Source organism: Gopherus evgoodei, chromosome 9, assembly GCF_007399415.2.
Source record: "Gopherus evgoodei ecotype Sinaloan lineage chromosome 9, rGopEvg1_v1.p, whole genome shotgun sequence".
NCBI classification, from domain to species: domain Eukaryota; kingdom Metazoa; phylum Chordata; order Testudines; family Testudinidae; genus Gopherus; species Gopherus evgoodei.
In genome coordinates this window covers 6,940,315-7,082,052 of record NC_044330.1, presented here as the reverse complement: position 1 = coordinate 7,082,052, position 141,738 = coordinate 6,940,315, and the positions used below count along the sequence as shown (strand labels likewise).

General features: G+C 47.9%; 3 protein-coding genes across 5 annotated transcripts; 2 read left to right on the top strand and 1 right to left on the bottom strand.

Moving 5' to 3' along the window:
• The first annotated feature begins 7,342 nt into the window (after positions 1 to 7,342).
• NPPC (natriuretic peptide C) lies at positions 7,343 to 14,076 on the top strand. Its single transcript, XM_030575315.1, has 3 exons — positions 7,343 to 7,492; positions 9,155 to 9,453; positions 13,699 to 14,076. Exons 1-2 carry the CDS (start codon positions 7,400 to 7,402, stop codon positions 9,431 to 9,433), a joined length of 372 nt encoding a protein of 123 aa, XP_030431175.1. The 5' UTR covers positions 7,343 to 7,399; the 3' UTR covers positions 9,434 to 9,453; positions 13,699 to 14,076.
• An 11,669-nt stretch (positions 14,077 to 25,745) lies between these two features.
• Positions 25,746 to 45,921, bottom strand: COPS7B (COP9 signalosome subunit 7B). Of its 3 annotated transcripts, none has more exons than XM_030575371.1 (7): positions 45,838 to 45,921; positions 41,404 to 41,580; positions 39,864 to 39,939; positions 32,188 to 32,276; positions 31,378 to 31,580; positions 29,712 to 29,817; positions 25,746 to 27,116 (listed from the first exon to the last, which is right to left on the bottom strand). In XM_030575371.1, the coding sequence occupies exons 2-7, from the start codon at positions 41,563 to 41,565 to the stop codon at positions 26,958 to 26,960; spliced, it is 795 nt and encodes a 264-aa protein (XP_030431231.1). In that variant the 5' UTR covers positions 41,566 to 41,580; positions 45,838 to 45,921; the 3' UTR covers positions 25,746 to 26,957. The 3 variants fall into 3 exon arrangements, with proteins under 3 accessions (XP_030431231.1, XP_030431232.1, XP_030431233.1); XM_030575372.1 differs by having other exon boundaries at positions 45,842 to 45,921; XM_030575373.1 differs by lacking the exons at positions 39,864 to 39,939; positions 45,838 to 45,921 and having other exon boundaries at positions 41,404 to 41,492.
• A 13,572-nt stretch (positions 45,922 to 59,493) lies between these two features.
• PDE6D (phosphodiesterase 6D) lies at positions 59,494 to 106,861 on the top strand. Its single transcript, XM_030575209.1, has 5 exons — positions 59,494 to 59,647; positions 99,859 to 99,947; positions 103,031 to 103,156; positions 103,851 to 103,956; positions 106,253 to 106,861. Exons 1-5 carry the CDS (start codon positions 59,598 to 59,600, stop codon positions 106,332 to 106,334), a joined length of 453 nt encoding a protein of 150 aa, XP_030431069.1. The 5' UTR covers positions 59,494 to 59,597; the 3' UTR covers positions 106,335 to 106,861.
• The last annotated feature ends 34,877 nt before the right edge of the window (positions 106,862 to 141,738 follow it).

Genomic DNA, 141,738 nt, shown 5'->3' with positions numbered 1-141,738 from the left:
ATGGCTCTGCAGCAAGGACTCACCCCTCTGGTGCCAGACACGTCCATTGCTTCCAGTTACCTCCTGAGTCAGTCAGACAAACATCCTCCCACACACACACACAAACACACACTCAGCGCTGGCTGGTGGTTCCCCCAATAACGCCAGCCTGCCTGGGGATTACTAACAACGTGGCAATTCCTGAAAAACAAGTGTCACCGCCCCTGGGTCCCACCACCTGGTGCAGCTTCCATGCCACCCTCCTTTAGGGGTTTGCACCATGGTTCTTGTCCCCCAGTTCAAGTAAACCTGCCACTCCTGGTGCAGATTTTCCCACAGCCCACCTTTAAGGCTATGCTTAACCGTCCACCATGTCCCTTGCAGCTAGGACTCTCACTAACAGCTTCCCCTAGCCGACTTCTGCTCCCTGTAGGCCTTGTTTTACCAACCCACTCTCCCACCAGCAGGCTGGCTAGACTTACTGCTAAGCCAGCTGACAGGCTTACCTTAGATCATGTCACCTGACTGGTTACATCAGGCCGAGGTGAGCCCAATTCCCCTAAGAGCCGGCCTTAGGACAGCTGCACTGGCCATGCATGTGCCCAAGGGCCAGTGCCCTGTTACAGACCCAAAGGAAAAAACAGCTACCTGGCAGGGGGTTGGGGGAATCTAGAACCAATCAGAATTTCCTGGGTTTTTGAATGCCAGACCCTGTGCAGCAAGGTCTTGTTCTGTGGAAACTGGCCAGATTAAGCTCAGACGTGCCCAGGCATGTCAGAAACCATGGCCAAAGCTTTCAAACAGAGGTGCCTAAAGCAAAGCACCTAAATCCAGATCTCAGCCTAGATCCTTAAAATCAATGGGAGTTGAGATGCCTGGACACCGTGGAGGGTCTGGGCTCTCGTAACTCAGTTTTCACATGTGCGAAGCCCTTGTACCTCCCATCAACCTCAGTGAAAGCTGCAGCCATTCAGCATCTCTGAAAGCCGCGATCCTCCCATTCACAGCTCCCTTTGGATTCAAATGACCGACTTTGAGCACCTAGGATTGACAATGCTGGCCCAGGTTACTGCAAACGACAGCTGGGAATATGGAAACTGGGAGGGGTTTAAAAAAATCGAATTGCCTTTTTGCCGTCCGGGCGATCTGTTGCGCCCCAGCCAGGACATCGAAACCAGTCAGGGCAGTTTCACTCTGATCATCTCCTGCCCTAGCCTGTGCTGGAGTGTTTGGCCTTTCGGTGCTGCAGGGGAAGACTGAAATCCCCTCACCGACCCTATTAAAACAAGCTCTTCCCAGCCATTTGTAACGCCCCCTTTTAATAAGTACAAACCCTTCATTTGGAGCCTAAAATCCTTGAACCCTGCCACAAAGGGCAGCAGGGTTTATGAGGCCCCAAACCTCACTAGGTTCTCTTAGCCCAACAAAATCCCAGCAGCTTTCCTTCCTGCCTACCTCATCCCCTGAGGGGTTCAGAACCAGACAGCTGCTGTGGGGACACAGACCCCTCTTCTTCCCATACCCCCTTCACACGCAATGATACTCCATGGGCCCAATGCTAAATGGCTTTGAAGGTAGATGGCCACAGATTCACTGCCGGGCACGTTCTTGAAGGAGATACCCCAACACGTTCCCTAAGGCCAGGCCTGGTGCTGTCTCCGCATGTGAGTGGGAGCTGCTGCTCCGGCTTTTCTGATCACGGGCATAGGTGAGATTTCTGTTGCAGGTGCTTTCAAGGCAGCAGCAATGAGGTCATGCTAGCTGGGCCTGATTCTGCAGTCATGCTGATGTCGATCAGGAGCGACTCCCTGGAAGCCAGTAGAGTTACCCCTGGGATAGAAGCAGAGTCAATGAGATGAAGATCAGGCCCACTAGCACCTGCCCCCCTATTATTATTGAAGCTCTGACACTGCTGTGGATGGTGAAGCCATTGCAGGGGTGTATTGTCATCCCCGGGTTGGGGGTAAGGGGAGGGGTAAGGAGAGGGGGCTGGCAGGGGTTCATCTGCTTGTTCCCAAGACAGTGCCAGACTGGAACCATAGCACCAGCGGCCTGAACACCGGGAGGCAGGTGTTTCAGGAGACAGTGACTACATCAATGAGCCGAGCAGCCCTGTTATCAAGACAGTGGCCTGGAAATTCCTTCCTGTGGAACAGTTGCTGCAAAGGTTTGAGATTAACCCCTTCACCGCCACTGCTGGGGCCAGGTACGCTGTGCACCACGAGCCTGATCCAAAGCCCTCCAAAGTCAAGGGGAGTCTTTCACCGGTTTTTGGGTTGGCCTCAAGTCACCCTGAATGGGAATTCCCTGAGGCACTGGCATCACAAGAAAAAGATCACCACGCTGGAGCTGCATCCAAGGGCAGAGGTCAGCTGACTTTATGGGCATCTTGAACCTCTTGCTTGTGATCCAGCTACCCACTGGCCTGTTATTTTCTGACTGATATTGACACGGGCCCTGATCCTCGAAGATATTTCAGTGTCTAACGTCCATTGAAATCAAGAGTCTCATAAGCAAACTTCCCCTGCCCAGGGTTTCAGCTAGAAACCCTGTTACCTATGTTCTCCCTTCACATCAGGATGGCCTGTGCCAGGCCTTGGCTTATGGCCTGCGTGTCTCCACTGGAGCTGAGGGAATTTGGCATTAGTCAGGGAAACAGCCCAGGCCACAAGCCAGTGCAGAAAGTGATCCCCTAAATACAGAAAAATGAGACGGACAAGGACAGTTGCTTGTTTGCCACGTCTTTGGGTCAGTCCCCCTGGTGCTGGATCTCATCTTTGCTGGCATGATCTCAGATCACCTGAGCTGAGAACGTGGGTTGAAAGCTTGGGAACTATTTTGGACCTAGAGCCAAAACGGTGTTTAAAATGTTTGAAGCTGCGTTTTAAATAACCTCATCAAAAAAGGTTTGGGTCCTCTGTGTGGATGGACAGAGACTATCATCACATGCTCTAGGCAAGGGTCTGTGGCTCACCCTCCATCATGCTGGCAGCATGGCCACATCTCTGATCAATTCATTTACGTACGCACCATTCTTGCTTTTCCAGCACCTCAGATGCAGTCCTTTGCCAAGCAGTAGCCATTAATCCAGATCCAATTTAGTTGTTCCAGTGTCATAACATCTCTGGATGCGTTGAGCCCAGCCTCAGACTGCTCCCACTTGGCTTTCGAACCAGTTCGCCACAGCTTTACTGCTCAATATTTCAATCAAAATGTTAACCAGGAAACTGCAAACTCCTTCTGCTCCTCAAAGCTCTGTTCCAGGTAGAGGGCCACGGCTCATGGAATGTCACCGACCAGCCAGGAGGGTCCCAGACACTAGTCTGAGATGGAGGGATGAGGCCTTGGACCCTAGTGGGTTTGTGGTGATGTCCAGCAAGACTTGTGATAGGTCAGAACAGGGGCAGCAGGTTTGTATAATTTTTGTTGGTGTCCAGAATGGGTCCAAGTCCTGCTTCTCCCTCCCCACCACTCACCTAAGGCTCTAGGAAGCAGTTTGGGTGCAGGAGGGGGGTTGGGGTGCAGGCTCTGGGAGGAAGTTTGGGTGCTGGATGTGGGCTCTGGGCTGGGACAGAGTACAGGCAGGGGTGCAGGCTCTGGGAAAGAGTTTGGGTGCAGAAGGGGGTTTGGGGTGCGGGCTCTGGGAGGGAGTTTGGGTGCTGGGTGTGGGCTCTGGGCTGGGGCAGGGGGTTGGGGTACAGGAGGAGGTGCAGGAGGGGGTCTGGGGTGCTGGGTGTGGGAGGGGGTTTGGTCGCAGGCTCAGGGATAGGTTTTGGGTGCTGGATGTGGGCTCTGGGCTGGGACTGAGGGTTGGGATGCGGGGCGTGGGGCTGGGCCAGGGATGAGGAGTTTGGGGTGCAACAGGTAGGCTGTCCCAGGGCTGGGACAGGGAGCCTGAGAGGAGGACTCCCCTCAGCCCTCTCCCCACCAGCAGAGGCCCCTCCCCAGCCCAACACTCACCCAAGACCCACCCCAGGCTGCTGCTCAGGAGGTACAGTCAGGATAAGCCCCCCCCAGAGTCAACTCAGAGTCACTTGCTGGTGGGGCGGGGGCTCCCATGCGCCTCCTCCCTCTGCAGGTGCAGCAGCTGCCTCAGCTTTCCCCTGGTGCTGCTCCCTTGTAGCCAGCCACAGCAGCGGCCTGGGAGGGAGCACAGCGTGGAGCTGCAGGGGGACGCTGCCTGCTGCCCAGAGCAGGCAGAGACACTCCGGGGCAGCAAGCAGGGGAGAGACCCAGCCCCAAACATTGGTGGAGCCAGGCCCCCCAGACCCTAAATTTGCTGCAGCCCAGGCACCACAGGCCCATGCAACTGGCCACCCCTGAATCCACACCCTCTGGCAACAGCTCCCCTGGCTACCAGCCTTTCTGTGGACCTGCGCTCTGGCCCTGTCTAAAAGGGGGCCTAGAGGAACACTTCTACCCCCTCCCAGACACTGCTGAAGAACCTGCCATGATCAGTCCAGCTGCAGACGCAGTACAAACCTCATAGACTTGGGGCCCTTAGGAGGTTTGACTCAGAACAATTCATTGCCAGATATAGATGCGACCATTTGCACTTCCTTCCTTTTCCAGTCAACCCCAGCCCAAGCCGCAAAATGCTGCACTGCAATCACCTGTGGGTTAGGCGGGAACCTGTGGTTTAACCCTTACAACGCTGGCATGTTTCAGAGCGATGGGTATTAGGTAATCACGTCCTCCTGGGATTCTCCCACGTGCTGCTATTCCCTTTGCCTGACACCTAGAGCATCTGCAGGGCGTAGGGCTGGGTGGGTTACACATGCAGATCCATAAGGGCCTGAACCTCACTTAGCTGGCTCTCTGGAAATCAACGGGATTCCTCACCTGAGTAAGGGCTTGCAGGGTCAGATCCAAGCAGACAGAGCCTCTAAAAGGTTTCCAAGCAGGGAAAGGAGAGGCCGTCTCACTATTAACCCTGCATGCCCCTTCCCCCCGCTGGGCTTCCCAATCCCCATGTCCAGAGCTGGCTGGACTCCTCAATCCGGTTTCAGAAAAGGAAACCACCTTTGCCTGGTGTGGGCTACAGCCTGTCACATATCTTTACAGCCCACGGTCCTTGGAATAACAACCCTGGCTGGCTTGGTAAAGCACCCCGAGCCCCAGGCACCTGGCTTGGGAGAGCACGGCCAGAAGGCACTGGTTGAGCCTCCAGGGCTGCACATGGGGCAAAGCTGTAAGGCCTCAAGCAGGGCATGATGCAGTCCCGCGGCTATCCATGCAGCCCTGCATAACCCAGCAGTGGGCACTTTAGCAAGGGGCACCCACAGATTCTCCGATTACCCCCTCTGAGCTGGGCCCTCGTGTCCCCAGTGATGGATTCTGCATGGGAGAGACTAGGGACGCCATTTCAGACTAGATCAGTGCACTGTGCCTTGGTTAGACACAGCTAAGTGACCCTTCTCAACCAGGAGCATAAGCATGACCCTTAAACCAACACTTCGGGACAGTTGATCCCAAAGTGGGTTTCCAGAGATCACTGAAATGCAGCCACTGCTGGGGAGTTGACTCTGGTCTCCCACTTGCATTCTGCCTGCCTTTCTTCCTTTCCTCTCCTAAATACCCAGTGTTGCTGTGAGCTGTTAAAAAGCTGCCTTCTTCCATCCCCAGAGGTGGCTGCATTTCAGATTCCCAGCTAGATCCTTTGCACTGGCTCTTTTGGAAAGAAAAATAAGTTCTAGCCAGAGAATAAGATATTGGGCTAAATTCTGCTCAGTTACAGCCTTCCTGAGAGGATGCCCTGGAGTGCCCATCATCACCATGGCACTGACCGCCCAATCTCCTTTATCTGCCACCCACACAAAACTCCCCAGGAACAAACCCTGGGGCTGAAAGCAGCTCAGGCCATCCCAGCCTGGCCAAGACGAAGGGAAATGGACCCGAGATCCTCGCCTTCCAGTTCCTTGTTCACATGGATCAGCAGCAGGGGCGGGGGCTGGACAGTGTCCCAGTGCACTCACCCGGTGGGGGGCGCGGGCCCGACCCCAGACAGGCCTGACAGCGATGGATCCCCGCTGAGGAATCAGCGCCCCCAGCTACCTTCTCCCGGGGGTCAAGGGAGCGGCTCTGCCTGCCGGGTCTGTGACCGCCAGGGCTCGGGGAGCTCCCCGCACCTGTCCCGCCCCAGCCCCGCCTGGCTCCTGGCTGCGCGGGGGGACCTGGCTCCTGGGGGCAGGGTGGCTCCCCCGGCACTGCCCGGGATGCTGGTGCTCAGTGGCGGGGGCATGGGAGAGCACCAGCCCGAGCCCAGCGCCCCGTCCCTGCCCCGCGCGGGCCCCGGAGCGAGCGCCGGACGCCGCCGCTCAGCCCTCGCGTGGGACCCGAGCCCGGGCCCCCTTCGGCGCAATGGCTAACCCCATGGGCAGCCGGGCTCCTGCCCCACTCGCTCGCTGGCTGGGGAGGGAACCCCCGGGATGCCGGGGAGCTCGCTGCGAGCTCTGCGGGGGCTCAAGGGAGCGTAACCGGCGGCGCAGGGAAAGCAGCGCCGAAGCGACCCCTAGCAAGCGGGAGCTCGCCGGAGCCAGGCAGCGAAGACACAGCCCGGCACCAGGGGCTGCCCCCAACGCGCCATACGCCAGATCTGCTTTGTCACAAGCCCAAGGCTGGGTCCAAGCGGGGAGGCGCAAACCCCCCTGCCAGCTCAGCCCCTGCAGCCCCACTGCCCGGCCCTGCACACACTGTAGCAAAGGGATCAGCTGGGGGGGGGGGCGACACCAGGGGTCCGTGGGCCCCCGTGTTCTCTCCAACCCCCCAGCCTCAAATTGCCACTTCCTGGCTGGTGAGTGTTGGAAGGGGAAAGCCCCCAAAGCGGGGCAGGCAGCCTAGGAGGCAGGGGGAGCAAACTGGGAGATGTCCCCCCCATGTGAAAAAAAACCTCGGCATTGTCTGGAGCCCCCTGATTTCCGCCTTTTTTGAAGGAAAAGCTCCAAAGGAGAAGCGGGTGATCGCGCCAGGCTCGCCTAGACCCAGGCGCGGGCTGGGGGCAGGGCAGCAGCTGACTTGACCCTCGGGGCTCCCCCTGGGGTCTGGCCCTGATCTCAGCTCAGGTCCCCCCCAGGCCCGCACAGGCGGGGGTACCCCGCCCCCCTCCCTGCAATCCCAGCGCAGAGCGCGGAGCCCCCGGATCCCAATGAAAAGGGCGGGGGGGTCGCTTTCTGAAGAGCAAATCCTGCCCGAAAACAAGCGGGTGCCTCTGATGTCACTTGCCCCCGCGAAGTGCGCCCCGGGCGCGATCCCGGCTCCTGTTAAGCAGGGGGCTGGGTTGGACCTGGCCGCGCCGATGACATCACCGGGCAGGTTGGGTTATAAATGAATGGAGAAGCCCCGCTCCGCACTTCCAAGCAGGCAGCCGGGACCGGTGACTCCCTCTGTCCGTCTCCGAGCCCCGCGGGCCCTGCCCCCCAGGATGCGGATCTCACACTTTCTGGCTTGCGGACTTTCACTGGCCCTGCTGTCCGTCCGGCTGGAGGCGAGACCCGCGGCGCAGCCCCAGCAGAAGGTAAGGGGGCTGCTCCGTGCAGGGACGGGACGGGGCCGGCTGCTCCCCACCGCGCTAAGGGGGGTCCCCGGAGGGAGAGGCGAGGAGTTAGCGGAACTTTGACCGGGGGGGGGCTCCATTGCCCCCTTAGTCCTGCTTGGTGCTTCTGGGTAACGAGGGGGCAGATCCCCCCCATCCCAGCCCCGCATCCCCAGCCCGCTGCAGCCTCCCACTCTCCGGAGTTTCCCCCCTTAACCCGTGGGCTGCTGCTGGGTCTCAGGATCTCCCCGCGTGTCCCCCGGGCAGGGCGCCCCAGCCCCAGGGACATCAGCGGGGAGCGGGCTGCGGCGCTGCCCAGGGGAAAGGGCTGAACTCCGCTTTCCACCGCCTGGTGCTGAGGGAGCCTCGAGTCCCCCGGTTTTACCCCCGACCTGCGGGGTGTCACTGTCGAGCCTCGGGGGCCGGGCGGGCGGCAGGTGCATAGCGGGGCCCGAGGTGCAGATTGCAGGAGGCAGCAGTAGCCTGCAGGGGGCTGGGACCCGAAGGGGCCAGGCGGGGTCGGGCTCCAGGGAAAACCTTCGCGAGGGGGTACCGGGTCCAGCTGCACCAACCTTCGGGTGGACGGGGAGATGCCCGAGAAAAAGGGGCTCCCGAGGAGGTCGGGAGCCGACAGGGCCCCCCCACAGAGTCCCCTAGCGCCGCCTTTCCCGGCTCTGGGAACTGGGGGTCCCTGGTGCTGGAATCGGGGCTGGGAGGGGTTGGGCTCGGGGAGGCTGGAATTGGGGCCGTGGGGCTCGAGACCGGGGGGACTGGAATCGGGGTAGGGCTCGGAACGGGATTAGGGGTCGAAATCGGGGTCGTGGGACGAGCTGTGGGGTTGGAACCGGGGCCGGGGGGCTGGAATTGGGGCCGTGGGGCTCGAGACCGGGGTGGAGGTTGGTCTCAGGACCGTGGGGGCTGGAATTGGGGTCGGGGGGTTGGGCTTGGGACAGGCTCGGGGGTCGGAATCGGGACCGTGGGGGATGGAACCGGGGCCGATGGACTCGGGACTGGCTCGGGGGGCTGGAACCGGGGCCGATGGACTCGGGACGGGCTTGGGGGCTGGAACTGGGGCCGAGGGACTCGGGACGGGCTCGGGGGCTGGAACTGGGGCCGGGGGACTCGGGACGGGCTCGGGGGGTGGAACCGGGGCCGGGGGACTCGGGACTGGCTCGGGGAGTGGAACTGGGGACGGGCTCGGAGGGTGGAACCGGGGCCGGGGGACTCGGGACGGGCTTGGGGGCTGGAACTGGGGCCGGGGGACTCGGGACGGGCTCGGAGGGTGGAATCGGGGCCGGGGGACTCGGGACGGGCTCGGGGACTGGAACCGGGGACGAGCTCGGAGGGTGGAATCGGAGCCAAGGGACTCGGGACGGGCTCGGGGGTCGGAACAGGGGCCGGGGGACTCGGGACGGGCTCGGAGGGTGGAATCGGGGCCAGGGGACTCGGGACGGGCTCGGAGGGTGGAACCGGGGCCGGGGGACTCGGGACGGGCTCGGGGGTCGGAACAGGGGCCAGGGGACTCGGGACGGGCTCGGGGGGTGGAACCGGGGCCGGAGGACTCGGGACGGGCTCGGGGGGTGGAACCGGGCCCGGGGGTCTGTGCTGCTTTCACGCCATCGTGCCCTGCGCTCTGCCCTGCAGCCCCCACGGAGCGCGCCGGGACACGAGCTGGCGGACAGCCTGGCCGCGGGCCCCGAGCGAGGGGAGACGGCGGGCGGTGGCGGCGGCGGCCGGGGCTCGGGCTCGCGGCTGCTGCGGGAGCTGCGCGCGGACACCAAGTCCCGGGCCGCCTGGGCCCGGCTGCTGCGCGACTACCCCGGCAAGCGGCGGCACAAGGGCGTCAGCAAGAAGGGCCTGTCCAAGGGCTGCTTCGGCCTCAAGCTGGACCGGATCGGCTCCATGAGCGGCCTGGGCTGCTAGAGCGGCGACACCTGGCGGCGGTGAGTGCACCTGCCCCTGGGCCCTCTGGGTCTAGCGGCCCCCCTGCACCTAGCCTCTGAGTGCCCCGGCCTAGGGGCAGAACCGGCCCCCCGACTGTCTCCCTGCCCGGGGCGGCCAAAGCCACCAGAAGGGCCAGAGTGGCTCAGACCAAGGCTCCATCCAGCCCAGTGACCTGGCTCTGACTGAGGGACTGCATGGATCAGGGCTCTGGAGTGAGCCAGTCCCAGCTTCTGGCTCTCAGAGGTGTAGGGACACCCCAGAGCACTGAATCTTCTGGGAAGGGCTTCAGGCCTGGACTCTGTCAATACAGGGAGTGGCAAAGAGTCCTGTGGTACCTTATAGACCAACAGACGTATTGGAGCATGAGCTTTCCTGGGTGAATACTCCCTGCATCTTGACGCTCATGCTCCAATACATCTGTTGGTCTATAAGGTACCACAGGACTCTTTGCCACTTTTTACAGGTCCAAACTAACACGGCTCCCCCTCTGATACTGTGTCTCCCGTGGCAGAAATGCAGCCACCTCTGGGGCAGGGTGGTGGGAACCAGCAGGATGCACGGTGGAGCAGGGTGAAAAGCCCAGGGGGGACACAGCAGATTGCAGTCACCCTTATATTTAATAGGGACAAGCAGCCCAGGGAAACTCCAGATTCCAGTGTGTGATGCCTGGTTTTGATCTGGCAAGGCCACTAGGATCAAGCTACAGCCTCACCTGCTCGGAACTATCAAGGGTGTTTGCCAGACGCCCATCCCCATAGCAGCCATGCTCATCTCTGCAGGCAGCCCCCTCTCTTAAGGGCCAAGCACGGCTGCAGGGCACATTGGAGAATTCAGTTGGGTTCACCCAAACTAGTGGTCTTGGCAGAGAAGCCAAAAAGTAAGAGCTGAGAAGACAAACTAGAAAATATATGGGGGAGTGAAAAACACTTTTTCAATTTGTACAGAACACCCCCACCCCAAAATGTGCCAGGTATCAAAGTCCCAGACTGAAAATCAGGCTGCTCAAAGGGCAGCTTAGCTGAAGTCCTGCATCATTGACACCTCAGTATGAGTGTCCAACTGTACAAGGTCACTTCTTTGCCTGTTCTAGTGCATTTCTTAGCGCCCATTATGGTGGGCTCTAGACGCTTGGAAATGCGTGCATGTTAGGGAGACCAGGTTCGCCTACAGTCGCATGACAGTCGTGCTTGGGGCTGGGGCTGCAGCGTGCAGCTGTATTTTAAAGAAGAGAATTGCCCCGTCTGCCCAATTTCTTGTTCTTCTTTTAGGTGTGTTGCCTATCTCCAGCAAAACACCCCTGGGCATCCCCTTACCATCACTGCCACTGGGTGGTTGGGGGTGCTATGGGGCTGGGGGCTTTCGTAAGGATTGCAGAATCATACCATGGTTAGGACAAGCCTTTCCAATGCCAGCCCTCTGTGGAGGTGACCAAAGGGTGCTCCCTCTTCTGGTGGAGCTGTTTATCTGCCCTGGGGTGAGCCCAGACAGCGGAACATGGATTTTAGACAAGAGTCTGTCTCTTTCTGTGTCCAAGAGAGAGGCAGTCTGAAAGCATGACGTGACATTTGTGCTATCCCAGGCTTCTGATTCTGTGCTCCCTCTGGTATAACTCCACTGGCTTCAGTGCAATAACTCCTGCACAGGGGAGAGCAGACATCCATGTACTTGGCCACATAGCTAAGGTGTGCTTGTCGATCCTTTATTTTGGGGTGCGTGGGGCTGTAATATATAGTGATAAATTCCACAGATTTGAAAGGACACCGGGTCCCAAATCTATGGGACTGGCCACTTTTCCATGCAACCTGCCCCAGATTTGGCTTGCACCTGTTTACTCCTAAATTGGAGGCGATGGGTAATTATAATTAGCACTGCTACTGTTCTAAAGATTTGGCACAAACGTGGAAGATTATATATACACACACATACATGCCTGCTTATCTACTGTATGTACAGTACATAGCAACAATGTCTATTGCTTGGAATCGCTGCACCTGCCCTGATTTAACACCCAAATTACTGCAGGGATGGTCCAGCCATGGCAGTGTCCATCAGCGTTACTGCCATGGTTGGGTCCCCTGCTGTGGGATACGTTAGTGTAGCTTTGCCAGGGGGTGACCGCGCATTGTATAGGCATAGATTCCCAAGCAGGGGGTGGTGGTGGCAGGACTGGTACTAACTGGACAGTTAGTTAGTCTCTGAGCTGTACAGATTAAGTCCTATGGTTGGTGACTGCGTATATGCCATGCCCTCTTCTAGTAAGAGCAGAAAATCAGATGGTATTGATGCTTTACAATCCTAGAAAACTACACTTCCCCCGCTCCCCGCCCCCCCAGCAACCTCACTGTATCAGCTCTTAACCATATCTGTGGAATTGTATCAAAACCCTGCCATTGATAAATGCCTCCTAGACAGTTAAATAGAGATTTCCCCAGATTTCTTTTCTGTTTAAACTTGACCCCTGAGGAGTCCACGGAAGCTAACAGAGTCCACTTCTAAGTATAGCTGTGCAGTCACAGGTGTCTTGCATGAATGCCATGTGCTCCATGAACTCCGTGTAAGTTCCAAAGTTCGTCTCTTTCACAGGCAGATGCGGATCCAATAAAGGACGTTACTCACCTGCCGTGTGTGCCAAATGAAGGCCTGGGGGGCTCGGAAGCTGGCGAGATATTTTCGGTAGCTTAGGCGAGTGAAGGATGCATAGCAAATGCCCTGCCATGGCTGAAGGGTCTGCTCTAAGCCACATTCCCATTCATTTATTTTGAAACATTAGTTTTACATTCATGAGTCTTCTCCAGTTCATTTACATAGCTCCCGAGAGATCCTTTTGCCAGCCCATCCTTTGTATCTGGTCAGGTATCAGACTGTGAAAAGTCTCCAGGCAGCCTTGTACGTAAACATTTCCCAGGTCCAAGGTGAACCAGAACTTTCACTTTCAAGCGATGACCACATTCATCAGCAATGACAGGGCAGCCCTTGGGATACTAGCGGTTTCCTGACTGCATGGGCATATGCTATGTTCTCTATGCAGTATTCGAGGGCTCTGACTCTGGCTCTGATTCTTTAAGCAGGCAACATGCAGATACACTAAACATGTGGGGTCACTCTTGTTTGCAATCCAAGCCACACGTTCTTTCTTTCTGCAGAGCCACACGTGTGTTGGGCACTTGACACACAAGCGCAATATGCTAAGTTCCTGCAATAATCTAGTTGGGCACAGATCCTCCTCTGGTCTAAATTGGCATAGTTCTATTGAAATCAGTGAAGCGGAGCCTATTTGTATCTGTTAAGGATCTGCCCCATGGGCTCTGGACGTTTGCAAAAACAAGGCAAATGGAAGAATAAAGAGATTCAGCCCTAACATGAGATCAGAGACACTGTTAATTTCAAATAGGCATTTTGCAGTCTGTGAATTTGAGAGGCCAGGTGTGTGTGCCTAAACATCAGACCCAAATGACTTTTATGCTTGCTAGTGGGTCTGCACATAAGAAATAGCAACAGGGTCTTGGCTCTTGTTGTCCCACCACCTGCTGTTGCTCAGAGAGTGATCTAAAAGGACTGTCCAAAGTCCTGAGCTGGGCTGCTCTCTGCCTGCAAAGAAACTCCCTCGCCTGGAGCTCAGAAATGTACATTTGTACTAAATTCTCCCCAGAAAGGAACTTCTATAGCTGCACATCAAGGGGCCTGCTCTGCTACCCCAGTGGCACAGCCTGAGAACTCAGGGCATGAGCCTGACGACAAGACACCACAGGATGCCATTTGATCTCTGCCACGGGCCAGATCTCGGCTGCCAGCTCTGAGTGGTGGTCGGAACCCTGCACTGAGGCCCTCCCGTGCATGCTGATCTGGCGGCAAGATGCAGCCCCTTAGCGTCCGTAAAGCTCATTGCCGGTGGAATTCAACACCAGGCACACAGCAATGGGGCTGTATAGATAACTGATAGCGCCAATCTGCAGGGCCTTACATGGCTTTTAATTAGGCAAAACTCCAACTGGAGTCAGGACAGCTGCAGGCAGCAACTCAGGATTCAGCCTTTAAGTGCTACCAGCAGGGAAACTGGCAGGCAGTGCTAGGACAGGCAGCTGGCATGCTTGGGGCCTGATCCCGCCAGCAGGGCGGCCTCTACTTCCGTTGACTTCCCATTGCCAACATCCCTTGGGACTGTTACAGGGGGGCACTCTGTGCTGATGGGAAGCTGTCCACAAAGGAAATACTAATGGGTATTTTCCTGTTCTTGTTTGTTTCAGGGCTTTGAATACATTCCCCACCCCCATGGCCATGCCTGGCCACTCCCCAGCCGACACCTAGAGGAGCAGAGAACACCGGAAATGGGACAGACGACGTGGTTGTGTTTTTCTTTTCGGTACGAGGAGTCATGGCACCAGCTGTTTTGGTTTTCTTATTTTTTAAGATTAAAAAGTTCTCTCTATCTTATATATTGTATATTCTATACAAACACTCACCAGGACAAAGGACAGTGCTTTTCCAAAAGACTGATGAAGCCAGCTGTATAACATTGCTGTTTGAAAACCCATGTCATGCATAAATGTATTTATGTTGTAAAGCTATTTATATATTGTTTATAAAGAGATATTTATAAAAATTTTATTTATGGAACTAAATGAAATGAGTCGAGCAGTGTAACTTTTTTTGTCCTAAATAGTTGAAAAATGTGTAAAAAAAAAAAAAAATCATTCCATGTGGCATTTTGTAACCTGTCTTCATTTATTGGATTGAGTCACGTTTTTTAAAGTGCCAGATCAAGTCCTTTGAACAGCAGGGAAGCAATATATTCTTTATAAGAGTAGAGAGAGAGAGAAAGCGATTTGCATTTTAGCCTTTGCCCCCTCATGCAGGGTGCTCAGTGAGGAAATAATTATAAATCCAATCCTGAAATCGTGTAATCAGGACCCAATCATGTTGTGAACTCTCAGCAGGAGCATTGCCAGGCCTGCCCGAAGCTGCATTAACTTCTGAATTTGGGCAGGGTCCACCAATGAGTTTATCACAGAACTGGGGCCTCAGGCAACTTACCCAGTGGGCCAGATCCTGATCAATGTAAATCTAGAGTAAGTCCATCACTTTCAATCAGTTTACTCTGGATTTACAGTGGGTAGCAGAACAGACTATGGCCTATTGATTTAAATAGGGATTTTGCCTTCCTATGATCTGTAGGACTAAGCCCGTAGTTCATTAAATAATTTGATATATTCCATAGGTAGATAATCATTGAGTACAAGACAGGACCCAACACCCAGTGAAACTGATGGAAAGCCTGAAATGGGCTTTGGATCAGGCCCATTCGCATTCGTGGGAAAGAGACCCTGGGTGATCACTGATATTCTAAGATCGAGTTGATTATTAAGTGGCTTGTTGATATTCCCATTCTCTGCTAAGCTACAAGCCCCTTCCTCGAGTAGATTTGTTTCACAGTGCTTACCACGACAAGCAGACAGTCTAATACACGGAGGGCAGCCTGCTAAGGATTCATGACCCAGCTGTTGCTACAGCTTCTTGCTCTGTAAAGTGCATGAAATACTAGATCATTAGAATGACTTGGAGCTTTAAAGAAAACACAAAGAGAGGACACCCCCCCCCCCCAGCATAGGTCCTGCAGGGAAGCTCCTTGGCCTCAATTTTCAAAGCTTTAGAGAGGAGCAGCAGGCTCACAGCCACGTGTTTCTGTTAGCCCAGCGATGAATGATAGCACTGCTCTGACCCAGGCAGCAATGGACCGTGGGCAAAAAGAAAGTCAGCAAGCTCAGAGCTTCAGCGACCTACAGGCAGAGCGATCCCTCTCCTCAGCCATAGTTTGGCCGGGGGTCACAGAGACCCACAGCCAGGGTGATTCCTTTCCTTGCCAGCAGTCAGAGAACTATGGAAACCTACACCCAGACCCCCTCACAGTAGAAAACAGCTGGTTTGTTGATCTGCTAAGCTTGGAGGATTTTGCCTGTATGTGTGACAGCTCAGTCAGCAGGATGCCAGTGATCCATGGGACACTTCTGATTTGTAAGAGCAAACAGCAACCACGCACCCATCAAAAAGATAGCATCTGTCCGAAGGCAGAGGCTGGCTGGAAGGGGAAGGTCTGTGTCTGAAAGCTAATTGGGAACCAGCACAACTGCATAGCAACCTCGCCATAGAGTTTTCTACGTAATCACAAATTTGCTGCTATGTTAACTGCATCTCTGTCTTTGTAGACTACAGCCAGGCACTGCAGTTCCCAGTGTACGATCTGCAGCCCCTGCTGCCTTCCAGGAAAGAGGGGACCTGCACCAATGCCCTCCTAAGAGACTCCCTGTTAAAGGATATATTAAACCAACCCCCTCACACCAAGACAGGAAATCCCAGAGAAAGCAAGGAAGGAACCTGGTAACAGATTGAAGCCCCAGACTACCAGGGAAGGACAGGGTGATAGACCAGTGATGGATGGTGGTATTCATCCCATCCCAGGAACAGGCTTACTGTGTATGAAGCTAAAATAGAGACTGTCCAATACCATGGCCCTGGCTGGGAATGGGATACGGTTCCCTTGCACTGTTAGGTTATTGCTTCAAATCCAGGAACTAAAATGCACCACCTGATAGCTGTTGGGTGGCCTTCCATGTAATGAGCTGGTGGACCTTAGCCAGTGTCCCAGCGGACAGGAGGTTCGCAGCACAAAATCCATTACCCCAGCTGGAACTCATGGGCCCTACTGTTTGCAGCCTCAGCAGAGAGGCCCAGGTCTGAGTGCACCTTGGAGTCTGGAGTCCCCTCTCCCCCAAAGACGTGGCTCCTTCAGAATGGGGCATGAAGTGTGCCCTCCTTGGGGTGTGGCACACCCGCTGCTGCCCAGGCCACATGTGTTCCATGAGGAGACAAAGGCTGCCAGGGCCTTAGGCCAGCTCCTGCCCCAAACTCACTAGAACTAATCAGACCTGAGATTGGGGAGCCAGGCCTCATTAACTGAACAGCACTGAGGGGACACTGACATAGATGTCCCACTGTTAGCTGGACAGAGGGGAAGGATGGCCTAGTGGTTAGGGCAGGAGCCTAAGACTTGGGGCATCCTGGCTCTGCCAGACTTCCTGTGGAACCTTGGGAAAGTCACTGAGGCCTAGGGTGACCAGATGTCCCGATTTTATCGGGACAGTCCTGATATTCAGGGCTTTTTCTTATATTAGCACCTATTACCCCCAACCCCATCACAATTTTTCACACTTTCTATCTGGTCACCCTACTGAGGCCCTGACCTTCAAATGGGCTTAGGTGCCAAATACCTTTGAGGAGATGGGCCTCAGCTTCCCCATCTGTACAATGGGGATAACGGCCCTGCCCTGCCTCCCAAGGGAGCTGAGAGGATAAATACACCAATGTCTGTGAGGTGCTCGGACATTACGGTGCTGGAGGCCAGATAAGTACCTCAGAGAGATACCTAACCTGCTCGTGCACCATCTGCTGCATGACCAGTGAGGTGGGTCCAATGGATGGCGGGGGAGGAGGGGGCAGAAAGAAGGCCGATTTCAGGGAGGTCACCCGGGCTCTTTCTAACTCACTCTCCCTTGCCTGGCAGGCAGCAGGCAACATTGAGTGGTCAGTCTCTGAAGCACAGACAGCTCATTAGCGCACAGAGAGCATCTGAGAAGGCCCCAATTAGGTCTCCCTGACAGGGGCTTGGTGGGAAGAAAATACAGTGACACATGATGCATCCAATTAAGGGAATGAAGAGAAAGAGGCCCATCCGCCCAGCTGCCCGCTCTGCCGTGGGGTTACAACACAGCACCCCTGAGACCTTCGCTCCCCCATCACCTCTGAATCACATTGGATTTGGCTATGGCAGGGCAATCACAATTCCTAATCTGCAGGTTCCCGGCTCATCTGGGACTTGCTTCTGGCTCCCCCGTCCACGCAGGGGTGTTCCAGGGACAAGGAAAAGGAGGCGTGCAATGAAAGGGCGAGAGGCTGGGACTCCTGCCCAGAATGGCCCAGGGATTGGAGACAGACTGGTCAAAAGTGGGCTCAGGGAAGGGTGGTGCCAGGCACAGCTAGGGGAGGTGTGTCGGGAGGGGATAGTATTAAGGGGTGCCCCCGGTGTCCCTGCTCACAAACTCTAGTTAGCAGCATCCTGGGCAACCAGCCACGTTGAGTTGCCAGCCAGCAGGTTACCCTGCTGTCACAGATGCCCTCATGATCTGCAGCCAGAGCTTTGTCAGGGATGCTGGAAAGGGGCAACCCCACGATTTTACCAGTCGGAGTCAGATGGAGCTGGGCTCAGGTGAGAGAACACGCTTACAGCCTGGGGCAGGGAGACCACCCCCTCGGGGGTCTGTTCCCAGCATGAGACGAGCCAAGGGCCTCCACAGAGAAAGCAGATTGGCCTTGCTCACACAAGGCCAACGAATGGCTCCTGCTGCTAGAGCGCAACCACCATTACACATGCCGAGTCCAAGGAGTGACAGGCAGTGGGTATGCAAGGGTTCTCCATGCCCCTGGTAGGCCCACGCAGACCCAGCGTCCCACAGCGGGACCTGCAGCTGCCCTTTTCTTTAAACATAGGGGCAGTGCCTACAGAGCCCCGCCGCCCCATCTCAGTCTGAGCTGTCAGGCTGCCCAGGTGAAAATGGAGTACGTGGGACCTAGAACCTCCTCGAGCCTCTTTAGAGGAGGACTGCAAATGCACATTTGCTGCGGCCCTCAGGGGCCCAGTGAGTAGCTGCCCCAACCCTAGCACAAGGGGGGGAAAGATTTGGGCATCCCACGCCACCCTTCTTCTCCCCTCAGCCAATCAATTCTCTGTTCCAAGCCCCCTCCCAGGTACTGTCTGTTCCCTGCCGTTCCCAGCCACTTCCCCAGGTTGCTCAGGCTGTATATTGACAAAGCCAGACCAGGCGACACCAGGTTCCAAACCAGCAGAGAGAAAGAAGAACCCAGCAAGGAGAGAATTTGCCACTTGGAAAAGCACAAAGCCCCTCACACCCTGTCTCTCAACAGCAGGAGGAGCTCCTAGGGGCAGCTGCACATCAGGCCCCTCCAGTTTCTCCAGGGGGAAGCAAGAAAGACGAAGAGAAGGGACTGTGGAGAGGTTTTCAGAGGGATCCCTCTCTCGACATAAACACGAGTGGAAAATAACAGGGGATTGAATCTAGGGCCTGTCAGTCAGCGCCTCACCTGGCCAGACGGATGGCAGCATGAGGCAATTGAGGTTAGGGCTTGCGGCGAAAGCCCACGTTCTCTGGAGAAGAACTGAAAATCCAGGCTAATGAATTGCAAGCTGCCTTCACAAATGACGCCTCTGCCACGGCTCTTGCGGTTAGGGACAGAGCTAATAGGAAAATCGTCAGGTGGCATCCCTTTGATATCACCTTTTTCCTGCTCCCACAACAATTAACCCAGTATATTACCCATAATGCTCCAGGCCTACATTCCCACAACAGACCACTTGTCACTCGCATTGGTGGAAGAGGGGGAGATGACCTATGGGAGGAAGGCACTGCCTGGAAAAAGCTTAAAAGCTGTAGGGGGAAAGAAAAAGAAAAAGAAATCTAACACGTCCTCACCAATTACATTAATGACAAACCTTCACCCCTCTATGGAAACTTGCCTGCACATAGACCAAAGCTCTTTACAAACCTCAGTGCCTCATAATCCCCCTCTGCGGCTGATGTTATCTGAGGAAGTTGAGGGACAGAAATGTTAAGTGACTTGCCCCACCATCACACAGCAGCTTTGTATCAGAGCTGGGAACATCCCATGCGTTAGCCACCAAGACCCTCCTTCTTCGTGTAGAGAGCTAGACAGTTCCCACTTGAAACTTCAGCTCTGTTTTCCCTACAGGATGAATACAAGCACCTTGATTTCCAGTCCTTTAAACCGAGTGATTTCCCCTCCCTCCCCACCCCAGGTGGACCAGCTTCCAGGAAGATGCTCTGTCCATGTGGTGTGGCTTAGCCTTGGTCTGCTGGCAAAGGGATTGGCGTGTAACCCTACTGATCAGGATATTAAGTACAGCATTGCTGCTGGCAGATGACCCTCTGGGAACAGGCTTACTCCAGTGGCTGCTCAAATGGCATGGAGTGACCCTGAGATTGTAAATCACTGCCCCTGTAAGTCTGCCTGAGAGCTGAGCCTAGCAGTCGCCCCATCACCCTGATGTAAATCCCAACTGAAGTCACAGCCGCTACTCCTAGGGAAAAGGAGCATTTGTGGGATTAGGATGTACTTCTCCAAGGTTCATTTTATAGCAGGACGTTGGAGGAGCTCCCAACGCTTACAGGCATTAAAGGACCAGATTTCCAAAAGAAGTGAACACTCAATAGGTGTCACACTAGGAGCTGCTGGGGGTTGAGCACAGGGAGAACTGGCTTTAATCAATCAGACCTCCCACCATACTCTAGCAGATCCCTGGCTGGATTGAGCTGGTACAGCATGATCAGCAGACTCTTGGGAGCTTTGCCTTGAGCGATGCCTTTGAGACCTGTCAAAAGCTCTTATGGCATCTCATTACTAACCAGCACTTCTGTGGAACACGTTCATTCACCACTGCAGTGCTGCCTGGTGGATGTGGGCCCAGTTCTTCCTCTCTCATGCAAAGTGCAGTCCACAGCAAATGCATCAGGGCAGTTTCCTCATTCTACATGTTGTGAAGCAACAAAGGGTGTTTGCCTGGAAGTTTGGAGTGGAGGGACTAGTTGCTCTAATAGTGACTGATGACTTACCTGGGAAATCTGTTCATCAGTTAGTTATATGGGAGACTGGTTGGTTCACCAGTCAGAAATGAGGGCACTGTCCCCATGCCAGCTGTAACCAATCAGACTGGAGGGCAAAATCCTCTCTTACAAATACCTTTCTTTCTTTCTCACTTTAATTATATTCCCCGTGGTTGGTCCAAGTCTGATGAAATATCAGCAAAATGTCAACTGTCCCTGAGAGAGACACCGACTCCTGCCATTGAGCTGAAAGAGCAAAATAGTGACAGGTATTTCTAAAATCTCGGCTGAAAAAGCCAGCCAAGCTGTCAGGTTAAAAATCATATTTTAAAAATACAGGGCATCCAGCCAAGGTTACAAATAAGAAGTGAGATCATTAAAAATCTAATTTTGCTTTCATGGAGCTGTTGGGTACTTTCTATCAGACGGGTCAAAAATAAGCTAGTCACTTTCACACTCTGGTTCTCACACATTAGCACAATGTTGCACAGAGTTTGGGTGGAAAAGATGTAGGGGAGGCTTCATACAGGACTGGGACTCAGGAGGCCTGGCTTCCTGATTCTGCCACTGATTTGCTGTGTGACCATGGGCAAGCACTTAACCTCTCTTTGCCTCAGTCTCCTCATCTACAAAATAAATAGGGTAACATTTCTCTACATTGCAAGGGTGTTGTGAGGTTTGAGGAATGTATCTGAGCCCGTCATAAAGTACTATGATGATAAACAGCACTAAAATGCCTCCCTTTGTCTTTTAAAAGACAAACTTTCCCCTGGGAGGAAAACTCAGAGGCATTTCTATACAACTCAGTTTTTATCCAAACTGATTATTACAGAACCTAATTTTTAGGGTAAGTCTAACTTCACAGCATCCCTTCACCACATATTTTTATATAACTCTCTGAAATAGTTCAGGAGAGCTGGCAGTTTCTCACAGAGACAATATTAAAGGCACAACAGCAACCTATCCTGATGCGAAGGAAAGACGGGTAGAATCGGAAGAGGTCTATATGACTGCATCAGGAGCTCTTTAATATCTGAATATCAAAAAGGAATCCTACAAAAAGTGGGAAAAAGGACAAATTGCTAAGGATGAGCACAAAAGAATAGCACAAGCAGGAAGGGAGAAAATCAGAAAGGTTTAACTCATTTTATGAGTTAGCCTAACAAGGGACATAAAAGGCAATAAGAAGAGGTTCTATACATTAGGAGCAAGAGAAAGACAAAGAAAAGTGTAGGCCCACTATTTAGAGAGGAAAGAGAATTAATAATGGATGACACCAAGAAGGCTGAGATGTTTAATGCCTATTTTGGTTCAGTCTTCACGAAAAAGGTTAAATTATAACCAGATGCTTAATACAATGACTATGAACAAGCGGGAAGAAACACAAGTCAGAATAGGGAAATAACGTGTTAAAAGAATGTTTAGATGAGTTGGATGTATTCAAATTGGCAGAGGCTGATGAAATTCACCATGGATACTTAAGAAACGTATTGAAGCAATCTTGGAAGCATTAGTGATCTTTTCAATGGAGGACAGGTGAGGGCCCAGAGGACTGGAGAAGGGCAAACACAGGACCTATCTTTAAAAAGGGGAATGGAGGACCCAAGAAATTATGGCCCAGCCATCCTAACTTCAATGCCTGGAAAGATACTGGAATAAATTTATTAAATAATCAATTTGTAACCACCTGGTGAATAATAGGATGATTTGTCAAGAAAAAAATCATGCCAAACCAACCTAATTTCTTTCTTTGACAGATTTACTGGGTACACAACTGGTTGAAAAACCATACTCCAAGAGTGGTCATTAATGTCTCACTGTCCAACTGGAAGAACGTATCTAGTGGGTCCCAGAGAGGTCTGTCCTGGATCAGGTACAATTCAACATTTTTATTAACAACTTGGATTACATTAGTGGAGAGTATGCTGGTAAAATCTGCGGACGATACCAAGTTGGGCGGGGTTGAAAGAACGTAAGAAAAGCCAGACTGGGTCAGACCAATGGTCCATCTAGGCCAGTACCCTGTCTTCCAACAGTGGCCAGTACCAGATGCTTCAGAGGGAATGAACAGAACAGGGCAATTATTGGGTGATCCATCTCCCATCATCCAGTCCCATCTCCTTGCAGGCAGCTTAGGGACAGCCAGAGCATGAGGTTGCATCCCTGACCATCTTGGCTAATAGCCATTAATGGAGCTACCTTCCATGAACTTATCTAATTCTTTTCTGAACCCAGTTATATGCTTAGCCTTCACAACATCCCATGGCAATGAGTTCCAGGTTGACTATGTGTTGTGTGAAGCTGCACTTTGGAGGACAGGATTAGAATTCAAAATGACCTTGACAAACTGGAGAACTGGTCTGAAATTAACAAGATGAAATTCAATAAAGACAAGTGCAAAGTACTCCACTTCGCAATGAAAAATCAAATTCCATTTTGTACTTGCGCAATAACGGGCTAGGTGGTAGGGCTGCTGGAAAAGATCTGGGAGTTAGCGTGGATCACAAATTGAATATGAGCCAGCAATACGATGCCTTTGTGAAAAAGGCTAATACCACTCAGGGGAGTATTAACAAGAGTGTTGTATGTAAGATACAGGAGGTAACTGTTACACTCCACCTGGCATTGGCGAGGCATCAGTTGGAGTGCTGTGTCTAGTCTAGGGCACCACACTTTTACGAAAGATGTGGACAAATTGGAGAGAGGCCAGAGGAGGACAACAAAAATGATCAAAGATTTAGAAAACCTGGAACGTGAGGAAAGGTTAAAATAAACTGGGTATATTTAGTCTTGAGTAAAGATGACTGAGTGGGGACCTGATAAGAGTCTTCAAATATGGGAATGGATGCTATAAAGGGGACTACAATCAACTGTTCTCCTTTCCCCTGAAGATAGGACAAGAAGTAATGGCCTTAATCCACAGCAAGGGAGAGTTAGGTTCCATATTAGGAAAATCTTTCTACCTACAAGGATAGTTAAACACAGATTAGCTAGGAAGGTTGTGGAATCCCTGTCACTGGAGATTTTTACGAGTAAGTTAAACACCTCTGAGGGATAATCTAGGTTTACTTGGTCCTGTCTCAGCATGGGGGGCTGCATGAGATGAGCTTCGAGGTCCCCTCCAGCCCCACATCTCTACAGTCCTGGCCTCTTACATTTTTGGCAGCCCTGCAGTGAACAAAACTGGCTTCCCGTTTGTTTCAAATACTCCACACATCTTTCCCATAGGATAGGTGGCATTTTAAAGATACTGGGTTTGTGTATTTTCTTCTCCCAACAGGAACCGAATGTTATTCACTAGAATTCACCCTGCAGGGCAGATGGAAGCGTAAAGTACCAGGGCTGTATCTTGCTGCAGCTCTCCTTCACTGGGAGGAGAACTCTACTCTACTGGCATTCTGAACCACCACAGCCTTTCCCCAACTCCTGTTGAGAGTATCTGATGGGTAGCTGAAGATCCCAAGCAGCCCAGTACTGTCACTGGGGTATCAGCCTGAGAAGCAAGCCCCTAGTCTTGCAACTGGCTTCAAAGGTGCAGAACCCTGCATTTTAGTCAATACAGAGGCAGGTCTAAATGCAGGAGGACCCCTATCAGTGTAGCAGAACATTATTCTGACTGCGCTTGACAGAAGACTGGGGTATTGGTTGATCTGTCCTTCCGACAGGTAGAGGAAGGGGAAGAGGAACAGGTTTCAAGCAGTTAGAAGACAAAGAAAAAATCAGCATCCTCTGTTGCTCTGCCCTGTCCCAGAAATGCTTGACGTTCTCTGGTATGCGGTGAGCCACGGCAGGGGTGCCAATAGATATGGGTTGGGACGAGGCACAGCTCAGAGATATGGCAGCCTATTAGTGCAAGAGTAGGCTGTGTTCCTCGCTGCCATTCTCCGCCTCCGTGCTCAGCTCCATAGTCAACAAGCACCAACGAAAGGGGAAGTGCAGAATATGAAATAAGACAGTAAAGCACTGACAAAGGGAGAGAAGGGGAGAGAGCTCCCTCCGCTTTGTCTCTCCAGCTGAGGCAAACAATCTTGGCACCTCGCAGCTACAGGAGGCAAATGGGAGTTATAACGTTAACAGCATGACTGCCAGCCTGCTGCGAGCCCGAAGCGAAGCACAGCTGCAGTGGCCTGATGTGACCATAAAATGGAGCACGGCATGATGCTATCCCCAACACCTGGAAGGCACGACTGGGGCATGCTGCGTGGTAGCAGAGCAGCTAGCATAGGCTGGCATGAAGCAGGTGAGCCTAACTGATCCGCTTTCACATCACTTATTGCACAGCACAGATCCACCTCCCTACTTCCACTTCCCTCTTGTGGTGTTTCATCAAGAGGCGGTAGAGGCTCCACCCCCTTCCCCACCTGTCATCTAAAGCCCTCCATTCTGTCACTCAACATCCATTACCTCCTTAAGCTGCTTGTCCAAACTCCTACACAGATCAACTCCAGGCTGCAGCATCCACTGCAGTCACTGGGCGGTCCCACCCGCCCTCCCCTGCTGTCTGTGGCCACACTGTCCCGTTGCTCCTGGAATGACTTCCAAGCCTTCCCTGAAAGCTCAATTACCAAGCTGTAGCAGAGCTGTGCTCCCTCATGCACTGGATTTATCAAGGTTTGTCTCAGACCAAGCCCTCAGAGAAAGGGATTCTCTCTCTCTCTGTACAGCACATGGTCTGCAATCAAACATATAAGTGATTAGGGCAAAGTAGCTTGTTTTCCTCTGACCTCCACCTCCATCTCTCACTGTAGTGCACAGAAGTAAGAATTCATTTTTTACTCAAGGCAGGGCGCAGCTTTCCCTTGTTTCTCTACTAAACAAAGGCACTGCACACAGCCATGAAAATAAGGCCTGAGCATCGAACGGAGTTTTCAGATTTTTGCATAAAGCTCATAAAAATGTAAAGACTTGATGGTGAGGAAGCTTCAGCAGACTGAGGCTGCTCCCCCTTCAGTACAGCACAGTGGGAGAGACAGGCAAAGAACACGAACTAGGCCAATTCACGTTGATTTCACCCACCTGAGCCCTGCACGCCATTGGTTACTGAAGACCTAAGCCTCTTTCAAGACAGTCACGTTGAACCTGCCTCCTCACAAAAAGGCAGGTGTTAGAAGTGAGCGAGCAGTAGAAGAGGTGAGGATGGAGGCTCAGGAGATTGAGAATGTGGCCGCGGAGCCCCTTCACCTCTAGGGCACCAGTTCATAGCCAGTCTTTTTGGGGGTGGGGGTTTGCACATGACCGACAACAGTTTGCAGTGGCCGTGTAGCACTTTACCTGGAATTCCCCAGTGGGGCTCACTTTATGAAGACTGTGATAGCAAAGTATGACAGTCTCAATCCTCCTGGTCCTGTGGGTAAGGGGGTTAAGACTGCAGGACCTAGCTCTGACACAGACCACTTGCATGACCATGGGCAAGTCACATCTCTCTGTGTCTCAGCTCCTATCTGTAAAAGGGGAAGGATACCTCCCCACCTGCCAGGTGCACGTGAAGATGGAGTTAGGTGTCAGCAAGGAACTCCAATAACCCAGCCATGAGGGCCGTGTCAGTGCCCAGCTAGCCTAGACAGTGTTTGCCCATGGCTGCTCCAAAGCCAAGACTCGACTCCTACATTAAATCAGCATTTAATTTGTTCCAAAATGCACTTTTTCATGTGAATTGCAGTTTAGATCTCAACCCTGCCCTCCCCTTAAAAAAAAACCTAACAGTCACCAACCTCCCCCACGAGGTGCAAGTCCCCTGAAGTTAGCCTGTAACAAATATCAAACACAAAACAAAGGCTGAAATGCTTTAGAATCACGACAATGTACAAAAAAAAAAAGGAGTAAAATACAACCTGAAACTGTTCAAGTTCAGAGAGGCTAGTAAAGTCCATCGTTTCAGCAAGGGGATGTCACTGCCACGCCTGTCAGCGGGTTCTGGGCCACTGGCCTGCCACCAAGCCACAGAGGCTCCTCTTCCACACCACACATCATCTCCAAGGAAGATTTACGGTATCATGCTTAAAAGATTTCAGGAAGGGAACAATTCACAAGCAGCCTGGGAGGATGCAGACACACTGAGAAGGAACATGACTTCCAGTAGGTCCCCAGCCACCTGTAACACGGACAGCTCGAGAGAGAGCCGCTTGCTTTCTCCTCGCCATGCTGAAGCCTCACCGCTGTAGCCTAGTTCTTTAAATCAGTGGCAGATTAAAAGGCTTAAGGGCAGTAAACAGGTTAGTGAACACAGCCCAGCACTGGATCTCATCTTCACAGAGGGAGAGTGTGAATTAAAATACAGAGGGACCTGGGCAAGGTGGAAGATTTCAGTGTAGCGCTGCTCCTGGTCTAGTAATGTTTTGCCTTCCCCTTGGGATTGGAGAGATCTGTGTTGGTAGTTTTCTCTCTCCCAGCCTGGGGCTTCAATAGCCAAGTCCCAATTTTGGGATTCAGTCGGGTGCCATGGAAGACGTTATCTTGAACTCTAAATCAGCATGGCAAACTCCTCGCAAGAGGGAGCATGGGCAGGCTGGCTGGGAGGGAGCAAAAGCTTCCACAGAGATTCCGTTCCCCTGGTGTCACAGGCTTTCTGCCCCTTGTGGTAATTATCTCTGGCTGAAAGTCCCTCTTTAAAGGCCTAGGAGAACAGGCGGCATCTCGGATGTGAATGAGATTTGCACACTGTAGCTTAGCCAGGCATGGCTGGTTTGGGGCTGTATTCAAACAGGGCTTTTATATTTGCCAGCCTGGAGAGGACTGGCCCAGAAGCCAGGAGACACGGAGCCTGTGTCGCTCCTTCTGTTGTCATTCATGGCTGAATGATGGCTACATGGCAGGTTCTAGTGGCGGCTGGAGACCAGCCCTTTGACTTTGGACATCTTTTTTGTGGGCTGCCTTTGCTCTGCGTGAGGAGGGCACTCTCGCTCTGCCAGCTGCTGTTCCATCTCTTGTGCTGATGATGAGGCCGTGGCTTTTAATGTTTTCTTTATGTTTGTGACCTGGGCGAGAAGAGACAGCGAATCAGCATTTGCTTCTTCCCCTCCCACTGCAGAGAGGAAGCCCCTTCCTAAGCACAGAATGGAAATGCCCTTGAGTTCTAAGAGTAACTCATCGCTGGATACAAATCTCCCCATGCACACACATTCAATCCTCGCAATCTGATTTTATTAGCTGTTGGTATTAACAACCTGTAGATGACCTGACCTGGTAAAACTTGACGTTAGACCTGGTTCGGAGGCAACTGAGGGCTGCAGTTATCTGCTACTAGACACCAGGTGTAGCACAGTGACAAGCAAGAAAGACTTTCCACTGCCTGACTGAAGGAGGCAGCCATCTCACCAGTCTGCAGACCTCAAGTGTCTGTTTACTGACAGGGAGTGCCTGGGATATGTGGGGAGGAAAAAACCTCCACACCAGAACAGCTCTGCAGAGTGAAGGGAAGGGAAAACTATTCGCACCAATCAGCCAACCGATCCACAATTCTCCTCCAAGGTAGGAATGGAGGCTACCCTCAAAACCTGGGGTATGTTCGGTGAGCAAGCACACAGTGGTATGCTCCCCAGGCACCAGGAAACAGTGCGAAGTGCCATCTGCATGGCACCTCACCCTCCAAACATCAGACCTCAGGGGGTGCCATGAAAAGAATTGGTGAACTGACAAAACAAATGCAGCCTGAAATGAGCATAGAATTCAGGAGTCCAGACTCCTCAGGGCTAGAAACACCCGGCAAACCAAATGTGTCCTAAGTATCAGGGGGCAGCCGTGTTAGTCTGTATCCACAAAAACAAGGAGTGTGATACAATTTGAAGACTTCAATAACTCGGACATAGGTTAGGGGTTTGTTATAGAAGTGGATGGGTAGGGTTCTGTGGCCTGCTTTGTGCAGGGGGTCGGACTAGATGATCATGTTGGTCCCTTCTGACCCTAAAGTCTATGAGTCTATCTTAAAGACTAACAGATTTATTTGGGCATAAGCTTTCGTAGGTGAAAAACCCACTTCTCCATGCATCTGAAGAAGTGGGTTTTTACCCACGAAAGCTTACGCCCAAATACATCTGTCAGTCTTTAACATGCCACCAGACTCCTCAAAAGTGTCCTGGGCACCAGTCAAATCACTGCATATAAACAGCTTCAAAAGGCCAGCATGAACCTGCCGGGATGCAGGATTGCAAGAAATAAACCTCGAGCCAGAGTCTCAGGAGGACTGCTCTCACCTTTGCAGTTGTCGTTTTGTTTTCACAAGCAAATACAATTAGCAGAGACTAAAACCATGTGCTTATGCTGCCCTCTGTTGGCCATCTCTGGATATTACAGGATTAGGGGGAAACACATTTTGGCTCAAATTTTCAAAAAGCGATTTCAGGATTCTAGGTGTCATTTTGGGGGACTCGGATTGACACATTAAATCAACCAGACTTTTAGAAATTGTTGAGGACTCATCCAGTGAACAAGAAATCTTTATTATGGGAGTTCACGTTGGGTACCCAAACTCACTAGCCAGTTTTGAAAATGTAGTCCCTTTTATCTACTCCTTGGCATGTCAGAGGGCTGTCCACGTTTGTAAGGTTAACAAATGAGGCACTCTCAGTGATGGAAGCAGTTTTAAAACACCCTTTTTGCAGCTACAATTTAGGGTTTCTTAGGAAAGAATTTACCACACTTTCACCACTTCAGATGGAATTCAGAGAGATGTCTAGGAATGGTCATGGAGAGATTTTTAACGACATTCCTAGGTTTACAATAAATCAACTATTTTTTCTTATTCCTTCTGGATTTGCATTATTTACAGTGAAACTAAAGTTGTAGAAACATCAGATTTCCATCGTGTTTTGTGTGTTAAAAAATTAGTTTCCTAACAAATTAACGCAAGGAGCTCCCAGCAAGTTCACAAAAGATGACTCAGAAACCCACACATCAGAAGGTCAGTGGTCAAATCTGTCTTAGCTCATCAGTGACGTTAATATGGTCGTGAAGAGGAGGAATCCGAGTTCTTTCCTAGATGGTGCATCACGAGATTAGCACACCTGCTTAGCATGATTGTCAGTCTCCACCTAGCAGAAGCCCTGGACTGAATAGCATGGAGTACTGCAAGGTAAGAATTGAGGGACATCGGCAGTGCAGTGCAAAGGAAGGTTACAAGACTCCTGCTCACACTATGTCAGGGGTCGGCAACCTTTCAGAAGTGCTGTGCCGAGTCTTCATTTATTCACTCTGATTTAAGGTTTCATGTGCCAGTCATACATTTTAACGTTTTTAGAAGGTCTCTTTCTCTAAGTCTATAATATAGAACTAAACTATTGTTGTATGTAAAGTAAATAAGGTTTTTAAAATGTTTAAAAAGCTTCATTTAAAATTAAATTAAAATGCAGAGCCCCCCGGACCGGTGGCCAGGACCCGGGCAGTGTGAGTGCCACTGAAAATCAGCTCGCGTGCCACCTTCAGCACACGTGCCATAGGTTGCCTACCCCTGCAGTGTGCGTTAGCCAGGCCCCTTAGTTTCTCACTTTAATAAGCAAAGAAATTCACCAAGAGAAACTTGAAGGTGTATCTGACACACTCATCACCAGAGCAGACAGGAGTGATTCTACACCTACCTCTGTTTCTACCTGCTGCTGAGTTCGGTTGTGGTTCTCTTTGTACTGGTTGGCTCTAAGCACTTGCTGTTCGATTCCTAACAGAACCGCTTCACACCCATCACACCTGAAAATGTAACAACACTCGTGTGTTCAATGCTGGACAGTTTGAAAGGGACACTCAATTTGAACAAAACAAAACAAAACAAAACAAAACACAGAAGTCTGAAAGTTATGGGGCTTATATTTAACATTAGCAGTGAAGATGATTAGAGCTGAAAGAACTGAGTGGAAAAAGATGTTTTATTCTATTGTTTTAGTGTTTACTTTGTGAAAAAAGGTTTGAACATGCATCTACTCAGTTCTGCTGCTTTGCTGATGGCCAGTCTAGGAGCTCACATGTGTACACATCCTTGCGCCTGTAAGAAGATATTTGCCAGCAGCAGCAAAGCCAAACAAAAGAAGCAGCAGAGAGGTGTGAAGCAGGGGCTGGTCCCAGCATGTCTGGTGGAGTTGCTCTATTAGATTCACCACAGAGAAGCCAAAAATCATGTTCAAACCTTTTTAAAAAGTCAGGAATTGCTACGTAAAGGGGGATAGATCAGAAACTGTTTTTTTTTAAAGATTACTCAGAAAATCGAAGTCACACTGACAAGGTCCCCCTAAGAAATAAACGATCAGGGTGACAAGCACACTCCTCCACTCAATGACAGTTTCAGCTCCCATTCACAGTGGGACGGAATGGAAAGGGACCTGAAGTGGGTTCAGAGTTGCACATCAAGCAATGCAGAAAGATCCAAGAAGCTGCTGCACTCCTTTCTTGCAGAGAGGGGGAAGCAGGAGTGGAGAAGGGAAAAGGGAAAAACCAAGTGACTCAGGTTACCATACTTCCACAGCTACTTAATCTTTGTTATTTCTAATGCACCCGTAACAGCTAGGCAATGACTGTATTATGTAGTCAACTGGAAATCAGTCACAGTCCCTGTGGCCTAGAAAAGTGGCAACTCCTTTGGGTAATGAACGAATCCTACAGGACTGAAAGGTGGATTACTGGAAACTTGATAAAAAATACATGAGAGTAACCAGAACAAGATGGTCTCAGCCAAAAGCATGAGGTCTGCTTCATCTCCAGCAATGAAGGGAGGCCTACAGAGATATCTGAAACACTTCAGGGGTGAAGTTTAAAGTACTGTGACTCTGAGATACAGTTTGTTAAGATTTGCCTGAGTAATTCTCATCACCAGAGGATTAGCGGACAAATCTGTCTTTGCTGATCAGAAAAATTAATATGGTAGCAGAAAGAAGGTATCATTCTACAAGATGTATGTCTCTAGGTTGAGGCCATGACGTCATTTTGGCATGACTGTAGGAGAGGCCCTAAAGCAAAGAGCCGAGGTAACTAAGGTAAGAACTGAGGTAACTTCAGAATCTGAAGCCAGTAGTACAATTGGATGTACTACAATTACAGCATCTGTAAGAAGTACTGGAGATGGTATCAGGGTTTTTGTCCACGAGGGACCCTTCAAGAAGTGACTTTTCATGGTGTAAGAGTGCTAATGAATGGAATATGCTGAAACTAAGCTAACATTTGATTCTTACAGGACTCAGAAAAAGCCAGGGCAAACTATTTCCTTTGAGATATTCCTATAAGGCAAATCAGACAAGGTGGAGGAGCCTCCTGCCTCACCATTCTTGGAGTGTTTTAACAATATTACTGATGTCCTTCTTCTGAATGTCTCTGCCGATACAGAAATCCACCTCCAGCACCTGGTTGCGCTGATCCAGTTTCCCCTGAATAATGTCTGTATACACAGCTTCAATGATTAGATCTTCCAGCTCCCTCAGATTCCTCATCTCCAGGTCTTTGAGCAGCACAGAGTAAGGAATGCACTAGAAACAGGAAATCCAAGAACAAATAGTCACTTGTGGGTCCAGAATGGAAAGTTGAGCATAGTCTGGAAGTAGGGCTAGTAGAAGCTTGCAGTCAAACAAATATTTACTGTACACACCCTGCACGTAAACAGCAAGTGGGAAAGTATCAAATAGTATCAAAGGAAGCAGATACTATTAGGTTTCGTCACACATAAGACATTCCAGTAAGCTTTTATTACAGTAAGTTCTGGGAAGTGAGTTGGGGTGGCAGCACTGTGGAAGGTAAAATAGTCAGTTCCCTCCTCCAACCAGAATTGACAAAGATTTTCAAGAGCTAGATGGGTGAGTGGATCCCGCTTCCATTAGCCAATCTGATTTCTCCTCCCAGAATGCCCATTTCTCGCTCTTTATAGAGCTGTTCAGCCATTCCAAGCTCTCACTCCTTGGAAGTCCTTCATAAGTTACTGAATCCCATGAATACAGGGGAGCACTGTACATATCAGGTAATTTTCCAGTCACAGGTTTTCCAGAGCACACATGCAGCCTAAAGCAAACCCGAGTACAATACTTGGATGCCACTTGCAGAAATGGCTGGCATTACTTAGCTAAGATTTCTATATTTTACCTTCATTCTGGCAGCCAAGCTTACAATAGTTAAGTGTTTCAGCTTGTTCTTCTGGGCCCTCGTTAACTCTGGCAGGTTATCCTTGTTTGCTGTTCAATGTAAAAAAAATTGAGAACAAAGTTACAGATTTTCCTTCAAGAATTAAACAAAACCTTCAGATCAAAGTCTTCGACTGAGTTGCACCCTAGAAGTTAGTAGTACTAAGTACTACTCCTGCTACGAAAGGGTGCTATTGAGAAGACAGTACTGCCGTAAGTAACAGCTGGACCATACCCAAGGAGAAACAGAGACGGAATTAAAAAAAAAGTCAGTTATTAACTGTTCTAATTCCAAAACCAGAACCACAAAAATACAGAACATAATTCACATGTCTACAGGTGAAATACTGCCAAGACATATGGTTAATATTTTGTTTCCAAGACCAAACTATTTGTCCTCTGTCAGTAGGCGCATGCTAATAAAACTTTGGACTTTGGTTTCACCAGCTGTAAAATATGGATGATACTTACTACTTTGAAGAGCTTGGGGACTATGCATGAAAGTGTCAAACATCAGATTCATGGAGAGAAGAGACACTATTAATCTAGATTCTTCTATTGCCATTTTATCACTGCAGTATCCACATGCCTCTAGTGTATTCACAAACAGAAAGAAGGCTGGCTGCTTTCAAAAGCAAAGGTGCTCTTTGGAATATGTGTGTTAATGAAAGAGTTAGTATTTCCATGACACTAAGGTTATCTTATCCATCTCACCCAATTCTTTCCATTTTGGACTCCTCTGTCCTGTACCCATTTTTATTTGGAAGGCGGTGATTACTCTCTCCCTTACTATCTTACTTTTCAATAGAACCTTCCATGGGAAGGGGAAGCTTAAATCAAGGATATTAGTGAACATCCCTACTCTTACAAGTTGTGCCCCAGGATCTAACACTCATGCAGAGCAGACTGGTCCTCTAACTGGTCACATCTAGAGACCTACAGACTGCAAAGAATTCATGAAGCTTGTGCTGGCTCCATATCTACCGGAGCTTTCACTTCAATACATCTGCTAATGCTGTTCTCCAGATTTTACAACTCAAGTGCTCAGATTCTACTTTGATGGGCATCATGACACCCTGGACAGAATTATTTGTAAAGCGTTGTGATATTTTGGATTCAGGTTGCTGCTCACAAATATTAAGCACTGCACTGCACTGCATCAGAATTGAACTGTAAGCACAAAGGTATGGCAAGGTTGGAATGCACCTTCAGACAGACACGCTATCCTGATTCAGATTTGGTGCCTCTGAAATTATATACAAGTGGCTATTTTCAAGGCGGCATCTTGGTGGACATGTCTTTAGTTTGCTTTACCACATGAAGAGGTTATAGAAGCTTAGGAACAAGATAGGTCTTTTGCATGACACCCTTCTTGAGCACAGCCAATGGTTTCCAAGCAAGAAGGCTCTCTGGCCTGTTTTAAGGCTGACTAGAAAAGCTGTTCCTTTTTGAGATTATTCCCTTTGTAGCTAGTTTCTCAGTAATGCAAAAACACAGCAAAGCCTAGACTACAGCACAGATTTAGTTCCTGCCAAGTATCTCCCAAACAAAGATGTTTAAGACATTCAAGTGGAGAAAAGCAACTCAACCCAGTCAAATTGTGACATTGATAATTACACTTCTAAGAACTCACTGGTAGATGCAGTGCTTTTATTTAAACAGATACTAGGGGCCAGTTTCCAAAGACAGACATGGGCAATTGTGTGTGAAAAGCATATGCAACTGTGTCCCTAATCTGCATGCAAAATTATCACAACAAACTGGACTTTTGCGCATAGAAATGGACTATTTGTCTAACAGCCTATGCACACACACAAATACTGTATTTGTGCACACACACATTCACTACACAAAACACGACACAAGCTTGTTTACCAAGTTTCAATTCAGAATGGATTTTCAAGACTAGGTTACAAACCCCTGAAAGGGGAGATTCTCTAATCGGTACCACTCTCATTTCAAAAGAGATGGAGAGTTTGTCCTCTGCAGAATAGTGTCTTTTGAATCTAAGGAAGAGAGCGTGAATACCGGAGCAAGTCAATTCATGTCACAGTGACTCAGCCCAAGAGAGGCTGGTAAAATGCCCACTCTAAATGTCTAGACCAGCATGTAACGGTCTGGTTATTGCTGTTCTTCCACAGTCAGATGAAAAAAAGATTTACATAAGAACAGCCATACTGAATCAGACCAAAAGTCCATCTAGCCCAGAATCCTCTCTTCCAACAGCAGCCAATGCCAGGTGCCCCAGTGGGAGTGAACAGAACAAGTAATCAGCAAGTGATCCATCCCATTACCCATTCTCAGCTTCTGGCAAATAGAGACGAGGGACACCCTCCCTGCCCATCCTGGCTAATAGCCATTGATGGACCTATCCTCCATGAATTTATCTAGTTCTTTTTTGAATCCTGTTATAGTCTTGGCCTTCACAACATCCTTTGACAAGGAGTTCCACAGGTTTTTTTGTGCATTGTGTGAAAAAAAATACTTCCTTTTGTTTGTATTAAACCTGCTGCCTATTAATTTCATTTGGTAGCCCCTAGTTCTTGTGTTATGAGAAGGAGTAAATAACACTTCCTTATTTACTTTCTCTACACCACTCATGATTTTATAGACCTCTGTCATATCCCCCTTTAGTCGACTCTCTTCCAAGCTGAAAAGTCCCAGTCTTATTAATCTCTCTTCATATGGCAGCCGTTCCATACCCCAAATAATTTTTGTTGTCCTTTTCTGAATCTTTTCCAATTCCAATGTATCTTTTTTGAGATGGGGCAACTACATCAGGACACAGTATTCAAGATGTGGGTGTACCATGGATTAATATAGAGGGAATATGATATTTTGTGTCTTACTGTATATCCCTTTCCAAATGGATCCTAACATTATTAGCTTTTTTGACTCTCATTGCAAACTGAGGGGACGTTTTTCAGAGAACTATCCGTAGTGACTCCAAGATCTCTTTCTTGAGTGCTAACAGCTAATTTAGACTCCTTCATTTTGTATGTATAGTTGGGATTACGTTTTCCAATGTGCATTACTTTGCATTTATCAACACTGAATTTCATCTGCCATTTTGTTGCCCAGTCACCCAGTTTTGAGAGATCCTTTTGTAGCTCTTCACAGTCTGCCTGGGACTTAACTATTTTGAGTAGTTTTGTATCATCTGCAAATGTTGCCACCACACTTTTTCCCCTTTTTACAGATCGTTTCTCAATATGTTAAACAGGACTGGGCCCAGTACAGACCCTTGAGGGACACCACTATTTACCGCTCTCCATTCTGAAAACTGACCTTTTATTCTTACTTTGTTCCCTATCTTTTAACCAGTTACCAATCCAAGAAAGAACCTTCCTTCTTATCCCATGACTGATTACTTTGCTTAAGAGCCTTTGGTGAGGGACCTTGTCAAAGGCTTTCTGAAAATCTAAATACACTATATCCACTGGATCCCCCTTGTCCACATGCTTGTTAACCCTCTCAAAGAATTCTAGTAGATTGGTGAGGCATGATTTTCCTTTACAAAAAACATATAGACTATTCCCCAACAAATTATGTTCATCTATGTGTCTGACAATTTTGTTCTTTACTATAGTTTCAACCAGTTTGCCCGGTACTGAAGTCAGGCTTACCAGCCTGTAATTGCCAGGGTCACCTCTGGAGCCATGTAACGGTGCAGACCCACCACCATGGTGCCTCCTGCTGGTCATTCTGGGAATTAGCTCTCTTGGTCCACCAGGGCACATTTTATTAGAAGTGTCTCACTCGCTGTTACTTCCACTTCCTCCACCATCTCCACCATCTGGATCAGCGTCGCTCCCAGACTGCAGTGTCCTCTTCAGGACACAGCCCTTCAGCTGTGCCCCTCTCCCCACTTTTGGGGGACAGGTGGTCCTCAGTCCTTCTACTTGCCTCAGTGGCCAACTGCAGATAGTCTAGCCCCTGGCTTCAGGCCTACTTTCCTGGGCCACTCCCCCATAGCCCCAGCACCTTCTCTGCTCCTATGTGTTAGGGCCCCAGTCTGGCAGTTATCAGCCTACAGCTCCCCCCGGCCCCTGCTGACCCTGCCCAGCCCTGCTCTGTTTTAAGTGCTTCTCTCTCTCTAAGAGTCAGTTCTTCTCCCTTTGCCCTCGAGGGATAGACTGCCTTCTTCTCTGCCCTGCAGCCTTCTTATAGGGCCCAGCCTGGCCCTGATTAGCTGCTTTCAAGCCTCCACTTGATTGGCTCCCACTAAGCCCTTCCATGATTGGCTGGGACTCTGCACAGCCTCTTTGGCTTTCTCTAACTTCTTCCACACCAGAATGGGGCAGCTGCCCCACTACAATCCCTTTTTAAAAATTGGCGCCACATTAGCTGTCCTCCAGTCATTTGACTACAGTCAGTAGTCCTGCAATTTCACATTTAAGTTCCTTCAGAACTCTAGGGTGAACACCATCCAGTCCTGATGACTTATTACTGTTTCATTTAGCAATTTGTTCCAAAACCTCCTCTAATGACACCTGAATCTGGGACAGTTCCTCAGATTTGTCACCTAAAAAGAATGGCTCAGGTCTGGAAATCTCCCTCAAATCTTCAACCATGAAGACTGATGCAAAGAATTAATTTAGTTTCTTCACAATGGCCTTACATAAGAACATAAGAATGGCCGTACCGAGTCAGACCAAAGGTCCATCTAGCCCAATTTCTGTCTACCGACAGTGGCCAATGCCAGCTGCCCCAGAGGCAGTGAATCTAACAGGAATGATCAAGTGATCTCTCTCCTGCCATCCATCTACATCCTCTGACAAACAGAGGCTAGGGACACCATTCCTTACCCACCCTGGCTAATAGTCATTTATGGACTTAACCACCATGAATTTATCCAGTTTTCTTTTAAATGCTGTTATAGTCCTAGCCTTCACAACCTCCTCAGGTAAGGAGTTCCACAAGTTGACTGTGCGCTGCATGAAGAAGAACTTCCTTTTATTTGTTTGAAACCTGCTGCCTATTAATTTCATTTGGTGACCCCTAGTTCTTGTATTATGGGAATAAGAAAATAACTTTTCCTTATCCACTTTCTCCACATCACTCATGATTTTATATACCTCTATCATATCCCCCCTTAGTCTCCTCTTTTCCAAGCTGAAGAGTACTAGCCTCTTTAATCTTTCCTCATATGGGACCCTCTCCAAACCCCTAATTGTCCTTGAGTGCTCCTTTAGCATCTCAATCGTCCGGTGGCCCCACTGGCTATTTAGCAGGCTTCCTGCTTCTGATGTATTCAAAAAAATTTTGCTAAAACTTTTTGAGTCTTAGGCTAGCTGTACTTCAAATTCTTTTTTGGCCTTCCTAATTATATTTTTACACTTCATTTGCCAGAGTTTATGCTCCTTTCTATTTTCCTCACTAGGATTTAACTTCCACTTTTTCAGGGATGACTTTTTGCCTCTCACTGCTTCTTTTACTTTGTTGTTTAGCCACGGTGGCTCTTTTTTGGTTCTTTTAATATGTTTTTAAATTTGGGAGATACATTTAAGTTGAGCCTCTATTGTGGTGTCTTTAAAAAGTTTCCATGAAGCTTGCAGGCATTTAACTTTTGGTGCTGTGCCTTTTAATTTCTGTTTAACTAACTGCTTCATTTTTGTGTAGTTCCCCTTTCTGAAATTAAATGCTACAATGTTGAGCCTCTGTGGCGTTTTCCCCACCACAGGGATGTTAAATTTAATTATATTATGGTCACTATTACCATGTGGTCCAGCTATATTCACTTCTTGGACCTGATCCTTGCTTCACTGAAGACTAAATCAAGAATTGCCTCTCTTCTTGTGGGTTCCAGGACTAGCTGCTCCAAGAAGCAGTCATTTAAGTTGTCAAGAAACTTTATCTCTGCATCTCATCCTGAGGTGACATGTACCCAGTCAATATGGGGATAGTTGAATTCCTCCATTATTGAGTTTTTTGTTTTAATAGGCTCTCTAATCTCCCTGAGCATTTTACAGTCACTATCACCATCATGGTAAGGCGGTCGGTAATATATCCCTACCGATATATTCTTGTTATTCAAGCAAGGAATTACTATCCATACAGATTCTATGATACAGTTTGGTTCATTTAAGATTTTTACTTCATTTGATTCTACGCTTTCTTTCACATATAGTGCCAATCCCCCACCAGCATGACCTAGTCTGTCCTTCCGATATATTTTGTACCCTGGTATTACTGTGTCCCATTGATTATCCTCATTCCACCAAGTTTCTGTGATGCCTATTATATCCTCATTTAATATGGGACACTCTAGTTCACCCATCTTATTATTTAGACTTCTAGCACTGGAATATAAGCACTTTTAAAACGTGTCACTTTTTAGCAGTCTTCCATCACAATTGAATGATGCAGTTGAATGAGACTTTTTTTCATTTGACTGTTTCTCATCAGATCCTACCTGTATTTTATCTTTCATACTCTCCTCCTTACTAGGACATAGAGAATCTCTATTAGTAGATCCTCCCCTAAGGGATGTCTCTGTCCGAACCATGTGCTCCTCCGCATATGCTGGCTTTCCCCCAGCCCTTAGTCTAAAAACTGCTCTAAAATCTTTTTAATTTTAAATGCCAGCTGTCTGGTTCCATTTTGGTTTAGGTGGAGCCCATCCTTCCTGTATAGGCTCCCCCTTTCCCAAAAGTTTCCCCAGTTCCTAATAAATCTAAATCCCTACTCCCTACACCATCGTCTCGACCATACATTGAGACCCTGCAATTCTGCCTGTCTAACTGACTGCATGTGTGGAACTGGAAGCATTTAAGAGAATGCTACCATGGAGGTCCTGGACTTCAATCTCTTACCTAGCAGCCTAAATTTGACCTTCAGGACCCCTCTCCTATTCTTCCCTATGTCATTGGTACCCACATGTACCATGACCACCGGCTCCTCCCCAGCACTACACATAAGTCTATCTAGATGCCTCAAGAGATCCACAACCTTCGGACCAGGAAGGCAAGTCACCATGCAGTTCTCCCGGTCATCACAAACCCAGCTATCAAATCGTTGAATCATCCACTACTAATACCAGTCTCTTCCTAATAACTGGAGTTCTCTCCCCCAGAGAAGTATCCTCAGTGTGACAGGATACCACACTATCATCTGGAAAGAGGGTCCCAACTATGGTTTCATCTCCCTCTGCTTCAGTTCGATGCTCTCCTTCCCTGAGACCTTCATCCTTCTCAACAGCACAGAGGCTGTCAGACCGGATGTGGGACCATTCTACTGTGTCCCAGAAAGTCTCATCTATGTACCTCTCTGTTTCCCTTAAACCTGCTCAACCACCCTGGTCTCCAAAGCCCGCACACGGTCTGTGAGGGCCAGGAGCTCCTTGCACCGAATACACACCTAGGGCAGGTAATCATACATGCTGAATTGGGTGCAATAAACTGGGTAGCCCCCACTCATCCAGAAAGCCTCTGACAGATAGAATTTTACCCTTAGATCCTTTCAGCCTGCCACATTCACGGAGACATCACACACTTGGGTAAGTTAGCTACCTTGAGCTTCCCGGCTAGAAAAATGAAAACTGCACAAGCTAGTTCTGAAGAGACTGCATTACCCCTACTCACAGCCCATTAAATTGTCACCAGGCTCTTAGAGCATTTGCAAAGTGCAATCTCTTACCTACGTAATCTGGATACGTTCCGTAAGCAAACAGGTTCAGCAACTGGAAATAAGCAGCATTAGGCCCTTCAGCAAGCTGAAGAGGAGGAAAGCAAAAGAAATCTTACGTAAGCCAATAATGACCAATAGGATATTGGTATACAGCTTCTCCACAGTGTTGGCTTTAATTCCACACAGAATATGTAACTTTTCAAAAATACATAAAGGAAGGGCTATTTTCAGTTGTCAGAGGGTTGGGCCTTTCCAAAGTCATGTAATCAGCACTACATTTCAGTAGTGTAGAATCAGGATGACACAGCCAATTCCATGTACACCTCTACCCCGATATAACATGACCCGATATAACACGAATTCGGATATAACGCAGTAAAGCAGTGCTCCGGGGGCGGGGAGGGAGGCTGTGCACTCCGACGGATCAAAGCAAGTTTGATATAACACAGTTTCACCTATAGCACGGTAAGATTTTTTGGCTCCCGAGGACAGCGTTATATCGTGGTAGAGGTGTATTAGAACTTGAATTTAGCTTATAGAGTCAGCTGCTTCATGCAGCATCTTAAGAGAGAAAATGAAGAATGTGTCCCCTTAAATTCAGCTGTGTATTGTTAACACATGACAGATAAGCAGATTATGGTGCTGGCTGGTTAAGAATCCTTACTGGACACTGGGAAGCTGAGACAGTTAACCTGCAAAACCACAAACAATCTCAAAGCAAAGCAGGTTAGAGCATTTTAAGTTGTCTGCCTCAAAGTTCTGTACATTCTCTGACAAGCAAATATTGCACTGGAACAACAGCTGTTACACGAGCCCAGGTTGGTGTTTCAGATCTCCTAATCTACATGATTCGCTGCATGAAAAAACTGGGAGGAAACTGTTGATGGCATTTTTGTCCATGCACAAAAGCCTGTTTGGAAAGCTGAGCTTCCTGTGTGCCACACTGCCATAACTGCAATCAGCAGAGGTGCTGGAGCTAGATCTCACTCATTGTAAGAGACAGAGAGCTGCTAACAGAGTGTTCTCTAGGAGGGCTCTGGGATTCTGAAACTTGCTCTCCATTTTCCTCTGACACAGCCCAAACGTGATGATCTTCTGGGGATGCTGCAAAATACAGCTGTGAAAGGAGTTTTAGAGAAGGCTAATGGTATGCTTCCCAGAACAATGACGGAATATAAAGGAGCTTTTTGCTGGTGGCTGGCTGGCTGAAATACTAGTTTAAATGATTATTTTAGTGTTACTGAAATGTTATTATATTAAGAGTTACAAGTTAGGATGCCTGGAGCCTTGCATAGGCATCATTTTATTATTTAAATCTAAATAAATACATATGACAAAAGCGATCCCCGCATGTATACCAGGTCCTCACAATTCTCTGTAAATCTGTCATTTTGACTCAGGGCTTGATAGAAGCATTGGAAAACTGTGGTAAATTGTGTCAGGCTTTCCCCAAGATGAAGATTTTGCCATCCTAGTCTACTATGTGCATGGAAATTCCTAGGAGCATTAAACTGAGGAGAGAGAAAAGAGATAGAAACGTAACTCTTACCTCTTGCACGTTTGTTAACTCCAACAGCTCACCAAAGACATAAACCCCAGGAGCCTCTAGCACTTGGTTTATCAAAGCAGTCAGAGCTGACCCGTTGGTGCCTTTGGCTAATAAAATAAACTGCTCAAGAAGATTGCAGGATGGTTTCTGTTCTCCTGCCATTCTAGGTTTTTCAATCTGCCAAAAAAGAAAGGGTTTTAATGACTCCTTCCTCCATCTTTGTGCAAAGCGCTGCTTAGAAGTGGATCAGGAAGCATGTCCAGGATGGTAACATTGCACACTTAACTTTGCCTTGTTTTTTAGGATCATTCAGTGCTAGTGATGAGTGCAAGACTAAGCCCTAGAGGCCAAAGTCCTATTTAGTCACAGAGCAGCAACAGCTCAGGCACTAGCTTTAAAAGCGTCCTGCACATTGTCCTGTGAACGTGCCTCACCGATGCCCTGGAAGGGCCCCTCTAGGACTAGGAAGGGGGCTTCAGATTCCATGGCCAATTCAGGCTTTCAATTCTTTTGAGTCTGCCAAGTGGAGACAACACTGGTGGTGGGTTTTGTGAGACTCCTTCCAGCTCACAACTCATTACACAGCAAACGAACAGCAACTGATTTACCCAATATATATAGTGCATCTGTCCCAACAGTATCTGAAAACCTGTCAGTTAACAAGGCAGAAACATAGAACTCCAACTGCTTTCACAGCCAAAGAGGGGAAATGAAAAAGCTCTGTCACTAGTGTACTTGGTTACACTGCATCTTTGCCAATACAGCACAGTTACATAGATTTGTGTTAATTACAAGGTTTACATGATAAAAAAAACCCCTCTCTTTATGAAGATAAATCTTTGTCTTCAGTTTTGGTCCAATACATTTGACCTGTTTCTTCACTCTGAGCATTATAATTTGGGCTCTGAAATGTCAAATCCAGTTACCAGCAGACAAGTTCAGAAAATAAATAAATGTGGTAAAATACAAGTCATGTGCAAGCTACAGTTAACTTGATCTCCTAAGCCCTGAATCACTATTGGACATGATTTTTCACGTTATATTTACAAAGGACATATTCTGGTGACAATTTTAAGATCTTGTTAACCTTTCTGTTTGCGTTAGTCCCACTAGGGTTCTGGGTGGGCTTTATACTGCCTACGCTGAAGCACAGGCTGCTGCAGCTTTACTACTCCACTAACCAAGCAAGTTAGATTAAAGTTAGCTCACATAGGTCTACTTGAGCTGCCATCACACTCTGTGTTGGCAGTATAGTTACCCTGTGTCTCCAAATACATCTAAGGGGTAAATCAGTTTTATCATCTGCTTTCACAGAAAAGGAAACTGAGGCACAAAGTGGTCAAGTGACTAACTCACGATCACACAGGGAACGTGATAGAACTGTGAATGAATGCAGATTTCATAGCTCCCAGGCATTTGTCTTAAGCACAAGACTATCCTCCAAGGCACTACAAGTGCTGAATGTGTTGTACAAGATTGTGACAGAGTAGGTTTTCCTGGTACTGTCGTGAAAGTTGTGCAAGTCTCCACCTCTTTTATTTTCAAAATCACAGGTGACAGAGGCACCAGAGTGTTACTTTCTGGTTCCCAGGTATCATTTGAGGCTACCAGATTAAGACTAAAGAGATTTTTTTTTAGCCTGATGAAAAGCGATTGTTATGCAGAAGAAATAAATATTTTAAGGTAATTTATCAAAGGACAATCAGCATCACAAATGCAGCATGAAATGATGGCTGCCCTATATGAAACATTCCCTTCTTCCAGCTTATTTTCTGCGTGACCCATGAAACAGCATAACTTTGTACTTAAGTACTTTCATCAGTAGCTCTCGAAGTGCTTTCCAAGACTAGGTAAGCATTATTATCCACATTTTACAGATGAGTAAACAGACTTGAAGGTGAAAGAGTTTGCTCAAGAACATAGCGAGTCGGTGAGAGATGGATACTGAACCCAGATCTTTTGACTCATATCCAGACCCTAGACAATGGGTCAGGGCTATCTTCCTGGAAGAGACTGATCATTTACCAGTTTTGCTGGATTCTTTCTTTGGATCTGTTCTGCTGTCCATACTCCAGATTGCACTTTTCCACACAGACAGTTATGTACACACTTTTCTGGAAGTGCCATCCCCAGGAGTAGGTTGGTAGCACAGAAGCAAATGGCAAGCCTGGCATGAGTGACCCAGTGGAAAAATCATTCATTATTTCTTCTTCAGTTTCCTAAGAACTTAGGTAGCTCGGTTTTGTTTTCATTTCAAATGAGGCTGGCAAGCCATACACCCAGTATTCTCAATTGCACAGTCGCACTTGTCTCATAGTCACATTTCACTTGTTCATACCCTGTTTTTGGTTGCCTAGGCTGGTGCACAACAGGATTTTTCCACCCTATTTGTTAAACTTCACATTTCAGGTACATTTTTATCTTTCCAATACAAAACCGTGCATGTTTGCTGCCTGAAAGCTCCAGAGACATAGGTGCAGTACTCACTGCCTGGATTTCTTCCTTCCACAAGTCCTAAGGCAGGGTCAAGTCAAACTGATCCTCAGGAGTGAAAGGGAAAAGAACGAACATACAGACTTCCCACAGCGACATACTATCCAAAGATCAGAGCATCTAGGGCTAGGGTCAGTGTGAGTGCAAGGGAGAAAGGAGGGGGTTTCCTGGATGTAGCAGGCAAACCACTCAGCACAACAAGGGTTAAAGCTGAATGTACTGTGTATCTTCTGTGTAGAACTATTTGCCTCCAACAGGAGGAGCATAACAGAGGTCTCTGCAAATGCCCATGTGTTTAGATCATAATCAGAGGGCTTGTCTACATCAGAAAGTTGCAGCGCTGGTGAGGGAGTTACAGCGCTGCAACTTTGAAGGTGTACACATCTGCAGGGCACCACCAGCGCTGCAACTCCCTGTTTGCAGCGCTGGCCGTACTCCCGTTTTGTCTCGGGTGTAGAGGATCCAGCGCTGGTGATCCAGCGCTGGTAATCCAATGTAGACAGTTACCAGCGCTTTTCTTGACCTCCGTGGAAGGAGGAATCCTCTGGTAATCAAGCTGGTTTCCTTTCCCGGTTTGCTCTCTCGGTCCCGGAGCCACCCAGCAAACCGCAGGGAAGGAGACCTGCTTGCTCGGGGTTCCGGGACCGAGAGAGCAAACCGGGAACGCCGCGGTTTGCTCTCTCGGTCCCGGAGCCACCCAGCAAACCGCAGGGAAGGAGACCTGCTTGCTCGGGGTTCCGGGACCGAGAGAGCAAACCGCGGCGAAGCTGGTTTCCTTTCCCGGTTTGCTCTCTCGGTCCCGGAACCCCGAGCAAGCAGGTCTCCTTCCCTGCGGTTTGCTGGGTGGCTCCGGGACCGAGAGAGCAAACCGCGGCGTTCCCGGTTTGCTCTCTCGGTCCCGGAACCCCGAGCAAGCAGGTCTCCTTCCCTGCGGTTTGCTGGGTGGCTCCGGGACCAAGAGAGCAAACCGCGGCGAAGCTGGTTTCCTTTCCCGGTTTGCTCGGTCCCGGAACCCCCCTTGAAGCCGCCCAACAGCGCTGCAGTGTGGCCACATCTAACACCACTTGCAGCGCTGGTTGCTGTAAGTGTGGCCACTCTGCAGCGCTGGCCCTATACAGCTGTACTAATACAGCTGTAACAACCAGCGCTGCAAAATTTTAGATGTAGACATGGCCAGAAACTAATTCAAACTGGCAACGGGCTGGAAGGAAAATAAGGAGTCCTGGAGACAGAAACCTCTCATTGCACAGGACACACAAATATTAAAGGCGGACTCAAGTTACAGAGCTTACACCTACAGTCAGACAAATCTACCAATTCACACCAAGCACTGGTGAACGCACCTTTCACTGAAGGCAACAAGAAAACTGCTAGTTTACACCAGAGCACATTGACCCCGTCTTCTCCACCAAAGTAGTAGAGAGTGAAAGTGTAGGTGCCAAGGAAGATCCTCTCTCCACCCCGATGTAGATGGAAAGGAAGGGGACAATGAAGATCCCACAGACCCATGGGGGACCCAGGCAGGGAAACCCCTCTGCAGGGGCAGCTCAGGGGAGTTCAGGGGGAGGCCAGTCAGGGAGACCCCCTGGCCTGGGGTATGTTAGAGAAGAGAGAGGTCCAGGGGAGCCCAGTCAGGGAGTCCCTCCTCCGGGTTAGATTAGAGAAGAGAGGCTCCATGGGGGGCCCAAAGGGAGATTCCCCCCCCCCAGGGGTAGCTCAGAGAAGGGAGGGTTCATGGGAGGCCCAGCCAGGGAGACCCCCGATAGCTGTGAGGGGCGATGGGAGCCCAGACAAGGGGAGTTGCGGGGGAGGCCTCGTCCCCTTAGCCGGGAGAGCCCCGGTAGCCATGGGGGTGCTGGGGGGCGGGGACGCCGCGAGCGAGGAATGGCAGCGCGGGCGGGGAGCCCCCTAGGGCCTGTGGGGGCGGAGCGGGGGGGTTACCTGCCTGCTCCGGCAGCCTCCGTCCGGCTCCCGGCGCCTCCCCCGCCGCTCCTCAGGCCGCCATGACAGCGGCGCCGGCGTCCTGCGCTCAGCTCCTTCCCCCGGCCCCCGCCGCCCGCGCGCCGCGTTCCGCCCGCCGGCCGGGCCCCGGGACAGGGCAATGGGCGCGCCCCGCGGGCCAGCCTGGGTCACGGCACGAGGGGGGCCTGGCGCCGGCTCGTGGGCAGGCCAAAGGTCAGGCTGGGACAGGGTCAAGGGAGCTGACATCTGAGCGTTACTGACCATTGCCTGTGTAGGTCAGAGGTCAGGGTCAGAGGTCAGGCTGGGGTCAGATTAGGGTCAGGGTGAGACGTCTGATGTTCTTGGCCATTGTCTATGTAGGTCATAGGGGAGGCAGGGAACAAGGTCAGAGGTCAGATAAGGGTCAGGGTAAGACATCTAAGTGTTCTTGGCCATGGTCTGTGTAGGTCAGAGGTCAGATGGGACCGGGTCAGAGGTCAGGCCGGGGACAGGGTCGGGGTAAGACATCTGAGTGTTCTTAGAATCATAGAATCTCAGGGTTGGAAGGGCCCTCAGGAGGTTCTAGTCCCACCCCCTGCTCAAAGCAGGACCAATCCCCAGCTAAATCATCCCAGCCAAGGCTGTGTCAAGACTGACCTTAAAAACCTCTGAGGAAGGAGATTCCACCACCTCCCTAGGTAACCCATTCCAGTGCTTCACCACCCTCCTAGTGAAATAGTGTTTCCTAATATCCAACCTAGACCTCCCCCACTGCTCCTTGTTCTGTCATCTGCCACCACTGAGAACAGCCAAGTTCCATCTTCTTTGGACCCCCACTTCAGGTAGTTGAAGGCTGCTATCAAATCCCTCCTCACTCTACTCTTCTGCAGACTAAATAACCCCAGTTCCCTCAGCCTCTCCTCATAAATCATGTGCCCCAGCCCCCTAATCATTGTCGCCCTCCACTGGACTCTCTCCAATTTGGTCATATCCCTTCTGTAGTGGGGGGACCAAAACTGGATGCAATACTCCAGGTATGGCTTCACCAGTGTTGAATAGAGGAGAATAATCACTTCCCTCGATCTGCTGGCAATGGTTCTACTAATACAGCTCAATATGCCATTGGCCTTCGTGGCAACAAGGGCACACTGCTGCTTCATATCAAGTTTCTCATCTACTGTAATCCCCAGGTCCTTTTCTGCAGAACTGCTGCTTAGCCAGTTGGTCCCCAGCCTGTGGCGGTTCATGGGATTCTTTCTTCCTAAATACAGAACTCTGCATTTTTCCTTGTTGAACCTCATCAGATTTCTTTTGGCCCAATCCTCCAATTTGTCTAGGTCACTCTGGACCCTATCCCTACCCTCTAGCGCATCTACGTCTCCCCCCATCTTAGTGTCATCTGCGAACTTGCTGAGGGTGCAATTAATCTCATCATCCAGATCATTAATAAAGATGTTGAACAAAGTAAGCCCCAGGACCGACCCCTGGGGCATTCCACTTGATACCGGCTGCCAACTAAACATTGAGCTATTGATCACTACCCATTGAGCCTAACAATCTAGCCAGCTTTCTATCCACCTTATAATCCATTCATCCAATCCATACTTTTTTAACTTGCTGGCAAGAATACTGTGGGAGACTACATCAAAAGCTTTGCTAAAGTCAAATTATATCACATCCACCACTTTCCCCATATCCACAGAGCCAGTTATCTCATCATAGAAGGCAATTAGGTTAATTAGGCATGACTTGCCCTTGGTGAATCCATGTTGACTGTTCCTGATCACCTTCCTCTCCTCCAAATGCTTCAAAATGGATTCCTTGAGGACTTGCTCCATGATTTTGCTGGGTACTGAAGTGAGGCTGACCGGTCTCTAGTTCCCTGGGTTCTCTTTCTTCCCTTTTAAAAATATGGGCACTATATTTGCCTTTCTCCAGTCGTCTGGGACCTCCCCTGATTGCCATGAATTTTCAAAGATAATGGCCAATGGCTCTGCAATCACATCAGCCAACTCCCTCGGCACCCTTGGATGCATTAGATCTGGACCCATGGACTTGTGCACGTCCAGCTTTTCTAAATAGTCCTTAACCCAGTGATTCTCAAACTTTTTTACTAGTGACCCCTTTCACATAGCAAGCTTCTAAGTGAGATCCCCCCCTTTTATATATTTAACACCGTTAGAAATGCTGGAGGCAAAGCAGGGTTTGGGGTGGAGGCTGGCAGCTCATGACCCCCCCATGTAAGAACCTTGCAACCCGCTGAGAGGTCCCGACCCCTAGTTTGAGAACTCCTGCCTTAACCTGTTCTTTCACTACTGAGGGCTGTTCATCTCTTCCTCATACTGTAAAAAGAACAGGAGAACTTGTGGCAGTCTGGGAGCCGACCTTGTCTATGAAGACTGAGGCAAAAGAAGCATTGAGTACTTCAGCTTTTTCCACATCATCCATCACTATGTTGCCTCCCTCATTCAGTAAGGGTCCCACACTTACCCTGATGTTCTTCTTGCACAGTAATGTAGTCATGTAATCACATGGGAACCTATGTTTAGGGGCACGTACTGATCTGGCAGGGCATGGGCCAGTTTAGTTTCCACACTGTGAGACTGCAGGGGGAAGTTAAGTCATAGCCCAATTCCCTCCTCTGCTAGCTTGGGGCACTAAAAATTACAAAACTTGTCCTGTTCTGATCTCACATAATCTCTCAGTTAACCAAAATGTGGGCTGGATAAAATAGCAGCTACTCTGCTGGACAGCCTGCCAATGAAAATTCAAGTTGCTGCATATCTTTGCTGGCACACAACTGCATATTACACTAGCCTGTCTCTGCATTTATGACAGGGCATTGAAATGTTCTCCGTCACTCTCCCAGAGTAAGATTCTTGTATTTTTCAATAACCTTGTCCAGGGTTGAGCAGATAGGCAGATCCAAGTCATGGTACAAAGAAACAGCACTTGTCAAATCAAAATTTTGGTACAGGACTGTTTTTAGGCTACCAGACTTAGCACTATCCCTTAATTCACCAGATCACTAATACTAGAAGAGAACTGACAGTCATCCAGTTCATCTCCTGTACCATGACACGACAGAGATGGGAAATTAAATATTCAGTTTTCACTCATTTTGTGTGCCTCAGTTTCTGTATGGTAGACCTGAGGCATATTGTGCCTAATGTTCGGGGTGTTCAGGACTCACAACTCCTACTGAAATCCTGAGAACCTATGAAAATCAGACACAAGGGCCCAATTAAAAGGGAATTAGGTGCCTTCATACCTTTAAGCCCAGGTATCTCAAGTTGGACACCCAGAAACTGAGGCACACAGAACCAATGAAAACGTCTGAAAATTGTGTCCTTATTTTTTCCTAAAGTAACTGCAGTAGTTGATGGTGGAGGAGAGGCAGGAACAAGAATGGTCAGAATAAGAGATGGGGAATCTGAACTCCTAGGTTCGTTTTCCTTGTCAGCCAGAGACTCAGTGTGTGACAATGGGAGAGTCATTTCACTTCTCCATGCTTGTCCCCTGATCTGTAAAATGGAGAGAGTAACAATTTCATACTTCACAGAAATCTGGGTCTCTTACCTCAGGAAATGAGTAACTTTCACTGAAGTCAGTGGGAATTACTCATAACTTCTGGTGGGAAAATAAGGCCCCTAACGGTATTACGGAGCTTAACTAATTCATGTTTGCAACACCCTTTGAGATCCTCAGCTGAAAGATGCTCTAGGAGAGGCAAAGAACTTAATATGTCTTAGCCTTGGAATATCTCCAATGAAATTATGTCTTGGTACTTATATGACCCCAAACACTCTCTTATTTGAGTGTTCTTTAGCAGCAGTGTTTTGGACAGAATAAAAATGTTGACGCAAGAGAAGAGAAGGGTACAATAATTAAGATGGCAGATCACCAAAGTGTGGACAAGGGTTATAGCAGGGAGATCAATGATGAATGTGTGCAGCTAGGTGATAGTAAATTGGAAAAAGTGTGATGCCAGCCTGCTTAATTTCACTGGTCTGCCTGAGGGATTGGGAATAAATTTCCAAGAACCAGACAGCAACTGAATTTCAAGATCATGCTTTTAGCCAATTGTCCTTCCCCTGACCCTTTCCTCTTTGCAACTGATGCAACTCTTTTGTTCTCAATACCTTTTTTGAAGGCAACTGGACACTGATAAGTTTAGTTTATGCTCCAGTCATGGGATGGGAGTAGGAGGAGATGGGAGGTGGATGGTGGGAAGGAAGGACTAATTAAACAAACTGACTTATCAAGTGGGGAGTCGACAAACCCCAGATGAGGATTTACAGTACAGAGTTGCATATAATACATAGAAAGTTCTACCTGCTGTGTTCTTATAAACTAAGCTGGATGGAGCCAGGATGCAGCGATACCTCAGACCAGCAGTTCTCTGAAGCCACAGCACACCACAGAATGTAAGGTCTCATTAAAAAAAAAAAAGATGTTTCTTACCCTTGTAGTTGTGTTGCAAAGAAAACGGTGAATGTGAAAGAGCGTGGCACCATCTCAGGATCTCTGCACTGCAAAATGAACTTTATTAAGGAATTCAATTTTAAAGGGACCTAGCTATGTTTTGTTTGGTGTGATAGTTTGGGGAACTTGTATGTGTAATATATGAATTCCATTTGATATTATGGACTCTATGTCTAACTATAATCTTCCATCTGATGTTTGCAGTCTTGTAGCTGTGTGGTCCCAGGACCTTAGAGAGAAGTGGGGTGAGGTAATACCTTGGTCCAATAAAAGATATTACTTCACCCACCTTGTCTTTTCTGTTTTATGGCAGAAAATAGTGTCTGAGAAACTGAAACAGGGCCATCAACAATTGACCAGTCTTGCCCTGGCAGGACAGTGGAGGCTACTAGCCAAGCCATTGATTGTTAATGGCCAGCAATCTCACAGAGGATGGGAGAATGGAAAAAACCCCAAAGATAGGAAAGAAGGAACACAAGGTGTTGGAAATTGGTTTTAAGAAGAGATGCTCTTTAGCAAATGGAGGTGCACTGTTGCAGAACTAAAAGACCGAGCAGGAGGTGTGGGAGCAGGAGGAGTTTGAACCCCTGAAGGACACTGACCAAGATCCAAAGGGTTCTCAGGAGGAATGAGGAAATTGAGGGAGGGCTTACATGAAGATATCTGTTGTTTTTCATGTCTGTAACTCACTTGTACTTTTCTATGAGTAAAGTGTGCATGTTTAAGAAGTTCATTTGCAAAACACGGGGGTTCCTTGTTTTAGCTGTCATGTGGTCCTTGAAGGGTTAAACTGTAAATTGGAGTGCCCACAAGGGTAGAGCTCTGGAGACAGCTTGCATAAACTACTGAAGAGACTGGAGGGGATTCAGCACTGGTTTTGGGGCCCAAGGCAACTGGACCATGGGGTCCCACATCCCAGAGAAGGGGTACCAGAGTGGTAGTCTGCACCTCAGGGGTGTGCCTGAGAGGCCAGACTTACGAACAGTGTATGGATGCTGCTCAGACCCAATTGGCTTGGAAGCACACAAGATCCAGAGGTTGGGTCCAGTACAGCAGCCTGGAATTTCCACAAGGGGGAAGCAGCAGGGCTGTAACAAATGGTGCAGAGCCTCAATGAAAACATGGTTATGTCTCATCTACACTGTGAGATAGAGCTGCCTTTTAACCGTATCATAAGTAGGTCCCACAACACAATTTATTTTTCACTGTACTGAGTCTGCAGACAGTCTGAAACAATAGCACTAGAAGAGGAGTGAATGGCGCCATTTGTCTTAAGGGGTGTTGTTTCTGAAACCTAATGCTGGAAATATACATGGTAATATTAATTTCTAGTTATTTGTCATGGATTATTTTGCAAACACATGGCACCTACTCTGGGATTGTGGGTGGAGCCTGAGGACAAAGTCTGAATAAGATAGCATCACCCCCTCCCAAGATGACCCTATACAGATCAATCCGGATGGCCTCTTGACTGGATTGATATTTCCTGCCTCAGCTGCACAGCAACATGGCTGGATGATGCTGAATGTGGAGAAATAGCTCAGCAAAGCTCCAGTTTTAAAAAATACATGAAAATGTCCAGCTATCTCTTTTCCCTTTTAAACCAACTCTGCTATTGCAGCCCTTTGCCTCCTCCCATGCTGCTGTCTGCATCCAGCAAATCATGGGTTTACTCTTTTAATCCGTTTTATCTTTTAATGTCGGCATTATCCTTTAACTCACATCGTCTCCTCCCCTCGCAGCGCTGCAGCCGGGGTCCTCTTTAGACACTGGATAATTCACCTTGTTTCCCATCAGTGCCTGGCAAAGAGCCTGTTTGTAAATCTGTAGTAACGTCACCAGTCAGTTGGGCCGTGGGGCCACAGAGACCTGGGGTGAAAGTTCTAGAACGTGTATGGCAGTTGGACAGTCGCTCAGTCAGGAGCCCGTTAGCCAGGTCATGGACCCATCACACCAAGCTGTGTGAGGGCCTGATCCAAAGCCCATTGAAATCAATGACAAGACACCCTTCTCTTTGAACCCCTCCACTGTCTGCCCAGTTTCCACTGCATCAAATTCAAGCTTCTAGGCCTCACCTTCAAGGATCTTCACCACACTGCCTTTCGCTGCTCATCTGTCCTTGTCTCTGGTTGTGTCATGCCCGCATCCCATCTGCTAGGCCGATGAAGCCAGCTTCAGCCTCTCATTTGTATGCTTCTCCTGCCACCATCTTTGCCTCTTATTCCCTGCTTCCCATTTATACATAGAACACACTTATTGAGCTGGTCCCTTTTCCTCCTTAAGGCCTATTTCTACTATGATGCCTACAAGACATTGCCAATAAGTAGTGGCCTGTGGGGAAAATGGATATTTTTGTATGTTGTATCCCTCTCCTCCACCTTTTGTAAGTTGCTCAACTTCTTAGACTGAGAACTCCTGGGGCAGGAACTGTGATGTATTAAATGTGTGGAAAGTGCCTAGAACATAGTGGGCCGTTATTATCATTCAAATAATAAATAAAATCATATGGAATCATGTTTTAGGCTTGGTAAATCCACGAGGGTGAAAACGTGATTCTCTAACATGGCTGTAACAGGTTTTGCAGTCCATAAAGGCAAGAAAAAGAAATGGTTGTGACACGCTGGGGCCAAATGTTTTTTCCATTGTTTCAACATGGTTATTTCTGTAATGTAGTTGGGGCCTTGGACAGCGTCTGCTCTAAAGAACTGAATAGTTGGTGACTGAACCAGGCAGATAGCATCAATGTAAGTACTAACAGCCAGACTCATCTTGCTGTTTTGGTTGCAGTTTTGTTCTACGTCGACACTTGCACTGCTCTGAGGTAGAGTCCTGTGTGGGACTATTTTTTAAAATCCTGCTCTTGTCCTGCCCCGCAATACCAGCTCCCACTCCTGCATTGTTTCTTGCATTTGTATCCCGCTCCCACCCGCAGAAACTGTCGATCCTAGAAATCCCATGAGAGACAGATTCCCCCATGCTTCTAACCCCTCCCACCACAGAACCAGTCCATTAATATATTATCTATATAAACAGAATTCAGACACAATTTTTACCAGTAAAAGAATAAAACAAATCTTGCTTAAACCATGTACAAATACTTTAACTCCTGTTAAAATGGACATGAAATCTCTTTCTATCCCACACTTAAATTTAAGTATTAAAACCTTTATTTTAAAAAAAAGACAAACTTGCTTTACATTGCTGAAATTCTGTTCATGAAAAAACAGACAAGAGACTTAGTGTTTTCCACAGTTTGTTTTGCCCACCCAATCCCTCTCGCTACAAAGTACATTTTATTTTACCCGTTCCTGCTTTTATGGCAGTGAGTCCTGTAGGACCCGCAGGATCCTAGTCCCACTGCAGGGCTCTCCTTTCAGGGTTCTTATCCCACAGTTCCCAGCATGCCTCCTTGACACAGTGCCTTATGGAAGATTTTTAATGGCCCTCTGGGAGCCTCATAGCATTGTGGAGAAAGAGGTCAGACTCCCAAACTTTCTTGGGAAGCTTCCATAATTTCCCAGGGATGAAACCCAATTCCAATCCTTTTTTAAAAAAGTGGCGGCTAGGTGAGACACGCAGCTCTTCCTTCTTGTGCAGAAAGAAAGGTTTCGGATGGCGCTTTCAAAGAGTAGTCAAGAGGTGGCTGAGGCAGATGTGAGGAGGCACTTGAGGGTGCTCCAGCATTAGTTGGGGAGATCCAGAGACCCTGACTAGGGGTTCACAGTTATTGCAACAATGGTCATCCATCGACCCATCCTGGTGTAGCCAGATCCATGTAGTATTTGCAGATCAATTTCTACCCGTGGCACAGCACTTTTTCTTGAAGACAATGACCAGACACTAGTGGGACTGAGTTGCTCTCTGCGGTTGGGATGAGCAGCAGTGACTGTATTGCTTCGGAATGAGGAAAGAGGCTTTTGAGGAAAGTGGCAGGCTAGCCCCAACACTAGCAGCACTAAACCAGGATCATAAGAGCTCAGATCACCATAGAACAGAGAATAGCAATTGCCCAGTGGAAGCTGGCTACCCCAAGTAATTTCTGGTCAGTTGGGTTCCAGTCTGAGTGTGGGAAACACGTGGTAGATGTTGATGTTGTGGAGGATTCAGGGGTCTTTTTACTCCAACCAGTACTCATGTGACAGAGATAATTGTGTAATTAAACCATTGAGATTCCAGCAGGTTTCAATGGAACTCATGTGCCCATTCTCTGTAAGCCCAACAATTCATTCACAGAAAGATGTATTACTCAGCAGTGATGCAAGTCCCTGGATATCCATATAGAGTGCCCCAGCCAAGTATTTATCAGAACTCTGGACTTTCCAAGAGCAGTCCCTGCGGGGACTCTTTTCCCACTAAAGAAAATGGCCACAAATGATATTTCCATCTCCACTGCATTGCTGGGTGACCCTCTGCACACCCACTTTTCCCATGACTCATGTAACCATTCCCTGATTAAACAAACCTGGAGAAACACCAATTCAGCTATACCCTCAAGAGGTGCAGGATCACGGTAGAGTGTGCTTTTGGGAGACTGAAAGGAAGCTGGAGCCCTCTGCTGACCTGCCAAGACAGTTCGGTGACTGGGTAGCAATAATGTGTACTTTCAATGCAAAGTAGATTGAGAAGATTGTGGGGCTTGCAACAACTGGACAGACAAGCTTTTGCAGCCAAGGCTGTTGTTTATGCTAGTGCAGCCAAGGGATTTTGAGAAGAGAGGTGCCGTAGGATCTCTCTCATTCTTCAAGTGATGGCCCCATGCACACCACAGCTCTTTATGCCAGAAGTGACCACAGGGTCTCTAGACTTCACTATCAAGGACAACGACTCTTCTGTGCTTCCATTGTGGCTAAAAGGCGAGGACAACCACAGCATCCCTGCAAATAAAGGACTCGACTTGTGAACTTTGGGATTTGGCTGGAAAATATATGGGCCCCAATTCTGAGTTCGTCATTCCCCTCCTGCTCCCAACATGCCCCTTCTTTCCCCTAAGCCTCCCCCCAGCACATCCCTGTGCCAGGGCTGTAAGGGAGGGAAGCGTAGAGTTGCTCTGCCAGACTTATAAAGCTTGGGGAACCTCTCCTACCCTAGAGGAATTCCCAGCTCTGGAGATCCAGCTGTTTTATGATCACTCTATCACACAGGAGCCTGGATGCAGCCAAGAATCAAGGCTATGGTCTTATCCCTTGACATTTATAATTCATCTTTGTACACTGTAAACCTCTGGATCGCTCTTCCACTTAACATGATCTTCATTCACTGAACACACATGGGCTGCACCATTCATCTTCTCTTTCACTTTTGCCTTTCTTTCCTTCTCTTTTCTCACTATCAGTTTTTTCCTTCTAGCAAGCTGCATCTCCTCTTCCTTGGATTGATTGCGTAATTATATGCTACCTAAAATTTAATAAAAGCTCAACAAATATATGTATATTACCACAGCCTGCACTTGGCTTGCTGCCCAGATTCCAAATGGTCGGTTCACACACTTTCAAACCCATAGTGTAGAACTGGGCATGGATCATACATATTAGTGAAATAAATATTATATATTTTTATTATTAAAGATTATTATTAGATTGTTTATCATAGAATCATAGAAATTTCGGGCTGGAAGGGACCTCGAGAAGTCATCCAGTCCAGCCCGCTGGGCTCTGGCAGAACCAAGTAAACCTAGACCAGGGGTAGGCAATCTACGGCACAAATGCCAAAGGCGGCACGCAAGCTGATTTTCACTGGCACTTACACTGCCCGGGTCCTGGCCACTAGTCTGGGGGGCTCTGCATTTTAATTAAATTTTAAATGAAGCTTCTTAAACATTTTAAAAACCTTATTTACTTTACATACAACAATAGTTTAGTTCTATATTATAGACTTATAGAAAGAGACCTTCTAAAAACATTAAAATGTATGACTGGCACGCGAAACCTTAAATCAGAGTGAATAAATGAAGACTCAGCACAGCACTTCTGAAAGGTTGCTGACCCCTGACCTAGACTATCCCTGATAGGTATTTGTCCAACTTGTTTTTAAAAGCGTCCAGTGATGGTGACTCCATAACCACCTTGGAAGCCTATTCCAGAGTTTAACTACCCTTCTAGTTAGAATTTTTTTCTTAATATCTAACCTAAGTTTATGGGTTGTGCTAGGGTGACCAGACAGCAAGTGTGAAAAATCGGGATGAGGGTGGGGGGTAATAGGCGCCTATATAAGACAAAGCCCCAAATATCGAGACTGTCCCTATAAAATTGGGACATCTGGTCACTCTAGGTTGTGCTGATGGTGGGCTTGTCCTTACGTATTAAATATGACCTTTGTTATTTATCCCATTCTTTTCATTTGAATGAGGAATGATTTTATAGAGAGAAGAGCTGTGGATGTGTTGATGGGTCAGTAATTACTAGCCATTGCTGTTATGAGGCACTTTGACAAGGGCTGGATACTGCTTTCTGTCCTCTGATGGATTTATTTTTCTCCTGATTTATTAATGATTTGTATTAGTTATGTCGAGGGTGTTAATGAAAAGAGTTAATTGTTGTACTTAAAAAGAAGTCTGGCTCATGGAATGTGCAAATTACACAGACTTTTCACCAGAATCTACTTTATTACACAAACACAGAGGCCAAATTTCTCTAGTGCAGACCAGGATGCTTCTGCTCCAGAGAAAATGAATGGTTAATTTAAAACTTTTCCTGGCCCTTTCAAGCCTAGCAAGGGTACATGCAGAACAGACGTTAACCTGCATGCACAAACTAAACCAGCTTGGAAAGCAAGCTAGCCCCACAACACCAAAGACCAAATTCATCACTTGAGTTCAATCCCAGCTATCCAAGAGATGAATTTGGCCTAAGGGCCGCACACATTACCAGAGGAAATTATAACAGACCTCAGTGGATTAGAGTGGAGTCAGAGCAGCTGGGAAAGTCTCCCAGTAGGGAACTGGACAATGAGGGACCAAGGTCCCAGCATATCACATCTGAGCACTCACACGGGCTACATAGGCGATGTGGGACTCTGCGTCATGACCTTTTTCTATTAATCCTCTCTCACGTACATGAATAAGGGGATAATCATTGGAAAAATGGAAAGGTGGCAAATTCAAAACTGATAAAAGGAAATATATTTTCCACACAATGTACAGTTAGCCAGTGGAACTCATTGTCACAAGATATTATTTAGGACAAATGCTTATTAGGATTCAAAACAGGATTAGACATGTATATAGCTAACAAGAATATCCAATGTTAACAGTAAACGCAAAAAAAAAAAATTAAAAAAAGCTTGACTGGATCAGACCCATGGTCCATCTAGTCCTCTAGCTTGTCTCTGTATCAGAGGGGTAGCCGTGTTAGTCTGGATCTGTAAAAGCAGCAAAGAGTCCTGTGGCACCTTATAGACTAACAGACGTATTGGAGCATGAGCTTTCGTGGATGAATACCCACTTTGTCGGATGCAGGATGCATGCATGCATCTGACGAAGTGGGTATTCACCCATGAAAGCTCATGCTCCAATACGTCTGTTAGTCTATAAGGTGCCACAGGACTCTTTGCTGCTTTAGCTTGTCTTTGACAGTGGCCAGTACTAGATGCCTCAGAGGAAGATTGCAAGAACCGCACAGATGTGGGAGAGTCTGACCTCAGGAAAGTTTCATCCTAATCTCTATTAGAGATTGGTTTAGACCCTGAAAAATGAAGTTTTTAGCCATTCCAAAATGCTTTGTTTGCATTAGCAATTATAACTCTGGCTATTCTTGTTATCCACGTGAGCATCCAGTCCCGCTTTGAATCTTATTAAGCTTCAACAACATCATGCGGCAGTGAACTCCGCAGTCTAATTATACATTGAACGGAGAAGTATTATTTTGTTTTGAATTTGCTCCCAATCCACCATCTCTTAACCAGTCATAATTTGATATACTTTTATCACAAATCCCTCTTATGGTCAACAATCCCAGATTTTTCAACCTCTCTTCAGATGAGAATTTTCCCAGCCCCTTGACCATTTTCACTTTCCTTCTCTGAATCCTTCTGATCCTCCAAAATGTTTCTGGAGATGGGGTGACCCATCACACAGTGTCCAGCTGAGGCTGCCCAACCGATCTATATAATGGCTTTTGCATATTTTCCATATTATTCTCCATCCCATTCCTTTTGCATCCTAACATCTTGTTTGTTTTTCTAACCCCAGCTCCATGTTGAGCAGCGGTCCTCACTGATCTGCAGACGAAGCCCAAGTCCCTTTCCTGAGCTGATACAGGTTTGGGAGGACTATAAACCCTCAGATTTCCATGATTCAATCTCCCAGCTTGTGGTGGTTCGGACAAACCTTTCCATGGAGGCAGGTTACGCCAAGTACCCACTGCTGGATTCTGCCACCTTCCTTTGCCGCATCTGATACTAGCCACTATTGGTGACATTTCAGGGGCCCCTTCCATAAAAAAAGTTGCAATACTATAAAATACTATATTCTTGTGGGATCCCCTGCGGGGCCTGGGGCAAGTTGCCCCACTTGCCTCCTTCCCCCCCGGGGCAGCCCTGTTCCCATGTAGTGTTGCAGCAAGAGAGCAATCAGAGGCATGTTCATCCCCAGCCGGGCACAGGGCCTGACTGTGCAGGGGCTGCCACCACCCTTGTAGGGAACATTACAGGCTCTCCAGGACATGCAAGTGGCCCTCTGCTCTGGCTCACGTCGGGGTGCGGGATGGCCAGCGGCTGGCTGGAGCATGCCTAGGTGGGAGGCGCTGGGCCATTGCAGCGGGGGGGCCCGCAGCCAGATACGTTACCCCCGTGGCTGCAGGGGGGCTTGCCCGGGGTCACCCCCCACCACTGGTGCTGCGGCCAATGCTGCAGCCGGCAGGGGGCGCAGTGAAGCACCCTCAGCGGCGCATGGGGCGTTGCACGGCAGCGCCCCTTGTGGCCGATGCCCGCACCTGCACCTCCGCTCCCGGCCCGGCCTCCCAGTCTCCCGGCGACGTCAGTTGGCTAGGGCGTACACCTTAGCGACCGCCGCGCAGCCTCCCTTGCTGGGTGCCATAGAGAGCGCTGTCTGATTGGCTGAAGATGCTGTCGCTCGGGAGAGAGGAGGCTGGTCGGAGGTGGTGCGGGGAGCGGCGATTGGCCGGCGCTCCCACGGGCGGGGCGGCTCCGGTCCGCTGGGGTTGGTTGTGCCGGACAGCGGCGGGTGCAGCGTCCGTAGCGCCTCTGTCCCGGAGAGCCCCGTGAGCGAGCCCAGCCCCTCCCCCCGGCTCCGGGGCGCGGAGCGGAGCCGCAGCGGGACCATGTCGGCCGAGGACGAGCGGGCCAAGGAGATTCTGAGGGGATTCAAGCTGTATCCGCCGGGCACGGGCCGGGGCGGGGGGGCCGGTTCCGGGAGCCCCTCGCGCGTGGGGGGGCGCGGAGCAGGGCCCCCCCCGTGCTGTCACCGCGCGCTGAGCGCCCTCGCCCCGGCTGGCACCGTGCCCGCCCCCCGCTGCAGCGCCCGGGCAGGACCCAGGAGCTGGTGGCGGATCCTGCTGCCCCCCACCCCCCCAGGAAGGGTGGGGAAGCCCCGCGGAGCCATTGCAGGGTTCCAGGGTGTGTGCCCCCCAGGTCCGTGAGCTTTGCTGGGTTGTGCACTGGAGGGCGAGAGCGTCAAGCGGTCTGTGATCGCGGGTCCCCCCCCCGATTTCCCCGGCGAGCTGAGCTGCTGTCCGGAGCTGTCCAAGGGGAGGGGGGGCTGCTGGACAGCAGTTAGGGCAGCATTGGCTACCGTGGAGGCCTCGCTGTGCTCCAGCGTTGTGATTTTAGCTTTGGCTCTTGCTGGGAAATCAGACCCTGGAAGAGGAAAAGAAGTGTAGGCTGGTGCGTTCATGCGGGCGGAGGCTTGAGAATACGGTGATCCCTGGCTCTGAGCAGTCCTTTCCCTCTGTCAGATCCCTTCTTTCCCAGCCCTAAGTTCTAGATAGCTCCTGCAACGTAAGGACCCATGTCTACTTGGAAAGGAGACACCTAATTTCAAATTTCCACAGCAATGTAGATAAGTACCTTCTTCCTTTTACTGACCAAAAAGCTCCCTTATTTTCTGGTGCCTAACTGGTCCTGGGAGCTGCCCTGTCTTGCTATTTCTAGGGGGCTAGTTGTGTGTAATTACTAATATGGTAATGTTGCCCTTCTGTGGGACTCACTGTAGCACATCTTAAATTTGACTTTGCATTATCTAACTGAACCCATTGTTGAGTAAACCTACACAAGAAGGAGAAATAAGATCCTGGATTCCTCACCTACCCAGCATTTCAGTAAAAGGGTGGACAGATGCTGTGAAAAGGGGGGGGGGTGCATGGGTGTGAAAGGCGTAGGAGAAATAGGGTAAGTTTATTTTTAAAACTCTAACCTTTCCATTTTTCAGTATAATGAATGTAAAGCAGAAGTGGGCTGGTCTTGCCCCACCTTTGGGAACTGGGGAAATCTAGTTACGGCTCAAATTCAAGAATACAAAAGTGGAAACAGCATATCATGTGATACTGTATATTTTTGGACACTTTGCTTGTTCAGACTTTTTCTGCATCAATTTGTGTATAATCTCTAACAGCTGTGGCATGATGTTCTGAGCTGCTATATGTGGGATTTAGTCAAATAGCTACTGTTAGAGTGCAAGCAGATGTTTCTCTCTGGGGAAGTATGGTATTTTTTCCCCCTCTTCTAAGTAGTGATTCCCTATGCCCAATCAGGCTTTTTGAAAAAATTCTTTCCAGAGTAGCAGCATTGGAAATTCTTCCTTATATGTTTAGCTGTGATGTTTCAGTTGTCAAGAAGATTAACAGAAGGCTGAGAAGTTCAGGCTCTTAGAGAAGATTAAACTTTTGACAAGTTCAGACTAATAAATTAGACTCTTGGTTATGTCCCACTGTTTGAGACCTAAGAAGTGCCCAGGGCATAACTCTAGCCTCCAGTTTTTATTTGGACTTCCAGTTTCTGCAGGCTAGGAAATTTAAGCAGCTGTATTTCAGTGATGGATGAAATAATCTCTGCATAGAGTTGATTAAAATAGTCTCTGCATAGAGTTGATTAAAATAGTAACAAGCTTTTTTCAGCTCACTCACCTTGTCTTTTATATCTTTTAGTGGATCAACTTCTCTCACCAACAGAAGTTGGCCCAATAAGATACTACTCCACCTATCTTCTCTGTAATTTCCTGGGACTGACACGGCTACACCACCACTACATATACAAATAAAATTAAATTGTCTCCACTTGACAGTGTAGGACTAAAGTAATTAATTTTAACATAGATTATGACCCAGCCTAGTAGCCCAATGATGGTGCTCAGCATGGTCATGTAGGAGCAACACAAATTGAATTTTTTATATATCGGAGGGATAGCCATGTTAGTCTGGATCTGTAAAGCAGCAAAGAGTCCTGTGACACCTTATAGACTAACAGACTTTTTGGAGCATGAGCTTTTGTGGGTGAATACCCACTTCGTCGGATGCATGAATTTTTTATTTGCTCCCTGGAAGTGACAGGGTCTTGGAGCATTATAGAAGTTCAGCCCTGATGGATGAATAGACAAAAGACAATCATCACATGGAAAGTGATCCATTTGGCACATCAGAAATCAGCATTTAGGTAATTAAAGAAGCTCTATCTAGTCTTCATTTGAAAGCCTGCTATCTGACCTAATAGCTAGATAGCAGGGAATAAAGATCATTAGGCCTGAGGAAAAAGGAAGACCTTCTGCAAAGATTTCACAAGTGGAACTTTTTATAAAAAGGGAGAGTTAAAGCAATTCTTTTTATCATTAATTGAAGAACTGTCTTGCTGAGTCATCAAAAAAATGCACGTGGATGAACGGGCCTTGTTTGTCCCTGAGGAAGACATTGAGTCATTGCATCCTTCACACAGGAAGCTACTCATGCACAGAATGTGGTGACATTCTGTAGAGACATTTGATCAGCTAAAATTTAAGATTTCTCTTTAAAAAGTGGTCACATTCTAGAAAACATTTAAAAGAAATATTAAGTTGTTGCTGACTCTGAAGCTATTTGTGTGATTCTAGTTTCCATTATAGGAAGAGAGTCCTGAAAGTATGCGCGCTAGGAGAGATGGCAGCATCTCCCCTATCAGCAGTGAGGAGGGAAATGTTCAATTCCTTCAACTTAAAGGAGCCTTAAATAACTTGTTAGACTTGCTTTTGGCATGTGAAACTTGAAGATAACTAGAATATTCATGTCTTAGGCCTCATCATGCCAGTTTCCTTATGTCATGAAATGAGTTTATAGAGTAGAGAATTTCATTGGTAAAGCAGGCTTGTTAAATTATTGCTTACTGTAACATAGAACAGACATGTTAACTAGAAGTCTAGTTCACCCTGGATAGTTAAAGTTTCCTCAGATACTGTTTATCTGTGGTTCTTCAGAAAAGCCAAATGCAAGTTTTCCAACTGATTATAATAGGATTCTGTGTAAGTTAAATTCTTGTAGAAATCTACTCTGACTTGCATGGCTGAGGCATAATTTCCTTCCTATATGATGGTAGCACAGAAACATGCTGTGGGTAGAGTTGGTAAAAACTCAAGCCAGAAGCATCTGCTCCAGTCTCTTGCAGCCCTATATTTGCCATTCTGTTTGTTTCCAAGGTGTTTTTTTTTTTTTTAAACTGAGTATTTAGGGCTTTCAGGTAAATGGAGGATAGACATGGGTAATCTCACCTGTGTGTCTTAGGTATTTGTATGGCACCCATCCACATTACCTGGGTATGTCTTGTATAACTTATGGATTTGGTACCTAGAAACAGATGGAAAAACCTATAACCAACAAACAGTTTGATAGCTTGTTGTCTCTTATAAATTAAACTAGACTGCTTAGCGGCTTAGTCTGTTTATAAATTCTTTGATGGCACTTTGCTGTAGGCAGCAATCCTGTTACACTTAAAGTGTATCTACAAGCTAGTCCTTGCTTTCGAAAGCAATTTAGTTGCCTCATGCTAAACAAGTCATTAGTTCTATAGGTAACTGAGGATACATTCCTTTTGGCAATACTAGCCAAGACCCCAGTTCTGCAAGTGTGGGTGCACAAGTAGTTTTGTGGACTCACATGCATAAAGTTAAGACTGCTTAAGTATTTGCAGGATCAGTGCCTAATATTTTATCAAGCTACAGAACAAATTCTGAAGGCACTAGGATTTCTGGAGAGAAAAGAGCCTTATGGGCCAGCTTGAGTGCCCCCTTACTGGTTATCTGAATCTCATTTACCTTTGTCACTGAATGTCCTTCAGTATTTGTTCTGCCATCTTATCTTTGGAAATAGTTTATACCCTTAATTTCAATGTCTTTATTTAGCAACCTTTCCCATATAAGAGTAGAAAGCTGAAGGAAGACTCAGTTTTCTGTGACTTATGTCCTGGTGATTGAACAGTTTCTGTAAATTGGCTTTCATCAAACCCCTTGGTAATTTGGAATCACTCTGTTGGGTTCCCTCTACATCTCTTCTGTAGGGTGTAAAGTACCCAAGTAATAAAGAATTGCATGGGAAAACTAAGAACAGGTTGATTATAGCCAAATTCTATTTTAAGTCTGGTAGACCTATTTTTGTTTATCCTTCCATTTAGTGGCAGCATCTGTATTGTTAATCAGATGTGTTTGGTCATAGGTTGTAGTGGTTGATATATGTAAAAGCAGCAAAGAATCCCGTGGCACCTTATAGACTAACAGACGTTTTGGAGCATGAGCTTTCGTGGGTGAATACCCACTTCCTCAGATGCATGTATTCACCCACGAAAGCTCATGCTCCAAAACGTCTGTTAGTCTATAAGGTGCCACGGGATTCTTTGCTGCTTTTACAGATCCAGACTAACACGGCTACCCTCTGATAGTTGATATATGTTTGACTCTTAAGGCAGCATTTCTCAAATGGTGGATTCTGGCCCACTAATGGGTCCCACATTCCCCAGATGGGCTACTTACCTCCTGCCTATGCTCTCACTTCTGCTGGGCAGTGTGCAGGATCCAGGCAGCAGCAGCAGAGGAAGTGCTGGGGGAAGAGACAAGATAGTGGTAGGTCCCTGTGATGAGGTGGAACTCACCACTCTGGCACCTTCTGCCAGCTGTCATGGGAATAAGCTCTTCTCACCAGTGTGCCCTCTTCTGGTGGTGCCTCACTGCCATCACCACTACTGTGGAACCCACATCACTCCCAGGACCATGGCATCCTCTTCAATGACAGCCCTCCTGCTGTGCCGCACTCTGTTGTCCCCCCTTCCAGGGGAATGTCACAGTCTCTTGGCCCAGCCACTTCCTCAGGAGCAGGTGGGGGTAGGGGGCATGTGGGCCCACCCACTACTCCAGGTCACAGCCCAGGGACCCTGTAGATGGCCACCACTTGGTCACCCTGGGCCACTTCCTCATGATTCTAGCACCCTCTTTGCCCTTGCCTCAGAGCCTCAGCCTGCAGATCCCTGCAGCCCACCAAGAGCTGCCTTTAGCTCCCTGGGTCTCTGTCTGCAGCACCAGTTCTGTCCGGGGTGCTTGCGATCTTCAGCCTGCAAGGCAGCTAGTCCTCCTCAAGCTCCAGGGAGTGACCAAAGCTGCTCTGCAGCCCTTCTTATAAGGGCCAGCCCAGCCCTGATTGGCTGTCTCCTGCACAGCCTCCCAAGGGCTCTATTAACCCCTTAGAGCCCAATATGGGGCAGGCACCCCATCATAAAGAGACAAAATGCAGTTGGTGTGTTGCCTTAGTGAGGAGTTTGGTAACCACCATCTTAAGGGACCACAGTTCAACTCGTAAGAAACTGCTCTTACGAATGTCTTAATGCAAAACAGTAAAAACCCTACCTTTGTTTCATAGCCTAGTTAAGGTTCCTAAATTTAACTTCACAAGACACTTAATAGCAAGCAAATACTGCCAAAGATACTCTAAACCTTATTTTGTCCACACGTAGCAGTACTTAAAAAATTTATGTATGCCAAGTGCTATACTAGTGTAGGCAACCTATGGCACGGTGCCCAAGGCAGCATGCAAGCTGATTTTCAGTAGCACTCACACTGCCCAGGTCCTGGCCACTGGTCTGGGGGGCTCTGGATTTTAATTTAATTTTAAATGAAGCTTCTTAAACATTTTTAAAGCCTTATTTATTTTACATACAACAATAGTTTAGTTGTATATTTTAGACTTATACAAAGGGACCTTCTAAAAACGTTAAAATGTATTACTGGCACCCGAAACCACTTCTGAAAGGTTGCCGACCCCTGTGCTATGCAAACAGTTATCAGGGTAGGGTCAAGTTACATATGGGGGTTTGCATTTGAGGCTGTTCCATATTTTAGCATGTAGACACTCCACAAGACTTATGGAACCAATGCTTGTTCAATTTGATTTCAGGGACTCTGTAACCTCTCCCTCATGCAAGGGCTTTGCATGCCCCCTCTCCCCATTCTTCCCTCCACCACATGCTTGAGGGCTCTGTCCGCCATCTCCCTATTCCTGGGTCCCCATTTTTCCCATTCCCTGGGTTGTGTGTGCCTCCATTCCAAATATCAAGGCTTGCCCATTCTCTCCTCCCTCGTGTCAGGGACTGTGTTCCCACTATATCATTGTTCCATATTCTCACCCCATGTCAGGGGAAGTGGAAACAGAGACCCTATGCTTCTCATCATTATTTCTTCTTTCTTGGGAGGGGAATCATTCAGGGTGTCAGCATGTTCAGCTGTATTGGGAGGATGGGCAGAGATAAGGTGGAGGGGTTATGCTAAAAGGTATTAATGGGTTCTTTGATCAGTAGACAATTACAGACCTCCATTTCCCCCTTCTGGTTTTCAGATTTTCACCAAAGTTAATAGGGATCTGTCCCTTGATGCCTAGAACATTTCCTGAAGTTTTAGAATTAATCTCATGCAGTATTCAAAAGTTGTTACACTCAGCTAGATGACATTTCTATGTTTGGGTGTATGACAACAGCTCAGAAGTCTTTAACTATGTTTGCTTATCTTTAAGCGCTTGCTTGCACTTGTAAGGGGAGGTGATAAGTGACAGTTCAACCTTAACTGAGTTTTGAAAGTAGATTGTGGTTTGGAATTTCCTAGTGGTATAAAAAACACCTTGAGTAGATAAGTGAAGACAATTTCTAAAGTTTAAAGAGATGGATCACTAGTTAAAGGAAAGAGGGGGCTGCTGGCCAAGCTAATTATGGCTTCCGTGGTGCTCTGCCCCACAGCTCACTTTACTATATACATTAATTTTAAAAAGTGCTAAAATCCATAGCAAAGTAGGGTGTGTGCCTCTTGAGTAGCAGGTATCATGGTTCCACCACAGATGCCTGACCCACCAGGCTACAGTACCTCCCACCCTACTTACAGATCTTCTGTCTTATTTATTCCAACTGAAACTTTTGGACAGTAGTGCTGCTTTTGCACTTACAGATGACAAAGTGTTATGCAAGTCTCAAAGTACTTTGTATAATGAGTATAACTTGCTCACCTGTGTGTTTTGCCTAACTAAATGCAGGGGACCACATCCTGCTTCATTTGAGTCAATGGCAAAACTCCTATAGATTTCAAAGAGGCCAGGATTTGACCCAGAAATTTTAGTCAATTTATACAAGCTCTGTGATGGATAAGGTACAAAATCTACCACTTTAGGCAGAAGACTCATATAAAGTTTCTTGTGCAATGTTTGTCAATAATCTGTTACCCAGCTCACTCAGAAAACAAACCTGTCCACATTTTGCACAATTATAGGTCAAGAGGCAAATTGATTAGGAATGCAGGAACAGCAATTTTACTAGATTCTGGGGCATCCTTTCACTTTTGAAAGTTAGCCCTGGCTTGCTCAGAGGAAACAGCACCCTCCCCCAAAAGTGTAATTGTCACAGTGTTGTCTAGGGTCCATCTAATAGCAATTGCATTAACTTTTACCATTCTGCCCCTTGGAAATGGCCTCTTGAATGGGCCAGTTGTGGTCTATTTCAAATTTGATGATGCAGTTTCATTTGATGGACAGTAAAGTTTCGTTTTGAAACTTAAGCAGTCAAAGTATTCTGTTTAAGGTGTTCAGAAAAGATCTAGTTAATGGCACTAACCCTAAACACGAACTTGAGGAGGTTTTGAGATGGTGGGTGGGGAGAGCATTACAAGCAATTGGTTGCAGCCATAACTATAATGGCTACTACCCTTCTATAATATAAAACATATGACAGGAAACCCTCATTCTTCCATATGCAAGAGAGCTCTGTTATCTGCCTCTTATAGAAATTGTTAATGATGCACTCAGCCTACATAATACCGGTTTCTTCCCCCACTGAAGTGCCCAAGACAAGAATAGCTCATAACTTTTAACTACAACCTGTTTTCTTCACATAGCTGATGCTTGAGATCAGGAATGCTTAACTACATGGGAAACAAAGGTTAGTTACAAGCTGTTTCAGAGCTAGAGGGATATGGAAGGAGTTAGTTAAAATTTCAAGCTAGTGACTTGTAACTTAAAAGCCAAGAGTTAATTTTCTTCAAACTTTGCAAAAGCCTGGATTTCAAGTTAAATTCAAGATTTCAGATTAAATAAACTTTCAAAGCCAAAAAATTAGAGAACTAGGTGAGGGATTTATGGTAGGGACCATCTTTTTGTCCTGTTTTTGTATAGAGCTAAGCATAGTGGGGCCCTGGTCCATGAGTAGGACTCCTAGGTACTATGGTAACACAAATGTAAAATAAAGGAACCTGGTTGCATCCTTATCTATGGAGAGACTGCCACTTGTCACATAATGTTTGAATTAGCAGTCCACACTTATTTTAAGATAAAGCTGAAGTTTTGCTTATTGTTTTAATGAACTGCTGTTTTGTTTTCCTAGGAGGCGCATGTTTGAAGAATAATTACTTTTTCTAGTTTAGGTAATCTAGTTCTCGCAGCATTATTTTGGTGTACATACACCTCTGTATTGATATAGTGAATCATATCCAGCAGAGCTGAGATCTTTTATAAAAGATGATAATCCCTGATGCTGCAAACTTGTAAAAAACAAAAACTTGTAACATTTCATAGTGGCATACAAGTTACTTGTCTGACTGAATGAGTAAATGATTAAACTTCATCTTATCCAGGGCTGGTGCAACCTATTAGGTAGCCTAGGCGGTCGTCTAAGGGTGCTAGGATTTGGGGGGTAGGAGGAGGCATTTTCTTCGGTGGCGACCACGGCGGCTGAATCTTTGGCTGCCGCAGTCGCCGCCGGCATTTAGGTGGAGGGAGTTGGGGCAGGGGGGCACGGGGAGGGCCGCCTGCAGCAACTAAAGAGGGGGGCATGGCACACAGGCGAACTCCATGCCCCAGCTCACTCCTGCTCCACCTCCTCCCGAGCACGCCGTAGCTGATTCACTTCTCGTGGCTCCCAGGCTTGCGGCACCTAAGGTGATTGGTGCCGCAAGCCTGGGAGGCGGGAGAATTGAAGCAGCTACAGCGTGCTTGGGGAGGAGGCGGAGCAGGGGTGGGCAGCTGCCACATGGCTCCCCGGGTTGGGGGTGAGGGGAGAGCTGCCATGGCGGCAGGGGGAGCTGCTGCAGGGGGGTGCCTCAGGGCTCAGGGACAGGGGAGGGCACAAGGTGAAAGTTTTGCCTAGGGCGTGAAATGTCTTTGCACCGCCCCTGATCTTATCCTATGTTTTTAGTACCCCAAATGGTGAGCAAAAACTGTCTTATTAAATACCAGTAGTATATGTAAGTAAGTGTAGAGAAAGGCTTTAGGAAGTTTGAGTAAGTCCTTCTTACAAGACTAATTTATGCAGTAAATTACGCCTGGATAACCTGGTGATCGAGGCCAGGTGTTTTTGGCCACTCTAGTTATTCTACTTGAATAATTGAGTGTCCAGGTACTAACTGCAATGGTGCTTGTTTATAGCATCTTGACATGTGGACATCTCTGAATGGGAATTGTTTAAGGAAGAGTGTTAACTGCTTCTGAAAACTGACTTCTCAGGTTAGACATGTGAAAGATGACGACGTCAGGAGATTTGCATTCTGTTCTCTGCTCTTCCTTTAACTGTGTGAGAATTATGGGCATGTCATTTAACTTCTTCCTCCCTTCTCCCCCTCCATCTGGAAAGTGAGGATATTATCTTTATGGGAGTTGGCTTAGTTCATATTCGTAAAGAATGAAGATCCTCCAATAGAAGGAGATAGAAAAGCACGAAATGTTTGCACATAGAGGTGCCAAGACACCTTGGAAATATCTTGTATAAATGGACATACACACACATCTAGCATAGAAAGGCTCACTTCTGGGCTCCTGTATGGAGGCAAAAAAGGAGAACTTGAAGATTGGAACTTAGTGTTTTTTAATACCGAACTTTGTAGTTTTCTGCACTTTTCCTCCATCTAAGGTTGGTATTAAAAATTAGTTGTTTGAGAGCATTATTGATTCCTCAAATCCTCCCCACCTGTCAGTTGTTCAAACACTTAATCATTTTGAAACATTTAAATAAGTGATCCTACTAAAATAGCAACTTGTGTCTACATTTGTGATGCATGTGCATCTACAATGCTTGACATTGAATACAATCACTTCACACAAATTAAATACCTTTTGTAGTCTTTGTGGTGGCCACGTAAACATCGGCTTAACTTTGTCTTTTCCATAAATAGGTACCTGTTAGGAATAAAACAGAAATCAGTTCTCTTAAATGGTTCAAGGAACCTCTGCAAGTTAAGTAAACAATATCCTTAACCATTTGTTATTGTCTTAAGGCAGACTACATTATGCCCATTTTTGCTTGGAATGATGTACAGCAACTGAGGTTCTTTAGAATGACAGTGGGAGCCAATGCCAAATGTTCCAACTGCAGGACTTTTAAAACCTTGATTGACAGACTAGGATTTTCACTATGACAATGATAGAATTCAGTGTAGGAAAGCTCTAATAAAAGTGTTTTGTGCTGTGGCTGAATACGGAAATGTAGAAAGAATTCATTGATAGCATCAGATTAATTCAGCCTTAGGGGAATATAGTTGACTACATGCATGATTTTAAGACATCAGAAGGGGTGATTGTGCCAGGAGGAGGGCAGGATAGAGTAATGAGCAAGAATAAGTGGAATTCTGCTTAAATTTACTTGACCTGAAAGTTGTTAGAAAAAAAATGTTGCATGGGATAATGCAGAGCTATTCAGTTATTCAAGTATGCAATTTTGTGACACCCATGTATTGAAGGATAGCAAAGATAACTTTGAGCAAGACATCATCACCCATTAAAGATCATGATGGTGCAGTGGATAATACAATTACATTGTTGATTCCGTAGCTATAGTAGTAGTAGTAAATAGGACAGCTTTCAGGGGTACCCCCAGACAGTTTTTATGAAGGACGCACAACTGACTCACTTCAGTTTTGCATGAAGTCACAGATATTTGGCCTGGTGCCTCTCTGTCATGATAGAGCAGCTACCTGGCCAAATTTCAATGAATGGTGTTGCAAAAATCACTTGGTTTGGGGGCCCTCTCAAATAGGGTGGCTGGCCTAGGCAAACTGCCTCTTTTGCCCCACTCATCTGAGGGCAACACTGGCAGTCTGTGAATGGTGTTCTGCATGAAACCCACCTAATTTATGATAGTGTGGATGTTTGTTCATTCAGGCTCAGAGTATCTAGTACTGTGAATTCTTCTGTGTACTGCAGCAAGACTGCAGGGAGTCCTTACACCTTAATCACAAATTAATGTCTACAAGGCTCAAATAGATTGCCTCTTCTTCACTTCAGAAAACTTGATTTAAGCCTTGCTTGACTTAAGGATAAATGTGCCTGGATTTAAGAAACCTATCCCATATCAGTGTCAGAAATTTCTAGTTAAAAGACAAACTATTGAATGGACAGTCAGCTTAAGATACTTTTTGGATGAATCATTGAAGTTTAAAAAAATAGTAGGTTGGACAACAGTCAAGAACTTCATGAGAGAGAGAGAGATTCATTCTGTGGGTGGAAAATCATGTCAAGTTAGTTACTTTCCTGGTTTTACTAAGAGGAATGTTTCTATTAATGCATTTACATGGACTGTTGGTAGTTCCTCATAAGCATAGGACTCAGAAATGCCCACACACTTTCCAAAATACATCTAATCAAAGTGGAAAGGAGTTTGTGTAAACAGGTACAGGAGCAAACTGAATAGTTTGCAAGCCAAGACAGTAAGGTAGTTATTTTCCTTGTGACACTTAGGGAACTCTTCCATTGCAATTCATGTTGTTTTCACTGAACATACAGTGTAGGGAAAGAGATCGGCATTTTAAAAATGAAATTCTAAAGCACTTCTGGATGTTACTTTTTATTGCAGATGATCCTAGATTGCCCTAGTTTTCAAATGACACATCTCATGTCAGGCTGACGTTCTTAACTATCATGGGATAGGCAGCTTCTTCTGGAACCTAATAACAGTACTGATGGCTCCCCTGGAGGAGTTCTCTTAGGATGACCAGATGTCCTGATTTTATAGGGACAGTCCTGATTTTTCAGGTCTTTCCCTTATATAGACACCTTTTACCTCCCACCCTCTGTCCTGATCTTTTACACTTGCTGTCTGGTCACCTTAAAGTTCTCTCCTCCCAGAAATGAGTTTGTTTGCCTCTGCAGTTCTGGTCAAGTGTGTTCCTTTCCTCCTGGACTAGGAGAACTGGGGTTCTCTGTATGGCAGGTTACTGTGCTACTGTTAAATCTCTAAACTGGTGGTCATGTGGCTTTTTCATAGTTACCAAGGTCTCAGAGAAATATTTAAGTGCTCATCTGTTTATTTCCCACATGAAATTATAATCCTCTGCGGGCACAGCAATCAGTTGTGATGTCATAAACAGGATTCTGACACCATGTGGGGGAATTAGCAGCAGGCACTGGTGAACTCTTAGAGCAAAAGACCTGGTTCTCTCACAACTCTCTCTCTTAGTGTTCCTATATTTTTAGCCTTTTTTACTATCTGCAAGTTGTCTGTGGCCTTTTGAAGAACGAGTTTCCTTCATTCTAGAAGAGGGGCAGATTTTTTTTTTATTTTTAAAACACTCCCTGTCTCTAGTTTATGCTAACTGTACGAAAGCACCCCCAGCTATAGTGTACTATTCTCATTGGACACATGCAAAGTGTTACTTACATTGCTAATTCAAGGGAGGAAATAGTCATTTAACATCTCCAGAAAGGAATGATTTTATCTGCTTTCCTTCTTCCATACAGACTTATTCTAATTCATTAAACACTTTTGCATTGAGCTCTGTTGCATTATTTTAATGACTTTAAACTGAGCTTTATAGAAGAAACACTGAACCTTGATTAGTTTTCTCAGAAGTGAAAGAGGAATTAGCTCACAGTTATTGAATGTATATCAGTGTACTCATATGATGCACTAGCTGCAGCATTAGTTTTGAAACATTCAAGTAAGGAAATGCAAGAGTCACATTGTGCAGGCTAGGCCTGTGGCTGTAGTATTAGCCCCCAACATAAAACAAAAAGCCCAAGAGGAAAACTGAAGCTTATCTCTTTAAGGCTCTGGCCCATTTCTCAGGAAAGAGGTTCAAGCACCCCCATTATTGCAGCAAGTCCCCTATCAGGGTCCTTTCAGTCTTTACCATAAACAAAGCAAACCCAAGGAATTAAATAGTCTTATCTGCAGGCCTAGATGCAGTCCTCTCGCAGGCAAGTTAGGCCAGTCCTTCTTCAGGTTCTCCTGACAGACTCCCAGCCACATTCCAATCTCATTTCCTTCTAAGAGAGCTCTTATCAACTTCCTCTTCCTCTTTGAAACCTGCCTGCCTCTGGCCAGGTGATTCTTCCCCTAAGTGGAAAGTAATTGCCTGGCTTCCCTTGCCAGGAATTACCTCTGATTTCCCTGATGCAATGTGGGTTATTCACATCCCATCACACTCCTGCTAACCATTACTTGACATTATTGCACACACAGGACTCTATTTTGCCCTCTGATACAAGTAATACATTGAATGAGTCAGGCATCCTATAGAAAAAATAGTATGTGATCCCATAATTAAGGATAGTACCTTCATACATATGCAAAAGGAGACTGAATTGTTTGCATGGGCAACCTTCATTCTGATATTTCCTAACTTTTGAGTGCTTGACCTTACAACCATAATGTTATAACATCAATTTTTTAGAAGTATTTTAAGTGATTTTGTCTCAAATAGTATTTTAATTCATTTTAGTTGGAATTTCATACTGCATGCTAGATTACTATCTAGCATGTAGAACTTCAGCCAGATAAGAGAATTTTACAGGTTACAGGCATGTGAAAGGAAGGAGCTATAATGTAATCATTAATACAGTCTTAACTGCACATTTATTTAACAGGGAAAGCTGTAATTACTGCTTGTAAATAAACTTTTGAATTTTTTTTGCATTTCAGTTTTTCAGTGCCCCTAGCTTACTCATTTTGGCTTGAAAGCTAGTGGCTCCTAAGGCTAAATTTTTGAGTGTGAATTCCCAATAGGTGGTATTCATTTGGGCCCTGATCCTGCAATGATCTCATCACAGGCAGATCCTTACTAAAGTCAACAGGGCATCATATAGGTGCATGGGTCCACCTGTACAGAGCTCACTGTGGCATTGGGGCCTTAGATGTTAATATATAACACCAGGCAGGAACCAAATGCAAATCCTTGTTGGCACACCTTAAAACAGTCAATCTGAAAATTAGATTTACTTCCAATTTCAATGTTTTGCTGAAGCTGTTTCCCTAACTACTTACTCTCTTCTGCAACCTCTTTCCTCATCTATAATAGACAATAAAATCTTATTGTGATTAACTTGTAAAGTTATTAGTACAGAGCTGCAAATGTAGGTGTTTCTTTCTTGTACTTTATCACTTTAATTCTAAAAGTACAATAAATGTAAAATGGACCTCTTGTCCTTTGAACTCTCTGGTTGTCTCCTTCCCACGTGCATTGTTAGTTTCTTCATGCAATTGCCAGTCATATCCCTCCCTAGTGTATTGCCAAATCTGCCTTTATTCCCCACGTAGACCTCTACGACAAGGCTGTGTTTACACTACAGGCAATATAGCAGCATAGCTGTGGCTACAGAAGGGTTTTTTCTGTAAATGTAAGAACTCCACCTCCTGCTTGGTAGCTAGGTCAACTGACACATTCCTCCATCGATGTAGCTGTGTCTACACCAGAGGTTAGGTCAGCATAGCTATGGTGCTCCAAGGTATGCATTTTTCACACCGTTGAGTCCCATAGCTATGTCAACCTAAGACTTAATTGTAGACCAGGCTCCTGGACTCTTCTTCACCTCCCCACCACAGGCAGAATGATGTCTTGGCTTTCCTTGATACTCTAAGGCTTGTCAGGCTGGCCAGTGAGAGACTGAGAATTGAATTAGTCGTTTATATTGTAGTGTGGAGTCTTTTCATTAGGCTACCCCATTGCTTTAATGTTAAATAACTTATCGGTCCCTCATTTTCCAGCAGCTGATTTTATTTCCTGTTTTTTTTCTAATACCAGAGATACCAGAGTGACTTCTACTTCTTGTTCATGTAGCATCATCATATAATGCCAGCAGAATTGCTCATAACTTTGAGAATTAACTAATTGTGCCATGTCAGCAGAGGAAGCATAAGAAAATGTCATGTTTTTTGTAGATCTCACAAAAGTAATTGTGCTTTCAGGGCCTTCTTTTTTTTTAAAGAAGTTCAAATCTGGAGCCGGGCATTCTGGATACTGTAAGAACCTCAAATTCTAAATTGGAGGGTGGCCCTTTGAGTTAAGGGGGCCTCCAGCTGTAGCATACGTTGTTGTATCCTTAGTCAGAAGGACTCTAAGTTGGCGGTAGCACTCTTCGTGAAGAATAGGCTTACTAAACATGGTAGTTGAAATGAAGACGCTGTTGGCCTACATCTTTAGTCACAAGGGTTCTTATGGTTGTTCTCTGTATGTCTAAGGTACACTTCTCCCTCCTATACACCTGGCCTAACTTTTAGAGATGCTGAGCATCCACAGCTGCAATGAAAATCAGGCCAATACTGTTTGTATAGATAGAACATCAGAGGAATAATTCATAATGCCAAAAAAAGGTGGTTTGTTTCTCTGCTGTGCTGTATCAGCAAGCATATGACTGTTAGTCAATGTAGACTTTATAAAAGTGCTTTCCTTAGCAGTTTCTCTGGTTTATTTGAATTTTTATTTTGTTTTTTAGATGCACAATGTTACTACCAGGGCTAAGTACTTTTACTGTAAAATCTCAGTAAGATTAAATCCACTTGTGTCTCTTTAATTATATTTCAAGGATACTGAGTCCCATTCTCCAGAACCTCCTGCATTCCCTAGTCTTGTTCCGGTTCACAGAATAACATATCTGATTGAAACAGTGGGGGACATGCTGGGTGTGAGGAAGTTCAAGGTGAATGGGTAGGCAAACAAATGTGCATAAATTCAAGGAAGCTAGAAGTCCTGTAGTAAACTGTCTTTAGCAGAACCAAATATCTGCTGGCATGGTAACCGTTGATTACAAATATGTTAAAATAGATATTTAACCATTGCTGTAGTCTTGAAAAAGACAATAGAGCTTTGCTTAGCCAATATGATTTCTCAAGTAGTTAGATTTCACTCCTGTTATAAACAAAAGTCCTTATGGACTAATTAACAACTGTATGCAGCAACACCCTTTTCTTGAAGGCTGCAACTGGCATTTGCTATGAAAGCAACAGAGATCCTGAGTTTTTAGAGTATTTTTCAGCATTTCATTTCAATCTGTAACTTGTTCATATTCTTTACTGTAGAAAACACACACACTTGGAAAAAATGTGGCTCTGATCATTTGGCATACTTTCCCAACTAGCATGTAGAATTGTAATCCTGCCATGAGGGTATATTCCCTGTCTTCATGCCAGGTTAGAAAACTGGAGTCGGAGGCATAGGGCTTGTCTACACTAGGGATTTTTGCATAGCTATAACCATACTGCTGCAGAGCTCCAATGTAGATGTTCTGCACTGATGTAAAGTGGGGCTTCCATTGGTGCATTTTATCCAAAGTTCAAACAACCAGTAACTATACCAGTGCAAAAATCCCTAATGTAGCTAAGCCCTTATTTAATTCAGTTATTGAGTGGAAAATGTTCTTAAAAGTGAATGCAGTGCTCATATTAAGTTCTGGGAGACTGAAGTCCTCAATCCACAGAACAGGGAGAATATAGACCATGTTATTGTATCAGGGTATGCAAGAGGAGTTCAGTCTTTGATCTTTCATTCCTTTCTCTGCTGAGACGGATAACAAAGATTGCAGTTAATGCCAATTTTAGAGGTGACTTCTGTGATGTGAACACCTGTCTACTAAGAACTGGATTAAGACTTGGCAACTCATTTCTTTCAAGCCAGTGGTCTTCAGATGGCAGTGACTTTAGATTATTACTGACTTGGTCTGGATTGGAAGGTTCCATAGTCAAGTGAAAATCCATCCGAGTCACTGTATTACTTTCCACAAATAATTTTCTTCTTTTTTGAGGGCATCTGTGTATTCATACTTGTGGGACTTGGTGCCACTGGTATTTAACTGCAGAGCTGCCATGTCCTTTGGAGGGAGATGTCAGTTGCCCTACTCTGTGTTAGAGAGTGTGCCACCCCCTCTTCCCCCCCGTCCCTCCAGTATCTTTGCTGTTTGGGGTGGCAGTGAATGGAACTAGCCTTGTGTCCTCAAGCTAGATCTTCCCTTAGTTTAGCTTCTTATTATTTTATTATAATTTGCCTAGAGTAGGGTAGGATAATTAAGTGAACATTGCTGCCCTGGTTCTGGAGTCTTTGGACCCTCACCAGAATCATGTTTTGACTTAAATCTTGCAACGTTTTCAATAAGTGTGCCTCCTGCCTAGCAATCATATTTGAGACTGGTGCCCACATCCAGTATTTCCTGTGTTTGAGCGAGACCCAGCGTGTTCAATTTGCTGCATCTTTACTCCTTGTACTAGAAGGGAGATACTCTTGAGGTTCTAGTCTCATCTGGCTTCTCAGTGCCTACAGCCTGATACTCCAGCAGGCCCACTTAGGGTCCTGAGAAAAACCTCTGTGCCATGGTTATGGACACAAGACCCAAGAAGTATCTTAAGCCACAGGTTATATTGTCATATGGCCAGTTTTCTTGATTTCAAAAACCTTATTCCATGTAAGGCTCTTTTAACACAGAAATTGGTATAATGGCTGATGTTTTACAAAACAGCTTCAGTGTTGTACGACTCACGTGGTAAACAGGTAACTCCTACTCATGTTCAGTAGCATATATTCAATGGGACATGAAAGGCCTCAGCACAGCTATGTGATGGGGCTTGACTCCTTGTCCAACAGGTGATGGGAGTAAGTATCAATTAGTGCACCTGTGATTGATTGCCTCCTGGCTAGCGGGGGCATCATTAGGCACATGGGTCTTATACAGAATTGGAGGGAACTCAATAGGGAAGAGAGTGCAGGGGGATAAGAAGAGAAACCTATAGGGAGCAGATCCTCCATGGAGAGCCCTGGATAGGGCTTAAACAGGCAAGAAGCCTGGTGGGAGGATCCAAAGGGAGCGGGTTAGAACCCTGTGGGACAGGTCTTGAGCAAGGGTCAGTAAAAGATAATATATAAGGAATTATGGATTTATATTAAACAGCATGTTCTCAAGATCTGGGAGTTAAGCAGGTCACCAAGAGGTGACATACATCAGACACATTCCTTTTAGAGAGGAAGTAATGTATCTTAAGGAGATGCTTATCTCTCTGTCTGCCATTTCACAAAAAATGGGCTTGTCAAGGCAGGTGAGGTGTATGAATGTCCAAGAGTCTCATGGAACTGCAGTCAAGTGCAACTGTAAATACTGAAAAAAGAGTCGACCGTCTGACCAGTACACAGTACTTTCAAGCCTTCGGTTAGTTTAGCCTTTGATGTTTGCTAGACTATTCACGCTAAGTATCTCATTCATTGTATATGTTGCAAGGAATACATCCGTGTCAGTTATGAGTAAGTATGACATAAAAGCATTTCTTGGTTCTACATAAAACTGCCAGGATTAGATATTTTAATGGCAGTCACTGCTAGACTGCTTAACTTAATGACATCTCCTTCAGGTTGTAGAGAGAGGAGGGTGGGGGGTGAGAGTGGTAGGAAGGACTAATGCTGTTCAGTTGGAATGAACTGCAGAAATGGAAGATAGCACTTGTAAGTCTTTTTATAAGGATTTTCCTTTAAGTAAAACTGCCACATTGCCTCCTTAATAATCCAAACCATCATATTTTAATACCTGTAAATTTTTTTAATGCTATCTTTAGAGGTTGCATAGATCATCTTGCTTTTTAATGTACACAACCTTCAAAGGAGACTGACCATCCCTCCTCGACTGCTCCACTAGTTTTGGTGGTGGAAGCATTTGAGACAATGTCCTCTGGGGGTACCCTGTGCTCTCCCTTCCCATCACAGTTGCCACCTGTTCTGGCAGTCTAGGCCTGGGATGCGCGTTGTCTAGACCTCCAAATACATGGCCTATGGAACACCTGGTATTCCAGACACCATATCAGCATGCTGGATCTCAGGGCAGTGCAGTGAGCCCTCAAGAACTTTTACCCATCCTTGCAGCCTCATGTAGTACAGGAGATTATGGCCATACCACGGCCATGAACTACATCAACAAACTGGGAGAAGCACGTTCCCAATTCTTATGAGTGGAGGCAAGAGGATTGTGTGTGATGCATCTGAAAACAAATCCACCCAGTAGTTCATTACCTTACTGGGACAGATTCACTTAGCAGAAGGGCTTAGGATCATCACACAGGTAGTCCTTGAAATCAGCATGGCCAGCACACTGTATCAGAGATGGGGCCACCCAGTAATAGATCTCTTCACATCCAAATGAAACCGTACGTGTCAAGCATGTCGTTGCACAAGATCACAGAAAGATAAAAGCTCTCTCTGATACAGTTCCTTTGGACTGGAGCCACTGTCTTTAATGCCATTTCCCTGATAGTTGTAAGGAAGATCAGGTTGTACAGAACAAACATTCCAGTAGCCCCAGTGTGGTCTTGTCAGCAATGGTACCCGGAACTCCTGCAGCTGGCCAGGTAGCCACTGTATCCATTGTCTTTATTCTCAGACCTCCTGCCTCAACAGCAAGGGAGGATTCTGCATCCCTGTGCACAGACCTTCCACCTTACATAGTGGAAGATAATCTGCTGGCTAAAGTGGACTGTTCTGTTCTCAAAGGACTCAAGCCATCTTCTTACACTCCAGGAAGGGATTTACCCTTAAATGTTATAAACAAAAATGGAAATTGTTTACTATCTGGGCCACTGGTAAAGGACTCATTACATTTTGAGCTTGGGGGGTATTTGGAGTCCTAGAATACTTTCTACACCTTAGGTCTTGGGGCGTAAGTCTTAACCTCCTTAAAGGTCCACATAGCTGCAATATCTGCTCATCACAATTATGTTAAGGACAAACCCATCTTCTCTCAACCTACAATCTCCATATTCCTTAAAGGCATGGAAAATATGTTCCTCTGACCCCCCTCAGGGAGCCTTAGGGACCTAAATCTTATCCATATGAGCTTCTGGCAGAAGCCTCTCATGACTTTATTGATCAAAACAACTTTCTTCATAACACTTGCATCTGCTAGGAAGGTGAGTGAGCTTAAGTTGTTGATGGACATTCCACCCTATACTGTGTTCATAAGGAGAAGGTCACGATGAGATATCAATCCAGCTTCATGCCTAAAGTGGACTCAGATTTTTACCTGTCTGAACTTCCCTCCCTGTGTTCTTCCCCAGACCCCATTCCCACCTAGGGAAAACTCTTCTCCATACCCTGTATGTAAAGAGAGTGGGTTTTACCTGGAAAAGATCAAATCTTTTAGGAAAAAACAATAGCTTATTTATAGCGTATGGGGAGAGATGCCAAGATAGATCCATTACCAAATGGAGTCTCACTGGGTTATGAGATATATAGAACATTTGTACATCTTGTCTAGGAAACCAGTATCTTCCAGTTTTAAAGGCCCATTCCACAACAGCCACCACAGCATCAGTGGCATGCTTTAGACAGGTTCCCCAGGTGGAACCATGCAAAGCAGCATCTTGGAGTTCGGTGCACACTTTCACCAGTCACTACTCTCTGGATTTAACATCATGCTCTGTTGCCCAGTTTGAGAGAGCCATGCGACAGTCCAGATTTAGCTAAGAAATGTGCACCCACCATCCTGATGGAGCACTGCTTGCCAATCTCTCACCAGTGGGAATGCACAGAGGCCCTCGAAGGAGAGATTACTTTCCAGTAGTTGTTGTTCTTCAAGAGTTGCTTCTGTGCAGTCACATTCACACACCCACCTTCCCCTCTTCCTCCGAGTTCTGTGTAACATCAAAGCTTTCCTTAGGGAGAAGGAGCTGAGGTGGTTGGAGGCAGGGTGGACTCTATTGCACAATGATGTCACTTTTGCACAAGATTTCTCATGCACACCCCAACAGACACGGCTTTTCAAAGCAGTTATGCTGCTCAGCCAGGGATGCCATCTTCACACTTGTGGTAGACACAGAGGTGACTCTTGAACAAATAACCTCTCTTTTTAATGGAGTCCTATACATAACATGAAGGTAGAAGGCAAGTTGTGGATGTGCTGCTTGCTACGAATGGAGAAATTAATGTTCAGCAAGAGTGATTGAGATTGTTTTCCCAGTGAATTAGTAATAGTTTCTGTATGGTACTTTACCCAACTGAACAAACATTACTCCACAAACTAAGCTATAGAGGTTGGCGTACTTCAGAAAATAAAACCAAGAATATGAGTTTGCACATAGGCACATACAAGCTAATATTTCTTGTAGATCAGTGCAGGTGCTTTCATTGTAGTCCAGCTCCAGGCACTGTAACGAACAGGCTTTCCATAAAAACTATTGAACATTCCATCATCTGTTTCTGTGTTAAGGAACTATGGAGAACTTACAGTTGGAAACCCAGAGGAAAACTTTTAGACTGTGTTAGTAATAATAATCAAAATATCTTCTGATGGAAGCACTGCTGTGTGTTAAGACTTTAGCACTTTGATCAACGCCTCACATGTAGAATCATTTACTTGTTTAAGTAGATGAATCACATTGCCATATTAATTTCCACTTCTGGAGGTTTCAGACTATCAGACTGATTTCTCAGGTAAAGGTTAGGTATAAAATTCTCCATCAAAAACTTATAGGTAACATAGGATGACAAGAACCCTGGAAATTAATCTTAGTAATATTAAGACCAGCTGGGATAAAAAAGAAGTGGTCTAGTTTCAAGATCAGCCCCCTTAGAACATGTTCAGTGTGTAAGTAATAGCAAAACGTGGAGTGAAGGAGCATGAATGATTACACCTCATTTGTCACACTTGCAACCTGATTTTATCATTGCACTAAAGCAAGATTGCAAAGAGATTAGGTTTTGAAGCTGACATTTAAAGGTTTAAAATCTGGATGACCAAGAAACTTGTTTTGTTCAGTAGTGAACAATATCGGAACCAAGCATCTGCAGAGAACTACTGATCTTCTTGCCTGGATTTGCACTGTCTCACTGACACAGCAATATCTTCCTCTAGGTATTGTGTGTCGCTAGGGGGAATTTTCATCAAGGGAAAAGAGACGGTTGCTATAGTGAGTAACCGTTTCCCTTCCTCTTCTCTAGTCCCTCAGTATACACATTGCTACGGGAGCATTGTCATGGAGGGAATCTTTTTCTTAACAGTGTCTCTCTGAGGGATATTTAAGGGACTTACACTGCAGCCTTCTAGAAAGGCTACTTGTATGTGCCTCTTCATGCTTTTTATAGTGCATGTAGGTCATAGAATCATAGAAATGTCAGGTTGGAAGGGAGATTGAGAGGTCATCAAATCCAGCCCCTGTACAGAGGCAGGATCAAGTAAACCTAGACCATCCATGACAGGTATTTATCCAACCGGTTCTTAAAAACCTCCAGTGATGGGGATTCCACAACCTCCCCTGGAAATCTATTGCAGAGCTTAACTTCCCTTAGAGCTAGTTTTTCCTAATATCTAATCCAGATCTCAGATTAGACCCATTATGTCTTGTCCTACCTTCAGTGAATAGGGAGAACAGTTGATCCCCCATCCTCTTTATAACAGCCCTTAACATAGTTGATGACTTATCATGCCCAGTTTTTTTTACCTTTCCTCATAGGTCAGGCTTTCTAAACCTTTTATTAGCAGTGTTTGTTGCTGTCCTCTGGACTCTATCCAATTTGTCCACATCTTTCCTCAATTGTGGAGCCCAGAATTGAATACGGTACTTCAGCTGAGGCCTCACGAGTGCTAAGCAGAGTAAGACTGTTACCTCCTGTGTCTAACGCACACCACTCCAGTTAGAACACCCCAGACAACATTAGCCTTTTTGGCAACTGCATCACATTACTGACTGTTGCTATGATATTTTGCCAGATATATAATAAAAAGACCACTCTGTGGCACTGCTGAAAGAGGGAATATGTGTCTCTGTGCCAAGGATTAGAATGTGTAGTCTTTTGTTAACTGTTGGGGTACGGTAACATTATTAAACATTCAATATCCACTTGAAAGTGGTAACCTGGGCGGTTGGACTGTTTTCTACTCTAACAACTTCTTTAACGTTGATTATTTATAAACCACCACAAATCTACGTGGTGCTTCATAAACATGGATGTCTGTATAGTACTTGTATCTGATATGTGATCTACTTTGAGCTGATCTTTGACATGGGGGACAATCAAAAGAAAGGGTAGTATGAAGAACCTAATGGTGTTGAGCCAGTAGGCATTCTGAGATGGCACCATATTGCTATTGATCTTTCTCCTGGGAGTAGAATTACTAGTTTTCCTCTAAAGGTATGGTAATTGCTTAGAAGTTTTGATTACAAATGCAGAGAATCCAGAGGAGTTCTTGCCCCAAGTATGGCAGCATACTAAAATAGTACTTGTGGAGGTTATGGCTCTTTTGGATTTATAAATCAAACATAAAGGAAGCCATTATTTAAAGTATTGTTGTCATTGCATGGTCATGTTCTGATAGCGTTATCAGGGGAGTTGAATCCTCTGTGGCATCCTTGTTTGCCCTATAGTGGGAATTGATAGAAAATAAGCAATTAAAACGTAGTAGTAAACATAGGGTTGTTCTGGTTCTGTCTGGAATCTGTCACAGCATTTCAGTCATTCAATTCTAATTGAGTGTTGTTTTTTCTACTTAAAAAAAAATGGTTTATATCTGCTTCATAAAGTTGCTCTGCAGTGTGGAAACTGAGCATGCAGGATTGTTGGCCGGAAGTAAGCTTTCCCCTTTGTACCCAGTACAGAATCATAGGATTGGAAGGGACCTCGAGAGGTCATCTAGTCCAGTCCCCTGCACTCATGGCAGGACTATACTTCTCACTTTCATATTTGTGGGGGTTTAAAAACATTTGAGAGGTTATTGACATCAAATGTATTCTTGCCATCTTATTTCTCAGACTTTATCAATGTATTTTTTACTGGGATACCATCAAATCTGGTAACAGTATATTTAAAAACAGACCAAACTCTGGATTACTTATGTGTCAATTTCATCATTCTGTCAGAGGGCTATATTTATTGAAATCTACAAAAACTTTTCACAAAGAGCACTGCTGTGGTGTACATGCTTCTGTGCATTGTCTAACATAAAATATCCTAAGGAAATCAAGGATTTTGTATGTTGTTCTGTTTTTAAGCAAAGAAACAAAGTTTGTTCATGATCCTATTGTGTGTAGTTATTACATTAGTAATATCAGTTAAATTTCTTATTAGAATAGAGGTCTTAATTGTACATCATTGGAATTCTTCTGCCAGGAGACTTGGATTTAGAATTAGACTTTAAAGACACTTGGGGTGTGTCTGTGTGTGTTTGTGTTTTCTTCCTGGCCAGTTAGAGAACACTGGGGTCGGAGACCTGGTTTCTTCATTAGAGAGGTCCCATTGAGACTATAAAATTGGAAAATTAAATAGAACAAGTTACTAGTGCAAGCCAAGAGGTCTACATTGGTTACACTAAAATGCTCTGGATATAAATTAGCTTTCCTTGATCTGTTTTGTTTGTTCTGCAGGAACGGCAGGAAAAAGGAATGGCATGTTTTTACTGCAAGGGTGTCTAGAGTTAGATGGCGTGATGTTTCTGTCAGTCACTTTGTAGTCTCTTCTAAACCTTTGTAACTTCCTACAACTATATGTCCAGTAATTCTTAGCAGATGTAACCCCCTCACAGAAACTGTTTGCTAGAGAGACTACTTCCTCTTTCTCCAGCAATGGACATACAGCAGGGGTCAGCATCCTTTCAGAAGTGCTGTGCCGAGTCTTCATTTAGTCACTCTGATTTAAGGTTTCATGTGCCAGTCATACATTTTAATGTTTTTAGAAGGTCTCTTTCTATAAGTCTATAATGTATAACTAAACTATTGTTGTATGTAAAGTAAATGAGGTTTTAAAAATGTTTAAGAAGCTTCATTTAAAATTAAATTAAAATGCAGAGCCCCCTGGATCAGTGTCCAGAACCTGGGCAGTGAGAGTGCCACTGAAAATCAGCTTGCGTGCTGCCTTCGGCACATGTGCCATGGGTTGCCTACCCCTGACATACAGTGTCCCAAAGCAGTGCTAAATCAGAGCATTTATTCTAGACTGATATCAATAGGTTCTGACTGTAAAGTACAGATCAGTGAAATAAGGGGCAAGGCATAAACTTGGATGACGGCTGTAAAAAAGAAATGGAACCTGGTTTCTCTCCAAGTTCTTCTTGCTCTCTGCCTATTGACACTCTGACCCCAAAAGTCAGGAAGCACCTGCTCCTGAAGTGTTAATTCTGTAACAGAATGTCACTGTGTTAGTGGCTCCATTTGTGAAGACCTTGTTTTGGTCATTTGGCATTCATCTTGGAAGCATCATCGTGGTTAGAAGAAATGAACTATTTTTAGTATTTTAACCAAATACATTCGGGAGTTGGTATATTCACTAATACTATCATAGACTAATAATGCTGTAGCACTGGTGTTTAGTGTCAAGATGGTGGTATAAATCTGTATCCCCAGAGCTGACAGATTCATATGTTTGCAAGTGCTGAGGAAGTGAAGATTACATGAGACTATTTGGACATATTTATATGGGTGATATTTATGTTGGTTCAGCTCTTAAGAGTCCTTTTTAGAAGTTTAATCTCTAAAATGGGCTTCAGTTATTCTGTACTGAATGGACTCTGGGTGGGTCTCTGTAGGATCATTCAGTAAGCGATCAGTCATAGTTATCTATCCTAAATTTAGAAGGAGAAGGACTAACAGCTAACCACAATTGCAAAGCTAGTACTACTGTTCCTGGAGCTGATAGTGTTGAGGCCAGCTAGTCTAAGGAGTATATTTGGACAGGTGGTGTGACCTCACTAATTCAGAATGCATTCCCTTTTACCACTTATGATGTATGCCTTATGTGGAAGGAAGCCATTGTGTGCTTTTTAAATTTATATATTGATAGCTGACCTCCAAGGGCATCTCCTTTTTTTCTTAGGCTGGGGAAACCGATTTCCATTTGCCTGCAGACACTTGTTACAAATAAACAAAAAGCCCTAAAAATGATGTGAAACGTGGCCAATTTATAGATTTTATTGAAGAGTCTGACTGAATCTGGGTTTAGTAAAATGTTTGTATGTCACAAACTTTAAATAGAAAAACTCTTAAAAGAGAAACTCAACACTTTAGTATGACAACCCCATTTTGATTAACAAACTGAGTTGAGGAACAAACTATGTCATGTTTTTGTATGACTTTTTAGGTAAGGGCTGTGTGAATACAAGGATACTAGGTTATGGATGTGCATGGTAGGGTTTGCTCACTTTTCTAGTTAGAAACATTTTGCTACTATTGGCGCTGATTTTGTTCTGCTTATGTGCCACTTTAGACCAAGTGAAAAATAATTCTTATTCTGTGTGACTGGGGTTCCAGGGATCCAGGCTGTAATTACTCAGTTCAGGTGAACTGCAAAGAATGGGGCAGAAAATCTCCAAAGCTGGTGGATATTCCAATACTTAGATTTACCAAACCAGCACAAAAAAGCTTCTGTAATACCTTATTGGTTATCCAGAAGCCAACAACACAGTTCCCTAGTTCCCTTAAAGCAACTCAGCCTTAGGCCTCCACCCAGACACACAGTCAAATACGATGAGGTTTTCTGAAAATCTTATCATATAAGAAAGTTCTACCAATCCCAAAGGATTGGACACAATACCTCCCAGGTTAATGGATATTCCAGATCTTACCCAAATACACGCTTACAGCCAATTCTTAACAACTAAACTAAAATGTATTAAAAAAGAAAAGAGAGAGTATTGGTTAAAAGATCAGGCTACATACAGACATGAATACAGTTCTGAGATCAGATTCATAGTAGAGATGGTGAGCTGTGTAGTTGCAAAGAGTTCTTTCAGAATTAGTCCCTAGGTTATAGTCCAGTGTTCATATTCAGGGTGATCCAGACAGGGCTGGAGATCTCACTCTTAGGACTTAAGTTTCCCCTGCATGAAGCATCAAGCAGATCTGAGATAAAAAGGATCAGGATCCAAGGGCTTTTATACAGTTCCAGGACTTCTTTTAATAGCTCGGAGTCCTTAAATGAACAATAGGCAATAATGGAGACTTTGAAGTAGACCTATTTCCTAAGCATCACTGGTAATTAGCTACAAGGATTAACATAAGGCAATTGCCTGTTTTCCACCATTCGCAGGTGATTTGCTATACATTTCAAAGAGAGATGAATACAGTGATTTCACTGTTTACAGTTCGTTTAAATGTTAATATTTCCTTTTGATCTCTGCGTGACAGGCTGGGTCACAGAAACCCCCTTGGGACTGTTACCTGATGTGCTGAGACTACCTCTGAGCCCATTTTCCATGGCAGTTTGAGACTTCAGTACCCTGTCTTGTTGAGCAAGACGCACTAGCCTGCTGCAAACACAGACCCAGGTCTGAACCACATCCTCCAAAAGTTGCAGGCTTAACTGAAAACAGCTTGAGAAGTGCCCCTGTCTCCAGCACCCAGATACCCAGTTCCCAATGGAATCCAAACCCCAAATAATCCATTTTGCTCTGTATAAAGCTTATACAGGATAAATTCATAAAATTGTCTGCCCTTTATAACACTGACAGAGAGATATGCACAGCTGTTTGCTCCCCCAGGAGTTAATTACTTACTCTGGGTCAATTAATAAGCAAAAAGTGATTTTATTAAGTATAAAAAGTAGGATTTAAGTGGTTTCAAGTAATAACAGACAGAACAAAGTAAATTTACCAAGCAAAATAAAACAAAAGCATGCAAGTCTAAGCCTAAAATGGTAGGAGGCTAAATGAAGGTAAATCTCACCCTAAGAGATGCTTCAATAAGCTTCTTTGACAGACTAGACTCCTTCCTAGTCTGAGTCCAGCAATCACTCACACCCCCGTAGTTACTGTCCTTTGTTCCAGTTTCTTTCAGGCATCTCTTTGGGGTGGAGAGGCTAACTTTTGAGCCAGCTGAAGACAAAATGGAGGAGTTTCGAGGGCCTCTTATTTTCTCTCTTGTGTGTGGAAACCCCTTTGTTCTCCTGTGCAAAATCACAACAACAAGATGGAGTCAGTAGCCACCTGGGCAAGTCACATGTCTGTGTTGATTCAGCTTTTTGCAGGCCGATGCCATTGTTTACATGTTAGTTTAAACGTTCCCAGGAAAGCTCAGATGTGGATTGGCGTCTCCCAAAGTCCATTGTCAGTCAAGTGTTTCTTGACTGGGCACTTACTGAAAATAGTCCTTTCTCAAGAAGCTGACCAAATGCTGCACTGAAGCTACTTAGAATCAAACAGGTGCATAGCCAATATTCATAACTTCAAGTGCAAAATGATACATACAGACAGCATAATCATAACCAGCAAACTACAGCCTTTCCTTAGACACCTCACTTGGCCTCCTCAGTATAAGAACTGGTGCAACCATAGGACCCTGGTTGCAACAATGATCTAGTCAATCACAGTTTACATCAATAATGTCACACCCTGATTGCAACAATGATCTATACTGTCATAGTTCATGTCAATAACGTCACACTCTGAATTAACAGAATACATCATAGGGACTGTTCCTTTACATTGTTAATCTCTAACAATATATATGTAAACAAACATTATCTATCAATATGTCCCTAAAGGTAGAATCTGGTTCAATTAGTCTGCAAGCTGCTTAACCCTTTCTATTGACCCCTTACTTGACCACTTTGTGTAAGATTCGTTGCAATTATATAACAGTGATAGCAACAATGATTTGCATGGTCATATTTTAATCTGATAATGTCACATTCTGGAAACCAGTCATCCTGTTTCTTTCCCTTTGTGCTCTCCACTCTTTTACTAGTGATGCTTGGCAATGAATCACAAATCCAACCCCCCCACTCCCTTTAAAAAAAAATTAGTGAATGGAAACCACCAAAAGCAAGAGAAACATGACGTGAAGAAAGCCACTGGCACCAGCTCTCTACTAGGATAGCAGCAATCAGTGCTACTGCACCAAACGTGCTAGATTTCAGGAGACAGCTAGGTGTACTTAAATGAAGGAGCAGAGGTGCAGAATCTAACACACAGTTTGTCTCAGAACTTCTTGGGACTTTTAAACATCCATTTAAAATAATTTTCCATCTGAACGTGATTTGACTTGCCATGGGTTCTCTCTTCAGATGGGGTTCTTGCATCAAGCCCTTCACCATGATATCTATTGGAATGGGAATGATTTCTCAAAATACTCTGGCACATATAGATAGGGCTCATCCACTAAATCTGTGGGGAGGGTCTCTGGAATCTTTTTCACGTGAAGGAAGATCTTCCATTTGTCTTTTTATTCTGAGGCAATCCCAGTGTTTTGTGCTTCAATAGGCTTTTCAATTACTCGTGTATACTTATTATCCATTAGTTTCCTCTGTAGTGGCATTCACTTCTGTTCCTATAGCTGTTCTTACACTTTAAAATTATGTTCTGATAAAGTCCTCTGGATTTTAAAGGTCAAGTTCTTCCCTTGTATGCACACATCACTCCCATTGACTCCCTTGCTGTTTCTATAAACTTCAGAGCATTATTAATGACATTAATTATGGTAATAATCAAAGGTTTCTTAGCATGAGTTGAAGCTTTTCTGGTATGCTAATTATAAAGATCAATTTAAATGTAGGCAGGGTGGGCAGGAATTGCATATTGTCAAATTAAAAAGAGAAGGTCATTTTGTTCATGCAATTTATGCTTCTGTAATGGTCCTGTAAACAACGTTGGGTTTTTCTAAGCTAATAATTGTTTTACTGGCTAGAGTACAGTGATGTCCGGATGTGATCACTTGCAACTTTTCCTGCTGGGGGACTGGCACAAAAAAATCCTGGCACATCAGTTCCCAAGAGCCAAAGAAGGAAACCGAACAAACACAGGCACCGGAAAGCCAACATAAAAGCACTGTATTGTTTCATCTTGTTTTCATTCCCTGGCACTGTAGTCTGGTTCAATGAACCACTTTTACTATGTCTGTTTCTCATGGGAACAAAAAAAATTCCTAATAGTAGCGAACAAACCATTTTCTCAGAGCTGCTATACAAGGCAACTGGCTCCATCTGTCACTAGCACCTGCTGTAAGCTAAAGGTTTTTGTGGGAGTTTGGTATGATAATTTATTCTCCCTTTAAACAATAGTTATAACCATAAACCACATGTGTTGTATTTTTCATTTTCATTTTCCTTGCATGGCAACTCAAAAGTCTTTTTGGATTGGACTTAGAAGTGTTTATAGCAGAAGTGCACAGCATCTCTTGCTCTGTTGGGACTGTTAGTTGGCTGAATTTTTGCTGATACATACTGATAAGAAAGCCTTCTCATCGACTGCAGAGAACTACCAGAGGATGTCACACATTTTTGCTTTTGTCTGAAGAAATCAAAGGCCGTTTGCCGATGCCAGGATCATTTTCTACAGCTTAGTAATGACTAAAATTGCTGAGACTTGGAATTTGTTTAAAACTTTCCACAAAATAATAAAAATGCAAGAGCGTTAGCCTCTGAGATGCCAACTTAGTTTCATTTAGACAGGTAAATAAATATATTAAAACAGTATCATCTTGTTTCTCCTTTACCTAAGTTTTTCAAGCTGTGATACTGAGCCATGGAATTTATTCTCTTTGCTTAGTGCCCCATAGAACACAATAACTTGATGACCTTTGGCTTCTCATTTGGTATGTAACTCTTGCCTCAAAAGCCCAATCCTTCCAATTGTTCCCAATCAGCTTGTGGAGGAGAGAAAAAGCTAGTGAAACTGAAGCTTGGCCTGTTTTACAATATATCTGGAAGTGGCTTAAAAGTGGTCTCCCCCACAACCTTTAAACGCCCATCCCCTTTTCATGGCTTGAGAGTTCTTAGTCTGCAGTATAAATGTGGTATTGCAGGTGTCCCAAATTCTGACCAAATATTAAATATTTACTATTTCCTAGTAACTTGGAAAGATTTAACTATGAATTTTTTCAAACAGTAGAACTGACTAGAAGGAAAATTAGGGGAAATTAAAAGTAGGCTCCATGCCCAAATTCCATTAGTTAACATCAACAGGATTGCTGATTCTGTCATTTTAGCTGTAAAAATGGTGAATGATAATTGGAATCCTTTGCTGGAATCCTAGGTTGTATGTTGGACACAGCTGTTACACCAGTTAAGCCATTGCACTCTTAATTCCTTACCAGCAGAAGCTAGATATGATTTTACTGCATTAACAAAATATGCCAAGTAGATGGCTTCTGTATTTTTTTATGGCTTGTGTGGTTAGCAACACTTTGCAACTGAACTGATTATAAGTTATCCTCTGTTGGCTTTTAGGTCTTACAGTTTTCTGTGGTCTCCATAATACCTAAGCACCACAGAAATATTAATGGATTTATCTTTGCAACATTCCCTTGGTAGGGAAATAGCTCACTGAGGCTCTACAGATGTTGATCTGACACAAGGTGTAAGTGACTTGTCTGAATTCACACAGGAAGTGTGCAACAGAGCCATGAATATAATTTACGGCACCTGTGTCCTAGTCCTGTGCTTTAACCACAAGATCAGACTTCCTGCATAGTAGAGGTGGTAAAATCTGAAACCTGGATTTTGCTTTAGAGTAGAGATAAAGCAGCTATATTAACTTCTTTATTACTTTTAAGTGGTTACTGTTAACGGTATTCTATTAAAATGAACCTATGTAGTGTTGACTTATTTCAGTAATATCAGTTGGTGTTTTACCAAGTACAGTCCAAGAACTCTCCAGCTGAATGGAGGCTTGTATGACATAAGATGAAAGCATGTTGTAGCGAACATGGGATCATATAAGTAGCAACTACTGTTAATGATATAAGGGGAAATGTAAAAACAAAGACAAGAAAAATAGTAGGAAGGATACTAAACAGTTGGTATGGGTTAAAATGTGACAAGCACTCTAGGATTTTTTGTTCCATTGCTGTGAGCTGTTAAATATATCCCCCGATTATCTAGTTACTGTGAAATGACTGTTGGTTGGGGGAGGATTTCTGCTGTATCCTATCTTATGGTTCATGTTAATATTTGGGTCTCTGACTGCACAATTGATTTGTTCCGTACAGGAAGTTTAAGAGCCGCTTCCTTCCCAGCTAGTACTAGAGTACGTCAGAGGTGCTGTGAAGGCCTAATTGGTTTCTTCCCATTTAGGGATTTAATAGATCACCTCAATGGTTCGTAGTACCTTGAGTTATTCTTGGATGAGTGCAGTCATTGTTGTCTGACATCCTTGTCCTTCACTCCCTACAAAAGCTGGCTTTATAACAGCCGAGTTTAAAATGCTGTGTACACTTGTAATGTACATACAGACATTCTTTTTTGTTAATCTGGAGTCCAGAGAGCATGATGTTGCCTGGTAGTAAGTGGAGGTGACAGTGTTCTGTGGATTCCTTAAAATATCCAAAGTTATGATAACACGTGAGCAATAGCTCTGTTTGTGTATCTATTGCAGCACTTACTACCAAACTGTGTGGACAAAAGAATTCACATTCTTCCAATTCATTCAAATATGCTTTTACACTGAATTTTAGTCTTTGACTGTGAAGAAGGTCATGTTCCATACACAGGCTGCCAGAGCCTATAGCTACTGCCTATAAAACCTTCAAGGCATCTGTGTTCTTTTATGTACAAGCAGAGTGGACTTTACAGGCGTGATACAACTTAAGGGTATGTTGGCAGTGCAGTTGGAGGTGTGACCGCAGCATGTGCGGCGATGCCCAAATTGGCTTTAATTTAGCTAGCTCCAACGGCAATGATAGTGAAGCCATGGCAGCACAGGCACCAGCATGGGCTAGCCACTAGAGTACCTAATCAGGGCCCTGGATGGGCTTGTACACCCATGCTGCTGTGGCTTCGCTGCTGTTGTTATTCAGGCTAGTAAGATCACAAATACCGTGGGTATATCTGGACATGCTGCAGTCACGTCTCCTGTTGCAGTGTAGGATTTACCTTAAGTACTTTGCTGAACTGCGGCCTAGGGGCTGTAACTAACAGCAGGTGCTCTGGAGAGGTTACAGGGTGAGTGACTGGAACGGAGGGAAAGCCTTAGGCCATTTGGGTGCACTAATCTTTAATCCAATAGCCTTCTGACCATCTCCCGTGTTTCTAAGTCCCAAAGGGCTACCTACTTCAAAATCAAATGCTGTAAAGGAAAAATCTAGTATAAAAATGTTCTACCTGGTAAATCTATATCTGATATAAATAGGCTACTAACCATTCCTATTTACTACTCAACTGAACTGTTGCCCTCTAAACTAATATGCTGATCCATGCCATGATTACCTGGTTGTTTATACTTTCTACTGTAGGCAACATGATAAAATCGAGTTGGGTGGTTTAGAACACAAGCTTGTTTTGGGAAAGGGGTTGCTTACACAAATCTAATGTAGAAGCGTTTTGGCTTCACACTCTATTTCGTCAATTATTCTCTAGGATACTCCTTATTCCTGTGTACTTGTTGACACCCTGATCACACCTGATGTGTTGGGCACAGCTTTTGAATATATTGCTTTATCGTATTGATAATGAGAAGCTGGAGAAGAGGATGAAAGACTAGCTGGTTACAAAAACTACGCTCTTTCATTAGGAAAGATAATGAAGGGTACAAAACTTCCTAGAGGGTGAAGAACAGTCAAGATGGCATAGGCTGAAACTAAAAGACCTAGACTTTCATGGATGACATGACAGCAGTTTGGCTGCCACGGCCTTTGAGGTAGTCAAAATAGAGTTAGAGGTGCTGTAGGGGATTGTGGAAGACTGTGTCAAGGCCTAGCTAGGGTATCTCCGCTTTCTCGGCGGCCTTGTGGAAAGCCCCTGCTTGCTAAGTGGCTGGTCATTGTAGGACACGGCATGCCAGTTATAACTTGCTTTTAACTGGTTGAAACCAGTTTGTATGGCCTTAGGCCAAAGGGCGGGCATAGCTTGTGGGAAGTCCCTTTTTGCATATGTATAAGTTGCTTTTGTATTGTGTGTATATATAGCTGTATGCTCCCGGTCCTGCTTTTGGACTCCGACCCAGGCCGAGTTGAGCTTCGGTGCTGGGTTCCCCGCCAAAGTGACAGCAACGCCCAGGGTCCCCATTGCGAATGTGTCACTTTACCTTCATTAAAGCCAAATAACTCAATGTGTGTGGGCCTCGTTCTTGCAGGGCATCCAAGCACGTTACAGGTGCACTGGAGGAAAATACATAGTAGCAAGGTAGATAATGGCATGGTTTCTTTCGCCACATCCTACTATAAATGAATCATTCCTCCGGAATTCCTCCTCCTTCAAATCCATCCTTAATTAGCAGCCTTTTGCCATGCCAAGTCTGAATAGGAATCAGTACATCCTGACTTTGTGAAGAAAAATGGTGTCTTTGACAGATACGAAAATAAAAAGAAACATTCCTCTTCATAGATCAGAGATGGTCAAGACAACATAACTTGCGTTTGGAAATGCACATCTTATTTATCTTTATCAGGCTGAGCAAAGTATGTCTGTGAGGAAGCTAATTTGTCAAGTGTCTATAAAGCAAGTTAAATTCCAGCTTTTATACAAGACTTTGCTGACCCGGTAGGTGGTGGAATATAAATAGATCAACAGTTCTCCCGTCTGTTGTTCTGCCTAATCGTTCCATGCCTCCAGAATTGAAGGTGATTTGACATATTGAGTCTTAAATCCCATAGGAAATAACAGAAGCATGAAAACTCAGTGTTGGCAAGGGATCTTATGCTTTCTGATGTTGCTTATAGAAACCAGATTACAGATACACTATTGTTACTCCTTGTTGTCTAAGCTTCATGATGCCACAATTCACTGTATCTTCTCTTTAACTTGCACCTTCAAGTTTCCTTCTCAAACGTCTGAGACAGGCTTTCGTCGAGAAGAATGGTTGTGTTAAGCCCATATTAATGTACTTTTTCTACTTAATGATACTTCATATGCCCTCCTGATCCTGCCTGCAAGTCCCCACTGCTGTTCAGAAGATGGAGCGTTTTTATTTTTAGTAACAATATCTCTCCTGCTGGGATGAAAGAATCTTAAACCAATTAAACACATTAGGAGATAACAGCACATGTGGGTTTGGTTCAAGGCCTCCATTTTCTTCACTATGGGGCATGTCCTAGTACCAAGCTTTCCATGCAAGATGACAGAAATAGTACGATAAGCTCCTAATTAGGTCAGCAGTGTAGCTGCTGTTTTGCTAGGTATTCCCTAACCATTGCTTTTTAGCCCATTATAGTAATCTCTGTAAATGAACTAAAATTTTGAGTTAGGAAATAGTTTTCCCATTTCTCTGGTGATTGTTCAAGAAAAATACAAAATTTCAATTAAAAATCTGAATGTGAGGGACTTTGTCCAGTTCAACATGCTCTTTTGTATGTATGTGAAGATAGATTATTTTTCCTTTTTAATAATGCTTAGCTTCTTGGGGGAAAAATTGTAAAATGATTAGTATATTATGGTCTGTTAAAATATGCTTGAGTGTATAAAGGGTAGCTTGTGCCATTCATTTGTTTAGGGTTTTTTTTTAAACCCTGTTTTGTGTTCGTAACTATGGCCAGGTTGATTTTTAAATTTATTTTTTCATTCATAAAAGTCTACAAGAGCTTATGCTGGGTTTACACATAAATCCATCATGGCTAGGAGTTCTTTAGCCACCTTCATCTGGTACTGCAATTTAAGCCTAGATTTTTGAAATACAAGGTATCTGCTAGGAATTATTTCATGAATTGCTGACCTATAAACTCAGGACAGCCGGGATCTGCTGTTAAGCTTTTTACTTCTAATTGATCTTTAAGTTGACGGAATACAAAGTGCAGAGGAGACAATCACACACAGCTTTACCATGACACTGGAACATCAATACAGAACAAAATTTGACAAGGACACTGCCTGGAAGTCTAACACCTTCAATGGCAAAATAGATTGCAGTGTCCAATATGCAGGCATAATTTAAATTACCAGTTAATTTGGATTTCAACTAGAGAGAAATCTTTTTTAGACTGTCAACCTCTGTCCTTTATGCCTACAATGTATTTTTACTGAGCAGAAATAGAAGGTCAGTACAGCCTCATAGCCCTGTGCTTAAAGTAATAATGTCACATTCATCCATCTGTTGTGTTTGTGCCAGTAATTGAGTTATGACGCTATAGTTGTTCCACTCAGGATTTTATTTCAAGTGCGTAACTCTGTTTGGAAAATAAAATTAGGCTCCTAAGTCACGTAGGCTTTTCAGTGCTGAGTGGAGCAACAGCTAAATACCTTTAAAAATCTGCACTCCCTACCTCACAGGTGTGTTGTAAAGATAACTATGTTAAAGCTTGTGAGATGCTCAGATACCGTGGTAATTGGGTCACAGAAATACCTTAAAATAGAGGAGTATGGTGTCATTCATGGTGATCCTCTGGTTTACAGGTGTCTGGATTGCACACAAGTATCTGAGCAAATCTCTCTTCTCTAGCTCTGTTTACGGTTGTCTGTTGGAAATTTTATATTTAAAAATTATTAGAAATTTTAACTCAACTTCCTCCTTCCTCCACATACACAATTTTCAAACAAACAAACATCACTAAGTAAAATAAAAGCTGCTAAAGCATGTGCTTTGTCCTCCGGGCTCCAGAAATACCTTGAGTACTTTCAGTACTGTCACTGAGCAATGTAAAGATTAAGAGTTTTGTGATATTGTTACTAAAATCCTAGAATACTCAAGGAGTTAATAGAGGAGGTATCTGAGCCTCTAGCTATTATCTTTGGGAAATCATGGGAGACGGGGGAGATTCCAGAAGACTGGAAGGGGGCAAATATAGTGCCCATCTATAAAAAGGGAAACAAAAACAACCCAGGAAACTACAGACCAGTTAGTTTAACTTCTGTGCCAGGGAAGATAATGGAGCAGGTAATCAAAGAAATCATCTGCAAACACTTGGGAGGTGGTAAGGTGATAGGGAATAGCCAGCATGGATTTGTAAAGAACAAATCGTGTCAAACTAATCTGATAACGTTCTTTGATAGGATAACGAGCCTTGTGGATAAGGGAGAAGCGGTGGATGTGATATACCTAGACTTTAGTAAGGCATTTGATACAGTTTCGCATGATATTCTTATAGATAAGCTAGGAAAGTACAATTTAGATGGGGCTACTATAAGGTGGGTGCATAACTGGCTGGATAACCGTACTCAGAGAGTAGTTGTTAATGGCTCCCAATCCTGCTGGAAAGGTATAACAAGTGGGGTTCCGCAGGGGTCTGTTTTGGGACCGGTTCTGTTCAATATCTTCATCAACGATTTAGATGTTGGCATAGAAAGTACGCTTATTAAGTTTGCGGACGATACCAAACTGGGAGGGATTGCAACTGCTCTGGAGGACAGGGTCAAAATTCAAAATGATCTGGACAAATTGGAGAAATGGTCTGAGGTAAACAGGATGAAGTTCAATAAAGATAAATGCAAAGTGCTCCACTTAGGAAGGAACAATCAGTTTCACACATACAGAATGGGAAGAGACTGTCTAGGAAGGAGTATGGCAGAAAGAGATCTAGGGGTCATAGTGGACCACAAGCTTAATATGAGTGAACAGTGTGATACTGTTGCAAAAAAAGCAAACATGATTCTGGGATGCATTAACAGGTGTGTTGTAAACAAGACACGAGAAGTCATTCTTCCGCTTTACTCTGTGCTGGTTAGGCCTCAACTGGAGTATTGTGTCCAGTTCTGGGCACCGCATTTCAAGAAAGATGTGGAGAAATTGGAGAGGGTCCAGAGAAGAGCAACAAGAATGATTAAAGGTCTTGAGAACATGACCTATGAAGGAAGGCTGAAGGAATTGGGTTTGTTTAGTTTGGAAAAGAGAAGACTGAGAGGGGACCTGATATCAGTTTTCAGGTATCTAAAAGGGTGTCATCAGGAGGAGGGAGAAAACTTGTTCACCTTAGCCTCCAATGATAGAACAAGAAGCAATGGGCTTAAACTGCAGCAAGGGAGATTTAGGTTGGACATTAGGAAAAAGTTCCTAACTGTCAGGGTAGTTAAACACTGGAATAGATTGCCTAGGGAAGTTGTGGAATCTCCATCGCTGGAGATATTTAAGAGTAGGTTAGATAAATGTCTATTAGGGATGGTTTAGACAGTATTTGGTCCTGCCATGAGGGCAGGGGACTGGACTCGATGACCTCTCGAGGTCCCTTCCAGTCCTAGAGTCTATGAGTCTGCCCAGAGATTAAGTACTTTACAAACTGAAATAAATACACCTCTGCCCTGCTATAACACGGTCATGGGGAGCCAAAAATCCCTATCACATTATAGCTGAAACCCCATTATATCAGGGTAAGGGCAGCAGGGCTCCGGCGGTGATTTAAAGAGCTCTGGGCTCCAGGTGCTGTGGGAGCCCCAGGCCCTTTAAATCGCTGGTGGGCCCTGCTCCCGCAGCCCTGGGGTAGCAGCGGCAGGGCTCCAGTGGCGATTGAAAGGGCCCGGGGCTCCCTGCAGCAGCCGGGGCCCCGGACCCTTTAAAATGCCGCCGGAGCCCTGCTGCTACCGCGCTGTATGCGAACCCGTGTTATATCGGGTCGCGTTATAGCAGGGTAGAGGTGTACATGCATATAACTCTGCCCGACCCTACTTATCCTCCATTGTTGCCCCCTAGCCCAACTCTCCTCCAGTTTTTCCCATCCTAATCTGCCAGTTTGTCAGCTCCTCCCACAATTGCCTTCTTACAGGCATCCCTTTGTACATAGCATAACCTCTGAGTTCATCCACAAGGCCCCCTCTGGCTCGCTCCTAAAGTCCCAGCTCTGCTGTGCTGCTACAGTGAATAGCTTTGACTTGTATAAATAACCTGATTAATTATTATTCTCCCCCCCCCCAAACCACTGTCCTAGAATGCAAACTTTGCATGGCAGGGGATGTCCCTTCTTGAATGCCTGGAAAGTGCCAAGTACCTTGTGGACACTGACATAAACTAACCAGTACCTAGAGAGGATGCTGCAAAATTCTTAATGGCATTTTCTCCTGTTTTTCCACAGGTTCACGCCACAGCTATCTTATAAAGGGCAGAGGTCCTGCTATGCACCAATACTTTCAGCATGTCAGTGCTGGTGACTTCATGAATGCCCCTATGATCAGCTGTGGCAGCAGGGACTGTGGTTTTGGGAATATGGCAAGTCTGCTTCAGCCTTTTTGAAGGCTATAACCCTATTCATCAGGGTATACAATATTGACTATCCAAAATGGCTTTGCAGATTCCCAATTCCAGAGTATGGGTTTGTGCACAGCATACACTATGGGAAAGCTTTTCAACAGCACAAATGACACTTAGGGTAATTGCTGTTTGTGCCTTTGAAAGTTTGTATTCCACACTCCTCTATAACTTTCATGAGTATTACATCAATCCATACCATTAGAAGTCTGGTACATAACACTTACAAACTTACTCCTTACTCACTCTTACTAGGTGTGTTTAGCTCTTGTTCCTCGGGGAAGCTCCACAGGGGTGTGCTGTTCTTAGAGAATTTCGGTTAATATGAGAGTTACTTGTGCCAAAAATGTTAGAACAGCACTCTTTACCACACTCTGCAGATCAGGAAAATTGATCCAGCATTCTTTCTCTAGTGACACGTGGGGTATGTTTCTCCTTTTCCCATTCCTCTTGAGAGGTGGGGGAATGGTGATGAGGAATTGTATTATAGAATAATCTGCTATAGATACTAATGCTGCTGCTTGCTTCCCTGCAGTTTGGTGATGTCTCCCTGATCCGTTAGACATAAGTAGGATATAGTCAACAAGGCCAAAGAGCATCAGTTTTAAGGGAAAACTTAATGAGTGGATGCCCTTCACTTGTTACATTGACTCTGGTCTAATGTTGGTTTGTTTGTAAACCATGAGAGGGACATCTCCCCTCCTTGGTGCCGTAGCTCCAAATACATGGCATGTCAAAGTAAGGTTTTAGTATAACTCCTGCTTAATTCCGGGTAGCCTACTTCAGTGCTAGGCAAAGACTGATGGGCACAGAGTCTAAAAGCACAGTTCGTTTTCCTTAATCACCTCCCAATCAGAAATTGGATGAACCTTCGGGATGCAGAGACGGGGAAAATCCTCTGGCAAGGAACAGAAGATCTGTCTGTACCTGGAGTGGAGCATGAAGGTAAGGTATGGCCTCCCCGTCGGGTTGGGCAATACAGTTTCTACGGGGCCTGACTGCAGTCAGTATGGCACTGCTTTTGAAGGACAGACTTTGCTTGGTCTTTGATTCTACAGCACAAGGAGCAGGTGGGTCAGCTGCAGGCAAAGGAGAGATGCTAAGACTGAATACAAGGAGCTCAATGGGTTAATTTACTTCTGCATGCCTGATTGTCGCACTTTTCCTCTTAATCCATTAAAAAAAATAAGCCTTACCACACAGTGTGACTGGGACTGGGCTAGTAGTTGTATTGATCACGGCTGAGGCATAGTGGGAGAGCTATATGGGGAAACGTGCATACTGTTGGCCCTCTGTCAACTTGACCATTACTTACTTTCTCCAAAGCATTGGGAGAATTTAATGCTGACGTGGAAATGGGACACTTCTTTGCTCTCCACTTCTGTCTGTGGCTTCTCTTCCCTTTCTGCCTTTGGTATCTGTTCCTAGAGGCCTAGCAAAGTATTCCGTTGTCCATTACTCTGCTTTGATATCTAATATCCCATGTCAGTGTGGAAGTGTGTTGGAAAGGGATAGTAATTGAAAGCTGGCTTACCGCAATATAGACTTTTTGTCACACTGGCTATGTATGGAACAGCATGGCCTCAGCAAATTCACTCAAAAGGCTTTTCTGATAATGCGAGCACCATGCTAATGGTCTATGAAGAGTGGAGTGACCTTGGTCATCCGTTTACTTCAGCGTTACGTATGAATTTTTGCTTAAATGACAAGGGCTGAATCCTGCTTGGTGATACTAGGGCATTCATCTCCCTGTGAATTATAAAATCTCCTATCATGCAAGGGCAGCAGGCACATGGCAGCAGGATCCAACTCTTACATTATTCCTTTGTAATGATTTTGTTTTATGTAGTAATGCTGTCAGGGTAGAGGGTATGGAGAATTGGAGCTGTTTAATGCAGTACAGGGCTGGGTAGGACACAGGGTTAATTCTTGTCTTTCAACTACAGAGATTTGGTTTCAAAGCTAGCTTGGGTCACAAACGAAATGGACTTGCTACTCCTAATCAGGTCCCCCGTGGGCACTCTTCCACTTCACACAAACAGTGCACAGTTGGGCATGACAGTCCCTGCTCAAGAGAGGCCTGATGCTGTAATGGGAAGATTGAGGGTCTGAATTGAAATGCAGAGTTAGATAAGAGAAGCATTGTGTTAAAACATTAATCTGGCCTCTTCTGAGCTCATCCACTTGGGCCTGATAAGTCTTTTCTGGTCTCACACCAGTGCTTTTTAGCAGCAAATAGCTGCAGTTCTGTTAACATACCTAGTGACATACTCTGCTAGTATCGCACACCTAGCAAAAAACTGGAAATGCCATCATTACAAACACAACTGTACATACGGGCCTGGGTCTGAAACCAAGGAAATATTTAACAATACATCAGAACTTTGTAGAACGGGGTTTATTTAGATGCCTGCTGTGAAGGGAAAGGTTCCAGCAATTTTAAATACAACTGTAGTAAAATAATTGAGACACAGATTTAAAAAAAATAAGGTAATTCTGCAGCCTGGTGCTTCATTGCTTAAACTATGGGGTAGTGCTGCTTTGCCCTCTTTTTAGCCACTGTGTAATATTGGGGGTGAAGGCACGAAAGAGATGAGAGCAGCTAATAGCAGTGGAGGGAGGAGTAAGACACTTGGCTGCAGGAAACAGAAAATGTAAATCCTGAGGCACTTGTTCCCATTGTTCTCTGACTTCCTCTTACAACTTCTCCCCAGAGGCACTGGTAGCTTCTGAATCCTTTTCCTTCACTGTATCTAGACAGACTGTTACACTTCCCTGGCTCTGTGTAGCTTCTGTAGACTACAGGGTGGAGTGTTTTTTCTTGTGGATAGAAAAGAAGGTTGGGGCTCATGAATTCTATTCCCAGCTCTGTCACATAAGCAAGTCCTATCGCCTCTCTGCACATTAGATTTCCTCCTTGTATAAAACCGTGATAATATTTGCCTACTTCACAGGTAAACTGGGACTTAATTAAAACAGAGTCTCCAATGTCTTTCAGACTATCCTGTGTCAGAAGTGTGTAGTACTAATATTACAGCTATTGTTTTGTCATAGCAAGTCACAGTCTGGTCATGGTGAACATAAAGAGTCAGATATATAGCAAAAGAGTCCAAAGGTCAGTTGTGCAAAATACAGATTGAGTAATTTTAAGACATTTACAGTCATTAATAGCAAACACCATATGTCTTAAATGTCGTGGACATTTTGATAGGCTTTCTGTTTAGGAGCAGTTCTGCTCATAAAATAGAAATGTGCATGAAAACACTTTCTAGCACACTGTAAGGATATAGAATCACACCACTTAAGAGTGAAGGGCTTGGTAGCGTGTCATTGCACTGAATATGCCCCTTTTCCTTGTTACTGTGACATTTCAGCACAATAACGGATGCTCCCAGACTTCCTCTTCTTCCCCTAAAGAGCTTACAAAATCAGCTACAGTTTGCCATTTGCTGGCAGTGTCATACCCACCATGGGTATAAATGTAGTTTTATTGTCCTGGGGTAGGTATTTTGGGAACCCGATGCTTCCTGTGCACTTACAGAATGGCTCCCAGGGTCCATGTGAAATCACCAGAATCGCACTTGCTGGGTTGGGGTTTGATCAGGATACAGAGCCTGAAAAGGAGAGTTGAAGGGGGAAAGGGTACTAGTTCATTTGCAGAATAGCCCTCTGCCTACTTGCCACATTTAGCACATTTTCTGAAGTAATTTGTAATGTTGCAGGTCACATTTTAGCCTGAGGTAACGTGGCTTCAGTAGTACATTACCAGGAATGAGGAGTCAAGAGACTTGGGTATTTTTCTGGCTCTGCCACAGTCTTGCTGTGAGATTCCAGGCAAGGGATTAGGTTAAAGCTATCTGTGCCTTAGTGTGCACGTCTGTAAAATGAGACTCATATTTTTAGTTGCCTTTTTGGCCTGAACTGTGCTCAAAGCCTCTGCACTGGGTTAGCATTTCAGAGGGTGTCATAATAGTGCATAATAGTTTTGTAATTTGTCAGAGTAATGATTGTCTGATTTCCTTCCACAGCTCGAGTTCCTAAGAAAATCCTGAAATGCAAAGCTGTGTCTCGGGAGCTAAACTTCTCCTCAGCAGAACAAATGGAAAAATTCCGACTGGAACAGAAAGTTTATTTCAAAGGGCAGTGTCTAGAAGGTATTGCTCCATTCTGTGGACAGCTGTACTAGAATGTGATGAACTGATACTTTGTAAAATGGCTGGGATTGAGGGTAATGAGATGCGCTGAACATTTTTTTAATTTTTAAGAGTAATGTGGAGGTGGAGTGCTAGTCAGACCTAATGGCCCAAAGCATTAAAGTGACCATTTCATAAGCGTATTATTGACCCTTATGCATGCACGACTTGTACATGTGACCTTATAACAGCATGATCTAGTATGCCTTGTTGTAATATTACACTTAATCTAGGGGGTATAAGAGTACCAAAGCTCCCTGCTTTGTTTTATTAATTATGGCCCTACTTCGAGCTGTCCTTACATGGGAAAGTTTTTGAAGATGGGGAGGATTTAGAACACTCCAAAGAAATCTAACTTGGCCCAATTTCTTCTGAGTTAATCACAAGAAAAGTGGCATGACTGTGTCATTGCTCTTCCGATCTGCTCCTCAAGGGCATAGTGGAGGCATAGTGGAGGATGTTTAGTGCAGGTTGAGTTGTACAATCCTAGTTTTTAAATAGCATTTCCCTTCTGAATTTACATACAAACTGCTGGCAGAGCATGAGGTGTGTCTGTTACTAACAGCTTTAGGAGTTGGGTGTGCAGTCAGGTAAAGAGCAATAGGACCAATGTGGTTTTCTTAAAAAGCTTTTGGATCTCTTTTTCACTTCACAGAATGGTTCTTTGAATTCGGCTTTGTGATCCCTAACTCCACAAACACGTGGCAGTCCTTGATAGAGGCAGCACCAGAATCACAGATGATGCCAGCTAATGCTTTAACGTGAGTAGCTTGGGGTTAGAGAATCTGAGCGCGCTGTGGGGGAAGCAGTGCTTGGCATTTCCATGGGTGCAGAAGACTAAAATTGGAGGATTGTTCAAAATACGAAAGAGGAGGGAAGTTGACATTGACTTTGTCACATTCCATACTGCCAGCTCTTGAGGGACTTCCCCATTTTCCTCTTTCCCATAGGCCTAATTTGCTTTAATAGAGCTGCTAAGACTTTTGAGAAACTGGAATTGATTCTATGTTAAATACTGGAGCTGCCTTTAAAGATGACTGTGAAGGAGTTTTAAAAATTCTGTTCTAATGCCCTCAACATCCAGGCTAAGCAGTGATTCAGTGCATGCCCATAAAGCCAGCTGTTGCTGATTGGCTCTTGCTCTGACATCCCTGCAGGCATTATTCAGGTGGTGTCACCCAGGGGACCTCTGTGACCTGAAGTTGGCTTCTGGTGCTTCTTTTAACACTGTATACTTTTGCCAAGCTTCAAATATTTTATCCTCTTTTGGATATAAAATAGCTTAGTTATGCAAAATAGCATGTGAATGAAAGCCCTCTAATTGACTCCTTACATGTTGACGTCACAGGAGATCAGCAATTCATGGACTTGGATCAGGCTAGTGAGTACCAGGGCGTCACTTTGAATGGGAGATTTGATGGGAAGAGAAGCCTAGAGGCAGACCCTTGGCATGCAATAATCCTTGAAAAAGGCCATCATCTCTATAGGAGCTGTCCCCAGGCTAGATATGTGCTGGCAAAACATTTCTCTCTGTCTGCCAGCAGAGACAGGAGGATGTCAGAATCCTCTTGCCAAGTTTAGGCCAGAAGCTGGTCACACCAAGATCGGTGGGCTCCTAGAAGATCCTGCTTCTCAAACTTTCCCTTGCTCCCTCCCTGCCCTGATGGAAACTAGACATACAGTGAGGGAGCTGTGGTTGAAGCCGCCATCTTTGATGTCACAAAAGTCTTTAACGGCGCTTTTCAGAAAGCCTCTGAAGAGGGAACAATAAGTGAAGTGGTTAGAGCAATGCTACATGGGAGCCCTTTTGTGGGCACTGCAAGCAACCCCAGCTCCCAGTGAGCACCAGGGAAGTCAGACTGCAAAATCCAGAATAAAGACAAAAGTTCATCTGATGAGACACAATTCTCCGCCCTCCGCAGGAAGCCGAAAGTTTTCAGGACTGAGCCCTATTGAGGTGGCAAGGGTACATGAGCATTTTCCACCCCCAGTTCTCTGTAGGTTCCAAATTCACCAATCTTAATAGGCCTCTCAGTTCTCCATTCCACTCTCCAAAGGCCTCCTAAAATTAGAGCCTTGAGACCTGAGCCAAACCCAACTGGACCCGACTTCAAGTGTCGGGTCAGGCCAGGTCTGAAAACAACCCAAGCCTCTCTGGGGTGGGGTGAGTAGACTCTAACACCTCCTCCTGCCAGTGGGGCTGGCAGAGCAGCTGCATCCCAGCTCTTGCCAACCACTACCACCTCACTGCATTGGGTACACCGATGGGTAGCAGCATCTCTCACTCTACAGCACACTCAGCATTAGTATACTATGCCTCTGCTTTAGTATACAGAACACATAAAACCACCTTGGACCAGCACAGTGTGCAGTCATACCCAAAATCTGTATTCCATGTGGGACACTAGATCTTTCAGCTGCAGTTCAGACAAGACACCCATGAACAGGCACTTGCTTTTAAGCATTTCTTGGGAGAATGACACCCTTGGTTGAGGTAGGTCTCTCCAGCCTAGAGGGCATATGGGGACCTGGAGAGGAATAACAGAGTAGGGCATGTGGTGCTGCTTTTCATGTCCCCCAGTACAGAACGAGTAACACAAGGTGACCAGCCACACTACTCCTTTACCCATGGCTTCGAAAACATCGTGCAGAAGTTAACCATTCATGGGTATTGTATACATCCCCTCCTCTGCTCTGCCCTGTGACACAGCCAGTGTGACATTCAACCCAGTGAACAGAAACTGTTCATCTTTACATGGGGGAGCAGTTCCCTGTTGGAATGCAGTGGGCAAGTCTCTCATTGTCTGGGGAAATTAAGGTTGATAGCACTTTGTAAAGAGCAGCCCTCCATTCAAGTCTGTTGCTGATGTCATCGGGTCACAGTGCGGCTTCCCTTTGCATTATTCCATTCTTACAATAAATATTCTCAAATAAAAGGCAGGAGGTATTGTGGGGACAAGGAGTTAGCTCAGGCCAGCAAGAGCGCGGTTCACAGCAGTATTCTGTAATTGCTTTTGTCTAATATCTCCTTCCTTTTCTTTTAATTTCCCTCTACAGTGGTAACGTTATTATAGAAACCAAGTTCTTCGATGATGACCTCCTTGTAAGCACTTCCAGAGTGAGACTTTTCTACGTTTGAGATAAGGGGGCCTTTGGGGGCTGTTTTTAGTTTTCCTCCGTGCAGTTCTTGGTGCAGAACCCCTTGCCTATCCAGTGGAAGACACTTCCTGTAGGTGTGAGCCTGGGGACCAGCTCACCGGGGGTTGTGACGTTTGCCCATCAGTTATTTGGTTTTCCCCTCTGACCAAACCCAACCCTGAGGGACGCAGCCATCAGCTCAGTGATGGGGGGAATAAAGACTCTGTAAAAATGGGCAAAAAATGGTTGTGCAGAACCAACACTGTAAATTATGTTAGTTTCATCCTTTGTACTTCTCTGGATCTTGGTACGTAATCACTCATTTCCACTTGCATCTTCTCTCAGCACTTTGTTTTGGATTAAGTTAACCTTTTCCTTTCCCTTGTTTACTTTTTATGCTTTCTCTAGATTTCTATGTAGTGGTCTATACATTCTCATATCCTAAACTTGTAAAATAGTCTGATATTACATAATGTAATTAAAGCAAATTTCTGAATTAAAACATTCCTACCGTCCAAAGAATGGAAACACTTTCAGCTGTGTTTTTCCCCCCTTATTTTAAAAATGTGAGCAAGTGACAGACTGCAGCTTGCAAGCCCACTGTCAGCAAGCCAACGGCAGCAGAACAAAGGTCTTGTCAGCACTTCCATGCTAAGTTCTTGCTGTATTCTTTTCTCCTCAAGGCTTCCTCCACATAAGGTGAAAACTATAGCTGATGACCAGTGATGAGCTGCCAAAATATTAACAACCGGTTCCCTCCTCCTCACCCCTTGAGGGGATCGTGTCCCCCCCTCCAGGACTCCTGCCCCGCCCCCTGGGACTCCTGCCCCATCCAACCTCCCATGTTCCTTGACACCCCACCCCCAGGACCCCTGCCCCATCCACCCCCCTTCCCTGTCCCCTAACTGCCCCCTGCTGCCCCATCCAACCCCTCCTCTTATTCCTGATGGCCCCCTGGGATCCCTGCCCCATCCAACCACCCCTTCTCTCTCTCCCGACTGCCCCTGGAACTCCTGCCCCTGACTGCCTCCCACCACCCCATCCAAACCCTGGTCCTTCCTGACTGCCCCCCCGAGGACCCTTGCCCCCATTCAATTCTCCTGTTCCCTGCCCTCTGACCACCCCGAGTCCTGACCCTAATCCCCCCCCGCCCTCTATCCAACTCCCCCTCCCTGTTCCCTGCCCCCCTTACCGCGCTGCCTGGAGATGGGGGCCGCGCCACCCAGAGTCGGGACTGGGAGCCATGGGCGCCGGGCCTGAGTTGAGGGCTGGGCCAGAGCCGCTGGCCAGCCCGAAATCGGGGGCCAGCCCAGAGCTGGGGGCCGGAGTCAGGGGCCAGCCCGGAGTCAGGGCCGGCCTGGAGCCACTGGCCAGGCCAGAGTCGGGGGCCGGGGGATGGCCTGGAGCCGTGCTGCCTGGAGTTAGGACCGGCCCGAGATTGGGGCCAGTCTGGAGCCACTGGCCAGGCCAGAATTGGGGCCGGGGTCGGGGCCAGAGGCCAGAGACGCGCGGCACCGAGAGCCCTCCTCGTGCCCCCCCGCCCCAGCTCACCTGCAGGAAGCTGCTGCTTCCTTCTCAGCCCTCCCAGGCTTCCTGCGCTAACAGCTGATTGGCGAGAAGCCCGGAGGGGGAGCCTTCAGAGGAGGAGGCAGAGGCAGAGCTAGAGCCAGGTGAGCTGGGGCCGGGGGTAGGGCAGGGAGCTGCTGGAACTTTTGTTAAATTTAAAAGCCCTTTACAACCGGTTCTAAAAGGGTTTCTAAATTTAACAACCAGTTCCCGCGAACCGGTGAGAACTGGCTCCAGCTCACCACTGCTGATGACCAGGTCTTCCTTCCGATTCCCCACTCCACACTAGGATTGTCCCTGTTCATTCAACCAGTGATTAACTTAAGCTTACTATTTCCCTGGGCAGCAATGCGCAGACATTAGTTTATCCAAACTCCATTGGGTATGTCCAAACCATCTGGAAAATGGGGGTTGTTCTGAATAGGAATAGACTAGCACTTAACATAGTCACCAAGTTCACAAACTCCAGGAAGAGAGGCATTAGCTATGATCACTAAAGATGCCTCTTTCTTGAGTTTACTAGAGACTGAAATGCTGTACTGGGGGCTCTGTTTGGGCTACAGTGGCTAACATCAAGTGCTAATGTGCGCCCAGCTTTGATGGTATATGGGGGTGTGTAAGAGAGAGGCCTTAAGCTTTTCTCCCAGGCTACAGGAGACCCTGGCCACAGCCAGTTACTTCCATGAGGTGGCTTATACACAGGCCTCACTTTCTTATTTCTTGCAAGGGGGACCCTGCCCTTTGTGGGCCTTCTTAAGTCTCTTCTGATGGGGATCAAAAGGAAGTTAAATGTCCCAGCACACCCAAGAATAACTTCCCAGAGCCAACTGAAACGGAAAGAGGCCAGCAGTACCTTCATACTTCAGGGCTGTCTGTGTAGCAGTTTTCAAGGAGTCCTGGCTGGGTGGTTGAATGGGGCTCTCTCTGTGGGGCTTACCCTGGGGATCTGCTGCATTCCCTGTAGAGTCTGGGTGGAGATCTTCTGTCTGGGAGTGCCACCTGTGGCCTAAGGAATCACTCCATCCATTTCCTACTCAGGGTGATCTTCCCCACAGCTGACTGCGGCCATTTCCTTCTTTTTAAAGGCCTCTTCTCTACCATACATGATTGACAGAGCCAGAGGGGCAGGGCTTGCCCCACACACTGAGCCTCTCTGGGGCCTGCCTTCCTCCTCAGTGTGGGCCTATCTACTGCCCCACAGGGCGCTTCTGCTGCAAAGGTATTTTCCAAACATACCCTCACTCACAGCTCCTGTTACATTTCTTATAATTAGCCATCTTCATTCCCTTAGTAAACTTAAACCTTGCACAGCCTGTGCCTTCAGTTTCTGCTCTCAGACATCACTGGCAGTTTTATGATTAGTGGATATTGATGAACTTAACTAGGAGGATTATGAGGTCAAACCATCCTGTGAATGGGCACTGATTCATAAGAAAATGATAGGAATAAGAGAAATATATCCCTTTTAGCACCTGAATTGGTGCTGGATTGTTAATCTGAGGGAAAAAAAAGTGCATTATCCCCAGCAGCAGCTTCCTCCAAATGTGTCTGAGCCTGCTGGACATATGGGGCAGAGCATTCCCAGCAGCATGCCCCCACTAGGCCATCCCTGAGGAGGGGACCACGACTGTTTGGAACACTAGTATGTCAAAGCACACTATGAAACTTCCAGTGTGCGAGAGTTGGGTCCACATGGCCCACATGCTTCTGCGCTGTAGATTCACACTTTGGCTTGCTGTACACAAAATCACCGTGTAGACAAGCCCCAAGCATCATGCAGTGGGGGATTGGGAGAGGAGAGGTGGGAATATGTGCATGGGTGGGGGTGGGAATCTCCATTTGGTAGCAGTTTGCAGATTGGAAGGAGAGTCACTTTAACCAATGAAATGTAAACCCTGTGCCAAGCAGGCTTGCAGCCTGGTGCAGGGTCGGAGTTCAGGCACACGTGCCCCAAAGGCAGCAGGGTCCGAAGGCATTAGGTAAGTTGCATGTAAATTACCCAGCTTTGTAGCACAGCCTGCCATTTTCAAACTGCTTTTCAAACCCAAAATACCCCGCATATGCCAGGTAAAATTACAGCACACTGCTGCTTACAACTGTCCTCCTTGTAAACAGGCTTAGCCCACTTCAGTGTTTACATGGAGCTATATTGTGATGTTTACCACTATGCCTCCAGCTGGGAGTTAGGCAGAGTTAGCCAGTGACACGCTGCAGAGGCAGCTTCTTGTCAACAAGACAAGCTACAACCTAGTAGCAGGGAGCATTTTTCAGATTAATCAAATAGGAATGCACATGATTTTTAAAAAGACTCTCTGTCTGTGGGACCTGTAATACCTGGGATATTCGTTGTCAGCCTATGCTTGCTCCTATTGAAACAGTCTTTATGTGTGATTACCTCCGTGGAGAATTGCACCTGTTCCAACCTGTTGCTATGATGGCAGCTTTTAAATAACGTCCCACTGGCATCAGGGCTGCATATGAGCTGTCCCTGTGGTCGAGGTTTCCGTGATGCCCGCGCTGGAAATGCAGCAAGACAAGGGGCTGGGGAGGTAGGCCTGACGGTTTGACTTCGTTTCTCTGTAACTAAGGTGTGTTTCTTGGGTGTGAAGTAGAGGCTGATTAGACAAGGCTCCAGCAGCACAGGGCTGCTGGCCAAGCATGGCTCCCTCTACGCCTGTACTGCTGCCATTACAGTGTCCTGTGTGGTGCCATCGCCTAGGAGTAGCTTGTCCAGGATGTATGCCCAAAGGCCTTCAGCTTCTCCATCTTAACAAAGTGACTCTGTTGCCTGCCTGAGGGAGTGATTATAATACTGTTATCCCTGGCATCCTGATGAAGCTCTTTGAGGCAGGGACTAGGCAGGTAGATGGCACCCCACACAATGGGGCCCCAATCTCAGCTGTGGACTCAGGGTGCCAGAGTAATGTAATTAACTTGCACTGGTGTGCATGGCACGGTTTCTAGGTGAGTGTAATGCTGGTGAAGGATGCTTTATTGACAGCCCTGGAGACAAGCTTCTAGCACAGGGGTTCTCATCCTCTTCCCCCGTCCATCTAGCCAGGACCCCTCCTACTTAGCAACATGGGAAGGGGAAGGTTGTGAGCCCCACAACTGAAACCTGTGCTTTAGCTACCAACAGACCGTGCTGGTCCAAGCCTTCTGCATACCATGCCAACTCAAGCCTCCCCGTGTTTCACGGGCAGCACTTCTCGAGGAAGCAGATAGCCTACTCCCTCTCCACTAAAGGCTGAGTTTGAGCTTCGACTCATACTGCAAAACTGTCTTCCTGGTTTAGGCTGGGCACGGCCATGTTAAAGTGAAAGATCCCACTGGCGTCATTAGGAATTTTGATGCTGGGTCCTTTGCTAGCTTCGGACAGAAGCTAGATTCCCTGCCTTACAGGAGCAATGTAAGCTCTTCAGCTTTGGAATCAAAGTGGTCGGTGACTGCTCACAAGCAGGCCCGTCATGCTGGAGGGTTGATGTGATGGGGAGGTCTGTCTATCAGTAAAGGGCCACTAAGCATGAGCCTGGTCTTAAACTCCTCCTGGTCAGAGAGTTGGACGTCATGCCAGGCTGGGGGGAGGCTCTATCACATTATCACCCAGGGCCTCCCTTTCAGAGCTCAAAAAGGCTTCAGCCTGGAATCTTCTTCACACCTTTCCAGTCAAGTGTGGCATGGCTGCACCCTCACCTACAGCAAGGTCAGCGGTGTCCTGCCAGTCCTGCCGGCTGCGAGCCAGGTTTCTCTAGAAAATGCAGGCATTGGCACTCCCCATCTTCTGTTGCATTCTTGTTTAATTGCACACACCATGATGCTTCTGCCTTCAGTCTGGCCTTGGCATTAAAATGACAATTAACCCAGTGTCCTTGCACCAACTGAAAACCAGTTCTTTTTGTGCTGTGTGTGTTACTGCTGCCCTCTTGTGGTACGATGGAAAGTAGCTCACAACGGTGCTTTCTTTCCTGGTACTCTGTACAAGGACCAGTGAGGGCAAACCCTCATTTGTGTACTCTGCGTAAACAGTGCCCACTAGTGAGCCTTCTGGGAGCACTTCCCGCAAGAGGTTGGGTTTTTTTAACAAATATTTTTCAGTGACCAATTAAAAAAAAAAAGTGTCCAACCAAACTCCAGCTAAGAGTCGAGCCTTTCAGCACGTCTAGTGTAAGGTCTGGCAGCAAGTAGGATTCAATGGCCCTTTCCTGAGCCATACAAACCTAGGCCTGAGGCTTGTGCTTTGAGCTCAACTGTGTGGGAAGGAGGTGGCAAACCTCTTCAAGCCTCAGAGCAGACAGGCTTTTGTGTGTCAAATACCAGCATGCTGTAATCCACCAAGAGAAGGCCACATGGTCTCTAGAGCACAGCGCGACTTGCGCTGCAATGGAATCATCACCAGCAGCTGTATCTGGCTGGCACCCCCTGGCGTTTGATTGTGGTTTGGGTGTAGCAAAAGAAATAGTATTTTTCAATTCCCCTCATACAAGTACTGTAGTCCAGTCTCTTTATCATGAAAGTGTAACTTATAAATGTAGATTTTTTTTGTTACATAGCTACACTCAAAAACAAAACAATGTAAAACTTTAGCACCTACAAGTCCACTCAATCCTACTTCTTGTTCAGCCAATTGCTAAGACAAACAAATTTGTTTACATTTATGGGAATTACTGCTGTCTGCTTATTTACAGTATCACCTGAAAGCGAGAACAAGCATTCGCATGGCACTTTTGTAGCCGGTGTTGCAAGGTATTTACGTGCCAGATATGCTAAACATTCATGTGCCTCTTCATGCTTTGGCCACCATTCCAGAGCACGTTTCCATACTGATGATGCTTGTTAAAAAAAAAATGTGTGAATTAAATTTGTGACTAAACTCCTTGGGGGGAGAATTGTATGTCTCCTTCTCTGTTTTACCCTCATTCTGCCACATATTTCATGTTATAGCAGTCTCAGATGATGACCCAGCATATGTTTGTTTTAAGAACACTTTCATAGCAGATTTGACAAAACACAAGACGGTACCAATGTGAGATTTCTAAGGATAGATAAGGCACTCAACTCAAGGTTTAAGAATCTGAAGGTCCTTCCAAAATCTGAGAGGGGCGAGGTGTGGAGAATGCTTTCAGATGTCTTAAAAGAGCAACGCTTCGATGCGGAAACTACAGAACCCGAAGCACCGAAAAAGAAAATCAATCTTCTGCTGGTGGCATCTAACTCAGATGATGAAAATGAACATGCGTCAGTCCGCACTGCTTTGGATCGCTATTGAGCAGAACCCGTCATTAGCATGGACGCATATATTCTAGAATGGTGATTGAAGCATGAAGGGACATATGAATCTTTAGTGCATCTGGCACGTAAATATATTGCGATGCTGGCTACAACAGTGCCATGTGAACGCCTGTTCTCACTTTCAGGTGCCATTGTAAACAAGACGTGGGCAGCATTATCTCCTGCAAATTGTAACCAAACTTGTTTGTCAAACCATCTAGCTGATGGAGTGGACTTGTAGGTTCTAAGGTTTTACATTGTTTTATTTTCAAATGACATTTTTTTGTACATAATTCTATATTTGTAAGTTCAACTTTATGATAAAGAGATTGCACTACAGTACTTGTATGAGGTGAATTGAAATATACTATTTTTTTTACAGTGCAAATATTTGTAATAAAAAATCAATATAAAGTGAGCACTGTACACTTTGTATTCTGTATTGTAATTGAAATAAATTTATTTGAAAATGTAGAAAACATCCAGAAATATTTAAATAAATGATATTCTATCCTTGTTTAACAGTGTGATTAATTGCGATTAATTTTTTTAATCGCTTGACAGCCCTAGTCAAAATGCATTTGACATGGGTGGTGTGAGCCACTGGAGAGAGACACCTGCTGGTTCTTTACCAAGGGCTGTGAGTGAGAGACGCTTTGATAACTGATCTGTCACACACATAGCCCAGTTAGAGGGATGCTGCTGCATTGTTTTAAGTTGCTTGGTGGGGTCTTAGATCCCCCAAGAGCACCAATGGCTGCGAAAGGCTGGCTCAGTGCTACCCCACGCTGCCTGCGACCAAAGGCCTCCGGAGCGGGGCCTCTGAGTGCTGCAGTTGGGGCTGCAAGAGCAGGAATAGTTTGTGCCTGTGGGAGGCTAGCAGCTGAGCTCCGCAAGGCCCTGAGGGCACGTGTGTCACCAGCCCCATCGCAGCTCTCAAATGCCTTCGGCCCTGAGGTGTAGAGAGATGGATGAAGTGTAGAACATCCAGTGCATGGACGAACAGGCCAGCACTGGCCGGCGTGTCCCTTTGGGTCATTTGCCAGCCTTGCTCTCTTCCCCAGCGTCACACTTTGATTTTAATCTCGCCTTCTAGCTGCATTTCCGAAGCACCTGTCACTACAGGGTCTATTTATACTATAGGAGGGACCCACGACGAGCGGCACCTTGATCAAAACCCACTGGTTTTGGCTTCCTCTTCAGCACACAAATAATGCAGGGGGAGACGAGACTGAAAGGGCAGGCTGGGCTGCTTAGAGAAAGCACAGCCTTTAAGAAAAGCTCTGGAGAGCTGGGCAGCGCCTCAGCAGGCCAGAGATCGGAGCTAACTGTGGTGTAATGGGAATTTCCTTGGCCTTTTAGGTGCTGGACAACTGGATTCAAACACGGCCTGAGGACAGAGATGGAAGGGTTGGGGCTGGACTTTCCCTGGGTGGTCATCTTCACCCAGCCCTAATCAACACAGCAGAGCTGCCCGGCATGCCCTCTGCTCCCAGTCTAGTTCTGGTACGGTCACATGGATACAAGACTAGAGTAGCAGCTGGTGCTTCAGATCAGGATCCAGCTGTAGAACTGAAGCCCTCCCCTTCTCTTCTAGGGTGCGGGTCAGCGTTGAGGAGCTGTCTCTGTGGGCGGCCCGGGACTGGACTAGCACAGCATGCAGCAGCTCAGGATCAAGGTGCATTGGCAGAGCTGCTAGAGGACAGGGGGAGGGCCAGACGAGCAAGGTCAGGGCTGTGGGTGCATCTTGGATTAACTGCGGTGAGTGTCATTTGTAGTAACGAGCCTCTGTCTGTGCACAGACGTGTCCTGGTCAGTTCCCACAGAACCTGTCTTGACCTGAACAGGGCTGGTCAGCTCCTGCTCACAGGACGATGATGGCTCGAGAGAGAGATTTGTAGTTCTCTGGTTACCAAGCTCCTGCACGACAAAGGTGAAACCAGGCCAAGTTAGTTTCCCCACCCACCCCCTTTGCTCATTGTGGTCTCTTGCTGTTGAAATGGGTGATCCTCTGCCTGCTGCCAGCTTGCGTCATTGGCTGTGAGAACACAGCAAAGGGCTGAGGGGACCGCAGAGCCAACCTGTGCACCAACCACCGACAGTGTGAACTCTTGGCTCCACTAAAGTCAGTGGGAGCTTTGCCCGTGACTTCAAGAGGGCCAGGATTTCATCCAGGCTGTTTCGATCTCTCCTTTCCTGAAGGGACTGAGACTGGGCCATGTTATATGGCTAAATTCAAATACAGCAGAACCTCAGAGTTATGAACACCAGAGTTACGAACTGACCAGTCAACCACATTACCTCATTTGGATCCACAAATACACAATCAGGCAGCCAGAAACAAAAAAAAAGAGCTAAATACAGTACAGTGCTGTGTTAAACGTAAACTACCAAAAATAAAGGTAAAGTAGCATTTTTCTTCTGCATAGTAAAGTTTCAAAGCTGTATTCAGTCAATGTTCAGCTGTAAACTTTTGAAAGAACCACCATCATGTCTTGTTCAGAGTTACGAACAACCTCCATTTCTGAGGTGTTCGTAACCTGGAGATTCTCCTGTTCCTGTTGGCAGGAGACATTGAGGATGACGCGTGGTTGCAGACATTTCTTCATGGCTGCAAAGAAGAGGAAGAAATCTCTTGCTTTGTTGATTGGCTTCAAGGAAGCATTAGGAGCAGGTTCCCACACAGTGAGAACAGTGCTCAGACAGCTTGTTAGAGAGATGTTTGTGAAGTGCTTTGGAGATCCTTGGGTGGAAGGTGCTGTAGATAGGGTGCAATTGACAAAGATATTTAGGCACCTACCTCTCAATCATTTGTGAAGCCCATCCACAAGCACTTTCTACTATCTTGCTGCCCAAGTGACTCTGCTGCTGGATTTCCTGCACATGCCAAGTGAGGCCAACTCGCCACGAGTAAGCTTTCCCTCTCCTGCCTGTGGCTAGCCCTGATTGCTACATCTGCCCCCGAGAGGACTTAAATGCTCTGCAGAGCCCTGCTGCCTTGCCCAGGAAGGGTTTTTATAACCCTCTGTTGGCAGCTGGCTTCAGCATTCTGTGCTGCGGGCCGGGTACATCTCCATGCTGGGGTCTGCTGAACTCCTGTGGTGAGTTTTAGAAGAAGACACACAGCTGAGTTGGCTCAGCAGAATGGAGACCTCTCCCTGAGGACCTTTCGCAAGCCTACCTTCCGCAGGCCAGGGAACCCAGATCTGACCCAGCCACATGTGACAGGAAGCCCATCCTCTGTGTCTGTGGATCCAGGGACCAAGGGGAACAGCATGCAGAGAGCAGGGCTGGCTGCTGGTGACAGGGAGGGAGCCCCACTGCTGGTAGATTTCTGTTGTTCTGGGGGTCACCAGAAACAGACATATATAGCAGGTGGCTTGTGTGATGGACCAGCAGGCATGGATCTGCATGAACCAGAGCATACCAGGCCATAGGGAGGGGCGCAGGGCAGGGTCTTGGGGACCAATGGGGAACGGTGAGCGCATTGCTGCCCAAGATCCCTCTGCGTCTGGTGGTGCGAAGCAGCTTCCTGCTCTAGCCCCAGCTCACACAGCACCTCTAACAGACATGTGGGTGCAGGGCCAAAGCCCAGTGATAGAGCCGGCAGTGGGTCACAGTGTGCTCCCCAGCCAGACCTAGACACTCCCTGGGGTGACCAAGGCTATGGGTCTACAGGGCTGAAGGCTTTGCTTCCCAGAAGGGAAGGGCCAGTCCTGATTCAGAGGCTGGCTAATGTGTGGGTGAGAGTCTCCCCCGCCTGCACCCCAGCCATGGCTCCATCCCACTGGGACCTGCCCTTCCCATGTGGCCTGTTCCCCACCGCCAGCAAATGTGACTCTCCAGTTTCCTTATGAAACATGGGCTGATTTGGAGATGCCAAGAGTGGGCGTGTCCCTGCACTGGCTGGTACAGCTGGTGTCTGGATCCGCTGAGGCCAGGGCCCAACCTGTCCAGGAACTGTGGGTGCGGGAGGGCTCTGCCCTGAGTCAGCAGCAGCAGCTGCTCTGAAGAATCCCAGCAGACAGTAAATTACTCTCCTGCTAATTGCTCCCAATCAGACGCTAGCCCTTACACTTCTGCCAGGGAGGCGCTGCCCTTCCCACAGGCCAGATGTTAGGAGCCCTCCTTTCTTTGGAAGCCCAGGGCAGGGTGCCAAGCATGGGGTTAGGCAACCCGCTGGGACGCGCCTGGGGGTCACTGGTTAGTGAGAGCTGGGGGGTTGCTCCTGATAGGTATTGCTGGCTGGTGAACTTGTTACACCGAGCAGCCAGCGCTGGGCACCGAAAGCAAACCAAAGGCTGCAGAGTCAAAACAGGAAGCGGGAGAGGGAGGAGGAGGCAGCCGAGGGCTCGCGTTGAGGTTGCAATGTACCCGAGGGGCCAAAAGGGTTAACATGCTTCCAGCTGCCAATTCCAGCAGGGTGCCGGCTCCTGCCCAAACCTGGCAATGGCTCTGCACCCTGACGAGGAGGGAGGACCAGCGAGGCAGGTGGCAAAGTGACCTGCAAACAGGGTTGCCAACTTTCTAATCGCACAAAACCGAACACCCCAGTCCTGTCCTGCTCCTTCCCTGAGGCCCCACCCCCTGCTCGCTCCATCCCCGCTTCTTCCATCGCTCACTCTCCCCCACCCTCACTCACTTTCACCAGGCTGGAGCAGGGGGTTGGGGTGGGAGTGAGGGCTCCGGCTGGGGGTGTGGGCTCTGGGGTGGGGCTGGGGATGAGGGGTTTGGGATGCGGGGGTGGTATGGGCTCTGGGCTGGGGTTGCGGGCTCTGAGGAGGGGCCAGGGATGAGGCATTTGGGGTGCAGGAGAGGGCTCAGGGGGTGAGTGGTAAGGGTTCTGGGAGGGAGTTTGGGTGTGGGAGGGGACTGTTGGGACAGGGGGTTGAGGTGCAGGAGGGGGTTCAGGGTGCAGGGTCCTGGCGGTGCTTACTGTGGCTCCCAGGTCCCTGCAGCTCCTAGACCAGTGGTTCTCAAACTTTTGTACTGGTGACCCCTTTCACATAGCAAGCCTCTGCGTGTGACCCCCCCCATCAATTAAACACCTTTTTATATATTTAATACCATTATAAATGCAGGAGGCAAAGCAGGGTTTGGGGTGGAGGCTGACAGCTCACGACCTCCCATGTAATAACCTCAGGACCCCATGAGGGTCCCAATCCCCAGTTTGAGAACCCCACATGGGCAGCCAGGGAGACTCTGCACGCTGCCCTAAGGTCTGCAGGCACTGCCCCCACAGCTCCCATTGGTCATGGTTCCCAGCCAATGGGGGCTGCGGAGCCAATGCTCAGGGCAGGGGCAAGGGCAGGGCTTGGAGCCCCCCTGACCACTCAGTGAGCCTAGGGGCCACAAGGACCTGGTGGCTGTTTCTGGGAGCTGCAGTGAGCTAGGGCAGGTAGGAAGCCTGCCTTAGCCCCGGGTCCCCGGGTCCCCGCCGTGCCGCCAACCGGACTTTTAATGGCCTGATCAGCGGTCCTGATCGGAGCCCCACCAGGGTCCCTTTTCTATTGGATGTTCCAGCCGAAAACTGGATGCCTGGCAACCCTGCCTGCAAATCTCTCTCTTTCTTTTCTCTTAAAGAAGAGGGCTAAAAGCTTTCTTTTCCCTCTCCTAAATTAGGGTTTGTGTGTTTGTTTACACATATCAAGCCTCATCCTCCCTATCTATTTCCTGAAGCCTTTTGAAGTGGGCATTGGGAGCAATCAAAGCCAGATGGTTGGGTCTTTAACAGAAAGGCCTTTTCTCCCAACAGTACGTTGGACCTTTGAGTTACCTAAGGGCTAACACCATTTTCTTAACCAGCTGGGCTAAGAGTCCTTTGCTTGGTGCTTGTGATGTAAATGGCCCACTGGATCCCCAGGTGCTTGTAGAGTTTTCCAGGAAAGACCGGCATTCCTAATGTCAAAGCCATAAGCAGGAAGAGGCACAACTGGTGGGGAATCTAGCCCAGGTGCTGTGGGCTGACTGGAGATGAAGATTAAGCCACCCTCGGTTTGGAGTCGAGTCACAGAGCCTGGGACTGTGCAAAGCTCATGATCCCAGGTCCTTTAGGCCAGAGGTTTTCAACTGGGGGGAGAGATTTCATCAGCCATCACCTTGCCCTTCCCATACTGATGAGTGGAGGGGTGGGGGCAGGTATCTGGCTGGCTTGGAGAGGAAGGGACATCCCAGTGAAGGAAGTCAAACAACTCCGTGCCACTAGCAAAGCGGAGAACAGCTAGATCCACCCCAGTTTTCCCTTTCCTCTCCCACATCGTCTATCCAGCCAGCCAGGTGCTGCCAGCACGCAGCTCACGCTGTATCTTGCATTTCTGGCAGGACTGTCTATCCTTGACTGCTGGGAAAGTTGGGAGCTCATTCAAGTCTTTGAAAAGCGAAATCGGCCTTCCTCCTGGCAGGGTGCCCTGGATCTGTTCTGTCTGCTAATACTCAGCTGGGTCAATTGAGCCCTCTTAATGAAGTTAATTATCTGATTCAGACAAACAAAAGGTGCACAGGTAGCCTGAGGGCACATTATATTCAGTGCCTGCTTTGCAACTTTGCCTCCCCTTCAATTGCTCATGCTGCCCTGGCAGGGCGAGGAGGCCCGAGCTGAGGTGAAATGCAGCCCTGGGGAAATGCCTGGCTCTCATGAGCACAGAATAGCAGCATACCTGGGCTGGTAGCAGGGTGCACCTGCTGCCTCCATTTCTCCTCTGGCTGGACAGAGGATTTGGGACTTCCTGGTGATTGGCCCTCTAGTCCGGGGCAAAAGGAGAGTCCCACAAAAGCCAAGATGCCCATCACAGCTTCCTGCGCTGGTGCAGCCATCCCCTCTGCAGATGGCATCATAGGAGGGTCCCCTGCCCTTTCTTTGCGGTGGACCCTGCCCTGGTGCTCCAAAACATGGGCAGAAGCCCTGCCCTAACCCCAAGCCCACCCTGCTCCACCAGGTCACCCCCTACGGTGCCTGCTGCTGAGCAGGTGTCTCCTCTGGCTCCCCAGGGCCTTCAGTCACCTTGGCTCTGACTCTTTGCTAGTTCCTGCACATTCTGCTGCCTCTTATATCCCCAGCAGCCTGGCTTTCCGTCACCTGCTCTGTTGTGTGATCAAGGGAGCGGATGGGGAAATGGCACCTGAACCCCTTAAAGGCCCAGCTCCCTGGGACCACCTGATCTGGTGAGAAGCGAAGCCATTGCAGCGATTGGAGTTGGAAGATGGAGGGGGACGTGTCATTCATACTTTTTGGGTAGCCAGAAATAATGCAGTGCCAGGAAACTGGTCAGGAGGCATCTGAATTGCTTGGGACAGGCATCTCTCCCTCGCATTCCTCCAAACAGGCTGAACTACCTGCTCCATTTGAGGAACCAGGGCCTGGCAAACTCTTCCATTAGAATACGTCTCGCAGCCATCTCCGTTTTTCACCCTCCGATCCAAGGACAGATGGTGTTTTCACATGACATGATGGTTGGAGTCTTGAGAAGGCTCATGAGACTCTTCCCGCAGGTACGGGCTCCTGTCCCACAGTGGGATTTTAACTTGGTCCTCTTTAGGCTCACCGGCCTGCCCTTTGAGCCGCTGGATTCCTGCTCCTTTTCCTGCCTGTCATGGAAGGTTGCGTTCCTGCTGGCGGTGACATCAGAGAGATGGGTCTTGGAAATTAAAGCCTTGACGAACCCAGGGCCTCCTGGGGGGAGGGGCAAGTGGGGCAATTTGCCCCTGGTCCCACAGGGCTCCCACAAGACTTTTTTGGGGCCCCTGGAGCGGGGTCCTTCACTTGCTCCAGGGGGCCTGGAAAACTCTCACGGGGCCCGGGCCCCCGGAGCTTCTTCCGCTCCGGGGCTTCGGCAGCAATTTGGCCCTTCCCCGCCGCTGAAGACCCAGGCCTCCTGAATCCTCTGGGCGGCCCTGTCAGAACCACCGTACACCATCTTCTACAAAGACAAGGTTCAGCTGCGGCCGCACCCGGCCTTCCTGCCGAAGGTGTTCTCCACCTTCCATATGAACCAAGACATCTTCCTCCTGACGTTCTATCCAAAACCGCACAAGACCACTGAAGAGAGGTGTCTTCACACCCTGGACATCTGGAGGGCCTTGGCTTTCTACCTAGAATGTACCAAGCCTTTTGTTAAATCAATTTAGCTCTTCATCGCTACAGCAGACGGGATGAAGGGACTTCCAGTGTCCTCGCAGAGATTTCCAATTGGATCATCTCGTGCATAAGGACCCGTTATGACCTGGTTGGGGTTCTGTCCACACATTTACTGCTCATTATGCCATCACTCAGCAGGCCAGGGATGACGCTGGGTTTGGCAGAGCTGTGTGGCAATCTGCATGTCCATGAACTCCTACCAGCCTCCAGGGGTACTGCTTGGGAGTCACCTAATATGGAAAGGACATGAGCAAGCACTCCAAAAAGAAAAGACAGTTACTTTTTCCGTAACTGGTGTTCTTCGAGAGGTGTTGCTCATGTCCATTCCATGACCCACCCTCCTTCCCCATGGTCGGAGTTTCCGGCATGAAGGGACTGAGGGTGGGGGAGAGACGGCGGTGTCCCTTATACCGTGCCATGCGGGTGCCACTCTAGAGGGCGCCAGGGTTGGTCCCCTATGGATACTGCTGAGGGAAAAACTTCCAGCACCGGTCGGTGCATGTGGCGGGCACCAACACCTAATATGGAATGGACACGAGCAACACATCTTGAAGAACACGAGTTACGGAAAATGTAACTGTCTTAAGAGCTCTCTGTCTGCTTCCTGTGCTATTTTCTGCTGAGATTTGAAACAAGCTGGAGACATCAACATGGGGCGACTGGTAGCAGAAGTTATTTCCAGAGCTGCAAAAGGAGAAGACTCTTGCACCAAAAGTGAGACGAAGAAGAGGGTTGTATTAGATGAACACAGGAAGTGGAGGCAGGAGATTAGGCAGAGGGAAGTCTGCCCTGAAGCGTAAGGGGGTTTAAGCATCTGCTAAGGCAGCCACAGACACAACCCCATTGTTACTAGCCTTGTTCCATGGGAGCCAAGCTGTAGTTAGGGGTGAGCTGATTTTCCCAACTCTAAACCTCTCCTTCCCCGTTTACAAAATACCTTGTGGGTCTGGAGATCCCCAGGTAAGACAGCTGCCCATTAGATAACCCGATCTTTGTAAAGCTGGAACATAATTAGGGTTTTGGCTTTTCAGGGTGTCTTTGTTTCAGGTTTTGGAGTTTATTTTTAGCAATTTTTGAGTTTTATGTAGTTGTCCAAAAGTCGGGGTCCTTTGGGGTTTTCTCTTTGTATATATTACTGCGATTTATGTCCATTATTCATTGCAGTAATATATACAGTAATGAGTCATCTCTTGGTAACTTTCTGTCATGTGTTTTTAATGTAAAGCTGTTTCAAACTGCGCTGTGCTGAAGTGCACTAGGGAACCTTTAGTGCACGCCAACAGGGTCTACATGGACCAATTTACGCACAACGTTAGTGTGCTTCAGAAATCGCACCCCATGGTCTGCACTATTGTCCATGTAGACAAGCCCTTAGGTCCAAGTAATCATTTCTGGTGTTTATTGGATAAATGGATTTTTTAAAAAAGGCTCTGTCAGGGGGTGTTCTATGGGTGTTTTGTTGGTTGAAACAGAAAATCAGAAGCCCTAAACATAAACCATTCATGTCCAGGCCTGACTGCAGCTGCAGACTAGAACATGAATTGCAACAATGTATCAACATCAGATGATCATAGTTTCCATACCTTTTACTAAGGCAACCCACCAACTGCACTTTGTCTCTTTTTGCAACCCACCCATGGTCCAAATTTTGGGGGGTGGGGGAGAATCATAGGCCAGTGTCCTGCTCCTCTGCCACCACTGCCTCCTGCTCCTTGCCCGTCGAGGGGGCACTGACCGCCCATGGCAGGCCCCTCCATCTTCCCACCACAACCCTAATCCCAGCCTGGTGGAGAGGGGCAGCGCTGGGAGAGAATGGGTTGGAGAGCAAGCCATATTGGGCTTCTCCCACAGGCCGTGCCCGGCTGATCTTTGCCTCCCCCAGGAGGCTCACCGGCTACCGGCAGAAGCAGATCAAACACAGAGGCCAGCTGGGGATCAGGGATTTTTATTTTTATGGGTGTTCATAAAAAATAACCCTGGAAAAAAGTGAAGGGCGATGCCCCCTGCCTCCCCCTGCCCAGTGTCATGTGAACAGCATCTTCCATCCCCCACACTCTCTATGGAGCTTCATATCCAATCATAGATGAGGGAGAGGTGAAATCTCTAACACCCAGCTGAGGGACCATGCTCTGAGATAAGATGGAAAGTCCATGAGGCTGAGCACAGAGGCTGGCAGGTCCAGATGTTAGCAGCTGCGCAGAAGGCTCTTCTTGCACCAGTGGGACGCTGTATCAAAAAAGGGGAACTGTGACCCTTGGATGTATAACCAGGGGCGAAATGAGCAGGGACGTGAGTTTACCTCTGTACAGGGCATGGGTGAGACCGATACTGGAATACCGTCTCCGGTTCTGATGTCCACATGGTGACTAGAGGGGGCAGGAAAGAGCCACAGAAATGATTCCAACACCAGAGAAAATGCCATGCAATGAGAGATGTAGAGAACTCAATCCATTTAGTCTACAAAAAGAAGATTGAGAGGTGGCTTGATCACAGTATAGAAGTGCGTACACAGGGAGAAAACACTGGATACTATTTATTTATTTATTTGGCATATGCCACCCGGTCAAGTCAAGCTGCAACGTTCTTACCAACGATGGTCAAGGCACGAAGACCTCCAGGAAGCTGAGGTCTCTTTAAGCTAGCAGAGAAAGGCACAAGAAGAAGCAACGTCTAGAAGCTGAAGCCAGACAAATTTAAATTAAAAATAAGGCCCCAATTTTTACCAGCGAGGGTGATTAACATTTGGACCAAGCTACCAAGGGAAGTGGTGGAGTCTCCATCTCTTTCTGGAAGATGTTTTAGCCAAACACAAGTTATTGGGCTCAAGATAGGGCTACCTGGGTGCAATGTAATGGTCGGCGTTGTACAGAAGGTCAGACTAAATGATCTAATGGTCCCTTCTCGCATTAAATGCTATGAATCTATGAACACCAGGGCAGGGACCAGGATGCAGGGTGGAGATGGAGTTTTGCCCTGCTGCAGTGAATGGGGAAGGGCCCAGAGAAAGGTGGGGCTAGATGAGCCAGGGAAAAAAGCAAAGAGCTTGTTTGTGAGACAAGCTGGAGCAAGTCCAGGGAGGGCAGTCGAATTGTTTGGACTCAGGATTAGAGCAGGGTGGGAAACAGTTTTCCCATCCCACAACGTTTTTTGAGATATCTAAAAAATTTCCCATCCCGAATTGGAACAAAAAGTTGAAATCTCAGATTTTTTTGCAAAACAACAACCATCATCCTCATCATCACAATAAATCAGTTCAGGTCAAACAACATGTTTTATTTTCAGTCTGGCCATTGATTAATTTTCTGACTTTTTTTTTTTTTTTACTATAATTAGCTTAACTTCTGAAACAAAAAGCTGGTTGGAATCGGCAAACTGGAATTTTTTTGTTCCAATAATGTCAAAACAAAACATTTCAAAGCTATCATTCTCAAAACTTTTTCAAGCAGAAAAAAAAGAAAGGCCTCGACCCTGACCCTGTTCCCTAAACGGTTGAGTTTTGATAACTCAGCATTTTCTACCACAAAAAGTTTCATCCGCAAGGTCCCGACCAGCGCTATTCGTGGTGAAGGGCTAGAGAGCGGGGTGTCCAAAAGCCAGTCCAGAAAGAGCGCAAATTTCTGAGTGATGTCTCTATCACCCCTTATCAGTAGTTTTATGTAGTATCTGCAGCTCCAAGCCAAATTTGGGGAGGGGCTGGATGGTAATTATAAAACCAGGGAGTTTGTAGCAGAAAGAGGCTGCAGCAAGAAACACGACAGTCGCTCTCTGGGCAATAGTAGGGGGAGGAAGCGGTCCAGGGAGGCAGCAAGCCATCTGAGGGGCCAGACACAGGGTTCCCAGGCTGGAATCCAGAGCAGAGGGAGGGCTGGGTTCCTCCACCAGCCACCGAGGAAGGTGGGATGAATCCCACTGAGGTAAGGGGTGTGAGGACCATGCAGCCCAAAGACCATGGGAAGACCTGCTGTAGGGCATTGGACCACAGCTGTGTGGGACGCTCTGTTCCCGTGGAAGGGGTGGACCAAACTGTGACTTGGCCTGAGGGCCAAGTTGTGGGAAAAGGGACCATGGTGCAACCGTTGGTAGGGGGCGCCATATGGGGCGAGTGCTGCTATGCCATGCCTGGCCACAAGGTGGTGCCCCTTTACACCAGGGGTGGGGAACCTACAGCCTGCAGATCAGATCAGGCCCATTGGTTAATATCATCCAGCCCATGGCGCCCCCCTGTGGAGCCGGGAGCGTCGGCTTTCCCCACTGCGAGGGGAAGCCCTGAGCCTCCGTGCCCCTCGGGTGGGTGAGTGGCCTGCGATTGATTTTTTTTCTGTGTGTCAGTGGCCTGTGACAGAAAAAAGATGATGACCCAAAAAACAGTACCAGGGCCCAGCCTTTTACAGTCCGTCTCCCTCTTCAGGGGATGCTGGTGTGGCCGAGGAGCGCAGGAGCTGGCTGGGATTACACTCCCAGCATCTCCCTTTCATCCTGTCCAGGATATTTCCCTTGTTCAGGCTTTGTGAGCTCATGGAAAGCAGGGGGAAGTATGAACCGATGCTGAGAGCAGAATTCCCAAGCGGAAATCTCCAGCCAGGAGTTATTCTAACACAAGTGCCTGTTTCCCTATCCCCAGAGCTGCGAACCGTGATGGTGCGCCTGTCAGAGATAGCGGCTCATCTATCCTAGCAGGTGGCCCGGGTGGGTAATGAAGGGTAGGGGCATGAGCCTGGAGCATCCAGTGGACAGCACAAAAGAGCAGGAACTTTCCAACGCCTGCTAAAGTGTGATGATCTTTGAAAAAATCGGGACAAATTGACCTCTCCTCAGCAGGGGAACGCGGCAGATCCAGGAGCAACAGGAATAGGTGTAACAGTCCCTGCTGGCCCAGGGTCACCCACAAAGAGCTGTCTGTACACTCCCAGAGTATAACAGCCCCAGGCTATGGGTCTGAAAAGGGAGCTGAGACCCCCAGCTTCTTGCCCATATTAACTGGAGCTGCTTTCTGTGCCCCGGTCTGACTGTTTTATTTTGCATTCATCTTTATTCTAAGACAGCCCTGGTTTTTTAGTGCTTTACTCTTTGTAAATTTGCAATTAGATGCAATGGCCAGAATATTGTCATATGGGTGTGTGCGCACCACTGCCCCCTGCTGGAAGGAGTCCAGAACTCCCAACTATACATCCTAACCCCTATACTGCAAATAATAAAAATAGTCATAATAATACCCCCCAACTCTTATCCAGCTTTTCCTCAGTAGCTCTCAAAGAATGTTACAAAGGCGGGCACTACTGGTATCCTCATTTTACAGTTGGGGAAACCCAGGCACAGGGAAGTGCAGTGACTTGCCCCGCAGCAGAGCCCAGGTCTCCTGAGTCTCCGGGTTGTGCTCTTTCTACCGGGCGACACAGCCTCCCACCGCCTGTGTTGATGGAGCAGCAGGCTGGGAGTCTTTCCCCGCTACTGCCCTAGTGTGCACCAGAAAAGCTGTGCAATCATGGGTGGCCTCCGATTTCTTACAGTATCTTTAGGGCTGGCAATTTTCACCCTCAGCTTTGCCACTTCTCCTGCGGGGGCACCAGATGGCGCTGTACCACAACAACGCTTCCAGCCCCTTGGGAGCCCTACCCAGAGCAGGGCTTAGGGGAGGCTCCAGCCTTCAGTCTCATGCCCCTGCAAGTCCCTGCGTGGGATCCTGTGAGCGCAGAGCAAAGAATCAGCTGCCTGCCCAGCTCCCAACAACTGTGAGGGAGAGCTCCGTACCCAAACCACCCAGGAGACAGAAAAGGGCCAGTGCCTTCCCGGAGAGGACATGATCCTTCACCTGGTGGGTCAACCAGCCAGGAAACGCAGCTGATAAGCCAACAAGCAGAGCCACCTCCCCAGACTAGACAGTGAGATCCATTCGGAGTCGTCAGAGGCAGGTGGACGCCTCGGACCGTTCATAGATCTTGGTACCAGCAGGGCTGGACGGGCCCTAATCAGCTCCAGGAATCTTTGGCCAAAAAAGTCAAACCAGGAGATGGAGGCGAGAACTCCAAGCTCCTCTTCCTCACTCAGAAATCTAGCGAAGACTAAAGTTGCCAGGCCCGGCTGGGATTCCCAGCTGAATGCCCTCGGCTTGTAAATCTTCAGGGCCAGCTGTTTAATGCAGATGGCCGTGTGTCCTTGTCCCTTAGCATGAGACAGGCAGTGGGAGCAGTGGCGGGGGTGAAAGGCCAATAAACCCCATGGCAGCTCCTGGCTGAAATGCAGCTCCTGAGTCTTCTGGACAAAAGGCGCGGGGTGCACTGAGCCGGGGGCACCAGCAGCAGGGCCAGCCACACACAGCTCTTTGCATCCCGCCCCGGGAGCAGTGACCGAGCTGGGGGGGATGGAGGGTTTGGGTTGCTCAGCACTATGGATCAGCAGGGGAAAGCCTGACAGCGGTGTAGCCACCTGCCCCGGCTACATCACACGCACTAACAAGGCAAACCATCCTCATCCCCCGCAGCGATGACCCCCCGGCCTCTCCCCCTCACTTTCCATCTTGGTCTTGGGGAGCCACCTGCTGCTGTGCCCGGTGTCCTCGTGTGTGCAGCCAGCTGAGCTCCCCAGCAGCACTCCCCCTGCTCCCCTTATCCACTGCTGGGGGCTGTCCCAGAGCAGTGGACTGGGCCTCTGGCTCTTCAGATGGCCTCGATCTCATGGGCTCAGAGTGGATGGACATTGGCTTTGATTCAGCTTGGGCTGCCCCTCTTGGTGGGCGCCCCCCTGCATGATATAGGCCAGAGCCTGTGTGTGCCAGGAACCATTTCATTGCACTCTATGGATTCGGGACTGTTTGGCTGACCTGACACAGGGCCGTGGTACTGGGCAAAGCCCGGTTGCCTGTTATCAACACACCTGTATTTCCCCAGCTCCATCCCTGCAAAGCCTTCTCAATGCACCTAATAAACAGCAGATCAAGCCCCTGAAGTACCATTGTCCTCACTTCCTAGGCACAACTGAGGCACTTGGAGGGGACATGGTTGCCTACTAGAATGACCAGATGTCCCAATTTTATAGGGACAGTCCTGATTTTTGGGTCTTTTTCTTATATAGGCTCCTATTACCCCCCACCCCTCCTGATTTTTCACACTTGCTGTCTTCTGGTCACTCTATCGCCTGCAGCCATACGGTGACTCCATGGCAGAGACAGGAAGAGAAGCTAACCCAGCTCCTGACCTCCATGCCCGAACTGTGGTTGAACCCCAAGGCCCCGCTGGACGAGGAGGCAGGGCTGACATCCCACCCAGTTGCAGCTCTTCATGCATTTCTCTTTCTAGGAAAGGAAGGTAGTTGGCCTCCAACCAGGAGCAGCTCCAGGCACCAGCACGCTAAGTGCGTGCCAGGGGCGGCAAGCCATGGGGGGTGCTCTGCCGGTAGCCGCAAGGGCAACAGGCAGGTTGCCTTCGGCGGCAAGCCTGCGGAGGGTCTGCTGGTCCTGCGGCTTCGGTGGACCTCCCACAGGTGGGCCGCCGAATCCGTGGGACCGGGAACCTTCTGCAGGCAAGCCGCTGAAGGCAGCCTCACTGCCGTGCTTGGGGTGGCAAAATACCTAGAGCCGCCCCTGCCTCCAACCAGCAGGGCATACATCGTGGAAGGCCTCTCCCAGCGCAGCCAAGGGACGCGCATTAAATCTTTGTACAATCTAGCACAGCACAACAGGCAAGGTGCGCTTCGAAGATGGTAGGGGTGTGCAAACCGGCATCCCCTGCCCAGTGTGCCCTCATGCGCACCGACTGTCCGAGGTCGCTCTGTGCAGATGACACCAATGTCTTCTACAAACAGGTGTCCTCCAGGCAGTGTGAACTGGCCTGGACAGTGTGCGTGAGGTCACACTGTGCAGATAACACCATTTTGTTTGTGCATTCGGGGGGCCAGATGGAATCATCTCATGGGCAGAGCCAGCCCTGGGGGGCCACACAATGATGACATGCCACTGGAAGAGGGCTGTGATGGAACAGTAGGGAACTGTGGGTCAGGATTGAGGGGCACTGGCAGAGCTGGGTGTGGGGAGCCCAGGGCTGGTACCAGGGGGCTGCAGGTTGGGTGTGAGGGGTGCTGGCAGAGCTGGGAGTGGGGAGCCCAGGGCTGGGACAGCAGGGGCTGTGGGTCAGGATTGAGGGGCACTGGCAGAGCTGGGTGTGGGGATCCCAGGGCTGGTACCACGGGGCTGCAGGTCAGGTGTGAGAGGTGCTGGCAGAGCTGGGTGTGGGGAGCCCAGGGCTTGTACCAGGGGGCTGCAGGTCAGGATTGAGGGGTGCTGGCAGAGCTGGGTGTGGGGAGCCTAGGGCTGGTACCACGGGGCTACAGGTCAGGTGTGAGAGGTGCTGCCAGAGCTGTGAGTGGGGATCCCAGGGCTGGTACCAGGGGGCTGCAGGTTGGGTGTGAGGGGTGCTGGCAGAGCTGGGTATGAGGAACCCAGGGCTGATACCAGAGGGCTGTGGGCTGGGACTGAGGGGTGCTGGCAGAGCTGGGTGTGGGGAGCTGTAAGCGGGCACAGGCTCACTCAGCAGCGCCTCCTGCTGGTCGTCTCTGGGAATTAGCTCTCCAACCATTGGAGCACCCTCTGCAGGCCACTGTCCTGCTACCGCTGGGCCGCCATGTCCCTCCCAGGACCCCAGTGCCCCTTTAACTGGGTGCAGCCCCCTGGCAGTACCCCCACAGTTCTCGGTCTCCCCCTTCCAGGGGAACCCCCACCCACTCTCCCCACTTCACCTGTCTTGGCTACTGCCCAGTCTCCACATAGCCCACATTCACAGAGGCAGACTGCGGTATCAGCCACTCATCACAGGCGAAGGGGTTTGGGCCTGCTGCCTCTGGCTACCCGTGGGCCGGGGCTGGCTCCAGGCACCGGCTGAGCAAGCTCATGCTTGGGGTGGCAGATTCTACGGGCAGCATTACGCCCAATCCTAGGGCAGCACGGCCACTTTTTTTTTAATGGCTTGCTGATCCAGCCGCCCTGTCGGGGGTGGCGGCGCGGAGGACAGAAGCGCCCTGCTGGGAGCGGGCTGCGCGCTCCCTCTGCCCCAGCCAGTGCCAGGTCTGCAGAAAGCCCGGCAGCCCACGTCCTTCCCTCCCCGCCGACCGGAGCGGTGCAGAGTCCTCCCAGCAGGTGGCACAACGCGGCGGTCAGGCCCTCGGGGCGAGCGCCCCGCTGAAACCCTGGCCGCCCCCTTCTCTCTCTCCCCCCAGCTAGATGGGGCACACACTCCACTGCATGTCTGCAGCGCAGGGAGTCCCCCTGCACCATGGCTCCAGCTGCCCGGCAGAGATTTTTTCTTGTTTCCCCCCCCACACACTTTGCCGCTGCATTTTTTTTCACCCCTGCTTTGCCGCTCCAGCCATGCCCCAGGGTTTGTTTTGTTTTGTTTTCTTTCCCTGCTTTGCCGCTCCAGCCGCCCCTCCCCTTTTATTTTTTGTGTGCACTTGAGGCACCAAAAAAGCCAGGGCTGGCCCTGCAACCCAGTACCTAATAGGCCTCACCAAGCCTGCAGCCTGGGGCTTTCCAAGCTAGAGCTCCCCAGCCCCCTTGGCCTTTCCCCAGCCCTGCTCCACTCCAGATACATGGTTACCCTCCCTGCAGCCAAGCCCTTCTCTCTGTGTTCACAGAGAGACTGCTGAGCACTTGGCTCCCAGTCTTTTTATACAGGGCCAGCTGGGCCTGACAGGGACCTGGCCACAGCTGAGCCCACTTTCCCCAATCAGCCCAGGCTTCTTGTCCCAGCCCCAGCCTGCTCCTGGGCTGTTTTAAGCCCTTCATGGCAGCAGTGGGTAACTACCCTGCTACAGGAGCCCAGGGCTGGTACCAGGGGGCTGGGACTGAGGGGCACTGGCAGAGCTGGGTGTGGGGAGCCCAGGGCTGGTACCTGGGGACTAGGGGTTGGGCTTGAGGGGTGCTGGCAGAGCTGGGTGTGGGGAGCCCAGGGCTGGTACCAGGGGGCTGGGGGGTTGGGCTTGAGGGGTGCTGGCAGAGCTGGGTGTGGGGAGCCCAGGGCTGGTACCCGGGGACTAGGGGTTGGGCTTGAGGGGTGCTGGCAGAGCTGGGTGTGGGGAGCCCAGGGCTGGTACTGAGGGGCTGGGATTGAGGAATGCTGGCAGAGCTGGGTGTGGGGAGCCCAGGGCTGGTACTGAGGGGCTGGGATTGAGGGGTGCTGGCAGAGCTGGATGTGGGGTGCCCAGGACTGCTACCAGGGGCTGCGGGTCAGGACTGAGGGGCACTAGCAGAGCCAGGCGTTGGGAGCTCAGGGTCGGGAGTGAGGGGCACAGGCAGACCTACGGAGGAAGGATCCTCATACAGGAATCTCAGAAGAACAATGAAAATGAGCTGAGGGCAGGTCTGTCCCTCTGCAGTAGGAGGCTGTGGGCCTATCTACACAGACTAGCACATCACAGAGATCAATGGCCAGAGGGCTCCAGCTCAGCTTGCCTGCGGAAGCCAATTTGAGCCTCTGGTCTCATATCTCCTGCTTGTGTCAAATGCAGCCTGTGCCCAGAGGGGTCAGAATCCTTCCCCACCCCACCAGTCAGGTAAAGCCCCCTGCCCCGCTGTAGCAGCGCTGCCCAGGGGACAAGAAGGAGGCCCAGCAGCAGAGGGAGGCTCATTGCAAGTTACTCCACCCCTGGCTTGGCCGCCCAAGAGAAACTAGTCAGACACTCATACCCTGAGTGAAAACCACCACTGCGGTCCCTGGCCATGCAGCCCGCTGGCGGAGCGGCCGGCCCACTAGAGCGGCTGCTGTTTGAAACCGTGTCCAGTGGAAAACTTCGTCCCAGGCAGCTGGTGCCCCCACATCCTTTTAGGGCAGCTTGTCTGGTAGCAAACGAATCTTTGGGAGGGAAGCTACAAGCTGCTGGGGGCTTGTACGTGACAGGCTCACACCTGTGTCCCTGCAAGGCAAGGGGATCTAGTCTCCACACACCTTCCTCCTGCAGACCTTCCCATCTGAGGGCCCACGGGAGAAGGGCAGCACCCTGCCAGCCGCTTCCCTGCCTATGTCCCATGGGCTGGCAGAGGCAGCATTAGAAAGGCTGCAGCTTGCAGTTCCCTTGCAATGCTCCTACTTGCCACCAGAGATCCCCCTTTCTTCAGAAATCCAGCTCGCCCGGCTCAGGGGCTGGGATTCAGGTTGCAGCCAGGTCTCTTGGTAAAGCGTTGTCCTAGGGGCGCGCACTGATCCGTGGAGGTCAGCAGAACAGCCTGTACATGCTGTGTAGGCTCTTCTCGCCTCTGGGGACCAACCAGCAGGACAGCCAGCCCCTCGCTACAAGCATCACACGCTCACTAAGACCTACATCTTCCGTAGTGACCAGCGAGTGAGGCCTCAATGTTTGGCTTCCCGGCATGAGATGCCTTAAAGGGACCTCCTTTTCAGAAAGCACTAAGCACCTAGGGCGACCAGATGTTCCAATTTTATAGGAACGGTCCTGAATTCGGGGGCTTTTTTTATATAGGCTCCTATTACCTCCCACCGCCTGTCCCGATTTTTCATACTTGCTGTCTGGTCACCCTATAAGCACCCGTCTTCTGAAAGGCCCTCAGGGCCCTTCCTTGTGTCCCAGAACAGGTCCCCAGGCTCACTCATCACTTCAGTAATAAAGTTCATTCTGCTCGCCCATCACTTTGACCATGTCACCCCTCTCGTTTCATCCCCCCTTGTCTGTCGCATCCAACTGAAGCTGCCTGTCTTAGCTATCCGGGCCTTACCCAGGCAATCCCCACTCGCCCTGTCATCTCTCCTTCGCTGTCAAAATGTGGGCTCCTGGCTCCGGTCAGCCCATGATCTCAGCCACTACTGCCTGTTAAAGATTCAACCAACCCCCTTTGTGCTTTCTGTAGGGCTGCCCCTGTAAACATCTGCAAAGTCACCTCATTAGCCACCTTCAAATCACTCTTCAGAGCTACCCTTTGCCAGGAAATCTATCCAAAAACTGGACACCAGCTAAGCTGTTTCTGTGCTGTGACCACTGCTGTTCACCAATAGTGTCTCGCTGCTTCCTAGTGCTCCCCCGTTGGTCTGCCTGTACCCAGCTGCTGGCTCTTGTCTTGTACTTAGATGGGAAGCTCGTTGGGGCAGGGACTGTGTTTGTACAGCACCTAGCGCAGTAGAGTCCCAGTCCATGACTGCAGGTGAGTTTGCAGCCTATCTGCTCACAGCGCTCATTGCCCTGGGGGTGTGGGAGTCTGCGGTCCGAGAGGGCGAGGCCTCTGAGTGTTGCCCCCCAGCTTGGCACTGCCCACTGGCTCACAGCTGGCAAAGCCATGCACTGGCCCCACAGCCTGTCCCTCTGGGGTGCTATAAACGCAGAAGGCACTTCCCTGATCCCCCAGTTACAGCGCTAACGCAGCTAGCACCGAGCAGACGGGCACCGCAATCTCGCGAGCGAGGTGCGAGGGGCACCCGCTCGGCACGGATAAAGCATGTGCTGCCTTGCAGTCGATGCTCCCCACCGAGACAAGCCCAGGGCCCTGGTTCTGATCTCGCTGCTACTGGGTCCCATGGGCTGGGAAACTCGCAGGCTCCAGGATGGAGGGCCTGGCAGCTTGGGAAGGAGGCTGCGAGCCTGTTTCTCCCCTGGTAAAGCCAGCTCCTGGCATGCCCTGATTTAGCCGCTGTGCTCCTGCTGCTCCAGTCCCCTGGGTGTCTAAGCTCAGTCAAAGCGATTTCCATCTGGCACTGGCTGCTAATCCCAGAGAGGGGAAACTGCTGGGGCCCGGGCTCCTCTCTGTTCTGTGTCACTGTCACTGGGGCTACTACGGTTTTTCCTTGCTGGGGGAGGAGGGGGTTCGATCCAAACCACCAGGACAAGTGTGCACAGAGGCTTGTGACAATGGTGACGATGGGCCCTGAAGCGGAGTGGAGCCTTCATGGCCCTAGACATCACCCTGGGCACGCCCAGGGGCTCGGCCTTCTCCTCCCCGGAGCACTTCAGAGGAGGGACAGGTTCCCCTGCCCCAGCCCCCTGCCAGCACAGCTTACGAGGAACCGTGACTCCCTGGGGACTGTGACGGCCCTGCTGTGCCAATCCACACACGACTGAAGGAGCCTGCTACAGCCCCATCCAGCGAGTCCTGGCTTGCCAGTGCCACCTGGGGCCATGGCTGCTACAGCAGGAACCGGCAGGATGGAGCAGGGAGACAATGCTGCCCGGGCTCGGTGCCAGGGCCTTCCTGCTGTGTAGATGCATTTGCAACAGCGTCACAGCTGTGTACGCTAGTAAGCGCCCCATAGTGGCTGACCAGTGCCACGTCCCTCCCAGGTAAGTCACTGGTTATACAGACGTGGCAAAGAGGGCACAGAGAATTTGAGACAGCCAAGAAGCCCATGTCGGTGTCAGGAACAGAACCCAGCTTGCCAGATTCCCCGTCCCTTCCCTCCCTCGACTGCCCTGTAACACTCCAAAGCTCGGCAGCTTTCAGTGCTCTGGATTGTTCTGTTCTAGGTATTCACACCCTGCCCATCACCATGGCCTCTGAGCAGCTCTTATACTTCAGCTTCGACGAATCTCGCTGCAGGTGCTGGGGTGCTCAGGGCTGTCTTGTGCATTTCCTCCTATGTAATCATGCTGCCCTGTGGCCTCTTGTCTTTCACCTTCACTTCCCCCTCTCCTCTTTAGTGCATCCTCCTCACCCTGTCTTCAAAGCACCTCCCAAATCCTCCCTGGAGGGGGGTAATTAACTGCCACTGTCCCCCCTTTCCTAGAACAGGAAACAGCGGCACAGGGGATAAGTGACTCACCCAAGTCTGCAGAGGGAATCGGGGTCAGTGGCGGGATTAGAACCCAGCTGGAGCTCCTGGAGTGCAGCTCATGGCCCCACCGAACATCTACCCAGGATTGGCCTCTCTGAAGAGGACAGTATTGGCGAAAGCAGCTGGGTCCCTCTCCAGCAAAGGAGCTGTCTTTACACCATCTCCAGGTGTAGCCATGGAGGCCCGGGCTCCCATGTTTTGGAGCCAGGCTATCACCTCCCCTTCCCCTCTTCACTCCAATCCAAGCTCAGGCTGTTGCTACTTAGGGCCAGGCCCTTTGCTGATGTAAACCAGCCCAGCTCCGCCCACCCCACAGCAAGTGGCACCCGCGGGGGCTCCATTCCAAGGGGGTTAATTGCAAGCACTTCTACGGGCTAATGTGACTAGGAAGGTTGGATTCTCAGGCTGGGTGGTCTCCTTGCTCTTTGTTGTTCTCCAACATCTGGGGCCTCTGCCTCACATACCCAGGCCTCCGGCTGATGCATGTTGGGCATCAGTGGGTCTCAGGAGCTTTCTCCCTCTCCCCTCCAATGGGGAAACCTTCTGCTTTTCTTCGGTGGATCAGCAGCCCCCCTGGCCATGGGCAGCTTGCTAAACCACGTCCCTGGTCTCTGGACTTGTTGGGCGAAGCGCTGCTGCTGAGCCAAATTTGTGCTTGTGAGCGTCTCTCGTTGCAGGTCCCTTCACAACGGGACCCTGGCCAAGTAACAGGCAACCCCAATATACAGCTGCTGGTCCCGGAAGCACAGCCTGGGCAATGGGGGAAAAGATGACTTTATGCCCCTGCTACTGGCCCACCTGAGCTGTTTCCAGCTCTGCCCCCGATGCCAGGATTTACAAGGACTGGTACTGACCGGGGGTTACCTCTGATACATGCCATTGGTGGGGAGGTTTTCCACTTGATGCAGCCTTTTGGTTTGCGGCAAGGATGCTGCGCAGCCCCTGGACGGACAGGCTGAGCACCCTGTGTCTGTTTCATGTGGGGCAGGCGAGGGAGGGCCCTGTCCAGATTGACTGCTCACAAAGACAGAGCTGGAGACTGAAAGGGAACGGGACACCAGCCGCCTGGTGGAGAAAGAGGCTACGGCGGAGGGATGCTAACCCATATCAGTAAAACTAGACACCCCTCCCAGTCCAGCACTGGGGTTGTCTAAAGTGTCTGCTTCAGTGAGACAGACGACAAAGTACAGGAGATCCATTGGGAACACGGCCCTCGAGCAAGTGGAAAAACAGAACAGGTAGGCATGAAATTGGCAAGGGGGGCAGATAGGTTGGAAACGGAAAAGAAGGTGGTTCTCTTCTGCTGCCCGATTTCGTCCCCGCTGCTCTCATCGGATGCAGCACACTAACTTCTGCTGTGGCGCATCGCCATGTGATTGTTAAACAGCTGTCGTATTCCACCCCAGAGGTGGCTGCATTTCAGGGGTGGGTTAAGTCATCTCATTCTATGTCTATAGTTTGCAATCAGTTGGTTGGACATGTTGGCTGGAAGGTGCTTTATAAATATTGCTCACTGACACTCCAGTGGGGAAAGCCAGGCTGGGCCCGCAGGTCTCACCTTTTATTCTCCAGGAACACTGCCCATTCCCCTGGCTCTCCTGTGTATTTAGGGTAGAAACCCCCCACGGAAGGTTTATTGGCTGAACAAAAAGAGATCCGACCACAACTCGACAGCCTGCAGGGATCCAGTGGGGTGGTGGGGAAAGCAGGAACCCACAAGGGATTGGGGAGATTGGGGGGTTGCGGTGATACGGGAACAGGGACTGGGTTGGGGGGACCAGGTGGGTGGGGAAGCAGGGCCCTGCGGAGTCAGGGTAGGCAGGGAGGGGAAAACAGGGCCCTGGGAGGAGGGTTGGGACCCAGAGGAGGGAGTGAAGATGAGGAAGGGGCATGAGGGGGCACACAGGGCCATGGGCAGGGGGTGAATGGGACAAACTGGGAGCACACAGCATTCCTGGCGTATGGTGGAGGGGCCAATGGGACACTCTGCCCTGTGGGGAGGGGGCCTGGGGGGGACACAGAGCCCCTGCTATAAGGGTTGGGGTGGGCAGAGCGGGTTGCAAGGAGTCCCTGAAAGAGAAGGGGGTGGGAGGGTGGCCCAGAGGCGGGAGGGGAGGGATGCTAGGAGCCTGCTGTGTGTCTGCTGAGCTCTGCCTAGAGGCTGGGACTACCCCATGTTCTGCTAACCTGGCAGGGGCATTGTGCCCCCGCCACCCCGCAGGGGCTATTGGTCAGCCCCTACGCCCCCTTGTGGCTGTCTTTATCACTGCAACCAGTCCCATTGCAAAAGCCCAGGATTGCAGCAAGGGTGGAGCAATCAGTCGGTGGCCAGCTGGGCTGGCCCTAGTGATTGACCCAGGGTGGGGGAGGGGAAGTCAGGACTCCTGGGTTCTATTCCCGACTCTGCCACTGTTTTCTTTTGTGATCTTGGGCAAGTCTCCTCGCCGCTGTGTGCCTCAGTTTCCCCCTCGGTAGGATGGCAATTAAAAGACTCGCTTCCCTCCCATGGGGCCGTGAGGCTCATTGAAGCACCTGGAGGTCTGTGGCAGGAAGAGCAGAGGGGGAGGAGAGTCCCCTGCCACCAATTTAACTGAGGCTTCCTCTGGTCCCTTTCATCTCAGGGCTTCTCCCTGCCCAGGGCATGCAAAGGGCTGGTCTGCATGTGTTCCTGGACCCCCCAGGAAGGACACATGTCAGGGGAGGAGCTCTCCCAAGCTGCGCAGCCAGTGTGCTTGGCTGGGAAAGAGGCAGAGGCTGTTATGGTTACAGCTTGACCCAGCTGCCTTGGAGGTACTGCCAGGGGGCTTGGGTTGGGGGGGTCAAGAAGCCCTCCCAGATTACCTCCTGCTGCTCCTGGCTGGAGGGGCAGGACTGAGGGGAACGGTCGGTCGGGGGAGGAGAGCTCCCCCCTCCTGGCAGTTAGCAACACCCAGTCTGCCCTGCAGTACGCACCCCAGGGGGCTGTTAGCCCCTCGCATACAAGGCAGCTCTGGCTGAAAGAGCGTGACTGTGAGGGTGGGAGTGGAGGGCAGTGGGGGGTTGGAGGGGAACGGCCAAAGGCGATGGGCGGCTGGCTGGCAGGGCGAGAGTGGTGGGCCGAGGGCCACTGGCTGGCAGGCCGATGAGCGGGGACAGGGGGCGGGCTGGCCAAAAGCAGTGGACCAGGGGCAGCTGGCCTGCAGGCTGGATGGTTCATAAACTCAGCAGTTTCGTTGCAGCCGCTATCTTTCATTCCTCCCCTTCCCCCAGCCGGTTCCCCTCCCTCCCTAGTTGTGAACACCCCATAACCATCATGCCTTGTGCCTTGTCTGCACTGGGGATTTGCCCTGATTGCAGCCCTGGGGGCAGCTACGCTGGGGCAAACCCTTTTGCAGGCCGGCCAAGCCAGGCTTTATACCTGCAGCGCTCCCCCAGGGTAAATACCGCTTGCTTTCTCCACAGTGCAGGGTCACAGGAGGGCAGCTGCATGGGGGGCTGGCCATGGATCGATGGGATCTGGGCAAGTTCACCCTGCAGACAAAGCCTCTCTTTTGCAAGGGCGACCTTGGACAGTAACCTGGGCAGGCGGCGCCGGGGGCGGCTCGGTGCCAGCTTAGCCCAGCTCAGGTTCCCGGCCCTCATTTAACCCCTTGGTAATGTACAGCGAGCAGCCCAGACTGCACGGAAGCAGCAGGACCAGGGGGTTGGTGGCGCAGCAGCACTTTGCTCTGCCCACGCTCTACAGCGCCGGCAGCGTATTGGCATATTTTACCTCGCACATTCATAACCATAGCCATTTGGTCAAACCTCCTGCGGGGCCACGACTGGCATCGCCGTAAACTCTGTTCCTGGCGTGGCCACAGGTGCCCTCATAGACTTTAGGGTCAGAAGGGACCAATATGATCATCTAGTCTGACCTCCTGGGCAACCTTGGCTAGGCATGGAGGTCGGTAGAAGTCAGGCCCCTTTGAGGATCTAGGCCTTAGTTCCCCACTGGTAAAATAGGGACAAGGCCCCTTCTCCAGGATGTGGCGAGGTTAAACCCATCGCTGCTTGGGCGGAGCTCAGCTGCCAGTGATGGAAGCCCCGGCAGCCCCTGAGCTTGAGGGGCTGGAGCATTAGAAACCAGGGTCATTGCCCAAAAGCTGCCCCATGGTCTGACTTTGCTGTCTCGTTCACTGCTGCGGTTAAAGGCCCCGAGACGGGCAAGGTCCTTTGGAGAACTCAAGCCTGCCCTTAAACTGGTCTGGGGCCTGCTGCTGCCAGCCAAGGCTCAGGGGCAGGTTCAGGATCCCTGCCCCTATCTCTTCTTCCTCATGTGCACACAGCCATGGCCCTCCAAGGGAAGGCCCCGTCGCTGTCAGAGGCCAGATGGCCAAGGCACTGACAGACAGGGCTCCAGCCAGGTCTCCATCAGCTGCCCCTCCGTCTGCAGTCTCCAAAGGGTTAACGTGGTCGATCTCTCCCCTGGGCTATGCTGGTCACCCACCAAAAGCCAGAGCCATCAAGAGGGCGCCAGGAGGAGCCCTTGGCTGGCTGATTGCATTGTAGGGCCCCTCTGCTGTGCACGGGATGCTCTCGCTGGTGCTCACTTCAAACATCTGTTATTCCTGTATCTGTTTAGCACCTCCACCTCCACCACATCCTCCCCAGGCCTAGGCTCCCAGCTACTTCACAGGATGGAGCTGTGTTCCCTGCACTCCTTGTCTGCCAGTTCCATTTTGGTGCATGGTTCTGATCCATTGCAAGCCAGAATCAGGTCAAAGCAGCCGTTCAGGTGGCAAGCGGAAAACCCACCACGCAATCATCCTTCATTCCTGCTAATCATCCCTCAAAGAGCCAGGGTAGTCAGGGTGGCTGGACGTAGCCAGCCCAGCCTGAGAGGAAGGCTGCAAAGCTGGTACGGAAGCAGCTGTTGCCAATCCCCATGAGTGAGACAGACAGACCTGAAGGCCAGCTCTGGGTATGCTCAAACGCTTGCCTCTCTCACCCCCAGACGTCAGTTCTCAGCCACTGTGTCTCTTGTGCCTGGGACCGCCGTGGCCACAAAGCTGCATATGTTATTGGTGCAATTAGGTAGGTGATTCAGGACAATAGGCCAGTCTTGAGCTCAGTAACATCCGTGTAAATGTAGAGAATCAGTCAGCTAGATGCATCTGTCAGCAGTAACCCTTGCAACCAGCTTCAACTGCTGATGGCTGCAGCATGCTCTGTCCTACGCAGGCTTCTTCACTAACTCTCAGGAACGCAATACAAGGCCAGGAACAAACACTATGCAGCAGAGGGGAAAATCTCCCAGTTTTGTCTTGGCCCAGTTCAGACAGAGAACAGTGTTACACGTTCCAGAAAGATGGGGCACGTTCTCATGAACGCTCAGCCCACGGGGTTACGCTCAGCTGGTGATGGAAGCTGAGTGATTCCTAGCTGTAAAACCCTGGAGGAGGGAGGTTAGAGCGAAGCAGCAGAGAGAGGCTACAGGTTAGGGGTTGCTGGGTTTTTGTTTTAAACTCCTCCCCTGTCCTACAAAGTCATTCAGAAATCCACGCTGGGAAGAGAGGCTATGAAAGTGCCGACTCTGCCTCCCCAACACACTCCAGCTGCTTTTCCCCTACCACAGCCAGCCCTGTGCTACTCCCACCTACCTTATCAGGATGGGTTGAGTGCTATTCCCCCCCAAGCCAATGTGCTTTATAGAAACACCAGGACCTTAACGGGGAAACAACCCTAGCCAGATCCAGCCAGGGAGTCCCAATGCTCTGCAGTGACAGGCAGGTTAAACTGAGTGCAAACCACAGGCAGGAGTAGGTGGATGGATGGTGTCCATACCTGTAAATATGCTCTTGCCCACAGCCAGGCCTCTTGCAATTGCTGAAGAAACTACCCTGGAGAAGCTGGCAGCTTTGCTGGGATTCACATGACCATAATGGCCAGCCTGCAGAGCCTTCCTGCTCTCTGAGCTACCACCTCCCGTGGCCAGCAATTGCTGAGCAGCCTCTGCAGGGAGACCCCACTGCTCTAAACACTCCCCAGATGTTCTTCTAGCACAGCTTCTCGTGAGGCCCCTGCTGACTCCTGTCCTACTAACCCAGAAACCAGCTGGAAGATGCATAGGAAAGCAGGCTGCTCGGCTGAAAGGCCAGGTCCCTGGCAGTGCCTAGACTAGCTCAGCCTTGGGGGGCAACTGAGGAGCAGATCTCGAAAGGTACTTCGGTATCTAATTCCCCTGGGAGTTAAATAGCTTTGAGGAGCTAGGCTTGAGTCCGCAGCCTCCCACCTCTAAAATCATGCATCTTTCCCATCAAGATAGTATTTAGCCTCCACAGCCGTGCCACAGTTTCTCCCTCCCAGGGAGTCGTTAGCATTTAGATGTTGGGATCCTCAGCCGGGAGACACTCTCAGAAGGGAAGGCCTCTCTTTGAAAGAGATGTTGAAGGGGTGACTTGATCAGCCTGTAAGTACCTACCTGGGGAACACATATTTCATAACGGGCTCTTCAGGCTGGCATGGAAAGATCTCTGACACAATCCAACGGCTGGAGGTCACGGCTAGACAAACTCAGATGGGAAATAAGGCATAAACGTTTAACAGGGAGGATAACTAACCCCTGGAACAATTTACCAAGGATTACGGTGGATTCTCCATCGTGGACCATTTTTAATTTAAGATTGAAAGTTTCTCTACCAATACCTGCTCTAGGA

What these genes read in the sequence shown, in the direction of transcription:
- NPPC (XM_030575315.1), top strand. Translation starts at nt 7,400, where the DNA reads ATGCGGATCTCACACTTTCTGGCTTGCGGACTTTCACTGGCCCTGCTG. An exon ending in CGGCGCAGCCCCAGCAGAAG is followed by an intron (nt 7,493 to 9,154) that starts GTAAGGGGGCTG and finishes TCTGCCCTGCAG; the next exon opens with CCCCCACGGAGCGCGCCGGG.
- COPS7B (XM_030575371.1), bottom strand. Translation starts at nt 41,565, where the DNA reads ATGGCAGGAGAACAGAAACCATCCTGCAATCTTCTTGAGCAGTTTATT. An exon ending in AACGTATCCAGATTACGTAG is followed by an intron (nt 32,277 to 39,863) that starts GTAAGAGATTGC and finishes TACATTGAACAG; the next exon opens with CAAACAAGGATAACCTGCCA. An exon ending in GCTTGGCTGCCAGAATGAAG is followed by an intron (nt 31,581 to 32,187) that starts GTAAAATATAGA and finishes TCCTGTTTCTAG; the next exon opens with TGCATTCCTTACTCTGTGCT.
- PDE6D (XM_030575209.1), top strand. Translation starts at nt 59,598, where the DNA reads ATGTCGGCCGAGGACGAGCGGGCCAAGGAGATTCTGAGGGGATTCAAG. An exon ending in ACCTGGAGTGGAGCATGAAG is followed by an intron (nt 99,948 to 103,030) that starts GTAAGGTATGGC and finishes TTCCTTCCACAG; the next exon opens with CTCGAGTTCCTAAGAAAATC. An exon ending in CAAAGGGCAGTGTCTAGAAG is followed by an intron (nt 103,157 to 103,850) that starts GTATTGCTCCAT and finishes TTCACTTCACAG; the next exon opens with AATGGTTCTTTGAATTCGGC.